This window comes from Helicoverpa armigera, chromosome 9 (assembly GCF_030705265.1).
Source record: "Helicoverpa armigera isolate CAAS_96S chromosome 9, ASM3070526v1, whole genome shotgun sequence".
Taxonomy (NCBI): Eukaryota; Metazoa; Arthropoda; class Insecta; order Lepidoptera; family Noctuidae; genus Helicoverpa; species Helicoverpa armigera.
This window is the reverse complement of record NC_087128.1, coordinates 5,299,905-5,411,456: the sequence shown is the minus strand read 5'-3', so window position 1 is coordinate 5,411,456 and position 111,552 is coordinate 5,299,905. Positions and strand designations below refer to the sequence as shown.

The 111,552-nt window shown below is 37.4% G+C and overlaps 6 protein-coding genes across 6 annotated transcripts; 2 read left to right on the top strand and 4 right to left on the bottom strand.

Annotated features, from left to right (window-relative positions):
* Positions 1-3,877: 3,877 nt before the first annotated feature.
* Positions 3,878-8,626, bottom strand: LOC110375680 (protein kintoun). Its single transcript, XM_021333904.3, has 3 exons — positions 6,451-8,626; positions 5,920-6,040; positions 3,878-5,207 (listed from the first exon to the last, which is right to left on the bottom strand). The coding sequence occupies exons 1-3, from the start codon at positions 8,466-8,468 to the stop codon at positions 4,809-4,811; spliced, it is 2,538 nt and encodes an 845-aa protein (XP_021189579.3). The 5' UTR covers positions 8,469-8,626; the 3' UTR covers positions 3,878-4,808.
* Positions 8,627-9,694: 1,068 nt separating this feature from the next.
* LOC110375712 (rRNA methyltransferase 3, mitochondrial) lies at positions 9,695-11,739 on the top strand. Its single transcript, XM_021333951.3, has 5 exons — positions 9,695-10,213; positions 10,299-10,546; positions 10,746-10,901; positions 11,100-11,388; positions 11,494-11,739. Exons 1-5 carry the CDS (start codon positions 9,804-9,806, stop codon positions 11,660-11,662), a joined length of 1,272 nt encoding a protein of 423 aa, XP_021189626.3. The 5' UTR covers positions 9,695-9,803; the 3' UTR covers positions 11,663-11,739.
* A 2,821-nt stretch (positions 11,740-14,560) lies between these two features.
* Positions 14,561-91,881, top strand: Dtn (detonator). The gene is given in 21 exon segments (XM_021333914.3): positions 14,561-15,032; positions 69,252-70,083; positions 73,157-73,303; positions 74,664-74,931; positions 79,980-80,123; positions 80,508-80,682; positions 81,047-81,195; positions 81,800-81,995; positions 83,586-83,758; positions 84,079-84,247; positions 84,432-84,704; positions 84,959-85,090; positions 85,198-85,238; positions 85,961-86,168; positions 87,569-87,863; positions 88,166-88,268; positions 88,356-88,474; positions 88,556-88,848; positions 88,921-88,995; positions 89,156-89,313; positions 89,866-91,881. Coding segments are annotated over 21 exon segments (4,305 nt in total). The 5' UTR covers positions 14,561-14,998; the 3' UTR covers positions 90,187-91,881.
* A 364-nt stretch (positions 91,882-92,245) lies between these two features.
* On the bottom strand, positions 92,246-94,285 carry LOC110375708 (large ribosomal subunit protein uL16m). Its single transcript, XM_064036164.1, has 5 exons — positions 94,128-94,285; positions 93,958-94,035; positions 93,576-93,733; positions 92,980-93,222; positions 92,246-92,528 (listed from the first exon to the last, which is right to left on the bottom strand). The coding sequence occupies exons 1-5, from the start codon at positions 94,156-94,158 to the stop codon at positions 92,313-92,315; spliced, it is 726 nt and encodes a 241-aa protein (XP_063892234.1). The 5' UTR covers positions 94,159-94,285; the 3' UTR covers positions 92,246-92,312.
* A 3,359-nt stretch (positions 94,286-97,644) lies between these two features.
* LOC110375722 (glycolipid transfer protein) lies at positions 97,645-99,814 on the bottom strand. Its single transcript, XM_021333963.3, has 5 exons — positions 99,678-99,814; positions 99,540-99,595; positions 99,269-99,387; positions 98,871-99,021; positions 97,645-98,680 (listed from the first exon to the last, which is right to left on the bottom strand). The coding sequence occupies exons 1-5, from the start codon at positions 99,802-99,804 to the stop codon at positions 98,498-98,500; spliced, it is 636 nt and encodes a 211-aa protein (XP_021189638.1). The 5' UTR covers positions 99,805-99,814; the 3' UTR covers positions 97,645-98,497.
* Positions 99,815-100,199: 385 nt separating this feature from the next.
* On the bottom strand, positions 100,200-102,392 carry LOC110375719 (uncharacterized). Its single transcript, XM_021333960.3, has 2 exons — positions 102,146-102,392; positions 100,200-101,855 (listed from the first exon to the last, which is right to left on the bottom strand). Exons 1-2 carry the CDS (start codon positions 102,146-102,148, stop codon positions 100,200-100,202), a joined length of 1,659 nt encoding a protein of 552 aa, XP_021189635.2. The 5' UTR covers positions 102,149-102,392.
* Positions 102,393-111,552: the final 9,160 nt, after the last annotated feature.

Genomic DNA, 111,552 nt, shown 5'->3' with positions numbered 1-111,552 from the left:
ATACGAAAAGGAAAATATATTTTATACTTACCTAGATTGATTGTACAGAAGCAATTTAGTAAATATTAATTAACTTTATAGCATCATAACTTCATATCACGTTTTATTAACGAAACACGAGCAGCATCTTATAACATAAAACACGTAAAACAAAGTGCTAATTAATCTACAGGCCATTTATATGCAAGTCAAGTCATGGTGAAAAAATTAATTAACTAATTATACCGTTTAATATTGAGTAATTTGTCTGCAAAAGCAATTAAGTATGAGACTAATTACGTACGCGGCTGGAGACGTTGTGAGGCTGAGAAGCCCGAAGAAAATCAACTCATGATTTAAACACACTGCAGACTAAACAGTCGACCGAAAGTTGTCCTGAAAATCTTGATTACAATGAAAGGTTTCAGTCGATCTGATATAGTTAAATACCCGATCTTGGTTATCTGCATACAATAATAATTCTTCTTCATACTGATTTATGAGCCCAAACAAACGAACGAACATCGGTCGATTAAAAGTTTGCAGTGTGTATTCTAATTTTCGTGTTCCTGTATACAAGGCAGTTATTGTGGCAAATGTTGCCGTTTTTTACTTGCACTGAACAAACTTGTATTTCCTCATTAAAACGAGATTGGAATGCATGTAAGTGTCTGGCAGCGTTGGTGAAGTGCGCTGTTCGTTTTATTAGTTGCGAAATGATTGCAGCTCTGGGTTTTTTATGCTCTCGAATAGCAAACGGTATCCTTATGAAAAAGAACAATTATGAAACATTACGGCGTAGATAAATAATGCTTTAGGTATAGGTAATAGACATATCGGTAAACATATTGTATGGATCAACTGGTTTAGGGTAAAGATTCATGAAATTAATATTAAAGTGACATAGTAGGTACTCAAAATTGTGAAGCTTGCTACCTACCCCTGATATGACGACCACGACCACTCTGCCAAGAGTGTGACGACAAAGACGAAGAAGAAGTACTCAAAAGCCAACAGTACATAATATTATTGAAGGAAAGGAAGATACTACGTTAAGGAGGTCAGATACTTAGGTAATAGCTTCACCTTTTTTCGGTGGTCCGTTTGGACTAGATTATAAAATTGTTGGAAAGAGGCTAGACATATAATGATGATGGAAGATAAAAGGCGTTTAAATCGATAACATCATTTCTCGAAAATCGCATTACATAGTATGTATGTACATGAATGTCACCTTTTTCAGCCATTGAATTTAGTTCCTTTATTTCTACCTTTAGGTAAGTTCTTCAATAAAAAGCAACAAAAGTTATGTTGATCCGGGTTTGTGTGTTTGTGCATATGTGATTAATGTTTATAAACGCATTCGCAATACACGGGAATCCCAACGTACTTTAAGCGAACTGAAAACAAACAAGCTTTTCATCCTTTATAAGCAAAAACATCCATAAATATCGATGTGTTCACATTAAAGCGAGTTTATGTTGATCAAAATCTAAAGTTTTCATTGAAGGATCTTAATTCATAAGTAACTCTAGTAAGACTGTTCACCAATTTTCCATTTCTTGGCGGATTATAGGTACCTGTCTCGTGCGGAAAGTACCTATCATCTTGAAAGAGATGTTCAACTAAGTTTCAAGATCAAAGGTTCGCAGAGGCTTGACTCAAAAATATTGCCGTCTACATAACTTGCTCGAAAGGCTGTTGAAACGATCTCAAAAATGTAATTTCGGAACTTACAAGTTTGTTGATCCTGCGATGTTACACCACACTACCTTTTTCAGTCTGAACTTTTTAGAGTTAAATCCTAATTGAATAGAAACATTAAAGTTGAGTCTAGGGTTAATGCCTTAAATAGAAAGGATGAAGACTTTTCTAATAAAGTACGGTCCATTGCTCCTACAGACCTAGACGATTGAATTTGGTCATCCTTGGAAATGTTCATTAACGTTCAACGTGTCAAAAGCAATAAGATCGTCTAGACGAAGAAAAGTTACCTACATTACTTCTTTGTATTGAATACAAAAGCCTGTTAATTACTACATTGCTATTTTCGCCTTTACTGAGTAATGCTGTTTGTATCTATTACTTTTCGCCGAGAAACTGCTGAACTGTAATTATTTGAACGAACTTTTTCAATCAGTTCATGAGCTTATGGAATATACCTATTGAATTTATGGGACGAGAAACAATACCTACTCTAATAATGAATAAGAAAGTTATAATAGGTACTAATTTCAATACGTAAATATGATAAACTACCAAAATAGCATTGAAGAAATAACTCAAAGCATCGCATAACTTACCTCGTAGCTGTCGTAGCATATTGCTACGATACGCCGTAGCCTTTCCTGTCGCATCTAGCATCCATTGTTTACACAAAAAATATCCAAAAGTTACCAACGTTCAAAATAGGTATTTTTATCATATTCACACGCCACCAAACTAAGCAGAACTCGTACCTCTTTTGAAAGATAGCCACCTGATAAACAACGTATACTTACTGATTATAAATCCAGATTAAATTGACTTACGGAGGAATAGAATATCTACGCGACCACCATGACCGGCGTGGCAAACAGATAGGTACACCAACTAAGTACGATGCCATCTGGTCCAGGAAAATTATTGGAAAAAAAAATGAAAATTAGCTCCTAGATGTTTGAAAGTAGTTTCAAAAGCTACGTTAAAATGATGTTGGCAAAGTTAAAATGAAGTTGTCGTTATATCTCGCAGTTGTATCAGTAAGTTTGCCGTCGTATCGCCGTGATATCTAAGTTTTGTTGCTCGTCTTTCACGTTGAAGTGTAGAAACACTAACTATTCGATTTAAATTGATGATAAACATCTGAAATGTATGTAAGTTTGACTTTTAGTGGTTATACAACTCTATGACTTGGATGACACCTTTTCAATTTCAAACGTTAACCTTCTTAAAATCGTCAAGAGGCTTCGATTCGGTCATAATGCCCTTCAAACTAAAATATATGCTAAGAAGCTAAGACTAACGCCCTAGGGTCGGATTTGGGTGCACACATAGACAGAAATCTGTACAAGGGTTGGGTCACACATACTTACAAATCTATACAATGTGCCTCCTACACATACACATAGACGTCAGGTAGGAATTGAAGGAAAAGTTTGAGCTGGAAACTTCAGGCGGAGTTTGTTGAAATCCTTGTGTAACTTTCAATAGGATACAGTGGCTGTCACAGGTATGAAGGCGAATAGGTACATCTTAATATTGTACTTTGGCATAAATATTATAACATAGATATATATCTAATTACATATTATTTTAATCTCTAAAATATTGCTTTCTCATATTTTGACCACTAAATATAGTAATAAGGTAAATAACAGCGTTTTCGAATTGGCGGGTTTTCCTGGCGACACCGAACTAATCGGCGATGTCGCTGTGAAAGTCCGCCAATGGGAAAAGGCTACCTATACGTTTTTTTTTTTTTTACGAACTGACAGTGAAAACACGTGGTTCTACGATGACTACTCATCAACGCCACGGACGAAACGTTGTTTTTCAAATTGTGAAGAGCCAAATTATCCGCAAGTTCATACTAACAACGATATTTTAGTTACGCAGCCTAAATAAACCTTGATGATATAAAATAATTTCGCGTTATTTTCTGAACAGCAGAGGACCTAGCATTAGCTTACCCCGCACAATATACATTAACGAACTTATGTACTCCCCTTATCCTTAGGTAGGGATCCTTAGGTAATCCCTTAAGTACTCTCCCTTTGTGATCCCTTATGTACTCTTCCTATGTACTACCTTTATGTACTCTCCCTGTTAGCCCTCCCTTTGTAGAGTACATAATTATCATTATCACTGTTTGATACTAAACAATTGCCATTTTTATTCTAACAATAAAACGAACATCGATTTTGAATCAATTCATGTATTAAACTAAAGTCTCAAATCACAATTCATTCATCGTTAAATAACTTGTAAAGTTTACATCAAACATAACTTGCATAATTGCTTGTACAATACATACCAGGATCTTATTCAATAAAACAAAATGCATGGTTTATGACAACAGTCGACCTATACGTTTCACTGGTGATTTTGCTTACAATAGGTACAGACAAAAGGCACTGAGTTGTGTGAAGCGTCAAATATAACTCTGTTATGAATTGTGAAGACTAAACAAAGAGTATGATGTCCGTGGACACTTATTCCATAATTAAAATCACGAATAACGTGTGTTCAAAGGTATTTGCATTGTGTAAATCTAGCAATCTACCATTATCTTCGCTGTGCAATAGTGTTTTTATATCTAACTTAGGCTAGAGGTAGGCTTAATTCTCGTTATAAAATCAATTCCTATCTCTTAACCAATAGTGACGTAAATCTAATTTGTACCATGAAATGCAGATTGACTACTTATCATATTGTCTAACGTGAGCAGTATATTATCAAACATGTCTGTGTTTTTAAAATATCACTACATACATCTTCTAACACTTTCTAAATTTTCTAATTTCTGATTAATTTTTAAAATGTATACCAATTATAATTTTAAACTACCCAACATAATTATCTCAATTGACAAAGTGTGAACACATCAGAATAAACTTGTTAATACAAAACAAACCATTGTCATAAACTTTGCCAATTTGAAAATACATAATGGAAGGAACATCAATAGTAATCTAAATCATAAAGGAATATGTAATACTACTAAACTAGCTAAGTAATTCTAGACAAACAAAATCACTGGATCTCTAATAAATTACATTTCTAAGGGTAAGGATTAAAACATTCCAAACACGCCCTTTTATAAAGGAGCTCACTGGAGATGGCCAATCTCACATGTCTAGATCAAATATGAGATCATTTTTGAACATAACTTCTAAATATTTGCCTTTGTTTAATTTGTCAGGATCGTAGAGTTGAGTGTTGTGTTGAATAGTATCGCAGGTGACAGGTTCTCGCTTCGTTTGTGATGGCTTCGATGGCTCCGACTCCCATATGTCGGCTTCGGACTTACGGGCTTCGTTTTCTCCATTGCCAACGATGTTGAACACGGAATCATTTTCGTAGGATCCTTCGCCCTCGTTATTGTTTTCACTGTAGCCATCATCGTTGGTTGGGTTATAGGTGCCTTCATCGGGAGTGTTCTTGCATTCAGATTCTGCATCAGACGTGTCGGCCAGACCGCTGTCACGGCGGGGCTTCAAGACTGATTTCAGTCTCGGCTTCAAGCTCTGAAATTAGATAAAGGTTCTGTTAGTAAATAATTACTGAAGTAAAAATGAACGGAAGATTACGTAAAGAAATTACTTTATGGGTAGTGCTGAAACTTCCCATATCACATGAACATGCGTTATTTACGATAGTGATAAATTGCGTGACGCATTCCTACCTATACTACACTTATTAGGTATACAAACAACAGTACGAGCACAATGTCTAGCTCAGGCTCAATAACATATTCTTAACACTTCCTTATAAGTAACAATAGGTAACTGAACTCTAGGATGATACATTAGCACGCTAAAAAATAATGAATTACACTAATTAATACGCAAATATTTTCAGTTTCAGTTCGCAAGAATATTTCCACTAGACTTGGCCTTGAATTATTAGCGTAAATTGATAAGCAATTAATCACAGCATTATTGAAACATTATTCTGTCGCCCTTGAACTGTTTGGCTTACCTACGATATTGTTTACAGTGTTATCGTATCACTTGTGGAAACAACACTGTCAGGCGAGCTGCGGTATTATGTAACAACAATGCACAATATGCAAATGTTTTGATTACTTTCTGATACTATAAAATAACTTCCACTCGTTTGTTTTTGTTAGTAACATTTTATATTTACAATCCTTTTACATGCAAGTACCTGGGTATCGGGGCCATTCGGGCTAGAGGACATAGATTGTTAAAGGATTTTAAGTACATATTTGCATACCTGAGAGGTGTTAGTAATGTCATCTTCAGCTTCGCTCTCGCTCTTCCGCCGGTCTTGACTACGCTTTTTACTTTTTTTACGTTGATTCTTCTTTTTCTGCCCCTCAATAGATGAGTTGTACCTGGAAGACACATTCGTCCATTTATAGCTACAGCTATGATGGAAAATTACGTACTGTTTGTTTAATAATAATATCTTATCTTAGTAGCAAGTCAATCCAAAACAAGTGATACTGCATAGATTAGGGTCCAGCTAAAGATAAGCCTACATGGATAATTTTTATATTTAAACTTGCATAACAGAAAGTTTTTATTGGACCACTTCTACTCCAAATTTAGAATAAAGTTCATTTTAGATACTGATGATAATTTATACTGAAATAATAATATGAATTTATTTTTATCAGTGCCTTTCCGTTAATAACATTCTACCAAACACAGCTACAGCCTGATAACCTACATTGATAAATTGACTTAGCATAACAAATCATTGTTTATTATTGAGTAAAATACCTTCAGTATTTCAGCTCACCTGTAAAATTGTCTTGCAATGACATCACTAAACCTAACAGTCTTTTTTAAGCTTGACTCCTCTGGAATACAATCAGAGCTGATATAATCCATAGAGGAGGCAATGTCTCCTGCACTGGACTCTGAATAGCTGCGCATCATGTTTGGCTTACGCAGTATGCTTTTGGCACCATTCTCACAGCTGCCAGACTCCGTGAACACAATATCTTTATCCATTGATGTTGGGGACTCAAAGTCATCATCTTCATCATACTCTATGTGACTGGACGACACAACTATGTTTGTCTCAGTTCCACAATTGGTTACCTCGACAACCGGGGCAACTGACTCAGCTTCAGAAGCTTCAGGCTTTTCTTCAATCTTTGTCTTTTTAACCTGAGTAGCATCAAAGCTCTCACAGGTCATGGAATCCTTGTTTAGGCCAATATGGAATTTGTGGGGAACAGCCCCAGCTAGTTCCAACTGTAATATGACATTGTTGTCCCATGCCTCTCCTGTTACATTATCAAACTTAACATCCTCATCAAATGTGATGATAGCTGCATAGTGTACAGGTACAAAGCCAGCACCAATAGAAGTGAACTTGATGATAATCTCATTACCATTATTTTTTACCTTCACAGAGTCCGGCTCAGTGTTTTTAACATGGAATGTTAAAGCTACAATGTCATCCAAAACATTGTGTGTGTAGGGAGGCAGTATGTAAACAAATGAGGAGTCTAAAAATGCTTCAGAGTTACTGGTACTAGTGTTACAGGGCTCAGAGGGTACCACAGTCTCAGCAGACGATGATGACAACTCTACAATTAAGTTGGAGTTAGAATTGTAATTATCTTCATCACTTTGAGAACCTGAATTTTCTTCACTTTCAACACCACTGTCTACTTTGAGAGAGTTTTCATTATTACTGGTAAAGTTCTTTTTTATCACTGGTAAAGTCACTATTAACATGTGTTTGGTTTTATCAAACTTGGCAGTCCCACATTCATCATTAACGGAATAAGGCAGTGTAATATCAAGTTTATATTTAGCAGGTTTTTCTGATGCCAAGTGCAAATGTTTCTCTTGAACATCTAAAGTACAGTCTTTAGTAGACGACAGGAGTGGGAGGTACACTTCCACAACTATCTGGCTAGGAATAGCACTGTACTGTTTACAATCCTTTTCAAAGGTGAAGTCTTGAAGATCTACATTTTTCTGTTGCTTGATGACATACTTTGGAATGGTATAACCATTTTTAGATGAATGAGCAAACTCTGTATTTTTCCTTGGTTTCCTAACAACTGGTTTTGATGTCTCTTTTGGGGGCTCAGGCTCAGTTTCGTTTTCTGAATAACTCCTTTGAGGATAAAGTTTTTCAATCATTTCAGGTGTAAGGCTTGCCATTTCTTCCTCTCCCGGAGGTTGATAGTTGGGGTCTTCTTTCCTGATCACAGCAGCAGTACTCATGCCTTTATATTGAGATTTGGGAAACCGGCAGTTGTTACTGTCAAGGTGAATGTTATAAGTTTTTACTAACGCATCAAAGGCGGTTTTGTTGACCAAGTCCCGGAACTGTTTGTTAACCTCAGCCATGCGGAGAGTGTCCGGATGGAAAATTACGTCGTAAATGATGCAACGTTGTTTGTTTTGGTCGTAATCTTCACGCGGTGGTATTATTGAGTATGGTATTTGCCAGTTCATGCCTCTCTTGCCATCAACTACTTCCACCTTGTATGTCGGTTTGCCGACGTTATCATTGCTACAAATATTAATGAAGGCTTTCCTATCGCCGGCGACACTTGTTTTGATAACATAACCTCCCTTCGGATTGAGGAACTTTACATCGTAGCCTCGTTCCTTCTCAAGTTGGGTCATTTCTTTTTGATAAAGTTCTTGGTTAGCCGGGTCACGTATTTCTTCGCAGTACTCCGCTAAAAGATCTCGAAATTTCTTAGTCTTCATAGCGTCTTGTATGGTCTCTAAATCTTCTCTGGTAAGTCGAGTTTCATCATCACGAGGTTTTACTCCCGTTGCCATTTTGTTTAGCGTTCCTTGACTGATTTATAAATAAACACAAAATACGCATCCACAAAATTATTTTCAGCTGACGATTGACGACGAATGATAAGAATAATGCAATGTTGTTCGGCTAAAAAAACTGGACTACTTATTTAGTTTATGGTATAGAATTGCCACACGCAATCAGAAACGTTAATGGGGATACCAGACTGTTAAAAAAATACCCCTAGTGATTACGTAATCATGGTTTTGTTTTGATGAATAACATAATATCATTATTATTTAGAAATTAAAATCAGAATTCAAAGAATAAATATACAAAAATAAGAGTGTGTAGTAAATATATTTTCTGTAGACGGTGTCAAATAAAGTCTCTCAATTAATAATTGTTTTAAAATTACTATAATTTTTTTCTATAATATCTACCTCACGGGATTGTTAATTCATCATCAACACTAACAGAGCACCCAACATTGGTATAATACTTCCTGGTTCATAAGTAGTATTTTTTAAAATAGCAACAAAATCCATAGAGAATCGAGCTAAAAACAAATCGCATTGTGGTATTTATTTCAGTCAACCTTTTCGTGAAATAGAAATATCATTTTAATAAAAGCTTTTTTTAAAGATAGATTCACAAAAAGCCTACATATTCCCAAAATTACTTTTTACATCACAAAGCTAAAATATAACAATGTTAAAAAAAAAGGCCAATAGCGTTTCGGGCCACGCTCAGTGTAGGGTTCCGTAGTTTCCCGTTTATAGCCCATACTTATCCGGACTCAATCAACTCAGAAATAATCTTAATAGCATGAAGTAGCCCAAAGTACAGTCACGTGTCTCGGAAAGTTGGGTTACTAATTAGTAAAAACTATATATGTTGGGCGTGGCGTGCACTTGGAGAGGCCTATGTCCAGCCGTGGACTGCGATAGGCTGATGATGATGATGATGATATATGTTGGGTTTACGCTAATAATGAGGTTTTTTTTTATTTATTTTCGTGGTGCTTGCTATATGGCGCTGACCTTGGGATGTTACTGCAGGAAACGGAGGGTCACTAAAACACTATATCAGAAATATATATGTCATCAAAATGGAATAAAGTGAGAAAAAGTCAGTCAGATTCTTAACCGAATGTCCCGAGACATTTTGAAATCTACGGACCTGCGGACTGCAGAACCCTAAAAATGACTGACAGATAGGTGTTGACAGCAGTTGACATTGACGTTAGTTTCAATTAGTTTCTTATTTTATGAGGTTATGTTGTGGGGTTTTGATGAAACGTTACAAGAGATTTTATTAGTTAAATCTCAGAAATACTTGTTTACAATACACAGTGCTATAATATAGAAATGGCAAGAAATATGAATAGATTAATGTCACAAATCTTTGTTCGCCAGCTACCTTCGTTGGCGTATAAATCAGTAAGGTTATATGCAAGGTGGTCACACAGGTCTCCTGCTAAGGTTTTGTTACCCTTTACTGAGAAATCTGACCTTAAAAAAGAAAAGATCATAGAAATCGATCCTTCTATTTTAAATAAAAGTCATGCCAAACAAGAAAGTGACATGGTTCAGAATAAGACGACTATTCAAGAGCAGCCGGCGGCTTCGTCCTTACCGCCAGAGAAAACAAAACAAATCAAACAAAAACGAGACGAAAAGCTGAAGAAGCACAAGTTTTATCTCAGTCAACAAAAAGTTTTTGATGATAAAGGTGAAATTATTTATGAAAAGTTGAAAGAAAATGATGGGCGTATAAGGTAAGGACCTACATAACTTATTGAACCACAACATACTTGTATTTTGCCACTGGTGTTATTAATTGTAATTAATTCTTTGTTTCAGTACCTTATTAGTGAAGTTGAAGTCAAAAAAAGAAAGATTGAGGTCTGGTCACACATTTGTGGAAGGTTGGCGACTTATAGTTGATGGTTTGGAAGCTAAATGCACTTTAAAGTATGTCATCTTTAGCAGGCCAGAAGAGCTTGTTAAATTAAAACCACATTTGCCTAAAACTGGGGTGCTGTTTTATAAAGTAGCTTACAAAGAGATGCAAATGTGGTCTGATGTTGAAACGAGTCCTGGTATATTTGGTGAGTTTACTTTTAATAATTATTTTCAAGTAGTCTCTTTGGATGCTGGAACTTCTATTTCGAAATTAGCAATATAGAATTATGTATGTGCATTTAACTAATTTGTTTAATAAATTAAGCATATGATAACATAAAAACTTTAACTATAATTTATAATACATAGTTTAATATAACACCACACTGTAATGTTTCATTTCAGGTATATTTGAAACTCCAGCAGCAGAAAATGTAAAGACTTTATCAAGGCCTCTGCCACTTCAGTTTATATGTGACAACATCAGAGTACCGGGGAACTTGGGTGCCATACTGCGAGTAGCTGTTGGTGCTGGCTGTGAGAAAGTTTTACTTTCAAAAGGTATAATAACACAATACAAAATATAATAATATGGTTGGAGACTTTCTATTGAAGACTTCTAAAGTAGCTTGGCCAAAAAAATACAGCCGTAAAAATTTTAAATATTATATCATTATAAACATCAGCCTTTTTATAATCCCACTCCTGGGCACAGGTCTCCCCTCACACACCAAAAATCATGTAACAATTTTTTTCCAGGATGTGTAGATGTTTGGGATCCAAAGGTGATTCGAAGTGCAGCTGGTGCCCACTTCAGACTGCCCATCTACCAGTCAATAGAATGGGATGAAATGCCAAACCACTTGGAAAAGGACACATCAGTATTTATTGCTGATAGCAACACCACAGATTTAGACCAGAGTGAAGAAAATGATAGGGGAAATGACATGCCAGTATTGCCATACTATGGTGTGAATTACCCATCTTTAAAACATACTACTTTAATATTAGGTGGAGAAACTGAAGGAATCAGTGATGAGAGCTATAGGTATGTCACCCTGACTTGCTTGAATTAAAAAAAAAACAACTTCTGCAGCATATACATGGTTAATTGCAGTAAAATATTATTGTCAAAAAAATATTTGCTTTTCAGGTTAGCAGCAGCTAAAAATGGCGTAAGGATAAATATCCCCTTACAAAGAGGAGTCGACAGCTTGAACACTGGTATGGCTACAGCTGTCATAGCATTTGAAATCAGAAAGCAACTCATAAAAACATGGACTCAGGAGAAACTTGCAAGGCAAATGTCTCAAGCTAATTAGTAGTTTAGTATGTAGATATAATAAGTAATAGTAGAATAGACTTTAAAATTGTTATTCAATATATGAATTTAAAAACATATGTGTTTGATTATTGAGTAGTAAATATTTTTGTAGATATGATAGGTATGCAATTTATATAAACAAATTAATGTATCACTGTAGTTATTTAGGGGCTGCATACTCAGCCAGTACATTCGTGTTATAAACACATGATGTAAGAGCCAATGTATAAAAATCTTCACTGCTTAGCTTATGAATACTGTTGAAAAACAATATATTTTTAATATATGGGAATACCTTCCAATGGGCGTTATGTTAGCTATGTAGCTTCGCAACGCCACCTACTAGCTCCATACGGAACTTTATACAGCCTGTCCAGTTGGCACAGACAGAATGCGAAGATTTTTCACTGACTCGAGGATAGAGGGAACTTAGAACCTGAGAAAAATCAGTCAAGACATTATTCGGTAGTAGGAATTTTATATTTGTTTCCTGATCACAGAAGTTTATTTTAGTATATTGTAGACTTTCTCTCAAGTCTATTATCTTCTGTAAATTAATATAGAATTACTTTTGCGTTGCCAGTGCGGTCACAAACACGATAGCTGCAAAAGAGGTCTTGGGTTCGATTGCCGGAACCAGCATTGAAGCGATTGGAGCCTGTAGGAAAACTCAGTTTCAGCCCTGCGTCGATAGAGATTTGAGGTTTAGAATTACAAAAAACACCGTAACTTATTAGTATGTTTTTAGTTAATTGTCCTGAAACGATATTTTGAGAGGCACTTGGAGAGGCCTATGTCCAGCAGTGGACTGCGATAGGCTGATGATGATGATGATGATATTTTGAGAGAACCTCGACTAGTCCGCCGTTTTAAGACAGCTCAGCTCAGCTCAATTACATGCTGCAGAGATGAGAATGTTGGGAGGACTGTATGGTGTTTCGCGAATTGATAGAGTGAGGAACGAGTAGCTACCTATTTGTATAAGAGGAAGTTTGAAAGTGGCGCCGGTTACAGAAAAACTGCGTGGAAACCGGCTGTCATGGTATGGGCATGTGATACGGAGAAATGAGAGTCATGTTATGAGGAAGGTTTTGAGCATGAAAGTGGACGGATATAGGGGAAGAGGACGACCAAAGAAACGATGGATGGATTGTGTGAAAGTCGATATGGTTAGAAAGAATGTTACTTGCGAGGTGATAGCAGATAGAAGAGTATGGAAGGAGAAAACATGCTGCGCCAACCAAAAATAAAATTGGGTTAAGGGCAGGAGGATGATGATAGATGGCAGATATCTGCGTATAAACTATTCCTTCTCCATCTAAAATTAATTTATTAGCAGTCTAGACTTAATTAATTACATAGATAACCCGTAGGATAAGAAAATCAAAACAATAAAAATATATCTATACCTAGAAGGTCGTGCGCGGTCACTTTATAAGTTAGACTAATTAGAGTTAAGTACGTGTTAGATGTCTTATATATTTAAAAGACGTTGCCTGAACACTAACGCGAAAGAAATGGTACCTATTTGTTAAAGCTTCTACATTGAGATGAGTTGATGCTTCCCTGAAAACCTATTCAAGAGGATTTATGCGGTACTTATCGACCAATAGAGTCGCTAGTCTATAAACTCATAGATAACTGGCATTTGCATTTAACAAACCATTTCAAATCACTATTCTAAAAAAAAAATAATGGTTTTCAATAATGCTATCGACAAAAATCTAATTCAAAATTTATAATCGTGCACCCGACTCAATAATGGCATGCCGATGGAGACAGGAAAATTTATCTTGGCAAAACTCGAAGTTTAAATTCAGTATTGGCATTTCTAACATTATCTACCTACTCCTTTAATATTTAGGAAAATAATCGTAATTTTCATAGAAGAAAAAAAAACAATAAATAACAGTCTACTTCAGACAATCGTAATATTACCTAGTGCCGTTTGAATGGTAGTGAACCTTTGCAAGACTCGAAGTTTAAATTCGGTATTGGCATTTCTAACTGTATCTACCTACTCTTTTAATTTTTATGAAAATAATCGTAATTTTCATAGAAAAAAAAACAATAAATAACAGTCTAGTTCAGACAGTCTTAATATTAATGCAGTCTGAATAGTAAGTAGTAGAGCAGTTAGCATGACAGAATTGGTCTGTTTTATAGGGCATAGCTTATGTCATCGACGAGTGCCTCTAGATCCCAAGTTAATTCGCTTTGCGGGCGTCCACTGGTTGCCAACTTAGTTTGACGTCATGAACTGCGTATATAGGCTGCAGGCCAACTAGGCTGTCGCCCAGACTAGATCAATCACGACCTTCTTACTCTGCATTCTTGGAGAGGTTCAAGTTTTTCAAGTTAGGTACTTATCTTTTGGCTTCGTTAGTAGATTTTTTTTCATAATTTATTTCGTTTTTTTACAGACTACTGATGAAATAATGGGCTATCTATTTAACTGTAATTCTGTCCTCTAAATATTTTCTTTGACTAATACATAGGTGCCTATCTATTTATTCCTCGGATCCAAGTATACATATAAAGCCTTAATTATGTAGGTTACCTACGACTAGCAACCTTTATCAATTTTCCTGCGCCTGAATTTATGCACCGAATTTAAATTCAGCCCTACAACATAAGGCTGCGTTATATAGCAAACTGTTTTGGCAAGTCATCTATCCTTAAAATAATGACTGCTTGTAAATATCAGGTGCGCTTATTTCATGGACCATAGACGTGGCCTATCTCAATCGGAGGGATGGAATTAGGGATTTTTCAAAGGAGAATTCGTAGTACCTAGTTAAGGATGTGAAATGTAGGAAGGAGGCGTCGTCGGTCAATACTGGAGGTGGTGCGGTGCGGGCGCGGTGCGCAGGCGTGGCCCCCGTCCCCCGGCCGCAGCCGGCCCACTCACGCAACTCGCGACTCAGCCGCCGTGCGCTGCGATCGCGCGCGAGACCTTTCCTCGGCGCTCTAGCCATGTGTCATGTTTTCATCACAGAAGAGACTCTCGTCTAGTTTCCGCACATTCTTTCTCGCAAGATGAATGAATAACTCATTGGAAGGTAGCGGCAAGTGTGGGACAGTTCCGGTGGTTTCCCAGAAGGACAGCTTTCGCCGAGTGTCTAGTTTTTCTCATAAGCTCGTGGCCGTTGACACTGCAGCGTGCGGATCCCGCAGTGCGCGAGTGTGTGGTTAATTGGCGAACATAATAGACGAAGACGTCAGCTGAGTCGCGTAAACATTGTCTACATAGTTGACTGACGGGACTGTTGACGATGGCCGCGGTAAACACACGCGCGTAAACGTTCCCGGCTGTTCCTGCAAGCATTCCGTCATGCGGCGCTTAATTCTGCTGTTCCTGCTTACAGGTAAGGTTGCATGCTTCTTCTTTTGTATCAAGATTAATTATGTTTTGCTGTAGTTTTGTTTCTAATTGGATCGAAAAGTTGGTATCATTAATGACTCTACAGTCATCAAAACATTAGCACATTTTAAGTTAAATATCTTTTAATCCAATGATTTGAGTAGCTGCTTTAATTATTGTTTATTTAGTGAAGCTTAATCAGCATCATATCAAGCGTTCCTTACTAATAGTTAACGACCTTAACTTATTTGTCTAATCCTTGCTACGATTTATTTACGAAAAATAAAGCTTTACATACTACATCTACGAAGACTATATTTATCATATGGCTTGAAAAATAAGTAGTAATTCAGCAAAAGGACCCTCATTTCGGGCAATTTAAGGAACAAATGGGACCGTTTGAGAAAGGGCACTTTTTGTGGGCGCCAATCTCGTTTCCGAGAACAATTTATTAAAGTTGTTTTTATGCTTGTAGATTTTTGTTAATTACTTACGTCATTCTTTTCTTTTATAATAGAAATTACTTTACTTTCTACACCTTTTATACTTAAGAATATTTTTTCTTTGGTTTCATAAGTAATTCTAATAAAAGAATACCATCACATCACGATCCGATGAGATTGTATTATTATTGAAAGCGCACCTATTGTTGAATGGACATCTGCCGGTATCATCAATGGGAATTGCCTTTTTATGCGTCCTATTAATCGTGATACAGCAATTTGAATTTCTTCTTATTCTCAACACCTTTGCCATTTAATTCCACTACTATCATTGTATTGAAGATAACGTTATCTCTACTTACATTAAAGGTATAAAAAACTTCGGTTTCTTTAGGTACCCCCTTCTCCTCCAATCTGTAGGAGTATAGAACATGCAATTTAGCTTAGTTTTCATCATCTTTCGAATCTTAAGCATTATTAATGTAATCCTAAACAGCTGAGATATGAGATCCCTTATACTAGCTATAGGCAACATCCCGCGACAGGTGTTCAGCGCAGGTAGCCCTGGCCGTCCGACGGGTTTGCTTTTGTTAAAATAAAACCGCTCAATCACTGAACCAAAAATCTGCACGAATAGTTGAAGAACATTCGCAGGGAGCTAAGCTATGTTCCTTCTTTATCGAGAGATTTAACGTTACTACTCATTAAAGTTCGACTTCAGTATCATATTATCCAGATATTTCATATGTTAAAATGCCGTGAACAGAACTATAAGGATACGTTAAAGTTTTAGGAAACAATAAAGCATGTCATTTTAGATGTCGGATGATCCGCTACATCGTCAGATAGATATGTCGCAGTACGATATTTGCAAAGGGCATAAATCATTGGAAATTTTGGTCGAAATTGTCCGACGTTGTCTGCGAATTTGGACAGGCATGTTTCGGATGTGTAAATACACGCCTTTATTGTTATTTTACGATCTTGTAAGGTCAAAACACTGTAAAACCACATAGGTTACACTAAAAATAGCGTCAGAAACATAAAATTGCTGGAAAAGCATTAATCGTAGGAAGAACTGGGACTGAGTAAGACAGCGTTAACTGCATACGACCACCTTCTTGTTAGTTTGAAATTGATAGGTTTTTTAAAGCTATTGTTGTACTTCTCCTTAAAGGAAGCTATCATTGAAAACTTTTGCTCTTGGACAATTTGTTCCGAACCCCATTTCAAATAGAATATGATAAATCGAAAAGTTTCTTGCGACGAAAAATAAGGAAAGTTGGAAAAACTGGGGTGCTTCCCTCATCAATCTACTGTTAGGTGTATTGAATCTACTATAGCTTGACTTTGCCGCAGTGTCACTGACAACCTCCCAAGTCCGGAAAACTTTTTCATCAGACCTTTGGCTTTTTATTGCGGTGTCATTAACCTTTTCACCGCCACGCCATATCGGTATTCCCATGCCCTGTACGCCAAGCCCGAAAATCTTAATTTTAAATATCTACTAAAAAATACATAAAAGTAATGATTTAATAGGTTTATTTTGTATTTTTCTGCGACCTGTTTTTTGTCGAGTATAGCCGTCGTTGGCGCACAGGGCACGCTTGCTCATGTCGGCTATAACCGACATTGGCGTTCAAAAGGTTAAACTTGCTTACCTAAGCTTAAGTTTGTCCAAGTGTAAGAGCATTGTGTCTTAAAATACATACCTTTCTTTATTTGGGATCATCGCCAGGATAAGCAAAGAATAAGTAGAATGCACATTTAACATTTATTAATTGATTGGTTTAATGATACAATTTAGTCATTCCATTGTTGGCAATAGGCACTGAACGAAGCTCAAAGCTTTAGTATGCAAGAGAGACCTCGAAATTGAAGATCTTTATCAAGAACATTCAAATGATAAAGACTAGCTACTATCACTAGTTAGATTCTATACTAAATCTTATCTGTAGCCCAGAAATAAAATGTCCCAGTTATTTTGTAGTAAAAAAATACGAATTTATGTTGTACTCTACCTCTCAAAGAGCACCCATTTTTTTTTCTTTCTTTTGGAACGGATATGGACTGCACCTGGCCTCCGCTCATTTTTTCAACATAATATTTTAAGTTCCAGCATTTTATTTCAGTGTATCGGCTCAACAAAAACTGTTTTAACTTTTGATGTTCTTATGCATATGATGAACGCATTACGTTAGGAGTATTCACTTAAAGAAAATCACGTAATGAACTAAAGATAACTCATTTTTTATCTAGACACCCGTCTATCACAACTTTCAACAGCTTCAAAATATCGTGTCTTTATTAATACATGTTGACATTATCGATACATAAATTCTCATAACATAGAATTAGGATTGTATTAAACCAAGTTACTATGGTCTATAATCCAGATTATGCCGTGCATTGAAAATATTCTCATGCGTCGATGTAGCCGTTGCTTATGCCTGATCGATAAAGTCTCACAATGTTCCACTGACACTCACAGATCATATTAAGATTTGTCTAATTATGATAAAATTCAATCATGTAAGCATTTAAAATCAGTAATCTTTAACCTGCTTGTCAATAATCATATCTATTAATTCGAGCAAGTTATTAAAACAGAAATGAGAAGCTAGTGCAATTGCAATTTACTTTCGGGTAGTTTAAGGGATATGAAGTACGTATATAACAATGTCTCCAAATACAATATCTATTTCTTCAAGAAATGTCCCTGTGTATATCTATTTTAGGGTGTTGACAGAGCAGACATAATCAAAACGGGTGCAGGAGTCGATAAGTGGCTAATGCCGGCTTTCGTCGTTTCATCTCGATGTGGGTGTGTGTGTGTGTTTACACTCATCGGGTTGCGCAGGCGCGGCGTCTGTGGCCTGCGCCCGCGCACTTTAGTAGCCCGAGGGTCGTGTGAATTTGGTTTATGGTCATATTAGATGTTCACTTTGATTTCGTTCTTATGAGCTTTTAATGGGAGTAAGATTACTATTTTACTGCATCAGTCCCAAAACAAAAATATTTTGGCTCACCTAAAAATAATGTCCAATCCTATCTAAGAATGTAATTCATGATATAAAACAATTTCTGCAAGACCCTACAACATATTTCCGAGTGCGTATCTAATATCCTTACGATCAGTAGATTTCGATCCCATCTACCCTTTTACCCCGAGAGGGTGAAATATTAAATATATTAAAGTTTGTATTACATTGCAGATTTTAGGATAAAACTAGCTTTCGCCAGCAGTTTCTCCCGCGTCCCGTAGAAATTGAGCAGATAAAAAGTAGCCTATAGCCTTCCTCGGTAAATAGGCTACCTAACACTCACCTAATGATATTTTGAAATCGGCCCGGACGATCCTGAGATTAGCGCTTTCAAGCAAACAAACTACGGCTTTATATTATAAGTACAGATTAAATCTTCCAAACGATTCTTTACGACGGCAGTTGTCTAATGAAACAAAGTTTCAAAAGAAGTCCATTAATCAATCATTTTTTCAGTACAAAGTCCTAAAACACAGTATATAGTCTCAAAATAGTGTTGGAGCGATATACAAGAAGATCTTCCTTTCTGACCGCTTTAACTATTCTAGTTTGTGGCCATTTGTTATTTCTTTAGTTAGAACATGTAGGTAAGAATGTGATTTCCCAGGTGCAATTTGGGCAGCTTTAAATTTCCCCGAAGAGTCTGGAGCGACCCACAATGCCTAATCTCTAGTATAAATAAACTTATTACCAAACTTTCCTCATTTGCTGCTTATGTTGAGACGGAGTACAACGAAATGTTCCTATAAACTTGACGATGAATTTACTTTCCCTGAATCTGGAAATATGTAGCATAACGTGTGATGCGGCAGTTAGTCATAACTCTTAATTCTCTCATAAAGCGGTTATGGCACTAAGCTTTAGACTTATACGAGTACATTTGCCTTATGACATGGTTGTTCTCACTAAGAAATACTGGCGCAAAATTTTCTCTGGAATTCTTTTGCTTTCCACGAAATAACAGACAGTGAGCGCGTTATTTCCCCAGCGGCATGGGTCGCCAAACCGCTTCGAGTTATAATATCCATGTTACTGATCGCAGAGATTGCTGTTAATCTACTATCTATCGAATCAACTGCTCTTTAGGGGTTTTACTCTAGCTAAGATAGTATCGCTTGCCGTACAAAATGCTATTACCTAACTAACGTTATCTTAGATTCTCTTGTAATTGGTGTCTTTGTCTGGCCCTCATATTTCTAGCATCGTACAGGTTCACTGCAAAGCCCTCTAGAATGTGCCAAACTGAATAGTTATTTTCGATATAATTAAAAGTCATCTCTGCTGTTAGGGTATGTACAACACATATAACATCTATGTACAATATTTGTACTTTCATATAAAAATATTTGGCAGTATAAATATAAACCTACACGAAAAACAGATTTTAACCAGATGAGATTTGTAACTTCTGCGCAGTGCTCAAAACAAATTACACTCCAAGACAAAATAATATTTACTCGTAAAGAGAGGGTAGCGAGTGCGGAACAAAAGACTGTGCAGGCTATAATTATCGACCTTGAAGAGCACAAGGGTGCCTGCGCAAGTCGGCACGTGCGTGAAGTAAAACGATAATGATAGAGTGGCCAGAGGGGAGGCATAATCAACTGAATAACTAATTCAAGTCATTGCGCTTTACTTCACATAATGGACCTTTTTGTGGCACCCTTTACTCTCTCTCATTACTAGGGGTCATTTTAAACGTGTTTATGTAAAAATATTTTGAAAGGTTTTCAAAAAGAATTGTCATTTAAATATTCATAGTTTTACTATTCTTCTCTTAACAATGCTGAAGTTCTATTAAAAACCCATTATATTGCAAAGCGGAGAGTCGCCTGTAAAGAAATATTAATTCCAGCTCTTGAGAATAGTTGCAAAAAAACGGGCGGAAGATTGCCTTCCACGGGAGAAAACGTAAATTGAATAGACAATGAATGAAAGTGGAGACATAACAATAATGCAGATGCTCTTGATGACCTCTCAACCAGCAATATGAACTTATAATCAGGCAATCTTAGAACTGGGTCGCAATATCTGTTTATTTGATAAAGAAGGAATGACTGAGGCACTGTTTCATTTCACGTTTATTGATAAAATTATGTCTTTGTTACTTTATCTACAATGGAACTTGTACTTCTCTTATTCCAAATACAGCGCAGTACCTCCTGAACTTCAAAGCATTCGTATTAACTATTCCTATGAGTTTAAAACCGGTTTCATTTATTCAAACAAAACAATGGGGAGTAACCCTTTTGATTATCGAGACTTTCAAGTTCATGGTCATTTTATTATGTTATTATTAGCCATTTGAGAGTGAATAGATCGAGGTGCAAGGGTTAAAAAAATGTAATATGTGCTGTATAATTGGGTCAGAGAGGTGAAGGACGGGATCATGGTGGTAGGGGGAGGTGCGAGCGTTATTCCACGTTGCGTACAAATGGCTATATTATTGCCCGCTATATTACAACACCACATTCCGTGCTGGAAACTTTATGGTAATGTGACTCACGACCCCTTTGGCTAAGGAAACTTGGCTTCGTTTTGATTTTTCATCTGCTTTGTTTTAAGCAACACCAAGATAAACATTTATTACGTGTTCTTGATATTAAATTCTTGTATTGTATCAAAAGCATTGCAGAAGGGAGCGCATTACAAGGTGACACAGTGAACTATTAATCGATAATGAAAAGGCAGTACGCAAGGAATAATAACGTGGAGGGTCGTAGACGGTAATAAAATTTGATTAGAGTTTGATCATAAATCTTCTTTTTTCATTATCTCGGCTGGCGTCGCGCGACGGTTGGGCCGTCCGCGCAGGGAGAGCACCCAAATCCCCCATGTTTTGACATACATACCCGCTGTATTTATGACATAAAACGCGCTCCTACCGATCTGACATGAGATTTATGAAGTCCGCATGTGTGCTTAGGAGATTGAATTGCTTTTACGCAATGGGAATCCGTGTTTTGCGTTTTGAAATCCAGCTTTCATTTGTGTAATCCTATTGTGGTGACATGGATATGTTTGCAGACAGCTGTTACTTTGCAAATATGTATCGGTAATCATATTTTATAATGTAGGTTAATCAATGATCAGAAATGAAATTTTCGCCAAATTATAATTCAGATTTTCTTCTGATTTAACAGTTTTAACGACTCAATTAATCAAGTAACTGGAATAGAAGCCGTTGTAATTAGAGCGAGCATGTTATTTGCAGTCACTTCATAACCAGACAGACATTCATTTCATTGTTTAATTCAGATCAATTAGTATTTCTGGGTATAATGCGAGCTGGCGTCATTGCTTCATTTTAAAGAGCATCGTTATTGTCGAAGTGATTTCATCTTAATAAAATTACTTGATAAAAATAATACAAAATAGAATGGGTAAATAAAAAAGGGTTTGTATGTCAGTAAATTCATATAAGGGTAAGTTTTTGTGTACGGAGAGTGGCCCCATTTCCCATCGTTCCAAAAATAACGGACCCCAAAACCCGCGTCTCTATAAAATCAGTCTGTGACTTACTTAGAGTGACATGTGGGACTTATGAGTCATCTTCTGGGAGATCCATTAGTTACAATTTGCCGACTCACGCTCGCTTTTTGAGGGCGCCTCTTATGCCAAATGCTGAATGACATAACAGTATTTTTTGCTAAGGAGATGTTTTTATTACATTCGATTTATCCACTTTCCCAATGTTTTTAAAATAAGTAGATAGGGGTCATTAAAAACGTATCACTGAAGATATGTATTGATCTTTCATGCAGGTATTTCAATCCAGGCGCGACGTTCATATGACCTATAAATAAGTAAAGTTCACACTTCCACAGTCAGTCTTTGCAGTGTTGTTAAAGCTTTATTAATGCTTATGAACGCTAACTGCGATAAGCTTATCGTAAAACAATCTAGCTTTCGCGTCACAAGTCACAACTAACATCCTGGTTACAAGTGAAATTAATGACTTTCTGACTTGGCGATTATTTATTTTCATGAAAGTTAAAATATTTGAAGGCAGATAAGATCGGGTAAGTGATTAGATTCCCATGTCTTACTTCCGGGCCGACAGGCAGTGCGGGCAGCGCAAGCGGTCACCGCCGGATGACTCCGAACATGCAAAGCATTTTAAGCGGTTGTCCTATTATGCGCCGTGGGCTATTGTTACATTTTATTTTAGGCACAAGGTATTGATTATTTGATTCAGTCGCGAGCTTGTGACCATTCGTGCCTTAACTTCGAATGATTCTACGAAGCTATAAAGATTAGGACTACTGGTATTTTTTGAGATAGAGTAGATACGTACAATTTTATTTATATTAATATGCGTATACTTATACCAGGTACACGTATCCTTGAATATACTAGTGTAGCGTGTTTCCTAGCCAAGCTAGGTGTATTGTGAACGGTTTGCGGCTCACGAAGCCACATAATGCGGCACCTACGTAACGGACCGGCTATCCGATACACCTCAAATCAAATGAAACTTGAAGCTCGCTAACGTCCAGTTCCCTTACAAATGGATTTTCAATACCTAGCTGGTACTTGTGTAGGTGGATACGATATTTGCGGTAGATCCGCCGAAGCTTGCATGAATGAATACCTATATCAGTGCACGGTGAAATACAGTTTTCGTTTACTGTTTGTATTTACTCTCTCAGAATACGTTACAAACTTTTATATTTTGATTTCTTGACTCCGTAACTTTTGACTTTAACTGAATAAGTCGTTGAACATCATCGAACATTTTAATGCTATTTTGTCGTCGAAATTAACCGGAGCGCGAACTGTGCAAGATTCGCGGAGTGTCATGGACTTTGGGGTGTCGTTTGCTCCACATTGCCACAGAATGTCACAGACGGTGGCGCCATTCGGGGGATTAGACGTTGCTCCCCTCTGTGTATGTTTCGGGATTTATTTTTTTTGGAATCACATTTCTAATGTGTCTGGGGCAGGCTTATCACGAGAGATCCTTTAGATTTAAATCATAAAGCTTGACACATGACTCTCTAACGTAAAGTATTCATATCATACCTTTAGATGTTTGTTAAAGAATTAAAAATGCGTCCTCATTTTTTATGCTTCCATTTCGCGATTACAAAGGTTTGTCGCCACGGTTCGTGTACCTATGCCTACGCAGATCAGATATGTTGTGATATCCCTCCGCATTGTTCAGAATGTTTAATACCGAAATAGCCTTTGGTTATCGGCGCTCCCATTATGTAGGCACATCCTCTGTGTTATTCTGTTATATAGCTAGTTAGGATCATATATATATGGTTACGGATTATACCGGTAAATAAGCCATGTGTTACCGTCTGTAATTCTATCCATTAATAAGAAACGATCTCCGTTATCACTTCGGGGAAAAGTGATGTTGCCACAGAGCACCTAATAAGTAACGCCGTACCCGCATCTACGCTTAAATATTATATTGGAAACGAATAAGGGTCAAGCGCCCGGAGCTACCAAGTAGCACATAATAGCTTATTTCCCCTCAGTCGACTTAAATTTGCGCGAAATCAGCAAACTAGCAAAATGATTGCAAATAGTGTCCCACAAGTGTGTCTATGAGTCCACCCTAGTTTGGCGCGCCGGGACCAGATTAAACCGTCTAACTGTCGTAATGCCGTCCCATGTATGGGCATCTGCGTCCTCAAGAGTACAGGGGTCGCTGCCCCACCCCAACTTGTTTATCTGGTTATCGATCCACCCGGACGTCATCGCGAATTGGTCTAATTTGTGAATCGGGAAACTTTCGTGCTGATTCGTTATTGGTTCCGAAAATGTGTCGCATTTGTTTCATTAATACTTAAAATATTACGACAACGATATACATATTCAATGTAAGTATTTCGTAAGATCCTTCAAACTTTTTACAACCTTTTTTATTTGACGCAGTTAAATTTTAATACTGTACAAGTGCAACGGTTTTTGTGGTTATCGCGTTATCTACATTTGGAGCGACCGCACGACCTCTGAATTCCGATCCTGTTTTGTTTTGTGTGAACTCCCCACAGCCCCTTGCCAGTGAAGCTTTCCCCAAGGATTACCTACTGCTACATACTTTGGAATAGTGGCTCTCATTTATTTTGTTGTTTAGTTTTCATTTCTATTTGCGTACTCAAAACAAATACCTAGAGTTAATAACCTGTTTAGTTATTGTGTTTATTCTTTATCCTTACATTTGCAGTAGCTAGCTACTCTTTGAAACATAGTTTTCTCTCGCTCCTAATAATGTTTTGGTTATTTGCAGCATTTAACCGGTTTAAACGCTTTAAACGTTGCAATAAGAACATAATGCAAACGATTTTGAGTAAAAAACAAACATTCAAGAGCTTTAAGCTCAAAGTACAAAGAAACATGCCTAGATAGTTTAAATGCTTACATTCTTACTCGTTGACGTCATCAGCATCATGTGGCGCATACATAAACTGAAGTGCACACATTCCCGATACCCTGATATACGTTAATTGATGTCACTTAGCTACATCCATTCACATCGAATAAATCAACTGATTGCATTACACTGAGTGACAAAATAAATGACTAGTAAAATTGTTCCAGCGAATTGTAAGTGTCCCCGCTAGTATAATTAGTTGTTTGTCTGCAATTGTTTCGATAAACATTGATTGATGTTTGCTTGTTATAACATAGGCGCCTAGGTTTATCAGAACTTTATTACGTGCATGTCAACCTAGTTTTCTTGTGTGATAGCTTCACAATCTTGTCCTTATTAACACAGTCTACTTCTATTGTAAATATCATATATTAGGGAACACAAGTCGACGTTTATCTTCCCCTCCATACAACATATTCTGTTGTTATATCGTTTGATCTCAAGAATTTCCCATACTCCTGTATATTTTCCTTTCCCCAAGTTATTTGCTCTCAGCAACAAAGGAAAACTCTGTGGACTTTTCCGTTTCTGAAACTTTATTTAGCTGGGAAAATTAATGGTGCGCGACATTACTATCCCAGTTTTGTTGGGAAGAATAAAATGTTAACCTTTAAGGCCATAAAAATAAGGTTCTTCTGTAATAAAAATATAGATGTTCGCAAAAATAATAGTAGCTTGAAAATGGAGGGCATGTTTCGTATGACAAACAAACCTGTTGTTCTTAGGAGTTGGCCAATTTCTTTCGTGATCGTTTTCAGCGATGTGTCTTGTTCCAAGTTCTCTATGTTGTTTTGTAGTGGCTATAACTGTGGTTCCTAGTGTCCTCAATCGTCGGTACCGTGCGGCGTGTCCTCCTACGTATTTAGAATGTTCTTAAGACGGGCCCGGTCAAATATAATTCGCTTTTTGCTTCAACCACCGGAGAATGTGGGCGCTTTCGAAATGGCCTGTTTTTATCGTTCAGTGGTCTTAATACCTTAATACCAATGATTGATTTCTAAACTAAGTATGCTTAGATTTTGCAGTGTTTTATGCATATTTCATGACTACTTTAATTTGTATCACGAGTTAAATATAAATGTTTAAAATATTTCCTGAGCTTTAAATACTAAATAGAAGTTGGAATGTAGGTAAAGTAAATAAATAAGCCTTAATTATGCTCTATAAAACCACTCAGGTTTGCACTGAATTAGCAGATATGTTTGCCTGAACTAAGCTCTCTGATAAAGCCCAGTATAAAAACGAGAAACGCAGAAATATCATTAAAAATAATAGAGTGGAGAGAGCTCCATTCAATTTAAATCGCAGTAATTTTTCATAAGATTATTTAGCTGGCATTTAAATGATGCTGGTCTATTCGCGTAGTTGAAATACGCCTGCAAAAAGGGGTCAAAGCGGCCATCTTTAAATTCATTTCTGTTTTAATTCTAGCGGAATAGTCGGGATGCACTCGCACGTCGTAAGTGATATAACACTGCATTTTGGTGCCTGCCGCTGATTCCACGGCTTGCTTTTATTGCACAGCTGCGATGCAATTTTAAGCCCATTAATCTTTTCCAAGCTGTTTAGGTGCTGCTTCACCTACGTTGGAGCTGCCACGCCATACTGCAATTTCGTTATTTTAGCAATTTCCAGCAGAGGCGACTTCGTAAAGTTTCACCTCTTCATTTTCAATTAAGCGTTGTAGCAACTAGAATCGCAGCTGCATGTAGCCTCATGCTGCTTCGTAATTAAATGGCGAAGAAATGTTCCGATATATTTTATTTATTACATGTGGTCACATTTAATTAACACATTCCATTAGGGTCTACCCAATTCACACGGGAAATATAGCGATGGTTTTTCTTTACTGAAAAATATTTTCACTATTTTTGTAGGCTTATAACAGGGCTGTCGCGGCGCCACTAAACTATAAAAATAAACTCGTAGCCTCGGTATAAGATTTTAATCTTGAAGGAACTCCCTATTAGTGTTTTGTTGGTAATTATCATCATCATAAGGATTATCTGCAGATTGTTATTAGGGCAATAATGTCGGTAAGTGTCGGTCGACTGGCAATTAAAATCCCTTTGATATTGCTTTGAAGCGTCAGTTTGTGGGAGTCTAACGGACGCCGATAAAGCTGGCCATTCACGAGATTTATAACCACGCCAAAGTTAACGACTCACCCGCCATTCAAGACACGCACTCTTGCTAACTTGTTTTTAGACGAAAAATGAAGTTTTAAAGCTTCCGAGAACAGCTGACTTGAAGTGCTTCCAAAAACGTGATGCCCCTGGCGTTGTTTTGAAAAATTGTTATTTAGCGCTCGTAGAGAAATGTAAAATTACAACATAATAGGGCAACATTTTCATTCATATTCCGTGTTCTTTTAAATTCATGACCCGCTATTATGTTGTCAAAAGTGAGGTCGTATCATATGAGCTTACGTATAAACTTCGCGCAAAATGTTCCGTGCACTAGATCATCATTAATAAGTAACATTACCGTACAAATGATTCATTATATTTTATGTTTCATATGACGGTAAATGCTGAAAGTTTTGTTGCCGTTGAACACTTTGTGTTCCCCACAAACAACAACTTTAAAGTTGCGCCACTCTATTATCTAAGTAACTGCAGTAATCACTGTTCTTTATGAACAGGAACACTTTATGCAACGGATATTACTTTAGTTCTTATACGTCACGGAAAATGAAGTAAATTAGGACACTGTAACATACCTAACATTTACTTATCTCCGAAGAGTAGGTAAGGTAGAGCACTCACCATTTGCAAGTGGTTACCTTTATTATTATGTACTAGCTTCTGCCAGCGACTTCGTCCGCGTTAGAGTCGGACTTCGTGCAAAGAGAGAAAGAAATAATAAACACCAGCCCCTCCAATTATCTAAATCTATACTACTTTAAGAAATAAAATGTAAACTATTAATAATTTGTAATTTGAACGAATATTTAAACACTACCAAAATAACTAATAGGTACCAACCTATTTTATAAAATAACAACAAAAGAAAGTTAAAAATAAATTATTTAAAACCTAAAAGTCGCGCAATAAGGTTGAACACTCTGAACGCCTATTCGCATCAATCGCACCAAGAGCCAAATATTGTATGAAACTCGCGCAGCCACCGCGCCGCGAGCCGCGTCGAGCGCGGCGACAGATGCACAAAAATGATCCTTATAGCGTGATTCAGTATTCACGCGCGATGGCTTATCCGTTTTTCGTGTATAACTTTGGTGTTTCTTCACCGATTTATATGAATCTTTTTTTAATGAATAGGTAATACTATTATCTATTTTTAATTCGTGTGAGTCAGAGTGTTATAAACGTAATAGTAGACAAATATAATCAGAAAACTCCGAACTGCTAAGCTACCGAGAGAGTTTTACGTGTTATTGTGAGTCAACCATAAAAGATAGATATATACTGTCATGGGATATTTTTTACATAATTTTATGAAGAACATTTCCGTCATACATGGTTTCTGTGTAGCTGTAACCATTAGAGTTGCACACGCGACGGAATCTTAAAAAATGGAGTAACTTCTCCCGTTTTCCCAACATTTACCTTCACTGCTCTGCTCCTATTAATCGTAGCGTGATGCAAAGTATCCTATAACCTGCCCAGGAGTATGAAGAATCATTGTACCAAGTTTCATTGAAATCCATCAAGTAGTTTTTGTTTCCATAACGAATATACAGACTGACAGACAGACAGACAGACAGACAAAAATTTTTCTGATTGCATTTTTGGCATCAGTATCGATCACTAATCACCCCCTAATAGTTATTTTGGAAATATGTTCAATGTACAGAATTGACCTCTCTACAGATTTATTATAAGTACCTATAGATGAACCCTTCACTATCCATTGCTGAACGGAGGCGTCCTCCAATGAGCACCACCCACATACAAATTGCCAATGTCCGAATTTGACTATTGCTGACCCTATTCCTAATGGAAAATCAATAACCATTATAACTACTGTAGAATCTTTTCATTCACCCTTTCATCGGTTAGGACTGTAAGACAAACAAATAAAAACAGTACCTATTCATTCACAAACAAAATACGCGTTACAAATTCTTAATAAGAATTGTTGAATAAAATCACGTTTAAGATAAACTAATCACTTAATCGGTTAAGAGAACCGGCCCAACAATTTGTAGTACAGTTCCGTTTAAGCGAAACATGTCTGGAATTTTGCGGTGTTCCTACGTGTGCTGATTGCTTCATACGTTTCCTCGCAGCTCAATAATTCCTTTGAAATAAAAGCTGGTTGTATGTATGGTACACCGCAGGTTGGGTTACCTGCCAAAGTGTTCATATTCATACACTAGGTACCTGTATGTGTTTCTGGGAACTTACTTTGATCTAGTTGCAGCCTGCGGGAGGTCCGAGAATCGATGATGGGATGTTATGAAAACTGATAGCCGATTGCGTCATCATGTGTGCAGTATTGAGTTCTTACAGCTCAAATTATAGTCTATTATACGTACTGTAATTAAGCCATGTGTTGAAACAGAAGAAAACAAAAGTTATGCATAACTTAAGTTTATCTAATAATTATAATCATTCCATAATAGTTTGAGAGCTTTACTACATGAATGTTCAAATAGTCGTGATGAAACTAATAGTTAAGGTGAACACTAAATTCTAAGACTAAACTTGAATTAAGCAACAGCTTAATTACTCTCAGGCAAACACTTCATAGGATAATGCGTGCACATCAATATTCAGTATTGAGCCATCAAAGGCTACGATTACCACGAAACTGTTGTAAACCATTGATTGATAGGTACACTATAAGATTATTTATTCCTTTTTACACGCGTAAGATTTATTTTGTGTCCCCAACATTAATCTCAACGTCATTCCAGATGGTTGGACTAAGATTTATATAATCAAATTACACGCTTTTCAATGACACGTACCTATGCGGGACGCTAATGCCGAGGATTTAACTATGGCCGTGAAATAAAGCCACTATTAAACCGTATCGAATGCTAGCGGTGCGTGCCGTAACATTAAACAGTTCCTTTTGTTGGTAAAGCGTTTAGCAATCAACTTGAACGCCACGACCATTGTGGCCGCGACTTTATGTACTTTATATGTTCCCTGAGAAAGCGGGAATAGCTAAAGTCTCCCGCTGTGTACAGACCCTTATAAAATCCCTTTTCTTCATTTCAAACATGCTTCTTTTATTCTCAGTATTTGCTTTGTATGTATCCTTGCTATTTTTCTGTTGCCTCGACGATGTTTCTTAGTACAGTAGACTCTGTTGCTGGTTCTAATAATGTGTAGTTTAAATCCCTCATGCGCCAGACTGCCAAGTTACTTCGTTGTTACGGTGAAAAACGTCATATATCTACTAGAATAAGTAATAAGTTACGGGATATTATAAATTGCATATCAAATAAATAATCGCCTATCAATAAATACTCATCATTTATATTCTTTTTTACATCAAATAACTTACTTCACTACAAATAAACTAAATGTTTAACAAAACTCAAACTGCAGATAATTCGAAATGATACATCAATATGACATTGCTTTTTTTATTATAATGCAATACAGTTAAATTTATTCTTGTACAAAAATACTACATACATAGCATTTATACTGACTGCACAGCAAATTTTCCATATTTCATAGCAAAATAACTATCCCAGTCGCATATTAACCAGTAAGTACAACAAAACCTATTCATCATATTTGTCTTAATTTTCAAGAAGCCATGCTCGGCCAATTTAATGATTATTATAACAAAAAAATCCTGTCACATTGCATTATTTCTAAAACCAGAACAAATTAACTGAAAAGGTTCGCGGCTTCGCGCGCTTTTTCATCACTGGAGTGCAGAGTGGCGCGAGCGAGTAAGATAGAGTTCAATTAAAAACATTGTATTAAAATTGAAGCTAGTAACGAAAACGAATCGCTGCAAAACCGACTCCACGTAGTCTTGTTTGCCTACCCTAGAGTGCAATTCAAAACCGCGTAGGCGCGGAGGGGCGAGGCGGCCTGCGAGCTGAGGAGCAGGTAGTTTTAACGCTCGCCGACGCGGTTGAGGCTGGCCGGCTCTGCCGGCCAGTAAGCCGAAGCTGCGGTGGTGAGCGTGAAAATCATCTGCGACGATAAGCTCGCATGGGACCGCCGGAGCCCGCAGCGCCGGAGCCGTGACAGAAGCCATGCTTGCTGCATGTTGCATGCTTACTTCCATGTTGCATGCCTGCTTACATGCTGCATGCCTGCTTGTATGCTTCAGGCTTGTTTGCATGCTTCTTACAGGAAAAAAAATTCCAAAACTATGCCAAAAGATGATTCTGACTATAAACATTCTGAAATATGATATTATAGTAGTAGCCTTTTAATGACTACTTATATGAAATGTATGCTAAAAGGAAATACTGACAATGACTGACAATGCACCAGCCCCATTTTTTTTAAGAACTATAGTATGTATGTGCAAGCATATCATCGGACTTGCGATCCGACTCAAGTACGTGGCGCCACCTGCAGAAGCTAAAAATGTTGCCTATTGGGCAAAAAAGGAAGCGTGAACGCTTATAAATATTTCAATAAATTACAATTTTGTATTTAATTTTATATTTTTTTGCTGATCTCATTATGCCGTAATTAATAAATAATAAGATGACTGTGACTAATAAAAAGCTGTTTTATTCAGAAAAACTGCTGTAAATAATATAAAAATAGAAGCTATATTTAAAAGAAAAAGAGTTAACATGTATAATGTGCATTAAGATTATTAGCTGTGCATTGATGAAAAAGCTTTTGCTTTAGGAAAAATCGCTGTACGCTGCGAAAATAAATTGTAGTGTGTTTAGTGATATTTTGAGTTGAATATTTTGCTGTGCAATCAGTAATTTTGATGGGAATTCGGAATCTTATTGCATAGAAAAAGGATATTTTTTGATTTGCGTTTAAATACTACCCATAAGTTACCCGTATATGCGTTACCCGTTTGCTCGTTTCATGCGCTAGTATATCTATTTAAATCATGAGGGTGCTTGCTTATTTCAGAGTAAAGATTAGAAAAGTCTTTACCCCAAAATAGCATGATTATCTTTGAAATTCAACCTTATTTCGCTTTAATGAGGACTGTTTTCGCCACACTCTGATTAAATGTGCATTCTTCTGAACATTGTCTTAGTCAAGTTAAATATTGTAATGAGAATTTTAGACAACACGAGGCTTTTAACTTCTTCAAAAGAACTTGAAAAGTCACATTGACTTACACCTTATTTACTAGAATTGAAACTTCAAAATGCTTTTAAACTGTAATAAAAATAAATAGAAACACGTCAAAAATCTTAGTAAAAGATTCGCTTATAAGTCTTGATACGTATCGTGTTAGGTTCATTCATCCTCCGAGCCTTTTCCCAACTATGTTGGGGTCGGCTTCCAGTCTAACCGGATTCAGCTGAGTACCAGTGCTTTACAAGAAGCGACTGCCTATCTGACCTCCTCAACCCAGTTGCCCGGGCAACCCGATACCCCTTGGTTAGACTGGTGTCAGACTTACTGGCTTCTGACTACCGTATCGTGTTAGGTTGTTAGCACCATAAAAGATAAGCTGACTGTGGAGTGTTGTACCGAGGTGTCAATTCACAAAGGCTCGTAAAGGAATCGATTCGACTCACACAAACAAATTTATCTTAGAATGCAAGGAGAACTTAGAACTAAAGCATACCATCTGCTGAATGTCTTGTGCAAGTTGTAAAAGTCAATTGAGCGAAGCCGGCTTGTTTTGGTGTTCATCTTGGCCGGCTAGCGACCTGTGTGCAGGCAACTTAAGCAAAACTGTAATAAACTTTACTGCCAACTTATCTTTGCCCTGCGAAATGTCAATACTGTAAACAGCCTTAGGGCTCGAAAGAGAAAAGGAGCCCGTGAAAGCAGCAAAATCATTCAACATTTAAAGTTACAAGCAAGACCAGACTAATTTCAACCAATTGGTTTCAAGATTACCTCAACAGCTGGCAAATACAGCACTTAGCACTTAGTGAATTGCGTTTTCATTCTAAAACGCAAGAGCTACAACCGTTTGCAAACAAATTACACGCAAGTAATAATATGTGTGTTCCCTAGACGCAAGTTAATGTGGTTTCATTGTGTTTGCGGTGCGCTCTGGAACATAGATAATGGTTGCAGCGTGTCAGCCGTTGCACAAAACGTTCGCTGCTGACCCTGCAATTTGCATTTTGTAGCGCTTACCGACAGCAAAAACACTGATTGTGGTTGAGAATTGTTTGCATTGCCAGTAATCACACAGGTACCTACGTGCATCCGTGATCAAAATGTGACGATAAAGTGTGCAAAACTAAGATCTTAATTGCCCCATAGTGAGCTATCACTATTTACAAAACTTTGGAGTCCAGCTCCCTTTGGCACATGACAAAATTAACAGATGGCTTCAACATTTGTTTTGGGATTCACAATTCGGCGAATATTCCATTTCATTTCATTTCACGGGATTGCAACGTCCTCAAAGGCTCGGATCGGTCATTCTACGAAATAGTTAAAATTAAAAATAACTATTACGCAGTTATGTTCCCCCGTTTTAGTGACAGCGTCCTACTCCTAAATTAGTGACAGTTAGTATAAGTATCTATTTAATATCATTAAGGTGTTGGGGCGACCCAAATAATAACATTTTCTGAAACAAGTTCTGAAATGAATGTCCTGTACTAGAATGATGTGGTAAGCCCCATATATCTTACGTAGTTGTCAGATCGGCTAAGAAACCTAAGCGTACCTAAAGCCAAAGTTACTGAAAGGGCAAAAGGTGTTCTGTCGTTCACTCACAGGTCATCGGTAAGGTCCCAGTGTGACGAGGGTTAAGCCAACCACCAATCGTTGACACGGTTATAATCCTCGGTTAGCTAGTAAAACTTGTAACTGTTTTTGTGTATCTAAATGGAACTTGCTTAATTTTAGGCAGCACTGATAGACATTTCACAAAATTGAGATCGCATTATTCCGGAAATCAGAAAACATTTCAAAGGCATTAGATTAAAGCAGATAGAAAAGTTGATACACTGATATGTAGCTTAACAGTTTTTTTAAGTAGTTATAAGGATCGTAAAAGTACCCATCCAGGTAGAAAGTATTTATACAATGTACATATATACGAAATCATATCTTTAAAAGGCAGGTCTTCTTATTGCTCGTTTATTACTTTTGTGAATTTGAATCAGTTCCAATAAATAAAGTATCTTTTTTCTTGTCTAAACTTTATGATATGAAAAAGAAACCTTACATGGCTACGGTTTTATAGTCGGAATGTCAAGCCTACTGTTATAGAAGTAATAAAAAGTAAGAATTTTAATTAAAAAGAAAAATATCAAATGAATCATTCCCCTGCTTCTTTTGAAACAAAATTATGCGGAAGAATTACTTTGGCAAAGTTTTGACTCGAAGTTATGCCTTGTTTCATGCCAATTGGGTCATATTTTACGAAGCTTACACTTTTACGATTAACTGGGCTCCTGGTAGCATCAATGTTGCTTTTAAGTCACGCAATACATGAATTATTGTTTTATGTGTGGTATCCTTGGTAATGAAAATCGCTAGCTACACCAACCAAGGAGTTGGTTTTATTCTATTACGGAACTGTGGCTAACGAATTCTTCTTCTTTATTATGAGAAACAACAGGAACAGTTTGAAATGTATATGGACTCGATAGACTCTCTTTTGTTGCTATGACGTAGACAAAGTCATTAAGTTGCGTGAATTACATTTCAGTACAAGTTGCAATCTCTATTTTTATCACAGAGGTGACCCAATTCGTATTCAAGTTTTTCCTTTTGAGACGAAACCCATTTGGAATGGAATGTTTTCTCAAGGATATCGCTTACTTTATGGTTGAGGAAGAAAGCTGAGCTATTCGATAATACTTAGATGTGGACTATAGATACCTACTTTACTTCCAATGGTTACGTCATCTGACATGTTGAGCATGAAATGATGGCGCAAGGCACGTGGACACATCAAACGCCAACGTTCATCAGTATGATTGACACTTGATAGTCCGAGTTTATGGCTGCACGCGTTGTATTTTTTTATGACGGTTTCTACATTCAGGCAGATTAGCGCGTGTTACCTGTAAGACAAAAGAACATCAAGGAGACTAGAGTGTATGTGAGCTCGTTTGTTTAACGAGGTTGCATTGTGGCGAGGCAATATGGAGACGCGCCGTCTAGCCACTCGCCGACGCCGGCGCGGCTGGGGACGGGTGGCGGTCGTAACATCTCCGAGGTCCTTGTTTCACTTTACGAATTCTGTTAGATGTTTTTCCAGAATTTTCGTCTACGTTTTTAGACGTCATCAATCGTAGCGTTTTTTGTTACACAAAGTGAAAACCTCGATTATGTCTGTTTTTTTTTAATAGCCTAAGCGAAGGGTTCTCATGGGCATTACAAATAGCGGCAGGTTTGGACAATACAGCGCTAGATCCATTTACATAGTTTTCTTTGTAATCATGTTTGAATAGTAAGTACCAGTCCTTAACAATAGTTGAGAGAATGTTAATTGTAGCTTCTAATACAGTTTCCAGACACAGATTTTAAATTAAGTGTAGGCAGTTCGTTTTATATGATCACATACGCGATAAAATACGTCGAGCACCATCCCATGTGGGTGTTTTATTGATGTTTTGGTAATAAAACGTCCAATTCACTTAGCTATCATTTAATTACGTCTTCTTCTTAAAGTGTTTTGTTATCAAAATCTGATCTGGAACAATATTTTCATTTAGATAACATACCCGTCAAATATAATCAACTTTGTGTTCACAATATTCTCCCACACCCGATGAAAAAAAATTACACACCTTCGAAAGTACCTCGTAAAACGGGAGTAAAAATTATACTGCCAAATAATTTTAATGGACAATAAAGGCGTGCGCCATAACTTTGCTACGGCGTTCATCAAATCCTATAAAATAGAACATCGTGACTGAAGTACAGCGGATTTCCTTATGGTGCTAGAATTTCTCTCGTTGAGTATTAAAACTAGTCTTGTGCAGTTAAGAATTACTTAGTCCGGGACGTCTCTCGGGAACATTTCGTTGCGGAGTCGGGCCTCAAGTTTGAACCAGCTCTGGTGTTGTAGTAAAACTTTTGACGCTATTTTCTGCAAACTTCTCGTTTGATTAGGTAGGAAAACTTGAGACAAGTTTCTACAAGTCTAGTCAAAACTAAGATAAATAGGTACAACAACTTACAAATGTAAGTACATTTGCAGCTGAAATAGTTTATTCTGAATTTACTTGACTTCTTTACCTTTTTTAAACTTTGTAGACGTTTTTAGACGGGGATTGCTATTGAAAAGATACAGCAATGAAAATAAAAGAACATTTACTTATAATAAGAAAGTATCTACAACTTGTGATTGCCTATTCGACCGTTAAAAGGACCTTTTTCAAACTTGAAATTCAACTTTCATTGCTTTTTTTGCTGTCTAGCTTTAGTATTGTTTTATTTTAATACTGAGAAACCTATGTTTAAGAATTCAAACGTTTTTCTTTATTGAGATTTTTATAGATTTAAAAGAGTATATAGTGCTCTATATTGTACTATATATAGACAGAAATTATATCACAGAGAAATATTGAAAGAAACTGTGTGGGTGTGACAAAAGAAACTGCATTGAAAGCTTCAGTTGTAGGTTTCATTAGTTCTAACACATTAATGTTGGTATTGATTTTGAAAACTACATACTTCATATAAATGATGAGTTTTGTTTGTTTCATCCAAACACAGACGCGCATTCAGTAGAATTTCAATCTGAATTTAGTGCATCATTGAACATACCAAAAACAAGAGGCGATCTGAAGTGAAATACGTAAAAGGTTCCTCTCAATGATGCAGTAACACATCACTGTAATGAGTTAACACACCGTGTAACCGTGATTAAGCGCTTCAGTTCACTGAGTGTTCAATCAAACGGAACCGATACTCGCAGGAGTTAATAGAAGCCGGCTACACGAATCACAGCTTTCATTAATACTTGTTAATTGACATTAATGCTTACCTTAAGCCCGTGTGGTTTACTTTCAATTAATTAAACGACTCTTTAATTAAATAACTCTGAGTACATCAATAAAAACACGAAAAAGGTTCGGTTTCCGAAAAAAGAAACGTGCAATTACTACAGCAGAATTATGTAAAGCATGGAATTTCTTAAGAAAATCTTGTAGAAACTTAGGAACTTGTTCGTACTAATATTTAAACTTGCTCAGGAAATGCATTGCCCGCGAACAGGGACGCTAGATCTGTAGAATTTGTAACATTAGACTCATTTAAAAGATTAAATTCGTACTTACAGAACTTCTTCAGTTAATTAAAACTGTTTCTTTTATTGTAAGAACCATTCGGTTTTCCTGTTAGTTGGAATGAAAGTTATTCTTTTGTGTTTAGAGGAAGATGATAGAAACATGTTTTAGCACCACACCATAAAAATAAGATAGACTGATAGACAATGGCCAGTTTCCGCTTTTCCTTTGGGCATTTTGCACTTTTTTGGTCAACGCACCCTTCTGTAGTAAGTAGATGAACCTTTTTTGTCCATGCTCTGGGTCTTCAATAAAGTTAAGATCGTATAATAGAATTTTGATGACCGCTGCCAATGGCGGCCTACAGTGAAAACTAGAAGTTTGCAGCCTACACCAATCCACTGTCGTCGTCGAAAACAACTTTCCGTTAAATGTATCTTCTTTGTTTTTCTTTTTGCACTAAGCATCATGTGTCCGTATGAGTTTGCAAGGTTTAAAATATGAAAATTATCTTGTGTTGTTCTTCGAAAGTTATTGTTTGAGGTTCTTTGAAACAATAGTCTGGCTATTAAGATTTACTGCAAGTTATAGTGCACCCCTGACGGCTCTGACCCGAACGTCTGCTCAAAGTTTCAAACTTGTTAGGCGTGGATTATTATTTTCAAGATTTCTGTGCTCCAACCCAGCAAGGCTCGCATTTTCTTATTCATCTACATGCTTCAAAACGGGTTCTTAAAAACCTACTTATCAATGTCTTGGTTATAAAGTTAAAAATAGCAACAAACCCGTATTTCTTTTTCTTTCTAAGTGGAATCCTGACTCGAGAGGTTAGGTCGACTGGAATGTTTATTAGTGGTCCGAGGGATTCGAGCTCTTGTAATGCAATTAAGAAATAAAAAAGGCAATAAGTAGTACTGGTTTAATATTGCAGGAAAGTTGCAATTATTTCAATAGAGATCACAATGATATAAACGAGTTATGTATAAATTAATTAAGAGTCCTAACTGTATTAAAGCCTGACGCCATTAGTCCGGGGGGCGGCTCGTAACATAAGGTGCTTCCATTATGAGACCTGTCCGTAATGGGCGCCGCGACCTAATGACTTCGAGAGCTCTTCAGGTAAAGCGCTCTTTAACTCGATATTAATAATGGAACCCTTCATTGTGATTACCCACATGAAGTCATTTTAAGCTCTGTATTGTTTTAAAACCCAGACCATTTTAAAAATGTATGCACTCAACGTCCATAAAAGTACAATACAACATTATGTAAAACGAAATAAAAAGCTTTTAAACATATTTGTAGATGCTATCAACTAGGTAGCGATTCAATTTTATTCAGTTTGTTCCAAAACGAATTCCGGGAATACTGGCACAGTGTCGCATGTTCAATCGATCGTTGGTATGTGCTGCCGCTTATAGAAATATGAATTCCAATGTCAAATGTCGAACCGTAGTGTACTATAGGCTTCGACTTTGCATGTAATAAACGTCAGTATGTGTCCCTCAGTTCAATAAAATGGAATATGAATTCCATTGAGTGGATGTGTATCAGTGGTTGCTTATCTGAGTGAATTCTGATATTAATCTGCTGCATTCGACGCTTTCGGTGCATTGGCCGCGTTGACGTTTAATTAAATTGACTCGTGTTGCTGCGAACCAGTGACCTGTCTCTTACGCTAACTAACTACATATTTTAACTTCCATCAAATCATGACTTTATCTCGAGGGATGCTGAAGTAATATTGTGATTATTTTATGTAACATTAATCAGCTAATTACACAACATGCAGCACTGCAGTGGTTGGTACCTTACTGCGTGAATAGGCACAGGGAAGATTAATTTCTGGCAATTTACTATGAAGATGACTTATGACTTCCGAGTCTCAGCACATAATTTAGGTTAACGTTAGGGTTATCCAAACAGGACGCACACGAGTAATTACTGTCGAGTTGACATGCCATGCCAGTGCTCTATAATACCAAAAGTCAGACGTCTAGCTGCGTAAGACACAGGCGCGTGTGGTCATTAATTCTGCGGCGTATTACTTACGCGTTTCATCATCGCCCTCCGTCGCGTTCACATTTTGACGAGATTCTACTTACTTTCCATTAATTTCATATAAACGTCAATATACACATGTTAAGGTAATATGAACACATTCAAAACCAGTTTTAAAATACAATTAACCTTTTCATCTCAGTAATGACTTGTAGTTTGCAAGTGTTATGGTTAAAAATTTCGTGCTTAATTTATAGAGATATAAAACGTTCTCGAATTCCCTCTGCCAACTTGGCAAATGTATTAAAATCAATATAATTGGGGCTTAATGACCGGCATCCACCAGATCTCTTCGGTATCGTGTAATATTTTTTTTCGGTTGGTTTCAGTAATTGCTTTTATCGACTTGTTATTTCGGTTGTTTTTATGTTATCAACGAATACATATTTCTTCGATAACATGTAATATTCTTTCTTCGAACATACTTTCGGTTTCCGTTCTAAATAGGTTAACATGATTATTCAGGGAAAACAAACAAAACGGTTTGTAGACACTATAATTCATTCTGTGCAATAAATGTTCAGGCCGGGTATTGTGTGTTATTAAAATGTTTATCGCAGTACGGTACATTGTTCCTCTGGTGCGGCAAGTGAGAGCAAACGGTAGTAACGTAATAGCTGACAGATCGATATTGTTATTGTTAGGGAATTAGGTGTTACAGATATTTGGAGCGTAGGCAGCCAGTCTCCTGACTCCGACAGTTCTGAATAGCCACTGAATTCTATGGCCTTTGTATGAATTAGACAAATACGTTTCACCAGGAACTAATTTGTCTATCTATTCATTGATCAAATGGGTCAATTTTACAATTCAATTAGTTCGATGTTCCGAGCGTACTGTATGTTGGCCCTTCTCAGAAGATGTTTAATACGCAAATAAGACAGACGCGTATAAGTGCATGTCGGCGTCTAGTGTTTGTGTCGTCACATCATATTCACGTTGCAGTATCGAGAACTTGTAGTTGTTTGTCATGTCCCGATGCGGGTGCTCAGGCGCAGCGTACAGAAAGCAGACGCATTCTCGGCGAACGGGCGCGCGGGCGCAGGGTCAACGGTCGGCCAGCGCATGCGCCTGGGAACCGACGATAAATATTTGAATTTCAACACTTGATACATATGCTTAGCAAATTGATTATGGCATGCCCCGAACTAAGCGGCGGCAGTTGTTTATAGTTCGGATTCTAGGTCGAGCGGTAGCACTGCACCCGATGATAGGCCGTCTGCGGATACTAGGTTCCTTATCTTTTTAATTCATTTTAATTGGAATGGCCAACTAGGGTGAATAACTTTTGCAATGCTAGATTTAAAGCTTCGATAAAATGATACCGCAAAATCAAATCTGGCCGCTATGCAAAACCAATCTTGAATTCATCTAGTTAATAAAGGCTAACCAGAATGTCTTGAATGCACCCACCCCGCCCGTATTTTCAAAAGATTATCTCGGACAACGAAGTACCTACGTTGTAAATGTTAGCAATATTTTACTTTCCCGCATTAAATCTGCGCTGAGTTATTAATGGTAAGCGGTCAACTAAAAGCAATTTAATAGCAGCCACTAACTACGAGGCATTAAAAGAAAGTAGAAATGGGTTGTAAACTTATAATAAATTGTCTATTTATCTTCACACTTCTCGTACTTTACGAGACAAGTATTAAATAGATGTAGATTTTATAACAAGATAGTTTAAACGCTATAAGTATAAATGATGGTTTGATATCTTTCTGCAGCAATAACCTTTAAATATGCCAAGTGATGATCTAGTTAGGTATCTACGTAGGTATGCATTCTCCTAAAATTATTACAATAACTTTTGAGTACCGTATGGTTGTTCCCGAAATGATGTTGCCACTCCACCTTGACATCCATTGCATCCATTTTCTCAGACTTTTCTTATAGCATTCTTAAGGTAATTTGAAAAATAACATAATATCTTTGTACCTAGTCTTTTTAATTTATTGCATAGTCACATAAAGCATAAACCGTTTAATTACCTACATCCCAATGGATAGGTTTACACAGTAAATACTTATTCATCTCTTATCACCATCTGACAGTTAGGAAACGCTAGGAGGTAGAAGATAGACCTATATGCATAATGCATTACCAGTGACACGCTTACTGGACCGTTATCTACAAGTACTGCATTAACCCATTTCTCGAAATCGTAAGCTTGCTCACTTCAAGCACCTATCGACTAATTGAATGTCGCATAAGCTCTTAAATATTCATATTTATAACAAAATTCAATCTAGAATTCTAGACGATAACACATTCATATATTCAGTTTTCAAAATTATGGACTCTAATAAGCGTAGCCGTTGTATAAGGATATTGAATGAGGCGTATCGGTGATTCTCGACCAGTCAAAATATATATTTAATGATAATGTTCCCGTCATAAATATTAATGAAACATGCCTCGAAGACCGACTCGATTTACGGGACAACATGGCGGGTCAACATCACAGAACCTTGTAAGGCGTTGAAGCGTATTATGAATAAAAAAAGTCTACATTTTTGAGGATACAAGGGAATTTATTAAATTGCGTGCACCGTAGGGTTGAGCTCGCGTGTTGCCAGAAACGGCTCGAGAGTCAACATTAATCAAAGCACTCATTTATCAAGATTAACTGTTTATATTGACAGAAATAGGTACGGTGAGCTGCTGCTTTTTAACATTTTCATAATAAATATACAGATTATACTACCGTTACGTACACAAAATATGGCTGTGTTGTGACTTACTTGATGTCTATTCAAGCAGCTTGAACATAACTTAAACACTAAGTCAAGTTATGTAAGCGTGCAATACCGGTATCTCTCAACGATTCAATTTCCGTTATGATATATAATCAGATGTACTCGACGCCAGGGCTTAATGAAATAGAGCCAAGAGCATGGAGCGGTACGAGGCGGCCATTACTGACTCAAACACTAAGTTAAAGTATTTAGCGCCAAGATTGTCTGACTACAATACTCTAACTTTGTAGATATTGTTTCAGCTAAGTTTAACATCTCAGTGTTCCGCTATTACAGTTCTTGTAAATTGAATAAACGTACGCTAACCTTTTTTCAGGTGTTCTTGAATGTATTTTATCTTGCTCGCTTTCGTACACGCGCGTGAAAGATCTATTTTCCTTCAGTTCGGTTTCCATTTTGATAAAACATTGAATAGTTCTTCCTGTAAGTGCAGACGTGACGGAAATGTGAAGAGCAATGGGTTTTACTTTCCCTTACGTATCCTTATGTATCACCCAATGATTAATGTTTGTGTCTCAAGCCATTTGCATTGAGGGATTTTCTTTCGCGTAAAAAAAGAACAATACATAGATAAGAAATGTATGCTTCGAAACTGAAAACCATATGTTCAAAATATAAGATAATCTTGAAATATAATAAAAAGTACAGTTTCAAAGTGCATAAAGCTTTACAAGACACAAAATCTGAGCATGTATATTTGAAAGTGCCCAACGATTTTATCTCCAATAAAACAAAGCACTTGAATAGGACAAACGATTCCTACATAACAATCCGACTCTAGTTGAAGCAATATCCAAGAATCTAAACATTAATAAATGTTCACAAAAGGCACTTCGAAGCAATAATACACTACTTTGTTGTTTAATATCTAGTCGGAAAGCGCAGAGAGGCAACGTTGACATCAATAACAAAGGCTTATGTCGGAATCGAGGTCCTCGCGGAAATATTGATGAGGACGGCAAGATGAAAACCCTTTTGTATTTCTCCTTTTTTACAACAAAAAAAGCAAGACTTGCATTGCAATGAACACGAACGTGACAATAGCCGATAATGAGAGCTCCTAACTCAAAAGCGTGCATTGGAATGAGCCACTCGAAATTACATCTCTGCTCCAAAATAGAGCTTTGCATTCCAGACGAGCATCTTTAACTGGGTGATATTAGGGATCGCGTACATTGTGACATTGTATCCTTAATAGGGCATTGTGATGGAATGAACAAGGGAGGTAATTTTGACCGCGCACGTACGACTGCCCTGAAATGTTCCGCGAGCAAGGAATGTAATAAAACATTGGCATCCTTCTTGAACGGATGTGACTCGCGTCTTTTCTATGCCTAAGTAGTATTCAAATAGCCATTTTAGAATGTGAAGTAGATCCGTTAACTTATGCCAGCTTAAGAACCATTTACTATGGTTATGGTAATAATTTGAAAATGCACAAACAAAGATGAAATAAGGAGCTTTATTTCTTTACACATATATTCTTTCTGTCAATATCAGTTTACTACGATAACTTGATTTACGAACTTCTAAATCTCGTAATACATGAGGTGTCGATACGAGTGAAATATCATAAAACATAAGGATGAAACATCTAAGAGGAGGGAGTATCTAAGATATTGATGGACGGATTGATGGATGAAGAAATTATAATGATTCGTGGCTTTACTCCCACAGAATGCTTGGAACAAGTTTATGTATTTCCCGCAATAAAAGGAAGGGAAAATGATAGAAATAAAATTGATACCGATCTATCTTCGCAGTATCTCTACGTTGTGTAGGATCAAGGAAAACATGGAGTAGATATATGTTAAAAGATGTATAGGTATTATGTCGGAGTACGTATTGAGGAAGAAAAGACTGGAGGAAGGACATTACGTATGCAAAACCGACAATACCCGAAAAGGCGATGAGTTGTCCTCGCGTCATAAGGGATACAAGCGTAATCTTCACGCACACGAGGATTTTTGTAAAGAGTCTCATAAAAGAGTACATTCTGTACGATTTTCATACTCATTGTTTGTAAAGTGTCGGTATCGGTGTATCGCCAGGGTGCTGTTAGAATAAGCTTTTGTTGAGGAATATGTTTGTTCAATGCAGTGTTCAAATATTGTCAGGAGTTGTAAGCGCCTCTGGCACCGCCGTTCGCTCCGCTTAACACTGAGACTATAAAATTGAAGCTGTATAAACACTGTACCGTTTAAATTCAAGTTGTTTGAATTGTTCCCCAGAAAGAAGGACACTGGAACAAGTTAAGGGAAAGTTTGCTTCGGTAAAACTTGAATAATCTTCTTCATCATCTTTATCTTGAGAAAATATTATGATTCAGTTGGTAGTCAGACAAACTTTTAAAGTAGGCAGAGCTTTTTTCAGAAAATGGTAAGAAATGTTTAAAACTACTATGAATAAAAGAAAGCTCCTACGGAAATTGCCAACCATTTAAACTTTATAGAGCTGGATTAAGAATGTTATGGCAAGGAGGAATGAAATAAAAATACTAGATTCATTTCAAAAACTAAGCTTGGTAAACAAACAAAGTTATCGTTTACGGATGCTGAGCGCGGAACTGATGTTAATTTCATGACCAATTAAATACATTATTTATTGTAGCTAAACGCAATATTTTGACTTTTGTGAGCGCTCGTGCTATTAGTCCGCAATTTAACGTTTATGGCATTAAACGGAATTTGTGAAACGAAAGATTTGAATTAATAGCGAATTATAAAACCAGTCTTTAATGTTTTGATGTTTAGATATTTTGTATATATGTTGTCTTATATAGACGTTGTCTTGAAAAGTTTTGGTTGTACTACTCGAAACAACTAGATAAGTAAATAACTCCTACGTATAAAATAAAGTACCCGAAATAGCTTGACATAACCTAAGGCAATTTGTTCAGTGGGTGGTCACACAGTTTACATTCTACATTCTATTGCTTTTTGCTGGTATAAGAAGCAAAATACGAATTAGAAACTTTAATTTTGAAAATTGAAACTTTGATATAGTAATTTTCTTAAAGAAGATCTAAAAACAACAACACAAAAGGACCGCTTGATCAAGCGAAGTGTAACAAAAGAAAAGTGACAATACCTCCCACGGGGTATCAAACAAAATTCAAATTACATCATCCAAATTATTTGATTAGCGTGCCGGTGAAGTGTACAGCTAACATTGACAGAAGCCAGAGCTTCGAGGCGAGCTGCCACTTAGGCGCGGTGCTTCTATCTTCCTCTATCCTCAGTTTAAATAAGTTGACGTACAATATGCATAAGTTTCATCAGGCGAGTAATGCTAATGCGTTTTGAAGCACCACTCCTACGTTGCACTCGGTCGCTCAGCCGATGGAGCGTGCTCCAATGACTTGCCATAATGTATGTATGCTTCGGAACTTACTGTCTTACTAACAATATTGTATTAAATATGATTTATGTTGCGGTGTCTTTCTTTCAGACAACTCACTTGTTTGGTAATAAATACACATAATATTTTATGTTTATAGTAGTAATATGAATGCTCAAGTATATTGAATGTCTTCATTGTTTTAAATGTCAAAGTTATCGATTACACGCGTCTATCGGAGCTTGAAAAGTCACCCCTTTTATTATTCAAAACTGGCTCCGAAGTAAAATAGCAAAGACGTAGAAAAAATGGTGAATGTTTTTCTAAGCGCCTTTATACTCGAATGTCTGTAATTTGCACGTAAAGTTGTTGAGCTTTCATACGTAATTTTCACTTTAATACACGTCACAAAAACGTTTTTCGTGTAATTCGTTTTGTTTTAAGACAGTTTTCGATGAAATTTGAATTACTGTACGCGAAGATCGAGGAAATGGAATCCGAAGTCGTTCTCAAATTCCCGAAGCAAATTGGCTAAACTTCTTAAAGCGCTACCTATCAATTTCAGAAGACATTTCCAATTAAACTTCGTTGTGCTCTTTACATCGTACATTTGACTCCTTTATACTTTAACTGCTTATTTTATAATTAGTATTGACATTAATATTTTATACATGCATATCCGTTCTTAATATTATGCGTCCGAAATATTTTGGCGCGTGCCGTGTTTTTGTATTATTTTGTTGCAAAATTATGTTATGTAATGAGAATGCGAGCCTTTGTCCAGCCCGGAATCCCTCGGGGCCACGTATACCTCGGGGCTTTGAATAAATTGTACGCTCATACCGTTCTTTATACACATCATACTTATTTCTAGAATCGCAAGGAAAATATGAGGTATGCCATATTTTAAACTGAACAGAAATAAGCGAAGAAATATGTAATCATAAGAAATGCGCATTACCTACGCTTTATTAACCTTTTAACGACTGATTCAAATCGGCTAATAGAGGGATAGAACGGGAAATGGTTAATCGACCGTTGATTACAAACCGCGGGACAACAATTACTCTACAATCATAGACTACGAAATAATACTCAGTTCTACGATGTCCGATTAATCGATTTTGCACACTCGTACAAACTTACAGTAATGTTACATTCCAGTTCAAACGGATAATCTACATAGCGTTGGCATAAAGAGTATCGATTGTTAAGTTTGCGTCGAATTAGTCATACCTCGCCTGGAAATAGCTATTAATTGATATGTTCGGTATTGTAGATAGGGCACGCTCTTGTTGGTGTTCGTTAACTCAACAATGTAGGGCTTTGTGGTACCGGCCGCTCTCAATAGCGAAGATCTCTCGATCGAGACGACTCTGACTACTAATCCACTAATTGAAGATGATGATAAGTACCCAAGTTGTACCCAAGTTTATTGATTAAATGTTAATCTGCTACACTTTAATTAACAATGAAAGTAGGCGTCGCCGTCAGAGAAGATTAGGCGTCAGAGGGTGAGGTGGACTCGCCAACTTGGAACTCTATAATATAAACATTTCAAGTTCGATCAAAGGATAAAGGCGATACGAAAAATATTTTCATACACTCTCTATGTAAAACACCCGTGTCTTTCATATTCCCTTTATTTTTACGTCATTTGAACTGAAGTCTGCCAGAAACAGCGTGTTGTTTGATGTAGATTCTGATAAATACCATTTCAAAGAAAATGGAGGAAAATACAAAAAGCTCTCTCTCCTTATTTTCCGCGTTTCGCCTGGTAATGTGATTTGGGTACCGGGAGTGCAATAGTGACAAGCCCGTTATTGAGTTTATACCAAACTTTGAACAAAGCGTGCGTGTATACTAAAAAAGGTTTTGAAATATTGCGGTTTGATTAATTTATTTCGTGAGGTAGTTTCCCCTAAATTGCCCATAATTTTCCATAATAACATAATATTAGAAACATTAGACGTTCTCTGTATACTTAAAAAATATTTGCATATCTACTACACACCTAGCCGTCTTTCATGACATGAATACAAAGTAAGAAGGCAAAAGTTTTAATGTATTACAGAAGTTATTGAAATAAACTTAGCATCTTTCTGTCTTAAAATCTTATGCAAAGAAAATCTTTTCATTAGGTGATAAAAATACGCAAATTAGATGAAAAGAGAACGGCGTGCGAAAAACTTCATTAGCGCCGCGAGCGAGCGTGTGAATAGTTTACATGCGAGAACATGCAGATGCGTATGAATGCCTCCCATGAATACCGCTGTTTTTAGTTTTCACAAGTTTTTGTTGCTCACATGTTGACAGCGTTAATTAGTGGCTGGCGGAATAAACTCGGCTCGCCCGGCTACGGCGCCCTCAAATCATATTACTCCTGCTCAAAGAGGTTGTAATCCTATATTTTTACAACTTTGTATTTTATTTTTAAAGTTGTCTTATTTATTTTATCTCGTGGATGTTATGTAAATTACTGCCACGTCTAGGAGATTAAGCGCTGGATACTTTTCTAATGTATAAATATTTTGTGCAGAACATGGTGAAACTTTGAGTAAATTGTTAAAACTATGAAACCACAAAAATGCCAATAATTTTATTAACATGGTACGCGGTGGCACCGCTACACAAAGTTAGCTTTAACTCCGAATCGTTGCTACTTCATTATGTATACGTTTCAAGCCACTATTTTTCCTCGGTTTTCTAATTAGGCAGGTCGGTACGTGTTGGCAGCTTATCCGACCAATTAGCATAGCAAACGAAGGAGCTTGCCGTGTAGCCAGGCTTTATTATATAAGGGAGTCGGGTGCACGCGCCGCAGATGATTGCATATAATATGCAGTAGGTACGTATCAATTTCTATCAAGGTTATAGGTTTAATTGGTTGCAACTAGAATATGATCTACAAATTAATAACTGCAATTTGTGGGATACACCACTAAGTATCTTGAAAATGTTTATTGCTAAGTACATAAAAGAATGAAACTTAGGTATAAAGGAACATAGAGGTACTTAACTATGCCCCACATTTGAAATTTCTCTTTTGGTGCTTTGACAAACATAAATCTAACATCTACAAACACACAGATTCCGTGGTTATACAAATGTTTGTTTCATACTGGTATCAAAAACACGCTTCAAAGCTCGGAATCTAACTGCTTAGCCACTACGGAGACCGTCATATCAAACACCCAAAATATAAATAACCTTCTATAATACATACCTACCTATAAAATATTTTCCAAGAAATAAATTCGACTGTAAACGTAACTTTATATAACATACCACGCAAGACTGATAGGCGAAGTTAATTGAATTTATTTCGAATTACTCTTTTCCAGTCCTGAGCTAATATTTATAGTGGGCGATATTGCTTTTCGCATAATCGCCGGCTCATGTATCATTTGGAGCTCTCGTCTGATATAGCTCTATTATTAAGTCCCAATCGATAGTCCTGTTTGGCCAGTGGGCGTTTTAATATTTGCTCGAATTCCTATCGAGATTTTGTTTTTGATTGAAGGACATATTGGAAAATGGATACAATATTGGTGTATTGATGTCGATAAAGATATTTAGGGAGATCAATATTATTTTGTTGGTGATTTTGTACTCAAAGATTATGTAATCAAAGACAATGTAATCGTAACGTATCATAAGACGAAAGCTGATATTAGTGTTTTTTATTTATCAGAGATTTAGAGCAATATATATTTACGCATTCATAAGATTCTCTATTTACTCTTAGATCCCTGCTTACATTTTTGCAATATGTGCCCAAAATCTATCCCAGACTGCTCGTTCATTAATGTTGACGAGTTCGAGTAAAATCTAATTTAAATTTTAAACTAACTAAAAGAAAACTAATCTAGCCCGAAGTCACGATCGAAACATGTTGAATAATCAATAGTTTTAGGTAGTACCGAGCTAATAGCTGATAGCGTTGAAAACACCTATTCTGAGCAAACTAGGAGTATTTTCCAATTAAAGTTTTCCCATGAAGTTTGTTCGTAGTACGTGACGCAGAACGAATTGGTGTCGCAGATGTCGATAGATACTCGTATTGTGCCGACTACACATTTTGTGACACACTTTTAAACTTAACGAATTGGGTAAATCAATTTTGGTTTTCTGCTTCGAAGTATCGTATCCATTTTCATGAGAACTGGTGTTATTTTTTAATTTTTCCGTATTGTAAACGGAAGCTTTTTTTAATAACATTTCGTAATACATTTTCAGCGTTCGGCGCTGAAATTAATAAAACATAAGCCCGATGTTTCACTTCTAGCCTTATCGCTGTTATTTTGGGGCCTTACACGGGGCCCGTTAATTAACTTGCTGGACGCGAAAGCTTTTTCTTTTTCCGTTTAAAATTGGCCTTTTCTCATTTCCGCGATCAATAGCGCTGTACGTTACGTCACAACGTTGGCAATATTAGTGCGGAGTCGGTGCAATATCTTTAAATGAAACCTTCAGCTAAAGGCGCCGCTTCGTGGAAACTACCGCAACAACAAATTACTAGCACCGAGTATCCGGAACCCGATATCATATTTTATAAGAATTTTAAATTAAACTTGAGTTTTCATGTAAGCGGATACAGAGTGTAATGAGGGTATACATTTTAAATAGAGAGTAAAGCCAGAGCAACCAGTCAAGGAGTTTGATTAGATGAGTTCGCTTTCGCAAGTACTTAATTACATCGATGATTAGGCCACTTTCAACAACGCATTAGTGAGCAATATCCTGTACTATGTAAGTATGTCATGTACAGTACACGATTTAAGCAACACTTACATAAGTAAAGGTCGCCAAGTCACTCCCCTTGTAACTTACATGAATGCAAACAGCTTTAACTGTATCATAATTCTGATTACGTACGATCGGATCCCTTGCCATATAAACTTATAATTTATTATATTGTTTATTACCATGTTCTCAGCTTCAGTAAATGTATTACTGAACTGAATTTCGGTCAAATAAAATTTATAAGGGTGGGTAATCCTGTGGGGAAACCCTTGTGAACTATTTTATTTAGTTTTCTTCAAACTGAAACGGGCAACGAAAGTCGACAAAATACTTTACGTACTATAGTTTCGTAAGCTCATTTTTATTTTATTCATAAATAAGTTTGAAAAGGCTTTTGGACTGGCTTTTGATATCGACGTACCTATCTATAGAGGCACTTTGGAGCGTAGGCTAGTTCATTGTGTCCCTTTGTAAACATCCGGGAAGGGTAATGTATCATGTCGTGGGAAGCTCTTTCCTGGACATTACGAGATTAGTTAAGAGATTACTAATTAAGCTAATACGTATCTGGTTACTGTTAACTATAGATATTGATATAAATGAAAGGGATGTGGGTTGGTTATTAATTTATATTTATTAGCTCGACTCCCACGGTCATGTTGACTTGTTCACGAACTAAGGACCTGAAAGCGAAAGGTAACAAATAATAATAGAAACAAAGACTATAAGTTTTATTTGTAGATAACTTTAGACACTGTTCACTGACGTAAAAGGTACCAAAAAACATTGTTAGCTACGGAAATATTCACCGCATGTCGAGTCAACGGCCTCATGAAACTGTTCAATAGCACATTATATGGAGTGATAAAAATGCCGCTTTCGTGTGTCGGTATCGATTATAGCAGAACACATTAGCGCGATAGTATCAAAACTCTTGTCGGCTCGTGTCGCCACTCTCCGGAATGGAGCAGCGACAGCCGCGCCCCTGGGGACCAACACACATCATACACACCCTGATGATGATTATACAACCATTACTTGTATCAACATTTTGTGCACACAACACCAAACGAGCTTTTCATAACATATTTTGAACGAACACATAAAATTCCACCGTCGCAGAAAACATAAAGTCCACAATGAAGCATAAATTGTTTTTTAATTCAAGAATACAATTGTAGTTAAGTGAAAAATACAAAGCTATAAACACAACAAAAATACCTGCCTCTGAATTCCAAACGTTATTTGAATAAAGCTTGTATTTTCACAGAACTTTAGCCTCGCTTGCAATTGAAACGAAAAAATATAAAAAATGTTTTGTATTGTTTGCGTTTTTGCATTAGCGTGGAAACTATCCAGCATTTATTCTATTTACGAGCTACCCGTTGCCATGATCAAAGTTGTTAGTTGAATCCTGTCGTCTGTCGGGCAGGCTCTGTGAATAGATCGGCTAAATACGTAGACCGCGCGCCGGGCCGCGGAGCCTCCATTTGCATAATGGACGCAGACAACGCCCTTCGTACCAAACTTGCAAAGCAACCGACAAATCGAACCGTTTCGTGTGAAACAGAGTAGCGGCTTTGTGAAACTATTCTACGTTTTACAAACACAACGTGAAAATGTTACTTTTATACAGAGGGCGAGTGACACGAAAGCTGGCCGACAGTTTGTCGAGTCACGCAACGGATTGAGCGATTTTGAATTAACCCACTTTCAAAAGTTCATAACGCCCTTTGTAGGTACCTTCACAACATGCTCGTATACACTATTTATTTATTTATAATATCGGCCACACCATAATAGTTCCGCATGTGCGTGAGTATTTCGAAACGCATTGTTTAGTTTAGTGGGCGCTAAGTGTTGACATAAACTGGATTAGTGAAATAACAAACACGGGCCCTGCCTGACTACTGAGCAGTTTCAAATAAAAACTTGGCTGTATCAGCAACTTCGCGTTCGTTTGTTTTAGCCGGAAGCTATTTTTCATAGACATACTTACCTTATTGGAATTTTCTTTGACCTAAGAATTTCTTAATGAAACGATAAATTCCGTAGCTGACCAAAGTAATGTTGCTCAGTGAAAGATTTATAGAATCCAATTATTTATCTACAAACAAGTTTAATGAAATTAGTATTTGTGTCGACTAAGCAGGGTCTAGTTTACTTAATCTTAATTACATTGGAACGACGTTTATTGATTAAATAATTTAAATTGCTTTAGTCCTAACCGAATAAACGTGGATAAAATTTTGTTTGATTCATTGTTTGCCACGTTGCTTATTGCAAAGCTTCAAATTATATTCCGGGTATTTATATTTATTTTATATTTGTTTGTTTCAGGTAATGAACCCTTACTTGGAGGTGTTCAGTTCGCAGCAATGTAACCGAGGTTTGAACACACCTATGCCACGGTCTGTGCGTAATGTTGTCTTTGTGGGCTCCAATCAAATTTCACGCTTGTCGAAGTCTCACCCAACGTTTCTTTGTCGTTCGACGCCACGTAGGCGATCGTCCTCAGTTTTTATCGCGTTTCCTCTTGCTTCTCCCGTCATTTGCGAAGCCCTTAAGCGGCCCGGTGTCGACAATGGACTTTTTATCGACGTACCGCCTTTACCGTCGTGCACATACGCATCGTTTGCCGGTCATAAAGTTCCGAGCGCCGCGGCTTGTCTACCGAGCCGTGGAATTTTGCTGCTCTCATGATGTTCCTACGGCCGTTTGCTCAACATATGACTCTTGGATTTTAACCATTTTTTTTACATAATATCATATTGCACGATGTGCGAAATGGAGAAGCTTTTTGTGGAAAGTGAATAGAAAGATTACAACTCTCAAGAGAAGGATTTATTCAGTTACTTAACAATTTTGTAAATGGAATTTTTAGTAGAATGTCGGTTCGATTTAACGTAAAGATATTGTTAAAGTTTGCTGTAACTTCAGAAAAGTGCGAGCACTTGTGCAAGAGTTGGAGATAAAAAATAATTTAGTAGCTTAGTCCTGGAGGGACGTTATCTGTAGCGGGATGCGCATCGCTCGGCGCTCGGCGCTCGGGTTGCGTGTGTTTACCCGCTCGCCCTCACAAAGCAACCAATATATCAAGTTGTCGGCTCGACTTTACCGTCAGCCGCAAGATGTTGCTACACGAGCCGCTGTTTGTCAAGTTGCGTTACGCGACGCCCTCACCATTACACACAGCATTGTTCGCCTGAAAATCGTATTATACTAACAAACATTATTCATAGTTTAACTATCCTTTATATTTTATCTGATAGTTATTGTAATCGAGGACGGACTAGAACGAAACCTTCTCTACATTCATACTTAGTAGCAGATCACGTCGCGTCGTTTCAATGTTTTTATACGAAGAGCTTAATACCTCCTCTTGCTCTATCACCAATTCAGTCGGAGTGGAAATGAAATAAAGTGTACAAATCACGCGTGAAATTGAGTTCGACCCGTTGCTGAAGTCATTGTTCGCTTCGGAAACTGGCTGCCACTCCACCGACCGACATATCGGCACAGGAATACAAGCGGGTCTCGATACGTACAACTTTTTTTCACCCGTAGCATGTTGTCGAAACCCGTTTAAATTTCAAACGGGCGTCTAGGCACTTATCAGACAACAATTCAAGCTCGCTACCCCAGAATTCGGAAACACTACTTTATATTACAAAATGAAAATTGGTAAAAGATTCGGGAAGTGTCGGGTTTTCTTGACACGCTGGTTTCGTGTAAAAAAGCTGGAAAGGATACATAATTCAAAAGTTAGGGTTCTGGAGCCGTCGGTGGGCGGGCCTGAATGTGTACAAAGTTTCATGTTTTCAGCCCGGACGGCGCCCCCGAGACTCATTTATCTGCCAACACAAGGGAAAGAGATAATTAATTGAAATTATGCTGTCAGCCTTACGTAGGTAATTTTTGTACTTGGCTTCTAAGTCTAAATTATTTCCAAGATTATAAGAAAACTTATTTCAACAGCGAAAATATTCTATAGAAATTTTCCACCCGTCACGAATTGTGTGCGATGCCTTGAGAGAAAGCGTTTGATATGCAGAATATTTTAGGTGCATTCTGAGATGTTTGTGGTAAAAGGTGCGCTTAAGAGAGTTCACGAGGCGCGGGCGTCACACTTGAATGTACGCACATACATTACATTAGCATCAACGAGATTGCATTCCCGTTTTAAATGGAGGCAATATCGAAGTGACGGCAGGTCGTAGTGCAGCCGCTTCCTCGCAGGGCGCCGGGTCATTTCCATATTATTCGTGACACGTCCGGTTATGTAAATGGGTCCCGTGCCGAGTGCCGAAGCCGGCCCGCTTGCCAGTTCGCACGCCGCGCTATCCGTAGCCGAGCCCGAACACGTTCGATCCACCTATCACTTCATTTACCCTGTCATGTCTTGTAAATATTTCTTTTTGTCGGCACGCCTTATTAATGAAATAATACCCCATCGCATTTCTATTCAGAAAGGATACTTGCAGAATAAAAGGACAGAACATCGAATATAATAGATTGAATAGCGTTGATCTGATACCAATTTGGGTTAGCCCCTATTTATATCTGTCTGGCTGGCGATGTCGTCTATAATACTCTTTATTCGTCTGACAACAAGTTAGTGGGAGTTCGATAGTTAGTCTCTCTAATTTTAAACCAACTATCGGCTACCGTATTGCTGTCTGTATTTTAAATCCCACCCAAAACAAAAATGTGAAAGACTGCCAAGTTCGATAACATGGGAATGCTTCGCCTATAAAAGAAGTGAGATCTGAATAAGTACCAAGTTCCATACACATAACTCAGTTAAAAATAGTTACTTTTTAATGATGTTACTTGGCAAGTTTTCACACACCTTGTTATAAACCTACTAAACGCAATTAATCAAGTATTTAATTTTCTATTAAAACTTGCCAAGTAACATCATTAAAAAGTAACTATTTTTAACTGAGTTATGTGTATGGAACTTGGTACTTATTCAGATCTCACTTCTTTTATAGGCGAAGCATTCCCATGTTATCGAACTTGGCAGTCTTTCACATTTTTGTTTTGGGTGGGATTTCATTCATTTTTGTAAGGTTGTTTTTTTATTTTTTTCTTATGATTAAGTTAGTTAAGGAAATGTCTCATTTATACTATTTTTCAGATTTTTGAATATGCACTATGCTTCTTACAAAGAAATTAACTAGATTAACTAAATGGACTAGATTTACCAACTGACTGACATGACATGTTATCATATATTATGTTCGTGGATCAAAGTTACACATTCGTTATTTTCGAAAGTGACTCACACTTGGCCGTTTTCAATTTTTTTCTTTAGTTTGACTAAATACAAACCTTTGTAACGAATTTCAGATCGGTACGACCATTCGAAGATATATTATATAAATATAGATAAATTTAGTTCGTTTTAGTTCCTTAGGGGTATACACCTTCATTATTTTGAAACCGACTCACACTTGGCCATTTTCAGATTTTTTCCTTTACCTTAACATAAAGACCTACCTCCATGCCAAATTTCAAGTCAATACGACCATTGGAAGTGGTCTAGGTTTTTGATGAGTGAGTCAGTCAGTCAGTGAGTGTATAGTAAAAATAGCGATTTTCTGACGTCAATATCTCAAGACCTACAATAGGTATATTAATGAAATTTTGTATTTAAGATAAGTGAGGGGGTCTCAACAGATACTAGAAATTTGGTAAGCGTAACTAAAATAGATTTTGAGTTATAGGGGGGTCGCATTTGGCCCGAAATGGTTCGTGTAATATAACCCACGGCCGGTGTGTCGCTTTTTTTTGCTCGAACTTGGCGGACACACTGCCGTGTGTCTAGATGGCAATACTACGTCAGCCATTGAATCAACTGCGGTTTTATGGAATCAATCAATGAAACCTCCAATCAGACCCATAACGCCATAAAATTAAACACAACCGCAGAGCTTCTGCACTTGGAGATGAATAGTTTGACTATTATATTAATAGGTCAGTTTAATAATGAAGTATAAACACTCATCAATGAAATTTTAATTATGTAATTAGTCGGAAGCGTGACGTCACTAAACACGGGGACTCCATTCATCGGGCCTATTATTATTTAGATAATTGTACGTCGTTGACACGCACAGCGTATTATTACGATACGTAGTAATAGTAAGTAGGACTCACACTTTCAATTTAATTATGAATATAGTGATTTAATGCTATTTACAGTCAGACATTACTACTTTTAATATGAATGGATACTCTTAAAACATGAACCTTTTAGAAATTTAAACTCTTGTGAACCTCAGACATCACTTTAATTTTGGAATGTTTCCAAAAACTCCAAAAAGCCTCTCCATAAAATTTTATGATCATAAAAATCGCAAAACTCAAAAGAAACATTTGCTGATACTCGATATCGGTTTTTGCAGTTGTGCACATCTTCCGGCCGATAAAGCACCCCAACATTTTATTGCAGCGAGGAAAATTCTGTTGTGTTTGCACAGATTTCAGCCAGACAATAGGGCTCTGGCCGATTTGCTATCTACAAAAGCACACACGTTTCGTAAAACATTAACCAGCCATTATACTAATATGTAGGTACTATACACTACTGTACGTTATTCGGTTTTATTCATTTGCGAACACGAACGAGTACCCAAACGTTAATTAACCCTGAGCTCGGCTTTCAGTGGTTACAAAACCATACGGTAATACCCTTTACTGGCAGGTACGCTCACCAGATAATACCTTTATCCTGATTCCACGTCCGTCTAATCAACTCGAATTGCTATTACAAAAGAAATGGAACAAAAATGCTGCCTTTTGAAGCGAAACCCTGTAATTCTGGCTACTTTAGTATTGCTTTCACGTTTAGATTTTTATTATTATGGGTTTATTTATAAAGAGCTTTGTTTTCGGTGTTCGTGTTATAGTAAATTGGTTATTTGAGTCACCGGCTGGTTAACTGTGATATAAATATGTGGTTAAATATTTTACTATAAACGACATGAGTGGGTTAAATGTTCAACATTTAACACTAATTGGCATTCATGGGGAGTTATGTAAACGGTGTGTTGATTGTGAGCATATAATCATTTTCATTATGGCTTTATTCGCTTAAAATTATGTGATGGGTAATGTGAACATATACCTAAAGCTGGTATGTTGTTTTCATTTCAGTGATTTTATTCCTTTGAGGCATGATACTACGCTCCTTTAGACAATTAGAACATCGTCTCAAGTGTGTATAAGAGAAGATGGCTGAAATTTCCCTGAGTTCAAATAAAAGCGTACTCCCTGCAGACGCCGTCGGGCCTAGCAAAGCGAGGCTCCCGTTTACCTCTCGGCATCTCTAATGCGCACTCACTTTAATTAAATTACTGATCGAGCAATCGAGAAGTGCACCGGAGCCTCTTAGAGCAGCGCTCGCTCGAAGCCCAGATCACGAGCATCAATTTACTAAACTTCTGAAAAAACATGCCTTACATTCAAACGGGTTTTACAGCTTTATGAAGTCAATAAAAAGCTTATCCGTTATAGTTTAAAGCACGCCATTTGTTTCGCTCAGTTAGTCAATTTAGCATCGACAAGCGAAATAAGTAGCATAAATTAGAGGGTTTGACATGCGAGGGAGATAACAAATCCGCACACATTATCGCGTCTAATATATACCGTCATGTGTGTTACGCCGAATTTCTGGGTTTAAATAAATCGCTCGCAATCGTTGAGTTCACTCTTCGTCTCAACGAGCGAACAAATTAATTGAATGTAATCGTGTGTGTTACTCGTGAACACTGCGTGCTTTAAAACGTAAATTATCTACTAAGGCGCTGTGAATGCCTTTCATTCAGTGTTCTTGCTCGTTTGTAGCTTGATTTACTCATTAATTTTCTTGTTATACGGATAAGAGGTTTCGTGTTAAATATTTATCATACCTAGATTGGAACATTTATTTCAACATTACAACACATTTATAATGTAGCCTTATTGTTTGATACATTTCAAAGTCTTTTAGAAGACTTTCTTTTCAAAGTACAAAGCGGTATTTCTCTGAAAATTGCGCTGGCTTTTAATTAAATTAACAAGGATTATAATTTACAACGTTTTTTGTTTAATTTAATTAAAAGCGACCAAATACCTGTAATATCAGATATGATATTAAAGTAGCAGGGGTGCCTTGTAGGCAGTCTGGCGATGGCTGATTACACGGCGATAGTGTTCGCGTTACGTGACATTACACGATTTTGGAATCATGGGATTCCCATCGAGAAGGGTGCAGTCATTCGTGTTTCTATGGCCAGACACACCTCACCCCTTGTTACACTGTAACAACACGACTGCACTTAATTATGCATACAATTACACCGAAATTTATTACGAGTGAATCAGCCAACTGCAACCGCTTATGTATTTTTAATAACAACACATTTTTTTACTTAAGATAAATGATGCGTGTCACAATTCTAAAACAATTGGTCGATTGTTATGCGTCCACATTTAAATTAAGAGTCAATGGATCGTCGAACAAAATGCCTATTACATCCAATTGAACTAATAAGTGAGGTGCGATCAATCAATATGTTGTCTTCCTATATTTTGTTTCACAATACATCTAAACACGAGTGTTGCTTCGTTCATAAGCGAATAACGAAGAGAATATCGTTAGACGTGAAACGTAAAACCTTTTACGAGTATAGGTAGCTTTCGGCGCGCGACAGCACACAAAAATTGGGAACGCCAGAACAAGTTTCGCGCGGTAGAAATACGGCCGTGTAACAAAGAAGTTACCTCTGGAAACAAAACACGGAGGGTATGAAGAGACTCATGTAGTGACAATAACTGTGAAAGCAAAGAGAGTGCACCACCGTCTTGCCTTTGTGTCGCCCAACCTCATGCACTTTAGCTTCGCTACTAATGTATCAATCTTCCTGATGGACAACATAACTTCATGCCTGCATTACTAGATGACAGAGGTGTGTGTTAGCACCTTATCTCTCTAAAGATTTTCGAGTCCCATAATTCGCGTGAAACACTAGATCGCCTTGGCAAGATAAACTCCAACTTCAACTACGACTTCACCATCTGCAATTTCTAAATTAACCTAGTCTTGGTACCTGCTCTTCTTGAGAGATGTTTCCTTTGCTCCTTTTGCTTCAATTTTAAACAACTTTATATTGTTCAGAACGGGTTGTCTAAGGATAAAAGTTTATTACTTGTCTGTTACCGAAGTTTTGTGAAATCAATTTGCTTTTATTTGATACAATAACAGCACGTTTGTAGCTTCCAATAATAAACGAATCTATCAGCAATTTGATTCTGTGCGGTTTTTGGATTTGTAAAAATCTTTTCGACACTGAATTTTCACACAAATGTAGTGTCGTAACGAGGTGAAAGGGATTCTCAGAGGATTTTCACTGTTGTTAAATCCGTAGAATTTACACAAAACTCACGTTTGCTGCTGCGCGGCTGTTAGCGCTTGTTAAAATATTTCGCTTTATTTCCATAATACTATTTCTACTGCGCTGTTGATGTAACACATTCATTTTATGGAACGTGTATTTTACGAACACTAAATTTGAGAACTAAGAGTCCATAAGTTACATTACACAACTGTTCCCAAGCATTCAAAAATGCAAATCATTGTCGATAGTCGATAGCCAATAGATCTATGTAATAAAATAATCATGAATAATCGGGTTCTTCCTAAGCCACTTGTCTCGTTGTAGTGTGGCCCGGGCCTGCATATAGTGAGTGACGCTTCCCTGCTGCGTCGGCGGCGCTCGCGCAGCGGGAGGGCGCGTTACTTACTGCAATTGGTCACGATTACAATTTCACTGACCGAATAAACCCTAATTTAAAATAATATAGATGATTTTTTTATGTAACGCGCGTGTCGTTTCTGTCAAATGAAACGACAGTAAAACGCTTGTTCATTTCATCTACTCACTGAACAACGGTGTTGCTCAACCATCATAAAATATGTATCAAAAGAATGCGCCCCATACATTTGTTGGTTCTGAACGAAACAGTTATTCCATGGGTCGAAGTAGTTTATCACAGTTCGTAGTAATTTTGTAAGCTGATATCGTATCTGGCAACATAGTTGTTTCTACTTGTGCTGAACACAGCAATAACCCAATTTCCGATAAACGGTTTAGTTTATAAAGTTTACATGTTGTTGGCGCCTCGTAAATTCCAAGTATGGGGAGAACGTTACTATGAAAATTATTAGGAAACCATCTTTGAAGCTTTACAGCATCTATGGGTGAGTCCATACCCTAGTCTTACAACAATTTTTAAACAGTATGTTTTAAGCAATAAGTTTATCCAACAACAAACTGGAAACAACAATCGTGCAATTATTGCTATCAATTTCGATCATCTCTTGAGAAATATGAACTATCTTTTACGGTAGAAATACTGGTAGACATTGCTTTATATGTGGTAGGTTAGGTAGGCACTTTCTACACTACGCTAGCAATGCTATTACATACAAACCTATGTAAGGCAAGGCTTTAGGTTTTCAGGCCAAACTGATACCTAGTTGGCGCCAAAACAAAGCCAAGCAAAGTTAAACGATTGCCATACTCTCGAAATTCGGAATACCTTGGTCAGCAGTAGCCGAAGTTAAATTGGTTCGCCAGGACACTGGCAGAATTAAGTTATTACCTGTGCCCGCGCCCAGTTTGCACAGTTCACGTTGTTTCTCTCAGACTGGCATACACTGCCCGCCAAGCTTGCGGACAAATTGGCAATTTTAGGCCACAGCATGTTCCTTTGAGTTAATTTACTTTATAACTGAAAATTTTGGACTTCGTTATGGAGACAGTTGCGCGTTAGTTTACAAGTGAATTGAATACTTTAAGAAGTAATTCCCGCAATATTTATTTAAATTCGTTACGAAAAAAACATTAACAAAGAAACTTCCTTTTGACCCCAAATTGCCCGAGTGACAATTTGTTAGATAAAATTCAAATATTGTTAATAAAAAAATTCAAACAAAATGTTGACAAATGAGGGATGCGCATACAAAGATCAAGGGTCCCTCCCTTTATTTGCATTTAGATGAGCGCGACAAGTTATTGTGGAGTGCGGCGGGAGGCGGCCGCGCGGCCTCGGCTCCACCGAGCCTGCCTCACCCCGCGACTAATTACCGACACTAACAGTAAACCTATGTAATTGCCAATTAAACTCAAAGGAGTAAACCCCTAATGCAGATAGGTAACGACATAACATCTACCGGTGTAAAAGCATTTGCGCAATCTCACTAATCCCGTTGAATGTTTTATGAGACTAATCTTATCGATAATTGAATAAATATACATGTAAATAGCTTGTAGAATGCAACTATGCAGCCAACTTTACAAGCTATTAAGCCCATTTGCCTAATGCCAGTTCAATATATTCGGTTGAATAAATAAGTTCCTACTTATTGCTGCAATAATGTCGTGAGGTATGTAGGTAATGAAGAGAGAAACTCTTCCGAGTGTTTATCAAACAAAACAGCTGATGTAGCACATCATATCCAAAGTCAAACAGGTGGTTAGTAGTAAATTTTTGTCATCATACATCGGATAAGGGCGTTAGGCGATGACAAGTGTCTTCACGCGGCGCCGCTAAACCCGACCGCGGCGCGAGCGTAGGTTGGCCAATATGGAAAATATTAGAAGTACCTAAATGTAACTATAATTCATTCCTCCTCATATTAAATTCTTCTACAGCAGAATTGCGAAATATTTATGTCGGTAAAACTTTCCCTAAAAATGGTCTTGAGAAAATAAATAAATCATTGTTACCTACAAGTACGGTCATTACACACAGGCCTACGCAAGTTGCTCACAATGATTAGGAAAAGTGCACAGTGCCATCCGGTCCCACGGGTAGTTGCGACGAGAGCAATTGTAAACAAGGCAAGAATTTGCGGGGGCGATCCATCTCCAGCAAAGCATCCAAGATTAGTTGTTCCTTAGCAATAACCTGTGAAATGGTTCCTGTTACTAATTGACCTTAATCCATTCTTCGGCAAGTACCAACGAAGGATTATCCCGTATTACACGTAGGTTGCCTGATGAATACATTTGGGTAAATTGAATTATTAACGACAATTTCTATGAATAAATCTGTAATATGATGTGATAATGTTGGCAAGGTTACAGAGAATATCAATAAAGTAAATGTAATAGAGAGAGGTTATCAAGATAAGACGAAGAGCAACTTATTTATTTTATGAATGAATTTATCGAATTGGGTTACTTAACATTGGTATGAATGACACTATTAAAAACTACAATGTTTGGTGTTTACCATTTAAAGAGGCTCTCTTCATATATACTTACAATATACAAGACGACTCGAGCTTTGCCAAAAACACTTAATGTAAGAACACTTGTGTAAAAGTCTGTGTATATGTAGAATCAAATAAGATATGAAAATATCAGGCTTAATTTCCCTGGTGGATGTTGCACAAACAACAGTTTTTATACTGGCAGCCGCTCTTGAATTATGTAGTGAGGCGTAAATTATCTCGAAGGAACATATTGCGCGTAGGAGCTTCATAGAAGCACACTTGAGGTCGAGTGCACAAGAGGTTGACGTCCCTAGAACGTCTCGTCGAGTGGCATGACGTGTATCGCGGTTACAGTTATACATGCGGAAGGGGTTATTAAAAATAAATAACAATACTCTTACAGTCACGAGTGGTTCAGCACAAGAGGACAACGCTTCGAACGAATGACGTCATTACGAACTCATAACCCGACGAACTAAATATGTTTTGCCATCAATATTGGAGGATGGATGACTGACCCCACCGTTATTGGTTTGCGCACATAACGATATTCGCTAAAACTGTTTAGGTATTCCAAACACTGTTTCCAGCTAGTGAACATGGGAAAATATTTGTTTATAGTTAAACCAGATGCAAAATATAACAGATTTCAATGTTGATAATGAGTCATGAAACATTTACACGTAATTTGGGTTCATTGATACTGTAGATTATTTTGATAGCTTAAATTAAAACCCGAAGTGCAATTATAGCTATTCGCGTACACATAAAAACCAAAAGATGTGTTCGAGTTAACTAAGGCATATTAAAATTTGAATTCGTATCCAGGACGACAAAGTAGAAAGCTCTCCAAGACGTCGAAACAAGAATAATGCCGTGCGTAACTGTTCAGCTATTCGTTGATCACAGATATTAGTATTATGGCTGTAGTTGATATACTCACATTCCACAAGGAAGTCTATTTTAGACATTGTTAAATCACCATTCGTCCCGTTTCGTGAGTCAGGCGTAACATGTTCTGAGAAACTGTCGCCAGTAATACGTTATACGGTGTCGTCGACAAGTCGCGCATTCCTGTTTACATTGCATGTCTCTCATGCACATTTTTCGTACACTAAGTTTCTAGAATTCCGTACAATATTATTTTTGTTTCTTTGCTCTGGTGATAAATTATTTGGGTACTTTATCTAATAAAGGCTAAGAAGTCATTCCAACTTGCAAAGTGTCATTTGTACAAGTCTTAACTTCTAACTTAGTAAATACTTCTGAAGCTTCGATGCTCACAAAAGTTGTACTTCAAACTAGTTCTACGCGAAAAAACTTGGTCCGCTTCCACGAAGCTACAGTGTCAATCCATCAACTGACTCTTGCGAATCAATACTCTTGTACAAGTGTGTTACATAAAAAGGAATACAGTGTAGTGACAAGTCTGTTGTCGTAAAACCACGGGCATAAGGGTTGGTGCTCATGAATGCGCGTTCTCGCAAGGCCCACAAGCCTTTCAAATCCGATGTCGAGTTATTGATGGCACGTAATGACACTCGTTCTGAATACATCCGTTACCGAATCTGGAATATACCTGCTCATATCGAACGCGGAAAAATGTCTTTGTTTTCAATATCTATCGAGTTCACTTCCTTGGTTGGAAGAAGGTATCGTGTTCTAGTTTGTGTTTTTCTTTGCGCAGTGCAAATGTTTGTCAATTATCTTTTGTGTGCTTTGTGGTATGTTAGTGTTGTGTAGAAGTGGCGGATTGTATATTTAGATCGAACAAATTCGGTCGGTGCTGATACTCAGGGTACGGAATCGGAACTGCAGAGGTGGTTAGGATTTTCATCCATTTTCAATCTGAAACTTCTAAAATATTTTTGTCAAAGAGTGGCAGAAATAGTTGTAGAGAAGTATATGTGTAAATAAATAAGCTCCGAAAAATGCTTTTGTTATTGAAATGCAACAATATCTGATACCAAAACCAACAAGAAACCTCGTCAGCTTTCCAACCACAACGTGTCGTTGGCTTGATTGTATTTGATACCCGTACAACAGATTGAATTCAGTGCCATATATACGTATGCACGTAGAGGCTGTAACTGTGATACGTACTGCGGATTCACTGTGAAATTGAAAAAGGCAAACAATTTATTTAGCAGGCCACCCTTCCTCGTCCGCTGAGGGTACCCCATTATTTTTTACGCCGCCTCCTTTCACCTCAATTTTTCCCAGTTTATTGTCGTTTTATACAAATTTTAGGAGCTATTCGATTCGGTTTTGGTTAACGAGTATTTATTTTATGATGGGATCTAACCAAAATATATCCCCGGATCGCGGTTAATTTTTTACAACTTGCTGAACGCAAAATATTTCTTCCGTGTTTTAACATGACGCCATTGCATAATAAGGTTACGCAAAATTTTAAAAAATATTTTTTGCACATTTTTCGGCATGGAACCGTTTTTCTTTCGCTTTCGATATTCATATAAAACCTCTATTTTTCCTTAACCGCGGAGAAAGGAGAACAGTAAGTAAATCAACAGTAACGATCCCTCGGAGCCAAGAACTCCGTATCCAATAATATATAGGATCGGCAGATTGCAGTGGTGACAAGGTGGTAATCCATCTCCGAGCACCATTATTAACCAACCCATTTCCTTCGGTTCACATTTACGACTTCAACTGAAGATAAGCAGTTGATACGTTTTTCGTACTTAGGCGTTTATTTTTTTTTCACTGTCAACATGATGTCAACCCTAATGAGCACTAATATTCTTGTAATGGTGGGATAATTGCAAGAAAAATATTCTTCAATTTTTGATCTCATCTTGGGATGCTTTGCTGTCCTATTTCACAGATAGATGAATTCGCATGCATCCGCACAAAATTTCAGTAGAATCAATAAAAAACTCACGTTAGTAAACACGACTAGTGCTAGCTAATCAACTTCCAATCTATGCGTCAACAACCTGTGTTTGGACATACCTACATACATTTGCATCGGGACTAGATCTAACTCATATTTTTTGCACTGAAATAAAAAATCCCATAAAAAGTGTTCACGTTTCTATGCTGACAGAATCATTTTTGTTATGAAATAGTCTTGTAAGGAGGATAATACCAACACATTTTCTCGAACATAAATAATTTGTTATGCAGAAAGAGTCACGTTACTTATTGTGTTCATCGGAGCAGCGGAGAGGAAAATATGGATGGACCTATAATCTGCTATTGACGTGCATGTATTGGCTCCTCTTCTTTTACGTGGATAGGAAATCTAATTTACCGTGCGCCTTTGTAGTTGCTTACTTGCTGTCCAGACGTTACTGTGATGCTCTTATTGCATATAATACAGCAATTACAGACGATCCAGTGCATTGCTTTGCCAGTTCTGCATATGAATGGACTGATGGACATTGATTTGTGTATAATGAACGCTATTGTGTGCGAATGCCCAGAGTAGAAGCTGTACTATGTAGGTAATGGAATAATTGCAACAAGGCACACGCTGAATACGTTCTACTCATCAAGATTAACTTGGATGGAGAAATATGTTTTTATATGACAAAGGAGATTAGCTTTGGTAATAAAACTAATTAAATAAATACTCAGTTTAAACATTAGTTTAGTCCCTGACGTGCAATAATATAGCGTCTTAATTAAAACTGCGTTGAAAAAGTTAAAATAAAACTCACCGAGTATTTTTAAAAGAGCCGTTTTAGATTGTTTGTTTAGGATTCGTATTTGAGTTATGAAAGCTATCAAATGTTCGGGTTATTAGGTACACGTTGCTTTCACCCTTCTCAATTAAATTGAGATATTCAAAACAATGAATGTTTTACGTATTTTCTTGATTAATGTTTACTTTCAAAATGCCAACATTATTATAACTCAATATTTTTCCAGTCCTTTATTTTCCCACGTAAAATTGCTTACCATTCATTACATTGCGAACACAATTGATGTTTTTCCAACGATCCCGCACGTCGTCGGACTAAGCAGCGCTTAAAATATTCCGGAACCACGAAAAACCTATGACGTCAAGTACCCTTTATCCCAACGGCTTAGCTGGATAAGAGCTACGAGGGTAAAACCCAGTTGACTTTTTAACGAGACAAGCTCGCGTGTTTAATAAATCATTTAACTGAAAATGGCGAGATATACGGCGTTTATGTAAAAGCAGCGGTTTCGTTCACGTCAAAGAGCTGTCCATTGGCAACACGGCATGACAAATGTACAAATATTTACCGTTAATGGAGTCCAACACATTACCGCGTCCGCGTTCGCTTTATTACCCTTCATTGTAGCTTTATCTAGCATGCTCGTATCGCAACGAATATCTATCCTACATTCGCACCAGTGTTGGGTTAATTTTGAAAATGTACGGGTAGGTCTATTAATAACGAAACTCAAAGTTGTTGTTGGATGGTTATGGTTCCATTAACGCGATGTGCGGATATCCCAACAACATATTTTAGATGCGTAATTAGTATGATGATGAAGTTTTAGCTTTAGGTTTCCATACTGTATTTATATTGGTGTAATTATGCAAAGATTACATTAAGAGCTTTACAAGTCTCTCTTCATAAAACAGTTTATACGCTAGGTATTTACGAGGAAAACGCGTAGAATAATAATAATTAGTTATTTAATCAATGTTACATACATCACTTTGAACTTTTTTAACTTTTCTAAGTACAAGCTTTTCATATGTTACCGGACAGAAAAAGAAAGTGTAAATACAAATGTAGGTGGTCTACGAGGTCGGGAAAATCTCTTAAATATATTGTTGTTGGAATATAAGTAATGTAGAAAATAACCGAGAAATAATAAATAGGCACTTACTAAAATTATCGGATCGTCTTGAAAGCTCTATAAGAAACCAGTAACAGTAAGTTGACTTTGCCAAATAATACTAAGGTCGAAGAATGATAAGAAAATGGGTAGTGCCTACCCAAATAGGTAGTTTTTCGAGCCCGAAGGCTAGACGAAATCGTTCTGAAATACTGTCCAACCCCTTTTTTGGCAACTTTATCAAAGCATAGACTACGTCAGACGATTGAATGAGGTACAGAAAATGATAAAAAGAAATATTAAGGTATTCGCTCGCCCGCGGGTATTTTTTCCTATCTACGTCTACGGTCGGGGTAGTGGTAGTTACAATAAAAATAAGAGCTGAATATTTTGGGGAATTATGTATATTGTATGAATATGTATATAAAATGGGAGTTATTGGAAGGTCAGCGTGATAAAGACGGCTGGGAGGGGGTAGTGGGCACGCGTGGGCCATATCTAAGGATTTAGTTCTGTGGCAGTTATTACACCCGCTACGTGTCCCCGCGTCACCCCTCCCCCCCTCCACCCCGTCCCCCGCCTTCGCTGCCCACAATCGAGGGTGCGATCGGAAAACGCGATATCAATTCGCGAAACTTCTCTTTTTGTAGCGACGCGACGGCGTCAGGGGGAAAATTAAAATGTGTGGAAACGAGTACGAACAATAACGTTTATTAAAAATGGTGATTGATAGTAAACCGTAAACCTGTACAAGTTTGAAGAGAAGTTGCATTACAGCTTTTTACGATTAAGTCATGAATATTCAATGGTGTGTCCGGATCATTGATAGCAGCTTAGGAATGCAAAAATCAATATGACTTTGCATAATGGGCGCCCATTACGTTCCTAGCATCCAACCTTGGCAATTAGCACTCACTTTAAATTCCCAAAGAAGGCAATAAAGTTAAAAAAATACCTCGTACGCGACCAGAGGTAATGTTACATTTCTCAACGATGTTGAAACTTGAAAGCTGTGCGAATTTTTCTTTGTCCTAAGAGCGTCACGTGCTAAAGCTTTTTATTATCCTAACTCGCCTTGCTAGGGATATGGCGTATTCGTGGAATTGCCAGCCGTTTCCTTGCAAATGAAGCAATAGCTTCCGCTCACAGGAAATTTCATGGCAACCAATTAATACGTCTGCTGTTGTTACTGTATTCCGATTGCCTCAAGCTGTGGCTTTCAGTGGGGATTAAGACGATTTTAATCAACAGTGACTTTCGTTTGTATTAATTATTTAATGATTTTCGTTAACTCTTAAGAGTTTGAGGTTTATTCGCAAAAGATCTACAATGAAAATCTTAGCACGTACTTACCTACTTCGTCGAAATTCTATTGTAACCACGAAAGAAAAACACAAACTTAGTAGGTAACACAATCTAACCAAATAACTCAATTATAAACGTAACAAAATATTTTATAAGGGAAACGCTAAGAATCATAAATAGGGAGCGTAATGAATTCCGCGAAGAGCGCCGTAAGAGGAACGTGACACAAATCCTGGCGCAATATAAACGAGACGAGTGCCGCGGCCGTGCAGCCCGCGTGACGCGCCGATACCATCCCTCACAGAAACAACACCAGCCACTCTCCCGCCCTTTTACCTAATCTCCTCCATATTCCTCGCTTACATATAAAATGTTTCTGTTATTACCCTAATATAACATTTTACGTACACTGGCATAACCATCTCCCAGGTACGAAGAATGTTACTTTAAAATTAAACGAATATTATAACCATCGCTTCCAGAAATATATTGTACCTAATGCAAATGCTTACGGAACAATTTTGGTATCATTGTGTTAATGCGATAATCTCCATACTATTATATTGACGTGTTTGTAAACATAAAGCTATCGCAAATGACGTCGCGCTGCAGGACAGAATGCGGTTGGCACGGAGCCAATGTTGTGCTTCAACGCCCTTTTATCTCTCGTCAAAATACCAAAAATAAAACACTTATTTAACATTTTACACGTGTTACGCATTCCTAAATCAATAAGAAAGTTTTTATTACAGTTAAAAATAGTTTTCTTTCTTTTCAGGGACGGTGCTTGGCGTCGAAGTGCATTTTGAAAATAAGGATAGCGGGTTTTTTCTAAAACACACGGCGAGATGGAGCGGGTCGGGTCCACCACCCGAGCCCATGGGCACGGCCTTGCCCGGAGCCCTGTTGTCACTCGACCGCTTCACAGTATTACAAGGCTCAGCACCAGCATCGGTCAGGGCCACTTACGGACCTTTTTCCACTAAACAAACGGTCCCAGCACGATATGCAGTGCCCGACCCTTTGGAACCTCCAAGGAGAAATGCATCATTAATGGAATTACAAGATGCTACTGCGCACAGACTGGATGTGTCCGCACACCTGGTTTTTCGGGAGCTTCCACGTGATGCTCCAGTACTACGTGTGCTCTTCCACACCGGTGGTGAGGGTGGTGCGAGACGTGCCGCAACCCGACCGCGTCGGGTGTGTATAACGTTACACGCTAGTTATGGATCGCGAACACTAACTGCAACTTGTGGCCCTGAAGGCGAAGAGGGAGCTTGTCTTGCTGAGTTGACAGTACCAGCTGCGTGGTGGCCTGCGGATGGAAAGGGCAAGCGACCGCCAAGGACGGTGCGGTTGGCGTATAGTGCAGCTGAAGCTGGTAGTGGAGAAACAGCTGAAGGCGCCTGTGGTCGAGTGTCTGTGCAACCCGCATGGCCTCTGGGTTCCGTCACGTTGGCAGGAGCTCGTGCAGGATACAGAGAAGCACGAGCTGGTGATGCAGCTCTTCTCCTACCTCGAGCACCGTTGTATCCTCACTCGCGACTGCATCTACCCTTCGTAGTGCGTCGTGACACGAGCCACACCATTTCTCATGTTGTTATCAGGTAAGTCAATACCGCAAACTTTTACTAATTATTTTAAACTTTCATCAACATAGTTGTCTATGGTTTTCACCGTTATCTTAGGCCACCCAAGTAGTATCAGGCTTTCTGTGAGTCTGACAAAGCAGTAAGTAAACCCACACCAGGAGAAAATCTGTCACCGCGCGAGCCACTTCATGTTAACGACGAAACAACTTACGCATCTCTGTGTTATGTGACGCTGACTAATATTTATTGGTATTCCGCCCAACTATACTGGTATACTGGTTTATTACTCGTCAACCGGGATCTTCTATTTTGCGTGGGAAGTAATAACTTGAATAATTCATTCCTGTTTGACTTTAATGTTTGTTCTCATAAAGAAAGTAAACAAAAATGTTAAGTTGCCACAAATTAAAATCTATTGTTCTGAGTGTTGTAACTTTTGGCAAGTTTTGAGTGGCAAGCCACCGCCGTCGCCGGGTGCGGACGGATGAGGTGCCAACAAAACAAGTTCACATGTACGCTGAAGCACCCAAAAGCCGCATCTCAGCTTTACTGCAAACTGTCGACCTCAATGTGCCAATTAAAAGTTTTTCAGTTATTCTAGTTTTTAACTGAATAACGACTCCTCAAATCACCTCGTTTATTTCACACAATTTATTGCTCTTGGAGATCAAATTTATTCTTCAAATAATTCTTGAGCGCGTTCTAGACGACCGCAGATATATGAGTAGTTAGGCAAGAGATGACATTTTCATTGTGAGCATTACATTATGTGCTGAATTAAATAGGTCTTTCTCAACTTAATGTGCGTCGTCTTACAATTTTATGATTGCTTTGTTTCATATTCTCGAAAGTTGGGCCATTTGCTTAGATTACTAAAAGCTCTTTGTAAAAATTGATACTGAAAGAAAATGTAATATTCAAATGACATGTTTTAAACATATTTACTACAAATTGAAATTGATGTCTGTTATTTAAATTACCCGAAGGCTGTCAGAATCAAAATTGATACTCATATTAATTTCGCCAACTTTTGAAATAATGTATAATGCTGAATGCATGTTTACCTATTCATTTAACATGCAAAGAACTTTATAGACATGTATAAGTTTTATGTATTTTTTTCAAATAGCAAGTAGAACTGTTGCTTATAAAGAAAGCAGTTTATCTGTCGTTAAGTAGCAAACGATCATAATTCTTCCTTAAATCAGAAAGCTCTTCGTGCAATTTTCTCCAACGCTCTGCTCTAATACTGAGTTACTGCATTCTAGTAGCTGCTATCCTATTCCTCCTAACTATAATATACCACCACTGCACTAAACCTTCGGAACACGGAAATTCGTAGAACACTGCGCAAATATTGATATATGGGCAGATAGTTATAACAAATGCAGCTAAAGTCAACCATGAATTTTGAAATCCTTTTCAACATCGCCAATACAATTTGTAGTCGAAATTATAGTTTGGAAGCCACAACGGTATTATTTATGACCTAAGTGCAGTTTGGATAGAATTGTTTAGGAAGCATACAATATCGTTTGATATGTTTCTATGAATTGGGCAGTTAATTAGGCGTTGGTGTCACGGCAAAATTATTTTACAGAAAGTAAATAGGCCCGTGAACAGGCACATCATTAAACTGTTATTGGCACAAATCACTCTTTCAGAACTTAGGAAGCATGCAATATCGTTGATATGTTTCTATGAATAGGGTATATTTAGAATAGGGTATTTGGCGTTGGTATCACATTACTGCAAAATTATTTGACATAAAGCAAATAGGGCCGTGAATAGGCACAATGTTAAACTGTTATTAGCAGAAACCACTCTTTCAGAATAGTCAATGATACTTTCAATGATAATTTTAAAGGAAAGTCAGGATGCACTATTTAGTATTAGAAATAGGTTCATACAATCCTGGCTCTGTGTAAGCTTCTAAAATGAACAGTAAAATCCTCAATGAACATTTGAAGTGTACAATTTCTAGCGATTCAGTGTAAAAAGGCCGTGATTGCGCGATTGTAGACTCGGCAGTGATTGTGTCCCGACGTGCACTACTAAAATCTTTGTATCTCGCCGTTTCAAGTGCCACACCAGAATCTAATGGAATCAATATCCTGTGGAGATCTCTAAAAGCCGCCAGAACCTATATTTCAAAAGAAATGATCGGATGTGTACAGTCCACGAAATATTTTTACATTGGAGTGTGTGAGCATCGAAGGTGTAATGTATTTATATCGGGCAGTTACAATGGTGCCATACATATTCCATATATCAGGTACCACCTGCTCCAAAACTTCATCGCGGATACGGGTATCTGTTTCTCCTTTTGAGTTACTACTAGTTACAAGCCCGGTCGCACCCGGGAATACTCGACTGCAACCAACTAAATGGAAATTTATGTCGCCTTCGGCTTAGCTATTAAAATAAATTTTACTATTCCAACAATAACGTGCGACAGTGACGTGTGTAGCTAACCGTTGCATTACGTGATTCACCATTGCTAATTGGAAAAGTAGTTTCGTAAGTTTGTTGTTGCCTACGTCTAAAGGTTGATTTGTAGCAAGTTTGAGACAAAAACTACTTCAGAAGTTTAACGCCAGGAATAAATTAACTTGAGGCAATGCAGGGAATCCTGTGTTCAGTCATAGCTTTGATCTTCTTCACTTTAACGATTCGTATTCTAAGAGACGCAATTGTGTCAGTGTACTTTAGAAGCGGAAGAAGTGCACATTGTGTGGTTATAAGCGGAAAGGAATAAAGGGAATGGGGACGAAAGATAATACAAACAATGATTGTTTAGTTATGAATTTATGCACGTTATTGTTTCAATGCTTCATATTGCCAATATTTAACAATGGCCTATCAATATTCATTACCTAATTCTAGATTGAACGTGAGTGATTGAAATTTATTAGTTTGAACATTTTACGAGTATCAAATTAATAAACACAATACCTACTGGTAGCTTGGTGTTTGGCTAGGTTTGATGCTACATTACTGTAAATACTATAAATAAGTACAATTAAAAAAAATCTTATAAATAAATCATAATGCAGATATGACATAACATAAACATTTTCTCCTCTAGAATGAAGGTGAAGTCAGGTCTTCGGTTGGTGAGTGTGACCGCAGCGAACTCCCGCTGGGCAGTCACTGCAGAAGTGAAGCCCCGAGCTGCCACCGTCACTGCCACGAGGCTGGAACAACCGCTGCGAGACGACGAGGCATCGGACACGTATGTACCGTACCCACTCTGATAGTTTCTATAATTGATCATTTCATTAAACGCTCCATTTGTTGCCTAAAAGGGTTATTGAGGTGAATGTGATCCGTAAACTAATCAGTAATTCCGTAATGCTATGAACATAATCGTTAAAGCTTACGACACTAAACAGATACTGAACTAATCTGTAAATGTACCTAATTCAGAAATTAGTCAACAAGAACATCATATTTATAAAGAACACGAAAATTCTCGCCAGTCTAAGCGGTAACAACGTTAAGCTAGATTAAGTCGATTAACCAAATTAGAAGTATCAGGACAAAGCTCCTTTCCACATCAACTTCCAGACCACTTTGGTGCAAAGTTTCCGGCGTACCGACGAAATTAACACTAACTGGTATTTTCCGTTAAAAGTACGGAAGCGCCATAATTGTCTCAACAATATTGTTGAATTAAACGATAAGATCGGAACAATAGCTTTGTTCAACAACTACTCTGAAATAATGAAAGAAATTGCAATAAAATTGAAAAGAGACATTCATTTTTGAAAATAAATCCTATAAAATGAAAATGCCATCTGCAATTCTACGTTTTCCCACTTGAGCGATAAAATGCTTTCGCAATCGGAGTGGTCGTCGATAAAGTAGATGCCTTCTAGCCGGTCAGCTGAGCGAGAGATTTCAAGAATTCATTCCATCTAAGCTTTACTCAACTTAGTGTTCAAGTTGTTTACGTTTGTATTGTGTGGAGGTCATATTGACCCTCATTAAACCAGTATTAAGATGTTCTAGACATACGTTAGGTACTCTAGGTATAGTCTAGGTCTTTTGTTGTCACGTAGGTAGTCAACCTTTGTATTGTTATGGGTTATTATGATTCATACACGTGTAATCGTTTCTGCCCTCCATTACCTCCATATGCATAAATAATAATAAACATCATAGTTAAACGAGTTTCGCACCAAAATGAAAATTTATTTTTATTCTACACGTTTTATAACAGAATGTTTCCATTTCTCATTTCTTCGGTGGGATTTGTTCATAATTTCGCCCACGACTACTTTGCATTTGCACAGCCATACATTTTGTCAGCGCTTTTCCGCTTAATGAAACTCGATGTCACTACTAACTTTTTATTGTTTAGATAATTTTGTGTTTCCCCTGCAAAATGTAACGCGACAACACCTGAACACCACACAAAGAGAGTATGAACTTTACGAGTAGACTACATAATACGACTATTGATTTATTATGACCCGGGTTATGCTCACCTTCAAGATGTTTGACCTCGATAAACAACCTTTAAGGTAATAAAAGCTTTTAGGCCCAGTCAGTTTATGAACTGAATATTGTAACTTAATTTTACGATATAGGGAATCTGAGGAGAGCAGTGGCGTCGGCGAGCCAGGATGGGAGGAGATCCTCACGTGGCTCGTAGAGGTCGGGGCCGAGGGCGAGGGAGACGGAGAGGGGTCGGAGGGGGAGTCAGGCCGCGGAACTGCCCGCATCAGCTGGTCAGCCAAAGTGTCTTCTGCGCCCACCACAACCTCCACCACTGAAGAACCGCCCCACGAACACAGAGTAAACACCAGACTGGATATTGAAAAAGATGACATCCAAGCCGTGCTGCCAATTTCTAAGGTAATAATTTTACGACCGGGACCTGTCCTGCGATTCTATAAAATTCGATCAACAACTCGCATTTCACTTCGATTCGTAATGTCATTTCATACTTTAGGGGAGGTAGGGGAGGGATGGGCACTTTTTCACATTTATTGCATAAAAAATTCAGATTTTACAGATAATCAACTTTTATTGTCATTTCTTATGTTTGGCTAGATAAAATCAAAGAGCTATCCTAAAATTACAATCAGTTTCAACATTACGAGATATTTAAACGGTTTCAATAAAACCGTCGACACGTCAAAATTTTGTTTAGTCTGACATGCTTTAGTTGGTACTTACGTAGTGTTTAAAGTTACTTTTTGCTTTTTATAGGGTTTATCGTTTATAACATTTTGTCATAATAATTGCGTACTTTTTTGGGTCGGGGGTTTTTTTAAATTTATAATTTTATTTTATTTCATGGTTTTTTAAAGGAGCTCCTTAATTTTTCCTTCTTTTTATGATGGGTTCGCTATATGCGATCTCAGCCAAAGGAAGCTGTTTAACAATCCTCATGACAAACTGGCTCTGGGAGAATTGCACAGATTGAGAAACAATAAAGATGGACCTTTGTTGATCCAGGGTTATATATCATTCTAGGGTTTCATCCGCCACATCCCATTTCCAGCATTAGGTTCTCGTCAATTAGAAACATGAAGAAAACTAGTCAAGACAAATTAAACGAGCCCAAACTCGATGGGTTTACTAAAAGGCAGTTCAGGGTTACGTCTCCTATCTTCGTGTCCTAACAGCAGACCAGCTCAGTGGTTCCAGAAGACATTAGTATTTCAAATTTTAGATCCCACATATGCTTGCAAGTAAACTGAGCGTGTAACATTCCTATCACACCTAACAAACGAGCTGATGACCTTGAAGACCTGAACCGATTTCCACCAAACATAGCTAAGAACACTCCCGAATGACATTCCTTTTAAACAAAAAAAACCGCATTACAATCGGATCATCCGTTTGGGAGCTACGATGCCACATACACACACACACACACACAGACACGTCAAACTTATAACACCCCGTCGTTTTGCGTCGGGGTTAAAAAGAATGGTTTGCGACGGGAAATTCTTAAAGATTTAATATAACGAGCAATACAAGAGGTATCAAAAGGTTAAAAATAAAATTAACAGCTGATAAATATGGAGTCCCTAGATCAAGTTGGCAACGGTACCTGAAACAAGATTCTATAAAGGATTTTTAGCGCAGATTTATAACCTCACAAATTTTCACTGAAGAAGAAGAACAAAAATTTACAAATTATACATTACATGGTATGTCCAAGCCTCCCTACCATAGGGAGCATTGGACACTTTTGACTTAGTTTATAAAAAAAAAATCGGTAAAAAAACTTAACTAAAACGGTTTTATCTTATGTGCACTGAAAACTAGAAAATAAAAAATAGTTACTTACCTGTCAACCTACGGTGGTCCCGGTCATATTAGACTAAAATAAAAACGTGGGGCCCATAAACTATTGCTGTAGTACCTCTTCTAGAGGTATAATAGGTGTGGATTGCATCGACTTACTATAATCGTAACTGGAGATTTTGACAATCAATCATTAATAATAGAAAATACACATACCTTTCATTAGTTTTCTCTTTATAACGATCCGAAACCGCAACAAAATATTTAAGTACTTTTACGAGTGTTTGTTCTTGACAACTCACAGAAATGACAGAAAGTCTATGGATGAACACCGTTACCAGTCGGTAACGTAAACTACCCAATAAAAAAAAACTATGATCAAATCAGAATAAAAGGACCCCCCTTTTATTCTGATTTCATCATGTCTCCCAACTGCCCATCTCTCCCTACCTCCCTATAGATAGACAGATTTTGGCAGATCTGTCAAAATCTCGACTTTAATTTAGTTCAACTTGTCAACACGCTCGATAGTGAAGCGCTAGTGTAGTTTGACAATGTCAATCACGAAACTTTAAGGTAGAATTCCGTGGGTCGCGATTGTCGCAGCCGCGCGCGACAAAAGTCAACCTATGAAAATGTATGGCACCGCTGCCGAGGGCCGCGACAGTCGCGCGCGGACGACGAATTTCGTGAGCCGCTCGCGGCCGTACGCTTCTCAACATGGTCTAGCGCTTAATAACATCTATAGAATTTTAGTAAAACCAGAATTAAATTGTTGACAATGCCGCGAGCAGCTTACGAAATTCGTCGGCCGCGCGCGACTGTCACGGGCCTCGGCAACGGTGCCATACATTTTCATAGGTTGACTATTGTCGCGTCCACGGAATTCCACCTTTAGATCGAAGTCGAAGTGAGAGTGATGTCGAAGTGAGTTGTGATATTTTATAGAATCGACATGCTGTTAGCCGTAGTCATATTGTCTTCGCTATTTTACATAAAATTAATTCAAACAGAATTTATAGCGCGTTGAAGACATTTATAGGAATATTCAAGGCTTGCTCTTGATTAAAATTTTATCAACCTTTGGCGAAAGTATAACATGTTGAAGGAAGATTGATGTTCTTATAAACTGTCTACCTACCAATTTACTACGATTAACGGATGCTAACACCTCTACAATTCTATCTTACTTTCCATTTAACATATCTGTATTATAAATGCGAATAGTGATTACAATCACAGACACCCACTCGATTATTCGACTATTATAGAGACAGGTGCTCGAAATCAACAATTTATTGAGACATCGATTGTAGCGATAAATTAACTGAAAGGTATTTTCTTAGTAATTAATGGAACGAAGGGCGCCTCTTTTATTACTGTAAACGATATCTTTATTGGGTTGCAAAGGTTTTTATGAGAGAGGCACGTAGCGGACGACTGTTTGTGACCTGAACAGTCAAATATACTACGCAGTAATTATTTTTGAGTTTATAAACACCAATGAGCTTTCATACGAAATATATAGTTACAGAAATATTTCTTCGAAATAATATTTAATTTCTGAAACATTATTAAGTCTGTTATGGCCGTGATTATTCGAAATAGCTGAGATTAACTTTTAATGGTACACTCTTAGTATGAATGAAGTGGTGTAATGGGAGCTTTATCGCGAGCTAATGGAGGCTATGGTGGGTCGTAGCCGCCTACCGCGCCCACTGTCCGTCGCAACTCACACGCGCTTTATTCGCCTTCCTCATATTTCAAATAACTGTTTACCATTCACTTACAAAATTATGTGAATTATTCATCGATTGCTATTCTTCCGTCTCATAATCATAACTTTGAATTGATATTACATAAAATAAATCTTTATTATCAATACAGTCCCAAAAAAAACTTTCTCAGTTACAAAAGACGCGATTTATTAAGTATACCTAATATTATTTAACGATAATCGTTCTATTCTTTGCGAAATGATTTTACGGCCATTAGTCTGTCGCAATATGAATTTAAGGATCAACGAAATCTTTTAACATTTAAATTACATCTAACTTCAAGAATACGATCCACCTTTATTATCTTTTGGAGCAATTTGGCTTTTTTCCATTTCTTGTAACACGAATTCGACGTTAATTTAATTTGGAACGTTCTATTAAATCAGGGAGTCGGGTTGTGGCACTCGTAGGGCAGACAAACACATTGTTCGGGCGCCCGTATAATTTTCATACGTCAGCAACGTGTGCGGTCCCAGCGGTGCGGCTTTAAATGAAGTTACAGAATAATATTTATAAAGCAATTAGTTTATCTCAATATTAGCGTGGAGCCATTAACTCGGGCCGCGGGCGCTTGGAGCTGGAGTGGGCCTCTTCATATCTGCTCACTGACGGATGAACGCTCGCTCCTTGTCTGCCGCCCAACTAGATGATTAAAGCAATTAAATTACGACGTGAGTGATCGAGTGTTTTGTATGTGAGACCACACTATTGTAGCCGGCGATTAATAGACAGCAGCCAATTATTCAGAGACTCAATTACCTTGTGTCTAGTGTCACCTATAAAACCTGTATTCAACTGCTTAGAGGCAAACACGGTTAGTAAATAAAGGACAGTAACCTTACTACTTGATTAGCTCTTTAGGTCACGTTATTTATTACCTAAAGCTATCTATGAATGGAGATAAGAGTGCTTAATCCATCGTCAAATTAATTACTAATGTTCAGGGCGGGCTTTCCATCGTACTCTTTAACGATCTCCAGGTTCAGATTTACAAGTGTTAATCAACTGATTAGGTACCTACTTTCAGTAATGGATTTTTTATCACCATTACTTTTATACATTTACGTATTTTTATTTGATTCTTTTTCTCTCGCCTGTCTTTACGATAACGAGCAGCCAGTATTTTTTAATACTCATATAAATAACTAGCTACCTGCGTTCTATGATGATGAAATGTGATAGTTATAAGCGCTGTTGTGAGGTCATAATATGGAGCCCGTATACTATATGGGCCAATATGAAATGCCTTAAAATGGGTACTCTGTTCTGTTATAAAACTAAACATTTCCCGGGTCCACGATTCTGTGTTTATATGGCTCAAGTTATTTGCAGTTGAAAACATGCAAATAACATAAAACAGGGTAGGGCATAAACCCGGAACTGCGGAAGAAAGGGTGTCATGTATCAAAAGCAGAGATTTAGTTACATTAAACAAATGCCGAGTCAATTTTGTATGCTTGGAACAACACGGTTCCTAAGGTGGTGTATTTTGATATGACGTCTTGCATGGGGCGTTAGACTGTTATTGTTATTGTGACGGAATTAAAGCCTTAAAGCAAAATTGATTATTTCAAATACTTATACCTAGGTAATATACAAAGGTTGTTATGAAGACTCAGGTTAGTTGCACGGTTTTAAAAAGTTGGTCTCGTGGACCAACCGGATGATTGACCAATGGAAGAACTGGCAATATACTCCATGTACACCCTTTATCTATCTTAGTTCATTCAAAAACCAATCATTATATATTTTTCTGTGATGTAGGTAACAGTATTCTTCTTCCTGTATGTATGTATTCGGCAAGTCACGTAAAATAATAGGACACTAAGGCTGTTTCCAGTTGTTTAACAGGCTCCTTTCTTTTAGAACTGGGAGGTGCTGAACACCGCAGTACTGACGGGTCGTCAGGTGTCTCAAGCCATGAAGGTGCTGATCGTCTCACAAGCTGGTCAGGTCGCTGATGTCACGCTACAGAGCTCCTGCCATTCCGAGGATGAGAGCGTATTAAAGGTATGAAAACAAAATACTTAAATATAAGGAAAAATATTATAATTAGTTTCCAAGGATTCTTTTTTATCATTACTTTTAATATGTTCTAGAAAACGATATTTGAAAAGCGATCTAATAAACACGGTTCAAAGGCCTCAATTAGGTCTTCTTAAGTTTTATCTTTCCATCAATTTGTTTTGGACTAACACGATAGCCTGGAGGCTAGAGCCTATCAAAACACGACGCTATTAAATTCCTCGAAAAACAATCCATCTAAAACAACATCATCTATATACAAGTACCTGTCCTGTAGCCTACCTTTATCACGAAATTTTTTATCGAAAAAACTTCATAGTTGGGTCAACCCTATATCTCAATTACTAAATCATTCTACATCGTACCCAGGTATCATCATCATGCAGTTCAGTGTACGTCGACGGTTCAGAAATCCGGGGCTCTTCAAACGCGTCAGTCATTGTCAAGTACGGCACTTACACTGGCCTAGCTCGGTTCACCGTCTGGATGCCCGAATACCCTCTAGAGATCGACGTCGATGACAACCGGCTGTCACAAATCAAAGGTAAACATCGTTTGTGGGCGGTTATTGTGTCTGCTTGCTATTGTTATTTTGCACTTGTTCGATTGATTGTTAGCGTTTATTGAACAGGCTTGCATAATGCTTTTCACCTTGAAATGTGAAAACTTGAGACCGTCTGCGGCATTGATAACTGAAAGCTGAGATTGATCTGTCTACAAATATTTTGGAAAAAAGGCTAAAAGTACTTAAGGCTAGGGTTTTATGCCTGTATTGAAAACCAAATAAAAACGTGACTAAAAGTTAAAGCCTTTTGACAAAGCCTTTAACGTACTTAATTCTTATTCAAATATTACGTATAGCTTACACGTTATTCTTATTTATTCATTATAATGAATGTTTGATTTAGGTTGGAAAGTCCCCGATGACGCGAACACGAAGGACCGGGCGAAGCGGTCACTGTCGGCGAGGGGTTGGGGCGGCGCCAGGCCAGACAATACCAACTCGCTGTCTGAACAGCGCTCGTGTCGGCTGCGGTACCAACAGAGTAATGTTGAGGTAAGGGTCCTTTAATTATAGGTTAACCATCTTTTTTTTGCGTCTAAAGTAACCCTTCAATATTTTGGCAAGTACTTCAATGCAGTAATTTGATAGAAGTTCTCTAACTGATAGACACCTCGTTCTGTTTTTCAATGTAGAATCTGGGTCGCTTAAAAATGTCACCAGACTCAAGAATTCTACGAGCCACTGCTGGTTTTTGTTCGTGTTATGTAGGTCGGAATTTAATAAAGGTGAATGCCTGAAAAGCTATAAACTGCTAGTTAACGTTGACAAGTAACAGTGTGCCTACAATTTGCCTTTTGTAGCCATACAATACTGCAATTCATTTTACAAGTAGGCAAATAGCAGGTAAATGGCAACCCTTTTTTAATTGACAATAATAATTACCGTGCTACAAATGAAGTGGGTAGCTAATAGCAAGCAAGGACTTAATAGCAACAACGCCAACGCTTCAAATTCAGGTACCAAAAGTAACAGTTAATAGCAGTGAGTTCGCAATCACGCTAATTGGCGGAGTTACCGTGGGTGGACCTTTTATATTGAAAAGGTTGCCCATTTGCGTGACATTTGAGGAGTATAAATGTTGATTTTCCTTGTGTAGGTGTATGCACGTTTCTTGGCGAAGGACCACGATTCTGGTCGCGTGTCGTACTTCGTGTCTCGTCGTACGTGGTTGAAGGTCACGGAGCTCGTGCTGACGCGGGTGTCCGACCCTCGGATCGCGTCGCTGCGAGGCCGGGTGCTACAAGGACGCAGTACCGGCCGCACTGAAGTGCAAGTGCTGTCGCCTATTACTGGTAATTTATTTTTATTTTCTTGTATTTTTTTTCTGTGAAGGTAGCTAATATAAAAGCTCTAGAAGAAAAAAGAGTCCCTAGGTACTTACGGTTGAGGTTTTTTATGCCTCGTTAAAGTTTTTTTATTATCTTATCAATTACTTAACTGAGAAATAGGGTGGTTAGATAGAATTGCACGCAAACACGCTCATCTAGTTCCGAGTCTCAAATTAAAATTATTGACAATAGGTAATAGGGTTTTGGTGACGATAGCACATCACTGCCCCTTGCTTAATCACGGTATTCCTCAAGGCAGTATTTTCAGCCCAACTCTTTCTGCTAAGCAGGTAAAGAATAAATAAAGAAGAAATCATTTCGTGCTCAGCTGACATCCTATTTATAGCCACTCTATTAAGATAAGTTTTAATTAAGACTTACTAGCATAATTAACGAACGGATAATGTCAGGTCTGTTGTTGTGATATTCTTAGCGAGAGAAATGCGTCAGAGATCACGCCTTACGTTAATGGATACATCCCGACGATAACCTTTAGAAAAATGTTTGATAACAATTCATTAACAAAGGCCTGTAATACTCATTTAGCGTATTCTTGCGCCTAGATAGATATTATTTTAGTTCTTGAAACTATAATTTATAACTAAAGAGGGACTTTAACAGTGGAGTAAATATTCTAAAGTTGATAATGACATCCGAATAGTACTACAAAAGAATCCGCGTGGTAGTCGATGCAATCGAACCAACCTACAACAAAATAGGTACCTACATATTATTAAGTATAGGAAAATAACGAGGATTATAATGACTAATTAATCGGTAAGCAAGAACCTTAACATTAACGTTACAGAGGTAATAACAGCTAGATATGATTACTTATCCGTTCGCCTGAGCTGTCGTAAGGGATTGTTAAGCTTCCTAGTTATTACAGTAATATTCTTTTTCTATTTTCTAAGAGTAGCTAGAGTAAAAGGAAAAGGATGTTATATCCTCGGCATCGAAGCTTATATGCCACACACATACCTACTTAGGTGCTTATTGTATCTTAGTGTCATATTGTAAACGTAGTTTTGTTAAAGTAAGGAATAGAGTAAGGAATATAATTTATAAGGTTCTATGCAGACAAGGGCTCGTAACTAGACTGGACGCATTTGATCTAACTTCATCTTATCGTGTCTATCTCCAATTGGAGCTTCCTAACATCATCGTGACTACTGAATTCTAGAATTATCCTCCGTCGGCAATTCGCCCGAAAACTGTCAGATTTAAAACTTATCGGTCTAGGCGAGATAAGAATCCGCTGAGTTAAAGTAACTTCTGAATAGCCTTTCTAAGCGGTTTAACTTAGACATCTGACGGATTTATTTACAGATAAATAGCCCTATAAATTGAAATAGTTAGAGCTGTTTATAGACTTAGACATTTATATTTACTAAAGCGAGTAAATGTCAATATGTATTTTAGTTTATCGTTAGAAAGTCGGCGAGGCGTTAAGAACTCGACTTAATTTAGTTTTATTTTAGAGACTTAGGTAGCTGAGAATAAAGATGGAACAGATACTTGAAACAAAAATATTTACATAATTTAATTTCTCAGGACGAGTGATCGGTCTCCGAGAAGTGCGCGTGGGTAACGACAAGGTCTCAATCTCGAGGCTACTCGTGCGCGTCATCTCAGGACTTCAACTGAACATATCGCCTGACACGGCCATCGAGAACGGATATGTGTCCGAAACCACAGTCACTAGGCGACTTACAGCACAATATCAGGTTTGTTGAAGAAGTTAATTAACATGTAGGAATCTTAGGATAAAATACGGGTACCAGGATCCATCACATTATTTACATGTTCTAAGGAATTTTACAATAAAATCAATGTGTAGGTGTTAGGGTCCTGTACACTCATTGGCAATCTAGCTGCATAGCGAGATTGCAGCAGTTCAAATATTTGAGGAAGTTTATGCGAGCCTTGCACAGGTATACACCGTCTTAAGGTCCTGTACCACCTTCTTAGTTTACCTTATCCCCGTAGAAACTTACGTGTTCTATAGATCCAAAATGAAATTACAAATATTTCCTCCAAATTCCAGGAAGGCTTATTGGACATTGACTTGGAGTTTTCGGACGGCAGTCACACGGCGTTGCGTGATGTGGCAGTCTCAGACTATTACCTGGTCGTGGAGAGTCTCGACCCTGAAGTCGTGGCGTTCGCCCCAATGTACGCGTCTCGACATCCTCGAGTTATTGCTGTTGGCGAAGGTATGTTGAAGACTTTTTTTAAATTTTTGCTTTTAAAAAGTCTCTATCTGCTGTATTGGAAGTCATCTAGTTAATGGTTCCAACTGCTGTCTCACATTTCTCAAGTATCAACAACTAGGACCAAGTCTATATGATCCATATTTTTAACAACAAACCTATCCTAATTTTGCCTCTTCCATTATAGGCAGCGGCGAACTTCTTCGAGTAACATTGCTAACCCCTGAACAATGCCGTACGGGTCCACTCCGTCGCGTGGCCCTCCCTGGCAAAGGCGATACCAAGACTCCAGCCAACATCAAGAACATTCCCGGAGCCATAGCTACGGCGGCCGCTAGTGTGGATGTCGACTTCAGTGGAGGGGATGCTCCGCAAAGACCTGATACGCCGCAGAATGATGATATCATGGCGAGGGGTGGTATGAGAAGCGGGATGGCTGAGCTTGGGGATATTCTTAAAGGTAAGTTTTCCTTATTTGAAATCAAGCCTTACAAAAGATATGAATAGTTACTACACTGTTACAATAGAGCAACGCACACGACAAACAAAATGTCTACTACTACTACTACTAACCTAACTCAGTGCGATGTCCTACAAAAATACAAAAATTCTGACGTGGGCGTTCGGCCTTATTTTTGCTTACCCTTTTTGGTATAGTATATACCTGTACCTATATACCTGTAAACCTAAAACTATTCCCTGCCCATGTTTCAGGTTACCCATCGTTCAAAGACGAGAACAACCACGAGCCGACGATTGCGCAAGCACAGCAGTACAACTCTATCTACCGCAACAACCCAGCGCCACACTCCCAACACCAGACCCCACAGACTTCTGTTGTCATCGGTTAGTGTTGCCATAACATATAAATTATTTACAACGAAGGTGACAGTGATGAATGAATGTATTATTTTAGATGACAATGCTAATTTGTGTTTTCTTTTTTATTACAGGAATTTACGTGGTGCTCGGTGCGTTCTGCTTCGCCATTGTGGTAAGTAATTTTTGCAATTTTTTAATTTATATAGGTTTTATCATTCAGTAACATAATTTACTACCCTGTCTAAAGCCGAACTACCTGGGAGATAGCCAGCTATGTGAATTTGACCTAATATGTGTATTAAATAGGGGTTGGTGCCTACTAATAAAACAACTATTTGGATACACTGATCTCGATCTATTCCTCTCTTGGCGATACATTTTAATGATATCGGCCAGAAGTCCTATCGCATGCATCCGCCATTAAGTAATCCATGTAGAACGAATTTAAAACTTTATCTGCTGCAAGTGGATCTTCATCTATTGCGACTTGTAACTGTCACCTTTGGAAACGCTTCTGCGCCATAACAAGCGGTCAAGACCTTGCATCAAGTCGCAAAGTTTTAAATTCGTTCTACATGGATGACATAATGGCGGATGCATGCGATAGGACTTGTGGCCGATATCATTAAAATGTATCGCCAAGAGAGAAATAGATCGAGCTATCGAGATCAGTGTATCCAAATAATTGTTTTATTAGTACCAAACCCTATTTAATACACATATTAGGTCAAATATACATAGCAGGCGATCTCCCAGGTAGTTCGGCTTTAAACAACCCTGGCAACTACACTTTAACTTTCTCTTTTACCTCTTGTTATTCAGCTCTTTTTATCTGCTTAAGAATCGGACATTTATTGTTATGACAATATAAATAACACCAGTATTCTTTTTCAGGTATTCGTAGTATCATGCGTTGTATACGCGAGCCGCGTAAAACCAACGGGCGGGGAGCGTGCAATCTCCGGGAATCGCGGCGGTCCCACCGGCGTGGCCGAAGCGGGTCGCTTGCAGGTCGCCGGTCTAGTCGGCACTACGCTAGGACTGGCTAGAGACAAGCCTTCGAGGGAGTCCACTACTAACGCCCACGACTGGGTGTGGCTGGGTAAGATTTTATTAACCCCCGACGCAAAAACGACGGGGTGTTATAAGTTTGACGTGTCTGTGTGTGTGTGTGTGTGTGTGTGTGTGTGTGTGTATGTGGCATCGTAGCTCCCAAACGGATGATCCGATTGTAATGCGGTTTTTTTTGTTTAAAAGGTATGTCAGTCGGGAGTGTTCTTAGCTATGTTTGGTGGAAATCGGTTCAGGTCTTCAAGGTCATCAGCTCGTTTGCTAGATGTGATAGGAATGTTACACGCTCTGTTTACTTGCAAGTATATGTGGGATCTGAAATTTGAAACACTAATGTCTTTTGGAACCACTGAGCTGGTCTGCTGTTAGGGCACGAAGGTAGGAGACGTAACCCTGAACTGCCTTTTAGTAAACCGAGTTTGGGCTCGTTGAATTTGTCTTGACGAGTTCTCTTCATGTTTCTGATTGACGAGAACCTAATGCTGGAAATGGGATGTGGCGGATGAAACCCTGAAATGCCGAAATGAAACGGATAAACCGATTTATATTTTTGCTGAAAATCTAGAATGTCCAAAGGTTAATCTTTATTGTTTTTCAGTTTGTGCAATTCTCCCAGAGCCAGTTTGTCATGAGGATTGTTAAACAGCTTCCTTTGGCCGAGATCGCATATAGCGACCCCATCTTGAGATAAAATAAATTAAATGAAAGAAGGAAAAATTAAGGAGCTCCTTTAAAAAGCATGAAATAAAATTAAATTATAAATTTAAAAAAACCCCCGACCCAAAAAAAGTATGCAATAATTATGACAAAAGGTTAAAAACGCTAAACCCTATAAAAAGCAAAAAATAACTTTTAACACTACGTAAACTAAATTTTGACGTGTCGGGGGACTGCTTTTTACTTTCATAAATACTTACATAAATAAAATGATATTACAACATTCGTTTAAAAAAAAAAACGCGTATCTAAAGTAATGAATTAGAGCGGTCCCCCGACACGACAAAATTTAGTTTACGTAGTGTTAAAAGTTATTTTTTGCTTTTTATAGGGTTTAGCGTTTTTAACCTTTTGTCATAATTATTGCATACTTTTTTTGGGTCGGGGGTTTTTTTAAATTTATAATTTAATTTTTTATGACAATATAGAATTTGAGATAAATGTGGCACTGAAAATTTAGTTTTTGTTCTTTCAATAATTTTTAAAATATTCGTTCTATATTTAGAAGACTTTAGTTAGACCGAGAAAAGTAAATAATACCTACCTACCTAGATTAAAGTTCAAATATTTGGAAGACATATCACTGTCGTTTCTGTCCTTTCTTAAAAGTTACTCGTTGCAAAAATTCCAGATTCACTCAGTCGGTTAGATAAATGCCGATAACCCTAAATACACTCAATAATTGAGTCAAAAATGAAGCTTTCAATTTTCCAGGACGGGCCACAATCGAGAGGAACGGCAACCGTCACCCCGCGAACAGGAACTCAACACAACCACAGACTGACAACGCCAACACCGAAATGAGGATTACCGCCAATCCTCTGAATTACAACTATGTGGAACCAGAGGATGCTATCCGGGAGAACGGGAACGTCATGGTGACCAGTTTCGACAACCCGAACTCCATCGAACTGCCGTCGCAGAACGACAAGAAGGTCATTGACACCACCACGTATTGTAAGAAGCCGGCGCGTCATACTCGCCATCACTCAGGCGACGGACACTGGCAGTAAGTCATTTTTGCAAGTTTATTGCGCTCTGCACTTTATGTATCTTTGTATTAGTGTGTTTCCTTACAAGTGTTGTCCATTTCTGTTTTCTTATTAACAATAAATTTTAATTGATGGTGCTTTCTTGCACAAAATTAATTGAACTTTCTAAACATTGTCTCTATTTCAATCTGAACTTGCACGCTCAATGTTGCCTCTGTCATTTGTCGTAAAACCTGTTTCTGTGACCGCTTTGCGCTTAGTAGTTTATCTGTGCATTAATGTAATAATTATGGTATAATTTACTCCATTTGGTCTGCAGGACGGATGCCAACAACACAGACGACTACCGACCTCCCGTCCCCCCGCATAGGAACTCGTCAACCCCGCAGCCCCAAATACCAGTGCCGCCACGGAACCCCAAAGTAAGAAATCTATATACCTAGTCTTGTTTAAAAACCGTCTTTGAACATATCTTCTCGATACTAAACTATGATGTTATGAAATTCCAGATTTTGCCCGAGACAGTCATGCCGCCAACCAGACGAAACCATTCCCGAAATCATCAGAAGAAGCATGACCGCGATTACGAGTCCCGACGATCTCCAGAAAATGGCCGCCGCTCAGACCGGTAAATATAGATTTTGTATAACATCGAAAAGTATTAAAATCTACGTAGACGAAGATATTAATAGTGGTGTTTTGATTCCAGAATTATTGATTTGAACAAACTGGACTCCCCTTACCTATTGAACCGAGACATGAAAGATTACAAACGCGATTCAAACCCGGCTCCCCTTAGAAACGACCTCGAAGATAACCCAGTGGAAAAGCTAACTGACAAGGACGACTGCGCACGACTATTTGAATTCGATAACGACGCTCCTCTAGTGATGGAGAATAAAGACTACAGAGAGATTGTGGGCCTCAATAGAGGCACCGACGACTCGCGACGAACATTCGCGAAGCCCGAAAGCCCCGACTACATGCACGACTCTGGAATTGGTAAATATCTTTTTGGATCAATTGTTTTGTTAAAGTCAGCCTTCAGATGTTAATGTGCTGATTTTTTTACAGGCCTACCCGAAGTACAAATGAGGCACAAAAATAGATCAAAAGGAGATTTCGTCGATGCCGCCAACAAGAATAAAGGTAAGTTCGAACTATTTACGGATAGAACTATTACTTGATGAAAACAGAGATAGACAATGAAGTGATCCTATAAGGATTCCTGTTTCTTTTAAAAATTTGGATCCCCAAAAATGAAATAGGCTCAGAGATAGTAAACTAATGAGTTATGTGAACAACTCAGGGAGCAACTCTCCGGAGGTGAAGCGAGCCACGATAGTGGGCAACCCGATGTACTCCCGCGGCGAGGACGGCGCGCGTGACGTCACCGCCGACTCGCTCGGCCTCGACGACCTACACATGGACTACGATCAGATCATGCATTATTTCCACAACCTCAAGGTATAAACCGCACCACACCGTCCCACCATGCTTCTAGTGTAGTGTTGCTGTGTCGCTTGCATCGATACCCGCTGCCACGCATCTCGCGTCTCGCCGACACGCCGGCCCGACGCGGTTCTATCATGTTATTGTCTCGATGTTCGATGTACCTTCTTATGAATGATAGAGCCTCAATTTTGATGCATTTAATATGAAAATTAGGATAATATTTTATATGAGTACTTACATTTTATATGACTATACATACGAATGCCGTGCAGTATTATAACACTTAATTATACCTGTTAAGATTCATTTTAAGTACCTATCCATTAACTTCACACCCTGCAGCAAATTCGATATTTCGGGTGATCGCCTAGACACAACATTCCACTTCTCACCTCTTTCAAACCATTATTTATTTTGTCATCAAAGTAGAATGCTAGAAAGCAGCTGACTCTTACCACTAGCATAGAAGTAGCCCTTAACTTCACGATTTCTCTTTAGAAAATCTCGTACCCTATAGATTTTGCTGCAGAATTTTGACTTATGTATTTTTAAAATTTTTCGCAGGAATCAAACGCCTGAGTAGAGCAGATCATTGCAAAGATCCGGCAGATATTGTCTACGTTTAAATATCAGCATATCATCAAAGCTCCGCCAATCGACGTATACAATGCACCCACAGATACGTGCGGCGCAGCCGGGCTAGAGGCTAGTACCATTGACTCGCACAACAACAACGCGCTGGACGCGCACATATACGAGAACGTAAGCAACGGCAACGCAGTCGCTCCCACGCAACTGCTGTGCGACTCCATCGCTCACAAAAACAATTTCATGAAAACCCAACTGAAATTCTTGTTAGAGCACCTGAGCGAAGCTTACGAGTAATGTTGTTGACAGTCAATGTACTATCCTCGATACAATATGTGTCTCAAAGTGGATCCTTGCAGTGATCGAAATCGAAAATATACAAATTGTAACTGTTTTATACATAATAATATTATCGTTAAACGTATTTACTCTAGTCATCTACAAAGCTGCACATATTTAAAGTACCTAATAATGATAATTGTGTGCATGTAGTTAATACTCATAATATGTCAATGAATATAATAAATTATAAATATTACTCACGCGAGGTTTGTCTGTATATTGATATTACTATCTCCATGGTAACGGGCTAATTTATTGCTGTACACTAAAGCGCCGTATATCCTTGCCTACGATTCGTGAACCTTAGGATATATCGCTATTGTAATATTCCCCATACCAAAAAACGTTGCATTCGTTCTAGATCTGTATATATTTTTCCACTAGAAGGTAAAAACGCTACCTCACTTTTATCTTAACTTAGAGCTTAGCTAATGTACGCAAGTTAAAGTTAAAAATGCATTTATTTTATAAATCTCTCGATGCAAAAATCACTTTCATTTCCCGCCTACCGTGTATTGGATATAAACACAATAGTTATTATAATTAAGACTGCAAATTGCCAGTTTCTAGGGAATATAGTATTTAAGTATAGCATAAGAGATACAGAACTAGTCAAATATATTATTCTTATAATTAATCTGAGCTAATTTATTTGCTCAAATCTACACTGTTCCACTCTTTCAGAAATGGCTTTTCTGTCTCTAGAATCTTATAAGATATTTGATGTGAACCTGTTTGATTAATTTATTGCTATGGTACATAGTCAGCCTAATTAAATATAAATACGGAAATTAGTTTCGTTTCGTCAGAAAGCACTGATCTATTAATTTATCAATATAGATAATAATGATAGCAACAAACAGTTTGAGGTAATAATGAAATATTCAGTGTACCAATATTTCACAAGTCAGTAATAAATGGTTTGAAGTTGTGATAAAATGACTGCTAGGGATTGATTTTATATGCAGTCTATTTTATAAATAAAAAGCCATATCATATATAAATGTAACGCTTGTATGATATTGTAAACACATTAATTTATTGAAAATGTAAATTGGTAAGTTAGTATATTAGGCTTTGTAAATATTGTTATGACGTTATATAATTTATAGGTACTTATGGTGGAGATGACAATGCAGAATAGAAATTATATGTGGTAGAAGTTGCTTAACATAATATGAACAGAGTAGAGTTGCACACAATATGATGAGATGTTTCATGTCTGTTACAATTGTACACTAAATAGTAAATGTTTTATCTTATATTGTGTATTAATGTGACCCTAAATGTAATAATAGGAGCAATGGACAAAAACTTGTACTGTTTTCTTTAGCAACTGATGGAAGCAAGGTGTTCTGTAGAGCACACCGCTTGCATCTTTATTCGTGATCCATGATACTCTCTAAAATACTAATAGTGTGTTGTTTGGCTTTTGTCGTTAGGTTAGGGACGAGTCATAAGATACTAAGTACTCTACGCTATAGTATTTGTTACTGTAATACATTTGTTTTTGTTGAGTTTTTGCCATAATTGTAAGAAAGGAGTTTATGAAGTAATTATTGCTACAAGGTTTAATACATGTATGCAAACAGGCTTGTCACGAAAATCCTTTCATGAAAATGTCAAATTTAATAAACCATTATTAATTGATACTTGTTTCATTTTATTGAAGATGCACCCAATAAGAAGAAAATAATAATGGCGTCCTAGCCAATTGCCGCCCATGGCAGCTGTTCTCGTATATCAGAAAAACAACACGACTGCAGATCAGGCGCGGGGGGGCAACATTAACGTACTCTCTGATGCACGAGTCCATTAATGACCAACTCTGTGAAAGTTTCCAAAACCCACAGAGCAATTCGGGCCGACTACTCGAACCCAAGACCTGTGCACAGCAGTCACGACAGCTAGACCAATGAGGAAGTTAATATAATTAACCCATTAACTCAATATTTGTAACAATAACCCAGACTGTAATATTTCAGGAAAATGGGCTAACAATAACATATTTGCCTTACAGCTTCATAATATTTATTTTATCACTACAATCCTATAACAACAACTTATTTCAGTAATCATATTTACAAATACTTTCCATACCAGCGATGGTCGAAGGGGGAGAGGAACCTATGACATCCTCCCATATTGTTCTGTATTATGTACTTCATTGTATAAAAGTTCTTATTATTCTCTTCTAACCATTTCTCCTTCTCTGCCTTCTTTTGCAAAATTTCCTGTGAAACTGCCTCAGCTGCGAAAGGTAATCGCTCAGCAATCATTCTGAGCATTGGTTGGACCTGGAAAAATTAGGAAATATTATAATAATTTATTTATTTAGGGGATATACACATTTTGAAAGAACCCTGTGAGGTTGTTTTGAATCTTGATTATGGAAATTATATGCCCAACATTGGATATTTAAAAGCTGCAAAAAGAGCTGCATCTTGTTTCTGCTATGGTTTTGTGAAATAAGACATTGAAATCTCATAATCCTACTATCCAACTAATCCTACTAATATTATAAATGTGAATGTTTCTAAGAATTAATGAACAAAAAAGGCTGGACCGATTTGGTTAAAATTTGGTAAAGATAGGGGATACCCTGGATTAACACATGGACTACTTTTTATCAACACAATAAGCGTGCAGAAGCTGGTATCAAAATAATTTAGTTCATTTTCAATGCCAAGTAAAAAATTCCACTTGAGCTCTTGTGTGAATTACTGAAAAAATAGATGATATACTAACCTCAGCGTAATCACACTTGCCACCAACTTCAAGAATGATTCTGCCAGCTTTGATAGGTGTGACGTAATGATCGATGGCACCTTTACCTCCACCCATACGTTGACCTTGGCCCTTCTTCGTAATGGGCTGCCATGGAGGGTCCACTCTCCAGATCGCAAACATTCTCTTTTGGTCCAACCTTCTTGCAACAAGCAGACGGGCCATTTCAAAATGTTCAGAACGTAATCTGCCTCCACCAGTGGCCTGAAAGTATTTAAAAGTCCATTATGCTAGTTCTATCCATCTAGCTAGATTCTACATTGTAAAGAACCAACAACTCTAGTTAAGAGTCTGTGGGTTCGACTTCAGGTAAGGCAAGTACCAACAAGTGTACCTATATATATTTAATATTTTACATATTTTCTAAGTATGTATTGGACACCAATGACCGTTTCAGGGCACAAACTTAAACTTAAACTGAAGGTTCCGGTTGTCATGGAACATCTTTGGCAGTCATTCCAGGTAGTCAGAAGCCAGTAAAGTCAGACAACCAGTCTTACCGAGGGGAATTGAGTTGCCTGGCCAATATTATGATTTGCTACACAATTTATACTTACAACAATACCATATTGCTGTAACTGCAGGGTTGTGTGCAGTGGTTCAGGACCGCGCATGTAACGGAGACGCTTTTGCATCTTTGGAGGCTTCAGGTTCGAAGGATATGTGGGCATTTTGTCGTAAATACGGAGCCTCTGACGCTCAGGTATTTCAATGTCTGAAAGTTGAAATTAAACATTATCTCACTTCATCAACCTTTATTCTAGTTAATTTCAACTTAAATGTTGGTAACTATTAAAGTAGCATTACAGCGTTATCATAATCGTTTTAGCATAAAAACTTAGGTAGAAGGCCACAGCATGCATTTAAATAAAATAATAAGCTTTATTGTAGAAATCTTTTAAAATTCCTATTTATCTTAAATAAATTATGGATACTTACGATCATAGTTTTTTGGTGGCGGAAAATATTTTATACCAGCTGCGAGCACCAGTTGAGTGCTTTCAGGCTTTAACAACCCTGAAATATTTTTGTTTTCGTACAGTAATTTACAACAATATTGATAAAATCATATGGGTTCCGGCGAGAAATTAAACCAAAACATAACTTACCAAAACTCAATCGAAGCGTTTGGGCCAACATGTCGAAAAATATTATAAATGTAGAATTTAAATGCTGTTTATTGTTGTGGCTTAAAAAGCCTTTTATTAATAAAATTTCAGTTTATCATCCCAGTACTGAAACAATATTTGGAAAAGCTAGGTTAGGTTCGTACATTGACATATAACTATAGGGACAGGAAATGTCACGAAAAAAACGTGCACACCTACTGTCAGTCTGCAGTCGTAACTAAAATGGCTGCCATTACTAGGGTTGTACCGCTACCGGATTCAACAAATATCGATATTGTATTCTAGTTAGAAGTATGTACGAGTCTTACTGGGTGCATAAAAATAACCGAGTATAAATAATCTCTTCGTCATAGAACTAACTATCACATTAACTTCACTGATACTAATAACCTCAACAACATCAACCAAATGGGAGGAGTCATTTCAGTAGGGTGATAGCTTTGAAAAAAAAAAAACAGGCAAAGTAATTATTTATTATTTCAAATAGCCCTATGAAAGTCCTTTCACGTCAGACTAGTTGCAGGGTGCCAAAGATTCGGTCCTATGAAGAAGAAAAGAAACGCCATAAGGAGATACTCTCTTAAAAAGAATACAATAATTTAAAATCGTTTTCAAGCTATTCATGAGAAAGTTATATAATGCAAATGGAGCTAATTATGTATTAATCGATTGTACAAAACAATTTTAGTGCTAAGAAAAAAATATTTATACAATTCGAAATCTATACTCGGTAACTAAGTTCTCAAGCAAATATTGCAACTTGCATTCCGATTTGCTCGTCTGTGCGGAAGCACTGCCGTGCCCGTGGTCGCCGTAGAAGCATCATGTGAAAATAAAAAGGCAAAACATATTATTTTCAATAAAATATGTCTTTAAAATCCTGAATTTTATAATACGCCTTTTTAATCAAAATGTTTTTAACTGATGTTTTGTTGAAAATAATACACAACTCTGAGGGCTCAGTGTCTTAGGGACAGTAAGTTCTGATGTTAAAATTTGTAAAAGCAGACTTATTAAGTGGATATTATATCGATACTATTATGACAACTGCACAGCACTATGCCAATATAACATGTTATTGTAAACAACATTTATTTCTAAATATAGGTTTTATACAGAAATAAACCAAAATATAAGTACTTTCACCATCAATTCATGTTCCCGTAACATATTTTTTATAAAATGTGAATTATTTTATGTAGTTTCTAGCAAAAATAGGTTCCTAACCTGTGTAAAGACAATCCAGCTTGATTTTGGTGCTTCCTAGCACCACACTTCACAATACAACACATAGGCATATTCGTTGATTATTTCACTATTGAAATAGTAAAGTCTTAAAAGTAAACACGAGTGATATTCTATAAAATAGCAAAAATAAGTCACGAAGAGCACCTATTTGACAGCACAACTACCATGACATATATGGCCAGATATGGCACGCAGAAGGATTTCAAAAGTAAATGTCACCATTTTACGCAATCACAAAAATATTGTTGTCCCTGTTTTCAAATACACTTATCTGCTTAGAAAGAGTGAGACAGAACTATGTTGCATAGTTTGTTTCATATTTATATAACTATAGATACGTCAATATCAAAACGGCGTCTCCTTATAATTCTAAGCTCGATGGGTTCGTACGAGGAAATTTGTTTTAATTTCTGTCACTGCTGTCACTGTCAAACCACAGATAAAGTCAAAGTGACAAAAAGTTACTAAAAAGACCGAAAGTATGCTTTGATAATGTATGGTTCCTGCCGAAATAACTCTATCTCTCTCTGGTTTAGTTTTTTTTTCATAATAGTTTATGGTCTCTTTTCCGCCAGTTTTTGACGTTGGTTTGTTTTTGTTGTGATCTTTTGCGATCAGAAATATTATTTTGAATTTCTGGACAGTGCAAACGTTAGAGTTTAAATAATAAATAAGCACCACAAATAGCATTGATTATCAGCATGGAATATAGAATGATGTTGTATTTACAAAAATGTCTGTACTTCAATTTCTACCTTTTCATAACATGGGTGTTTGTTGTTGGCTTTTTTCTGTACACAAAGGTAAAACAGTTCCCATAATCATGTATTACAATCATGCTTATTTCCCACTATCTGGAATGTTTTTTTTTTCAGTTGAATCGTCTTGGTCACCTAACGAGATATCTCTCTTTGACGGTGTATACTTTGCTAGTTGTTATTGAATCGGCAAGAATCTATCTCGGTGACTATGGAAACCTTTCTCGTGGGGTCAGTATATTCATTACTCTGTACCTACAAATTTAATTTGCACCTTCTCTTTAAACATGGGAGTCTGTAGTAAATATAATCTTTTAGTTACCACATCAGAAGCTTTCTAGATATCTACTGTTTCTAACGGCCAATATAAAGTAATGTTTGCCTTTATTATTCTTTCTCATTAAAATAGTTGAAACAATTCCAAGATTAAGATAAATAAGCATTATTAAGGGTGCATTCAGACAGACCGGTTCAGAGGACATCGGCTCGCAGATCAGCTGAAAGGGCTTGCAATCGGAGCCAAACGTCTGCAAGACCGAGAAAAAGTATGTGATTGGAGCTGATCGGCTTCCCTTGTTATTTCACACCAAGCACCTTCAAGCATTCTTACTGAGAAAACCAGTGCACATGCAATAATAATCCTTACTACAAATACTAAGTAATCGATTTTCATTATAAGAATTTGCTCTCCTGTCTGAGCCGGTCTGTCTGAACAGACACTAACCGTCTTACCACAAAAACTTTTAAACGTCAGTTTATGCCTTGTCTAAAAAAATGTCAAATTATGACGTTGACATATGGTTCATTTTACAACCAAAATTTTATTAGACAAGTGTAAAACAGGGTTTAAAGTTTTTGTAGTAAGGCCCTAAGTAGTGGCAATAGATCTAAACCGTCAGTTGCACAAAGCTCCATTACATTGTTGACAAAGATTTAAAGAAGCTTTAACTTTAATGGAGCTTTGTGCAACTGACGGAAAGACTCACTTAGTGTTATTTCCTCACCAATATATACTTTTTTCAATTTCAGGTACCAGAATTGGCAGGATTTCTGATGCTGACAATACTGATGCAGATTCCCCTCCTCAGTTTTTTCCTATTCAACCCGTTCCTGATGAGTACACCTATGGAGATAACACTTCATGCTATGCTGTGGTTGATCACGTTTGCAGAAATCATATGTAGCTACACAGCACTGAGACAAGCATCCAGTCATGCTAAAAGTGTTTACTTCTTACAGTTTTTAGAGAAGGAACAGTGATTTAGAATGGAAACGGATTATTTCTGTAACTAAGAAATGGCAGGTTATTGTTTTTGCTTGGTATCTACTGTGAAACTAACCACATATTTAAGTATTTTTTACCGAAGATGAATTGGTAGATTTAAGATGAGTATAGTTTGCAAACATTCTGTCTGTTTGTACAGAAGACTAGTCAACCTCTGTGATGATTTAAATAACTACTGCAAAGGTAGTAATGATTACTCACAGAATTACTTGAAAAAAGTTTATTATGTTGTTGCACAACATTAAATGCTCACTTTTATTTAATTTAGGACTTGAATATTTGAATATAAGAGTGAAAGTGTATGAAAGCAAAGCTTTGGTATTTTAAATTAGTATAACAATCTATAATAATTAAATACTAATGGATACACATGTCTGTAAACATAATTTTAACCTAAACTAAGAATTGAGATATAACAGCAATTATCAAAGATTAAATATAATAAATACACTCATGTTTTTAAATTCAACTGATTATGGATAAGGATATCACACAAAAATCTATCTGTAAACCATACAATGAGCACCTCTATTAATACCATTCCTTGGTATTACACAATACAACTCAACTATAACCTACATTACATAATTGTATCAAATATAACCTCTTGGTAAAATGTTTGGATAGTCTTTTATAAAATGGTTACTTTGCCTTCAAATAGTTCACAAGGCACTGGACTTTCAATATTATTTTGTCTAATAATAAAATTAAAGTTATAAACAAAATTGACTGGACTACCATACATTAAAATGCATTGCACTGGTGCTATTTGACATGAAATAGTAAATAATATAATCTATGTTCATCTTTTCAATTCATGAATTAGCCTCAGGCGCATACTCTAATCTTACTAACACAGCACTATGGTACACTCTTAGGCATTATCGTAATACAATATTTGGTATTTAATACTACATATGTATTTACAATTTAGCATTCAACACATTCATTAATTTATATTTAGTCATATCAAATATAATTGTCATACCTTAATTAAATTATTCTTAAAATAAAAAAATATACTTGGAATTTAAGTAATACCTTTTTGCTTGTAATAACTAAGCATCTGGTTTTGGTTCTGGAATAATATTGTTTTCTCTAAAGAAATCATCAATTTTACATCTAACTAAATGTAGAGTTATTTGGAAACTTTCAATTTTGGTTTCGAATCCACTCAAATCATTTTCCATTTCAAATGATTTTACCACTTGTGGAAAAGATGGGGACATTTTACAGATGAACTGAAAACAATAAAAATACATACATTATTTTACACAAGAAAAAATATAGCAAATCTTGTGAAATAGAGTAACTATCATTAAACTTAATTTGCAAAATTAGATGTGTTTGACATAGCATTTACAATAGGGGCTAGAGAGATCAGATGGCAAATTAATTTATATTTTTGTATACAAATACTCAGTTACTCACAGCAAATATTTGTTGTGTGACCCAGTTGTGATACTTTTTGACAGATCCTTCATATGCCACTGTGAATATTTTCTTCATGTTCACTTCAGGGGCATTTGCTTGAAGATGACTAAGGATTTGTGTGAACACTATTTCAAAAAATAGAAGAGCCCTGGAAATTGCAGTAAGTTAATTAATTTGTTTCATTTGTAAAAATTGCATAAAGATCAATAATTATTTTAATATTAAGAGGATGCTAGTAGGAGTTTATGCATTTTCTAAATAAATACCAATGGAAATGACAAATCAATAAAATTCAAAACATATACTTATTCAAGTTTTGACCCAGATATTCAGGTGTAACAAAATGTAATCTTTAGAAACATAGAATTTAAGATTTGAATACTATGATTACGAACCTGTTAAGCCACAGTACGCCTTCTGCTGCAGTGGGCTTGCCATTCGTATTTGCATGCTCCGCAAGCATCAATTCAAGTAAGCAAGAGTTTTTGTCATATGTGTAAAGCTTTTTAATTTTCTGAAAAATAAAGTTAAAAATATCTTATAATATATATCCAAATGATATTGAGGACATAAACCGTGGCCACATTGAATTAAATTTTATGTCTTGTAAGCCATGACTAATGAATTATTTTAAGATGTGATTCATATACATACTTAGGTACTTACATCGATATTGCCTTGCATGTCATACTTTACAGGACCAAATACTGTGCCAAGGCGTTCTGTAATTGTTTCAAAAATTAATTAATACTTTCCGGCAAATCAAACAAAGAAAAATAAATTAAATGTTGCTCACATACGTACCCACAATAGATACTAAACCAGTAGACGCTTCTAAAAATTCGATTATATTAATTCTTCCATTAATAACTGGCGGAAAATGTTTTACACGATGAAAAAAACAAACATCACCCGAAGAGCCGCCTGCCATTTTTAGATCAATAGCACTTGTTTGTTTTAGTTAAGTAACTAATTTATTACAAATATATCACACACATTCACAAAACTGTTATATGACTCGTTCCACTGATTAATATTATCAAAAGAATGAAACATCATTCGTTTTCAGAAATACACAAAACAAACGTCTGAAACGTCACTTTTCCAGTTGCCCACTATCATATGGGGTTGCCGAATAATAAAGTACGTTTATTACACACACTAGACTAATTATTTCTTCACTTTTTTATACAGTTTTTGTTGATGTTTTTTGTCTAAAAATATTTCTAGACTAGGGAGATTTTTATTTATAATACTTCATTCGCTTTGTTTCAATAGTTTTCTTCACTTTATTGTCAACTTTCCTAATACTGTCATGCCTTCTATTTAATATGAAAATGTCTGTTTCAACACGTTTCCCAAATCATCTTCAACAACTATCGTCAAAACTTTAGTTTTTGGTGAAAATGTAAAAGGAACCAAGAATCTTTTTTCTGGCACAAGATTTGTAAATTCATATGAATCCAATACCATTCCGTTTGACTCATCTCTTACTTCAACTATTCTAATACCAGCTGTAGAAATTATCATCATTTTGTTCTTATCAAATTTCAGATATCTTGTAATTGCTTGCCTTTCTCTTCCATACTCATTATTGAACCACCGGTGATAAGATAACAACACTGCACAATTTCGGGTCCAGTAAATTGAATCATTTCCATTTGTTCGATTAATATTTTTCTTTGAATCTGTCAGTCTGTTTGTTATATTGGAATAAACACTGGAAGGCCTGGTTATAGGAGTGACATTAGGACTTCTTCTTATTATGTCCGACTTAGACATGGCAGCAAAATTTCCCAAGGTGGTTTTACTTCTTGGTCCTAAAACTCGCAATGGTTCTGCGACATTCATCGTGACACTTATATTGCGCTGTAATGATACCGTGGAATGTTGTACTGGTTTTCCACTAAAGTTGTTCATGTTATCTTTTACTATAGCTGACCGTTTTTCTCCAACAACGAAAACTCTATCTAGGTTGTCAAAACCTCTTCCCATTATGCCATCTTTCGTGTGCCCCAGATCAAACGTATGTCCCAGTTCGTGGAATACTGATCCAAGAGTAGTAGCAAAACATCCTCCTAGGGTTCCACGGTAACCGCTGTCATCCATAAATCGTCTTACATTGACTGGTGTTGCATCTAAGAATTTGGGTACTATTTCTTCTACTGTCGTTGGCCAGGTGTATAGGCAAGCAGTTCCGAACAGTGCCAAGCCTCCTCCTCCTAGCGCAGCATAAGCTTCGGTAAGGGATATGATTTCTTCATGTGTCATAGGTTTATCTATGTCAGTACCTTTATATCGCGTACAAGATATGAATCCCAGGAACTTTCTCTCATTACTTCCCAGATCAGAAAGCATCAATTCTCTGCCAAAATGTGACCATAATTCTGTTTGTTTCATTTTTCTTGCCTTGTTAACGTTGAGGCTGCTTTTAAATACAATGCATTCAGGTTTTTTAGGATTGACTTCATGTTCAAGTTGAAATGTTTTTCTTCCGATTCCACTTTCAAAAAGCTTTTCAGCTGTTAAACTCTGTATCAACTTTGACCCCAGAGCTATTCGAGAACAAGCACTTTCTATTGAATTATCAATATCCGGCGGGCTCTGAAAACATCCATCGTGGCCCTGGCATATTATGTAAACTGGGGTTACCCGAAGATTTGTTTTTCTTGGTGTATAATCTAGGAGCAGTGTTTTCCGTTGCTGCTCTGCATATTCCAATTCAATTATATTTTCACCTCTATTTAATTCGATTATCACTTTAAATTCTCCATTATAAACGCTCCATTCCGATTTATTTTGAAAGTTTTCACCTTTCAGTGTGCATGTAAGTTTGTCATTGTTATTGGAATTGCCTCTTGTTATAATTCCTTTTATCAAAACAAGTGAATAGTTTATGATGTCTCCATTTTGAAAATTTGTTATAAAAATTGATGAGTTGTGTTCTGTTTCGTTATCTTCGTTTACACGGTTGTCCATCACCTGAAAATATATATTTACATTGCATTAGATCGTGAGAATAAGTTGTTTTAACGGTTGACCTTCACTAGGATCGACACGCAGTTTCCTCGATTTCTTTTAGTATGATCTAACGCTATATAATTAGGTTAATGCCGTTTATTGACAGGAGTCGCTAGCATCTGTTCTCAACAAGCGGATTTACGGAGTGACATTTGGTTATATTAACTGGAGCGCGTCGTTTTATTTTTATCTGGATGTAAACTTTAAAGGTCGACGTAAATGAATAGATTCGCAGTGTAGCAATGACTCACCATGGTGCGGTTAGCGTGGAGCGCGCAGAGCCGGCGCGGCGGGAGGACTGCGGGTGCGGGCGGCGCGGCGCGGCGGCGGCGACTCGACCACTCGCAGCCAGCGTGCAGTGCCGTTCCTCCTCGCTTCTCACTAAACTTGGTCGAACGCGAGTGTGGTTGGTGTGCGCATGCCCGCCGATGCAGACCGACGCGCCTCGGTAACGATTGCGCTCACCAGACACTAGACAGGTACGCGACTAGCTGTCTCCACCGGCAAGAGGGAAATTTGAACAATGCAGTAAACATAGATGAGAATGCGTCACTATCATCCATCAAGTCTTCGTTGTTTGTTTATCGGATGTTTGTTTTATTTCAGCCAACTCGATGATCTTACTCTGGTAAACATAAATGACTTGACATTTACCTGTCTACTTGCAAATTACGCTGTGCAAATTCTATTGAGGCGCTGACTAACTTGATAATAGATCCTTGGGAATCTGTTTACAACGCGAAGTCACGTCATCACAGGATACCTTTATGGTGTATTTCAAGACTATGTATAAGTGGGTGAATTATTTAAAATCAGTTATTAGCGTATGGGGCTAATATCAAAGTGCTACATATTGAGAAGCACGTTAACTTTGTACATGAATTAACGCAAATAAATACATAGCTAAAAATGTTGTAGCAACTCGAGCAATTTCCTTGAAAATTGATCCATTTTAAAAGGTACTTGATATCAGATACGAGGTAAAGGTAAGTATCGATACAATTCATTTTTGCTACAACAATAGCTACGCGTACGCCCTCTATTGTAATTTGTAAAAATCGCGCTGTTCGAGAGCCGCTCGTAAAATCAAGCAGTCTTTTTAGACTGGCAATCTAGACAGCCTTCATGATTGTGGTAACATGATCACAATATTATCTATGGATTCATCTAATAAACTTTCGGTCATGAGTAATGGACAGGTGCCCTACGGCCTGCTATGGCTTCTCATAGGTGCTACAAGAACAATTTTGCAAAATTCAAAATTTAAAACGTTTTTAAGAGAAACTCGGCGTTTAGTCGATAAAAACCTTTATACTAGACGTGATGGGATCGATGCAGTGGGGGTTCGAGGCCAGACAACAAAGCGCCTGCCAGAGTTAAATAGCTATATTTCTCGCTCGCTGTGTACGTTTTATTATTTTCAGCAGGCGCTTGGCTATTGGCTTGATATGAGTAAGAAATCTTAAACTAAACGGTGCTCCGAATAGCTGATTTTCTGTTAAGTAAATGTGAATTTATATTGACTTTTGTATTTGAGCCGTAAGGAAGGTGGGATTTTTTAAATGGCTGTATAGGCATATGTAATTTGAAATAATTAAATAAGAAGGTATACCTACCATATTTAAATAAACAAAAAAAAACTCATAAAAAAGAAGAAGAAAAAAAGAAAAGGGGAGAATTCTACAATTTTCCATGACCTCTGCCAATAGTCTACCAAGTACCTATCTATAGTGGATGTACCTGTAAAATAGGCACAAGACTATACCACGTAGTATAATTAGTTTTGGTGCAGTTCATATATTTTGCATCAAGATTTGGACTTGTTTTCGGAACGGAAAAGTCATGAATGTCAACAACCATTTCCGACGGGAGCGCGCTTACGATATTACTTACAATGAAATTGGTTGTTTTCACAATTCCGACGAGCGAAGCGGCGCCGCCCGGCGCTTCGGCCAACAGATATTTATACAAAAACATCTCGTTGATGTTTCAGTACTTCAGAATGGAACCTGACTACATATAGGCAAGTTTATATTGAAGCAACTTGTAATGTGCCTGCATATAAACGAAGCATTGTCGGCGTACATTGCCAAACTCGACTTTTTGCAAAATTCATAGCTCGTAGGCCATGTTAATTTAACTGGGGCTAATGGACGTCTCACGACTTGAATATTTATAGGAATCAAGCGTCCTGTTATGAGATGACAAGGAATGAAATATTCACGCGTCGTCGGGCCACTCAGAATTGTTGTAATATTACTAACGGCTAATACATGACCTGGCTTGAAAGCTCTCCAGAGTCTTAATCAGCTGATGTTACTTTTCTTTTGAAAAGTGCCCTGGGATGGGTAATAAAACAAAGAATAACTAAGCTTGACTAAATAGTTAACTGACTAGATGCCATACCTATCTAATACCTAAAAATAAATTACAGCTTTCTTTGATAACGTCTTACTGCCGGATACCCCTTACTACCCATAACTTACACATATCATAGTTGTTGCCTTGCTCGGGAGGTAGAGTTTGCAAAATATGCACCTAATATAAAAAAAGCTATCTTACACAATCGAAATCGTAACTCCTTACTGCGAGATGAAACGGTGATGATAAAGCATGGAGGAAGTCTAACAGTACCTACCTATAGTAACAACTGTAGGTGCTGATTTCTTAAAAAGCTGTGGGTTCATCTTTTCGTAGCTCCGTCTATGTACATATACAGGGTTACTGGTAAGTAGACCGCAAGTAGACCGAAGTAATCAAAATGTATACGTGTACCTAGACGACTTGTAAAGAAAAGATCTTAAAATTCGATTATCTTGAAACGGGTTAACTTTTGCCCAGTGTATCCCAGGGTCAAATTTGTCCGTATTGACCTATACTATCACCTCCTGAAAGGATGCGGTCTACTTACCAGTAACCCTGTATATTAAATGTACAAACTTGAAATTTGAAAAAGAGAGGATTCTTGGAAAATATATCGTCATTCGTCACGTCTTAGTACTTTACAAAGCTCTCTCAAAGAAAAACCTTTTACTTTAATGTACCTATCTGAGTAGTTCATTGACCTCACACAAAGTATGTGTCCATTTTCATCCGATATAAACAATATTATCTTCGATCAAAACATGAGTACCATTATTATATTATAACATCCAAATCCAAAAGCAAAATTCGATATGGTGAACGTCTTCAGAAAATTAAAGCGTTCTGGGAATTTTAAGGCTCTTGGGAAATCCATCTTTTGAAGCGTAGTCAAACCTCTTTGAAGTCTGGGTTCATAATAAGTCCATTTCCAAGCAAATCTTTACCAAATCATCAAAATGTTATCGTTATCGTCAAGCACATACCAAACAAAACACAAGACAGGTGGACAGCCAGTGAGCGCGTGGGCGCGTTGACTAACAAGAGGTCGGTGACGCAGTCGCCAATGTTTGATGATGATGACCTGGATGCAGGAAACCGACAGGGCTGTCCGCAGGAGCCGGTCGTTGTCCCACTGAACGCAGCACTTTCGCTTTTATCGGCGAACGAACCCGGTCCATTACTACCTCACTCACGCGGTTACACCATCATGGCTGTACGATTTTGGCTGCGTTTGTCGCTACGGCATGCATACTAATACCAATTTATTTAGGGTTGTGATGTTTAGATTTCTCCACGCTACGAACGACGTACCGTTCATTGTTTTTAAACTGTATTATTTATAAACTCGGTGCATAGGTAACATATTAATCATGTTGCGTGTACGCTCAATGGTGGGTGGCATGGCAACAATGGTTACGTTGAAGTTGGTGAGCTCGTCATGGATTCTCTACTCATTTCATCACTACCTACATTTGAACACCATATTCAGATAAATCATGTTAAGGTGCCCCAGTAGATTGCCGTTTCAGTTCCTGACGAGTATTTTACAGGTTGATCATGAACATTTCAAAAATAAACAAAACTGAAAAGGTACAAATATATGAATACTGCAATAAAAAATATCTCTGAAATATTCGTTATTACGGTGCGAGTCATTTTCATACGCTGTTCAATATAAAGCTGTTGTAGATATTGAAAAATACGTCTTGTTCGAAATTAATCCTATGCAAATATGTGTTCCTTAGTACCTTCTTACATACGAACGATAGGGACTTATAAAAATAATATCGTGTCCGAAAATGCCTAAATTAGTACCATGATTAGGTCAGATGGTATTTTTTCTCGTGTGTAAACATCGCGTGCATTTTATTATTATTGTGTTAGTAAGCCTAAATAAACGTCGTAAAACAAGGTTTCAGAGGCAAAAAGCTTAATTTATGAGGCATTGTGTAAACGAGCAGAACATTTTTCAACTTTTGAAAGTCAAGCAAAAGTATACTCATAATACTGAGACGTGGCATAAAATTCTAGAGAAAACTGAAAAATTTTAAAGCGGCACTGAAAAATACTGAACAATTTTTAAGGATCAGCAAGTTTCATATTTCGCCTGTAATGTCAAAGGCTTGTAGCCTATCTTGGCAAACCTTCCCTCTATTTACTTTATTAAGTTTGGAAATATAACTTCTTTGTAAGCTTAATATAAAAAGTTCCGATGTGTTCCATAGCCGGGATATGGGATATTGATATGAAAAACCAGTATCCAGATTAGTCCAATTAGGCGACTTATCTAAGGACGTTAACAGGTTGATTCCCGTGTCTTATGAATGAATTAGGTTTCCATGTTAGGATTTCTAGCGTGTCCAGTGACGTACCCAGCCTAGCCTAGTCTACCTTCCTCGTAAAATTAATTTAAGATTCTTTCACTAGGTAATTTCAGAGCTTGCTAATTGCCTTGCAGAAAGAAGAAAAAAATATTATATAGTAAGTAGGTATTGCTTCATTTACGTTATATTACCTACAATGTCAGCATCCGTTGCTCATTGGTAATGTAATATGGGTCGATAACTCCACGCTACGGGTTCAAGGATTGAAAATATATCTACCTACTATTTTCCTACTACCTACAACGATAGCAATCAATTTATCCTTATTGAATACTTGTTAATAAAACGACACGTTATAATTTGTTGCAAATCAAATTCAGAAACAAAGTGATTGTTAAGGAAAAGGTGTTAATTTGTCACTTTGTTAAAGTATTACCCAATACCTCAACGTTTATTTTTCTGCCATAAAATAACTTAAGAGCTTTAGATTAAAATTAATAACTATCAAAGTTGTGAAATATTCAAATCAGAAACTCGTTTGAAGTAGCTCTATTACTAAGTTGATGAAGTCATTTTATTGAAAGGAGCCATTTAATATTCATCTGTTGTTACAGATGGCACATCGAGAGGCTGTTAAATGGCTATTTAAATATTAAAACTAATATATTACGAGCTGGAATTAGCTCCGTTCGATTTTCTTTTAGCGCGAGGTTATGTTTAAATATTTTAGTCACGAAACTTTTCCCATTTGTATTTAAATAAAAATGTGCGGCTTATGTTTCAAGTTTATAGCTTTTATATTATAAACATTTATTTATTAAGTACGTGATGCCGATTTCTTTTATGACAATAGTGCTTTGTGAAAACTGTTCTTATTTTTCAATTTCAAACAAATAGGGAAATCGATTCAGCAGTCGCAATCCCAGAGCGATGTCGTAGATAGAGCGAAGTGGAGAAGAAAGATCAGGAAAGCTGCTGAATAGTAGGAAGAGAGAGAGAGTCGCACACCTTTGGGTACGAATAAACTTGAAGTGCGCAATAATAACATTAGCCTATGTTCATTGACAGCCTGTAGCTACGATCATGACATGAACCTATATGAAGGTTTTTTTTAATAATCTGCACCTCCTGCCAGTCATGTAAGGCTTAGAAAGAATCGATTTTCTCTCATATTCACTCTGCATTGGAGCTTTTCAGGATTATACCAATGTTGGCAGAAGTTCAGAGGGTTTTCGCTTCATGTTTGCTTTGGCTATGCAGATGTGAAAGTTAAATTAAATTGTTCTATCTCTACGTGATTTCATATTAATAATAATTTCATACGGGAGAAAGATTAGGAAATAGGATCATGTCGACAATGCTTTGGTGCATTTTTTACTGTTAGGTACTGTTACTAGGTTGTACTTGTTAGGTATAATTTTCGTATCTGTCTGTCTTTGCTTTGTATTCTATGTCCACAGGTTTAATTATGTACATAATCTACCCATTAATAATTTCCTATTGCAATTGCGCAGTTTATTTATTTCCATCAAACCAAGGTTTATTGTAACAGATGGAAATCATAATCGGGGAATTTTCCCAATTTTAATTATTTTTATTTTTCTGTACAATCTCATTTCGAACAACACTGTAAAGAATTTTATTTTAGCTTCAAGGAAAATTTTTCACAAAAAATAAACAATACAATATTTAAAATAAATAACATACAATATTTTTCATTATTAGTTATTCAAATGTAAACTTCAGCGCACGTACTCAATACGGCCTTGAAAATTCATGTTTTACAGTTAACGAAATATTCACAATAAATTGTTGTACATTAGTATTTAGTAATGACAGACCACGCGAATAACTCGTACTTGGCCGTAATTTACTGAAAATATGTTACAGCGACACGAAAGCTGCTTATAGCTATAAATCATGTTACGTACTTATTCGGCAAACAGCTTGCGTCGTCCATTGCGTTTGCAGTTCGCATATTTCGGCTTCCAAAGGGCCCGCTACGTGCCCTTAGACATTGTACGTGGTCCAATATTTCGAAACGGCGCTCTTTGTTAGTAATAATGAAGATTTGCGTAGTTTCATCACAGTGCGCTCGTTGAATAATAACATCCGGTTGAATGAACCATTGCAGTGTGTCCTTGTTTTCTGTGTTTTTCCATGGCACGTGCTCACTTGTTCTTGAGATACCACCCTCTATGTAAAGACGGAGTTCTCATTGCTCATGCAAGTTAATACAATAAATTACCAGTTGATTGCACGGACAGATGGACAAGTGCGCAGATGTGGATGCAACTGTGTTATCTGATGAAGTACCTACGGAGTGTTCGTACGTGATCTGCTCATTATTATGCTGGATCATTTAGATACCTATAATTGATAAAGTTATTTCAACTTTATATGTGGCTACTTCCTGAGAATGTAGGTACACTTAAATAGCTGAGCTTAGGTATGTATAATTGAATAATAAAATTGCGGTTCTTAGTTGATTAATAAACACACACACACCGATCATTTTATGTTGCTGTGTCTAATCTAATCAGTGTAAGTGCCTATTACCAAAACTAACTCCCACATAAAACAGTCGATCAATCAATCCCGTCTATAAATAACAGAGCTTCACACTTAATTATCTAATTAAGTTTAACTGAGGCGTAAAACCGGATACACACTGGGGAAATGTCTCCGAAGCGGACGAACATCTTTATTTAAATTTTATGACAAACCATAACAACCGAATACAAAAACTCCGTTAGCATACCTGACCTACAGCATTTCATTTCAATTGGAGCACTATAAATCGTTTTAGAAAGCCATTATTTCCATAATTATAATCAGTGTGAATCTTAGCATGTATAACAACAATAATAGTAGGATATTATGTTTCAATTCAGTTATGTTACCGAATCGCCGCAGCCTCGGGGCGGTACGCGTCGACATGCGCTTAGTGGACCAGTGGAACACTATTCTGTTATATTTTTAATACGGTTACTTTTTCTGATGACCCTGATCATGCCCTGATTTAGGGCGTGCCCTTCGTTATCTGATCGGATACTACGAAGGCAGCTCATGAGTTTCTACAAGTCAACACTCGCATCTTTTTAACATTATGTAGCAGCTTTTATTTGGTTATAAAAAGATACGAATCTTCACCGTAAACTTTTCCTTTATATAGCCCATTATTTCGGTAGACTTTTTACAATGTTACGACAGGTTGATGCTTTTTGCTCAGCAGTAGGAAACCTATCAAGATTTCCAACACAGTAGGTAGTCGAGTAACTCGGAATTAATTAATAAGGAGTGAAGTCCGGTACAGAGTGGTGCGGCCTGCCTACGTGGCCGCCCACGATGCCTGCCGCCAATATAGGCCACTTCACCAGCCTGACCTAATCGCATCGACCATTCAACATCCGTGCAAGAAATTGACCGCACATGCTGAATATGAAATGCTCGCTGTTAATGTGTCACTTTTGTCAGAAGTAAGCATTTTCGAGTACGGTCATTGACCCTAGCATTGCGTAGGCTAGCTACTTTCTCTCAAGTGTTGGGGCGAGGAGGTGTGCGGCAGGCGCGGTGAGAAGGGGGTCCTGCCAAATTAAGTGCGTGAAAGGCTGCGGACAGCCGTTCCGGTAACGCCGCACTGGCACCGGCGCTTACGCACCCTTCCTGCCACTACTTTGTTGATAAGCACCACCTTACATTTGCGCGTTTACGGTTACTCGCCTCGATGTTCACAGAAGATCGCATCACTATGTTTATTGTCGTGTAATGTTGGCGCCGGTTTGCAAAATTGTGAGCATCTTCGTAGAACGGGCCAACGGGGTCAGTGAACTCTGGCCAAAGTGGCAATCGCGAATCTGCAGAGACTTGGAAAATCGTACCCTGTCGTTGTCGCTCACGTGCGCTGTTAAAAGGTTGTATAAGCATTGCGACGCTTTCTACACCTTCTTGTAATCAGAATAAACGAAGAAGTGAGCGGAGAAATTGACAATGTTAACGGTTCACTTGAAAAAGGAAACAATGCAACAAGAAATGTGGGCCGTACTCGCCTACATTTTTCATTACTGAGTTTGTAATTACTGATTAACAATTAGAATCGAGATTAATTGATTACTTTCTTTGCGATTTATTTGGTTACTGAAAGATTTGAGCTTCTTCAGTAGGTAGTACTTTACAACAGCCACGAGCGTGACATTTCGATTATGCACATCATTATGAATAAGTATTTGTGAAATAAATATTTGTAGAGGCATTTTGCGTTGCAACGATTTAGTCGTACCTGCGTAGGTAAATATTGCAATGTCCAAAAACTCTATTGCAGCTAATTCTATACTTGAAATGCTTACTCATTAGGTAGATACTATTAATAAGTGAGTGTTGAGTTCAGGTACCGCGTATATCAAGCTAACTTCCAGGAACACTAATCATGTTGCATTTGCTAATGCGAATATTTATAATACATTTGTATAATGAATGAGTATTTTAGGAGCAGTTTGTACTCGCTGTGTGTGGTTGGTGCTAATGTAATGACGATCACGTTGCGCCCGCGCGTTGCTGAACCACAAGTTACGAAAAGCACACGACGCCGCCCGCCGCAGGAATACGAATCGGGCTAAATTGGGCGGCTTACAAAGGTCGAAGGCAAAATTATTTATAAAAAATTGCGAAACAACTACATAAAAAAGAGTTGGCACATTGGACGTGCTTACGACGCCACGTTCTCTCTTTTGAAGGTTACTCCACGAAGCTGTGCGTGTACCGTTAAAACAAAACTGTCATCGTTTAGAAGAACTAGTTTAACAATTGGACTAATTGACCGTGTTTGATGGACAGGTTGGAGAGGAAAAATAATAAAAGATACAGCTGAGATCATAGCTCTAATGCGTCTTTATTTTGATGTGTCAAATAAATTGAAAAGGATTAAACAATAAAAGTCTGTAATTGGTGTCATGACGAGTTTCTGATAATAA

Coding starts and splice junctions, on each gene's coding strand:
- LOC110375708 (XM_064036164.1), bottom strand. CDS start 94,158: ATGTTGGCCCAAACGCTTCGATTGAGTTTTG. Junction 94,036..94,127: donor AACGCTTCGATTGAGTTTTG/GTAAGTTATGTT, acceptor AAAATATTTCAG/GGTTGTTAAAGCCTGAAAGC. Junction 93,734..93,957: donor GCCACCAAAAAACTATGATC/GTAAGTATCCAT, acceptor TTCAACTTTCAG/ACATTGAAATACCTGAGCGT.
- LOC110375680 (XM_021333904.3), bottom strand. CDS start 8,468: ATGGCAACGGGAGTAAAACCTCGTGATGATGAAACTCGACTTACCAGA. Junction 6,041..6,450: donor ATTGCAAGACAATTTTACAG/GTGAGCTGAAAT, acceptor TGTGTCTTCCAG/GTACAACTCATCTATTGAGG. Junction 5,208..5,919: donor ACATTACTAACACCTCTCAG/GTATGCAAATAT, acceptor ATCTAATTTCAG/AGCTTGAAGCCGAGACTGAA.
- LOC110375722 (XM_021333963.3), bottom strand. CDS start 99,804: ATGGCAGGCGGCTCTTCGGGTGATGTTTGTTTTTTTCATCGTGTAAAA. Junction 99,596..99,677: donor TGGTTTAGTATCTATTGTGG/GTACGTATGTGA, acceptor AAACAATTACAG/AACGCCTTGGCACAGTATTT. Junction 99,022..99,268: donor GGCGTACTGTGGCTTAACAG/GTTCGTAATCAT, acceptor TGCAATTTCCAG/GGCTCTTCTATTTTTTGAAA.
- LOC110375712 (XM_021333951.3), top strand. CDS start 9,804: ATGGCAAGAAATATGAATAGATTAATGTCACAAATCTTTGTTCGCCAG. Junction 10,214..10,298: donor GAAAATGATGGGCGTATAAG/GTAAGGACCTAC, acceptor TCTTTGTTTCAG/TACCTTATTAGTGAAGTTGA. Junction 10,902..11,099: donor GAAAGTTTTACTTTCAAAAG/GTATAATAACAC, acceptor ATTTTTTTCCAG/GATGTGTAGATGTTTGGGAT.